Here is a 128,163-nt window from a genome sequence, read left to right on the forward strand (position 1 = left end):
GCTCAGAGGCCAGAACCACTGGTCTGGCACTGAGCAGGGCTGGGGGAGTGCTGGAACAACCCTTCGACAGCCTCCTGTGCCACCAGCTGCTGGGGCTGCAGTCACCAACCTACACAGCCCTGCCCAGCTCCTGCTCCAGCCAGGAGGTGCCTGTGGGCACAGGGGCTGGGAGAGCCAGTGGCAGAGCAGCCCTCCATCCACCAGAGCACCGACGGCAACGGCAAGGATGAGCCCTACGGGAAGCAGGAAGCGATGCTGGCAGCGCAGGGGAAGCAAGACCTCAACACCAGCCCAATTCTTCTTCGTTTCTGTGGTGGACATCATGGGAAGGTGACAGAAGGAAACTCTGGGCAGAGAAGCAGGGGTGACATAGAGGCTTGTGTTGGTTGGAAAAGAACTCCGAGATCATTGAGTCCAACTGGCAACCTAAGACCACCACGGCCACTAAACCATGTCCCCAAGTGCCACGTCCACGTGTTTCTTGAACACCTCCGCGGGCAGCCTGTGCCAATCCCTGGCCACTCTTGCAGCAAAGAAAATTTTCCTCATCTCCAACCTAACCCTCCCCTGGCACAATTTCAGGCCGGTTCCTCTGTTTCTATCACCTGATCCTAGGGAGAAGAGACCAAACCCCAGCTCACTGCAGCCTCCTTCCAGGGAGTTGTAGAGAGCAATGAAGTCTCCCCTCAGCCTCCTCCTCCCCAGACTAATCAGCCCCAGGGATGCTCGCTGCCGTTATTGCCTACTGATACGTTACAAGAGGCGGAGGAGAAGCAGGAGCCGGATGGGAAGCTCCGGTACCCACTCCCCCCCCCCCCCCCCCCCCCGGTAACCCCTCCGACCCCCGCACACCGCTGCCCGGCGCAGCCCCTCCCACCACATCCCATCGTGCCTTGCGCAGTCCCCGGCAGGTGTCGTGACGTCACGACACCGCCCTCCCAGCCCAGCGGAAGAGGCCGCTCGGTACCGCCCACTCCTCCCCGATACTAACCAATCAACAACCGGATTAGCAAACACAGAAGAAGCGGAGCAGCCAATGGGATGCGAGAGAGCGGCATGCGCCGCCGAGGAGTGGGCCGCCGGAAGTGTCTGTCAGCGCCGTCGTCCGAGTGACGGAGGCGGGCCACGGGGTGGGCCCTGCGGGCGGCCCGCCCTCTGCCGCCGCCGCCGCCGCCGCCACCGGGCCGCCGCCCTCGCCCCGCGGCGCCGCCCCCGCGCCCGGCAGCCCCGGGCCCGGCGCTCTCCCGCCCGGTGCGGGTCCGGGCCCGGGCTCGGCGCGGCGCGGCTCGGCCCGCCGCAGGGAGGATGGGGCAGCCGCGGAGTCCGGCGAGCGGCAGCGGCCCGGCGGCGCAATGACCGGCGAGAAGAAGAAGAAGAAGCGGCTCAACCGCAGCGTCCTGCTGGCCAAGAAGATCGTCATCCGGGACGGGGCCGGCGTGAGCGCGGGGCCGGGGGCTAGTGGGAGGCGGGCGGGATCGTGGGGGCTGGAGAGGCCGGAGGGTAATGGGAGTTCGGGCCGGGCGCTGCGCTGCCGGGCTGAGGCCCTCCGGATGGGTAGGAGACCGGGGTTGGGGCTGGGGGTGCAGCGCAGGCACCTTAGAGTGGGGTCTCCAGGGCTATGGCCGTCCGGGCTATGCCCGGGGCTCATCAAGGCGTGGAAGAGGCCCAATTGGACGGGAATTGGAGCAGTCTGCTCCCTGCCCGTGGGGAGAGTTGGAACTAGGTGATCTTTAAGGTCCTTTTAGCCCAAACCGATCTGTAATTCCATAAGGAGCATGGCCCTGCTCCTGTTGGGGGGTGTCAGGCCATTGTCCTCCCACCAGGCTGCTTGACCTGCTCCCCTCTTTCACTGCCCATGAGATCCCCGCACAAACATTTAATATTTGGTTAAGGAAGGACAAACAACCTTCGAATCTATGTCAGATGTCGATTTCTTTGAGGGGAGTTGGCTGTGGGGGAAGGACAGGGCTGTGGAGGCTTCTCAGGGTAGGTCACAGCCTCAGTCCTCTATGGCAGTCCTGAGTGGGCTTTGAGGTGGCTGCAGGCTCTTCTCCCATGGGGTTCTGGAGCCCTGGATCCGGCTGCCTAGAGAGGTTGTGGAGTCTCCTTCTCTGGAGACTTTCAAGACCCATCAGGATGTGTTCCTGGGTAACGTGTCCTAGGTGATCCTGCTTTGGCAGGGGGGCTTGGACTCAATGATCTGTGGAGGTCCCTTCCAACCCCTACCCTTCTGTGATTCTATGGCATTAAGCTGTGACAGCTTGGATCTGGGCCTGCTCCATAAAGAGAGGTCGGCCCTTGGCTTTGTTGCAGATGTTTAACTGTGGGAGAGGTGTAACAGGGGGAAGAGGGCTGCTCCGTGGAGCAAGGTGGATAACGATGGCTCTGCTCTTCATTATGTCCTTCATACTGCCTTGGGGCTTCTCCCTCTGCTGCAGAGCATCATTTGTGTGTAATAAAACTGGCTTCTAATGACCAAGTGCCCTCAGGTAGGGTGCATCCCCTGCTGATGCTGTTGACTTGGTGTTTTTTTAAGCAGCTGTGGCCTCTCTGCAGGAGAGTTTTGATGGAGCCTTTGAACATAAACAGTGTCTCAGCAGAGCAAAATCCTTGACTGCTGGACTGGTGATCCAGAATGCTCTCTTATTCTGTCAGAAGCTGGGAGGATGTGGCTGGTCACACTTCACATCCCAAGATTCCTGACTTCCTGCCCCTGAGCAGCAAAGCTGGAGGCAGGGAACTGTGCTCTGGTCCATGGAATGGTTTGGACCTCAGGAGCAGAGTGTAGGAAATGTGAGTCAGCTGTGAGGAAATGAATCCAAAAGTCTCTTCCCTCAGCCTTGGGGGGGGGGGGAAAGATGCCTGTGGATGTAAAGCTTCCCCTACCAAATCCAGCATCCCTTTGGATGTGAGGTTTGTGCAGCTGCTGGAAGCTTTGTGAACTTGGGGCTGCTCCTCAAGCCGCTGGAAGCTGTCAGAGCTGCCGAGGGTTTCAGGTGGTTTTGTTAATAATGCATCAGGGCTCAGCTGCACTTTCTTGGTGAGTTCAGAGCCTGTGGTTTGCTGAGATAAGAGCCTGGTTCCCATGGAAGAGCACAGTGCAGTTACTGTGCTGATCCCTGCTGTAACTCGGCTGAACCGTCTGTGACTTCCTCCCCTTCCTTGTGATTTGTTTCCCACGTGGGGCTCGTGACTCTGCAGGTGTGCCCTGCCTGGCAGGAGGGGACCTGGGCAGCTGAGCTTTGCCACTTGCAGGAGGGACAGAGCACACACTGTCCTGAGAGCAGCCTGAGCGATCTGGGTGGCAGGAAGGAGAAGCAAGGGCTTGAGGGGTGAGGGGGGGGTTGGCAGCTGAGCCAAGGACTGTGCTTTTCACACCCTGCTGGGGAGAGGGAGTTGGTCATACAGTGTTTTCAACTGGAGAAGTCCTCTGAGATCATCAAGTCCAACCATCAACCTAAGACCACCACGAGCATCAAGCCATGTCCCCGAGTGCCATGGCCACACATTTCTTGTGTGGTGGCTCCAGCACCTCCCTGGGCAGCCTGTGCCAGGCCCTGACCGCTCTGGCAGCAAAGAAATTGTTCCTCAGCTCCAACCTCACCCTCCCCTGGCACAACTTCAGGCCAGTTCCTTTCTTTCTGTCACATCATCCTAGGCAGAAGGGGCTGACCCCTATCTCTCCCCAGCCTCCTTTCCACTTGTACTGAGAATTCAAATTGCCTTCCCCAACTCCCAGAGCCTTCTGGTGGCAAAATACCCAGGGGCTGGAGGGGTTTCATTGCCACATATGTGGGGGTTGGAAGGATGATAAATTTGCTCCTGTTTGGGGGGGGGCAGACTGGGTGCCAGAGGTGGGGAAGCAGAAGGGCCCCAGAGATACAGAGGCATAAGGGCCCCAGAGGTGATGAAGCAGGCTGGGTGCCAGAGGTGATGAAGCAGGCTGGGTGCCAGAGGTGGGGGAGGCAGGCTGGGTGCCAGAGGTGGTGAAGCAGACTGGGCCCCAGAGGTGCAGAGGCAGAAGGGCCCCAGAGGTGCAAGTCCCTGGGTAGCAATGGGAAGCAATCAGTGCTGTAGCAGAGGCTCCATTGGTAGAGCCTGGCCGGAGGGATGCTGCGGCCTGAGCTCACCAGCCCCAGGCCAGCACCAAGCCTCCTGAGCAATGGCAGAGGCCAGGGCAGGTGTTCCAGCACCCAAGCACCTGCCTCACACCTCTGGCAGGGCAGGCCACGTGTGGCTGGCCCTCACAGAGCTCTGTTCCGCAGCGCCAGGGGATCGGAGAGCCCAGCGTGTACCACGCCGTGGTGGTGATCTTCCTGGAGTTCTTTGCCTGGGGGCTGCTGACCACACCCATGCTGACGGTGAGTGAACCTCCCTGGGGGTAAAGCTGGCTCCACCTTGAGCTGGCAAGATCTTAAACCTGGGCCTGTGGAGCCTGAGAAGCAGAAACAAAGGCGCAGTGGTTTGTAGGTGGAAGAAGCTGGGGCTGGGCAATTGCTTTCTGAGTGATTGTAGCTTGAGGTGGAGCAGAGCCTGAGTTAGAGGCCTGAAAGCTTTTGCAGAAGGTCAAGAAAGCAGAAGAGGAAGGTTTGAGCCCAAATCACTCCAATTTGCTGCTTGTCTGCTGCCATTCATTGCATTTCCCCCCTCCTTAGGTATGAAAGAAAAGTCCACTTGGGAGCTTAGTGCAAGAAAGTTGAGCAGAGCTTTGAGCTTTCTTCCAAAGGCTGCAGCCTTCACCCTCCACTGACTCATTTAGGGCCAAAGGAGGCTTTTTTGTTGAACTACCACCATGATTCTCTGGGGTGTGAAAGCAGAGAGGCAGTTTCCTGAGACAGTTCCACTTGACCAAGTCACACTTGTGTTAGGAGGGTCCCCAGGGACCTGTTTGGGGTTCACCCAGGCAGCAAAGGGAAGTTCTGCAGGAAGTTTGTAGCTCTGGGTTTGGTTTTGTTTCCTTTCCCCAGGTGTTGCATCAGACTTTCCCTCAGCACACCTTCTTGATGAATGGCCTGATCCATGGAGTCAAGGTAAGGAATGAGCCCTCCAGCCATCATCACCTCACTCAGTTCATGGTGTCAGGGAGCTGGGGAGGTTGGAAAAGACCGATGGGATGGGATGGGATGGGATGGGATGGGATGGGATGGGATGGGATGGGATGGGATGGGATGGGATGGGATGGGATGGGATGGGATGGGATGGAATAGAATAGAATAGAATAGAATAGAATAGAATAGAATAGAATAGAATAGAATAGAATAGACCAGACCAGGTTGGAAAAGACCTTTCTGATCATCCAGCCAAACCTATCACCCAGCACCATCTGATCAACTAAACCATGGCACCAAGCACCCCATCCAGTCTCTTCCTAGACACCTCCAGTGATGGTGACTCCCCCACCTCCCTGGGCAGCCTGTCCCAGTGCCTCTTGTGAGACCCCCCCCTGCAGCACTGTGTCCAATTCTGGTCCCCCCAGCACAAGAACTGAACTGCTGGAGTGGGTCCAGAGGAGGTCACAAAGAGGATCAGAGTGTTGGAGAACCTCCCCAGTGGGGATGGGGTGAGAGAGCTGTGGCTCACACAGGCCACAGTGATCATCAGAGAGCTGCAGCTCCTCTGCTACCAGGACAGGCTGGGAGGGTTGGGTCTGTTCAGCCTGGAGAAGAAAAGGGGAGACCTTAGAGCAGCCTTCCAGTGCTTGGAGTGGCCTGCAAGAAAGCTTTTTACAAGGGCTGGGAGTGATAGGATGAGAGGGAATGGACTGGAGCTTGAGGAGGGCAGGCTGAGACTGGAGATTAGGAAGAAATTCTTGCCACTGAGGGTGGGGAGACACTGGAGCAGGCTGCCCAGGGAGGCTGTGGATATTCCCTCCCTGGAGGTGTTCAAGGCCAGGCTGGATGAGGCCCTGAGCAGCCTGGGCTGGGTGGGAGGTGTCTTTAAGACCTTTAAAGAGGATCTTTAAGATCCCTTCCCACCCAAAGCATTCTCTGAACCTGTGAACCCTTTCTGGGATGAATATTTTTTCCTAGCATCCAGGCTGAGATTTGCTGCTCTCACCCAGTGCTGGGACAGCTCAGCCTTCAGGTTTTGGATTGGGGCTGCTGGTGGCCAACCTGCTGCCCAGTGAAGGCAGAGCCCAGACTTGGGGTAGCTTCTGTGGCTGACTCTCCAGGGCAGCGCTGGCAGCATGCAGCTCGTCAGCCTGGGCTGGGGGCTGTGACAGCTGTGGTGGTCTCTCAGCTGAAAATGCTCTGATGGGCATGAGATCAGCTCTGTTATCTGCAGAATGGGAATCAGTGACACCTGAGCTAGGAATAGAAGGGAGAAAGGGAGCTGGTGGGAGTGGGCTGGCCCCAGGCAGAGGTGGGAGCGTGCTGTGGGCAGTGAGCTTGGACCGGATCAGTGGCAGCTGCGGTGTACAGGCAGCAGCCATGGGTTCTGTCTTGGGAATGTGGCAAACCAAATCCTTCAGCCCTGGGAAGAGGGTCTGGGGAGTGGCCCCAGGGGGTGAGTAGAGCTCTCCTGTGTATGCTGCAGGAGAGCTCTTCCCATCCAGCCCGGGGGCCGAGCGGCGCCGAGAGGCTCTGGGTGGTTTTGTCTGTGCGGAACAGCCTTGGCTCCTCGTCAGGGCTGCCTTGCCTCTGTCCCAAAGAGAATGCTTTCCCTCAGACTGCAGCAGATGTTGGTGTGATGGAGCCATGCCAGCATCATCTGAGGTGCTGGCAGGGCAGAGCTGCATGGGGAGGAGCAGGGCTGCAGGCTGAGCAGCCGAGGGAGCAGGAGGTGACCGCAGGGCTCAGCAGCGCCGGCCGGGCCGGGGGGGGGTTGTGGGTTTTTTCCTCTCCCTGGAAGGCTGTTGAACAAACTGCTCTGGTTTGGCAGTGTTGCCTGTTTGTAGGCAACAGGAATGGATTGTCTCCTCCTGGATTTGCCTGTGGGTGATGTTGTCAAGAGCTCTTGCTGTCAACAATCAGCCAAGCATCTAACCCGGGGATTCCTCTCTGCTGTCTCTTTCCCTAGGGTCTGCTTTCTTTTCTAAGTGCCCCGCTGATTGGTGCTCTCTCTGATGTCTGGGGCAGGAAATCCTTCCTCCTCCTCACTGTCTTCTTCACCTGTGCACCAATTCCCCTTATGAAGATCAGTCCTTGGTGAGTTTACACTTCCTGCAGCCCAGAGGCTGGGCAGTGTGGGGTTTGAGGGTGTTGCCTTTGAAGATGGGAAAGAAGAGTCTGTCCAGCGCTCAGTCCAGGGACAAACTGACTTGCCTGCTTGTGCTGGAGGCCTCAGTGTTGGGAAGAGTCTCCCTCCTCTCCTGACAGATGTGGCCACGTTGGCCTCTTAGGCCATGTTGGTGTTTTCCTTCCTGGTTGGGGAAAACAAGGGGCAGAATTCCATGGGCCCCAGGACTGCAGCTCGGCGCTCCCCAAGCGCTGCGGTGGGGTTGGCTGAACTGAAGGAAGGACCAGGGCAAGAGGTTCCAGTCCAGCAGCTGTGGGGGCTGCCATTTGGTTGCTCTCTCACCCTTCTGCAATGCCTCTTTCAGGTGGTACTTTGCTGTCATTTCCATGTCTGGAGTCTTTGCTGTCACCTTTTCTGTGATCTTTGCTTACGTTGCTGACATCACCCAGGAGCATGAACGCAGCACTGCCTACGGCTTGGTAAGGAGCTGAGGAGCTGCCTTGTCTCTTGAAAGGAACATCTGGGGCTTTGCAGGGGGCAGAGGCATGAAGTTGGTGGGGGGAGATTTAGTGACAAGCCTGAGGGGGCAGGAGGAGTGAAGAGGTGACTTGCACTTCACTGATGGGACAGCCTCCCTGGTCGGGGTGGGCTGTAGCCCCGAGGGAGAGGGCTGGTTTCTCTGCCATCTCAGTACCAGCTGTGGTGCTCCACAGTCCCTGAAGCAGCCTTGGAAGCAGCCTGTGAGCCTCTGGGCACCAGGGAAGGTGCAGGGGAAGGTGCTGGTGTGCTGTGAGCAGGCCCTTGCTGGGGGTTACTGGAAGGATCATGTGTGAAGCTGTAACTGCCTCGCTAGGCCTCGGCCTGGAGTGTACCAGGGGAAGACCATTACCTTTCTGTCCACAGGAGGCCCTGCTCACCTGGCTTCTCTCCATCAAAGGTGACAGAACAAGAGCTCTTGGGTTCCTCTTGAGGAGCTCTAGAAGGAGCTGTGTTGATGTTTTGTGCTTCCAGGTGTCAGCCACCTTCGCTGCCAGCCTGGTCACGAGCCCGGCGATTGGAGCTTACCTTTCTGAGGCCTATGGTGACACCTTGGTGGTTGTGCTGGCTTCAGGGGTGGCTTTGCTGGACATTGGTTTCATCCTGCTGGCTGTGCCAGAGTCCCTGCCAGAGGAGATGCGCCCTGTCTCCTGGGGAGCCCCAATCTCCTGGGAGCAAGCAGATCCCTTTGCTGTAAGTCATCTGGCCGCTGCTTTTCCACACGCTGCTAAGTGTTTGCACTGGCTTCAGTTCTCCTGGCTTCACAGAACCACAGAGTGCTAGGGGCTGGAAAGGACCTCTGAAAGATCCTTGAGTCCAGCTCCTCCCCTCCCTGCCACAGCTGGGTCACCCAGAGCAGGTCACACAGGAAAGCATCCAGGGGGGGCTTTGAATGTCTGCAGGGAAGGAGGCTCCACAACCTCTCTGGGCTGCCTGTTCTCTCCAAAGGGAAAATCATTCCCCAGGAGGTGAAGAATGTGAGGCTTGGGCTAACCCTACTGAATGTGCACTGTCTGTAGGTCCCCCTTCAGATACTGCAGTGCAGCTCTAAGGTCTCCCCAGAGCCTTCCCTTCTCCAGGCTGAACAGACCCAGCCCTCCCAGCCTGTCCTGGTAGCAGAGGTGCTCCAGCCCTCTGATGATCATTGTGGCCTTCTCTGGACCCTCTCCAACAGATCCACCTTTTTTAGAGCCCTCCAGCAGATTCCAAGTGATTTCCTGCAGCCACAAACCAGCTCAAAGCATCTCCAGGTGTCTTGAAGCCTGAGCATCTCTTGGTGGCAGTGGTGCAGTTGTTTGAATAGGAGCTCCATGACTTAGCAGCAGCAGCGTGGCAGGAGAGGTCTCTTTGTGTTTCTGCCTTCTTGGAACCTTTGCTGACAACTTTGCACAGCTTCACCTCACCTTGGAGTGTCAGGGAGATTATTTTGCCTGCCTGAGGGGCACCAAGAAAGCATTTCTGGACCAAGCTTTGGCACAGGCTGCCTGGGGAGGTGGTGGAGTCCCCATCCCTGGAGGGGTTCAAGAGACCTGTGGCACTTGGGGCCATGGTTTAGTGGCCATGGTGGTGCTGGGTTGCTGGTTGGGCTGGAGGCTCTTAAGAGATCTTTCCCAAGCCAAACAATTCTGTGATTGTGGGAAATGTGAGGGACTGAGAGGCAAAGATTTCTCCTCCTGGGGTGTAAGGTGATGGATGCTGTCCTGAGCTGGGTCTGGGCTGTTGTGGCAGCCTTTGCACCTTTGGTTTCATTGGTTGCACTCTTAGGCAGGAGGTGGTGAGCTGAGCACTTGGATTTGCTGTCTGTGTGCCTGGAGAATGTTTAATGATACTAACTCCTTCTATTTTATTCTTTTCTTTCCCCCCCATCCTTTTTTTGTCCTTCCTCACCCTCATCCCTGCAGTCCCTGAGGAAAGTGGGTCAGGATTCCACGGTGCTGCTGATCTGCATCACTGTCTTTCTCTCCTACCTTCCTGAAGCTGGCCAGTACTCCAGCTTTTTCCTCTACCTGAGACAGGTCAGTCTCCTGAGTCTCATGATCCTTCCTGCTCTGAAGGCAGGAAGGCCCAGCCTATCACAGCTCACAGGATGTCAGGGGTTAGAAGGGACCCAAAGAGATCATCAAGTCCAACTCCCCAGCCAGAGCAGGACCACACTATCTAGCTCAAGTCACACAGGAACACATCCAGACAGAGCCTTGGAAGTCTCCAGAGAAGGAGACTCCACAACCTCTCTGGGCAGCCTGCTCCAGTGCTCTGTGACCCTTAGAGTAAAGAAGTGCCCCCTTGAGTCGAGGTGGAGCCTCCTGTGCTGCAGCTTCCAGCCATTGCTCCTTGTCCTATGCCAGGGAGCAAGTGAGCAGAGTCTGTCCCCTCCCTCCTGCCCCCCAGCCCTCAGATATTGAGAAACATTTAAATCCCCTCTCAGTCTTCTCTTCTCCAGACTGAACAGCCCCAGGTCCCTCAGCCTCTCCTCACCAAGCTGCAGCCCCCTGACCATCCTTGTAGCCCTCCAGTTAAATACTCTCTTACTGTCCCCAGGACAGCATGCCCCTGTGTGTCCCCAGGAAGCAAATCTTGGCCAGTAGCTTAGTAAATTCCAAATGGCAAAGGCTGGAAGGAACCTCTGGAGATAAGAGTCCAACCTCCCCCCTTGCCCAGGCAGGGTCACCTAGAGAAGGTCACATAGGAACACAGCCAGGTGGGCTTTGAATGGCTCCAGAAATGGAGGCTCCATCACCTCTCAGGGCAGCCTGCTCCAGGGCTCCCTCACCCTTGAACTAAAGAAGTTCCTCCTCATGTTCAGATGGAACTTCTTGTGGTCAGGTTTGTGCCCACTGCCCCTTGCCCTGGGCACCACTGAAGGAGGCCTGGTCCCCTCCTCCTGACAGCCACCCTTGCAGTGGTGCTCAGCACTGATGAGCTTCCCCTTCAGTCTTCCTCCTTCCAGACTCAAAGTCCCAATTCTCTCAGTTTCAACTCCCAAGGGGGATGTTCCACCCCCCTCATCTGATGGTCTGATGCCCTGCAGCTGAAGCTGGAAGAAACAGGGACTTGTTCCAGCTTGCCTAAAGCACATGGGAGCCTGGCAACTGCTCTGTGAGCACTGCCAGGCCCCTTGCTTGGCCTCTTGCTGGTGGGCTGCCTGTCCACCCCACCCACCCAGGGGCTTTGAGGTGAGCTCAGTGATTCCAAGTTGGTTCTTCAGCCAGGGGAGGAGATTCCATTTTATTTCTGTGGCAGCAAGGGAGGTGGTGGAAAGGTTGGTGAGTGTTTAGGTATCTGAGAGGGGCTGGCAGTAAGCATTGGTGACACTGTTGGGGTGGCTTTTGATGTGTGGGGTACAAATCTCCTGCCTGCAAAGTCCCTTCTTGGTGTTTTCCCAGGTCATTGGCTTCTCCTCAGAGACTGTGGCAGCCTTTATCGGTGTGGTTGGCATTCTCTCTATACTGGCACAGGTGAGGAGCAAGTTCTCTCTTGTCTGTGGAGCTCTGGGTCTGAGAACATCCCAGAATGCCTGATGATGGAATTGTCAGACCCCCTGTGGCCACACAGATATCCTTGGGCCTCTGGGCAGCTACCTGCAGCCCCACTTTCTTACCTTGAGAGCACAGCTGTCGAGTACCGAGCTGTGGGGAGCTGTGGGGTGGCCTCCTGTGGCTCTGTGAACCTCCCCAGGCTGCTCTGCTTGCTGTGGGTGGGGATGTGCTGGTTTCCAGCAGCATTTAGGGGTGCTGAGGTGTGTGTGTGTGTTGCTGTGGCCAGTCCCAGAGCAGTCCTTGAGGTTCAGCTCCTCACCTTCCAGTGCTGTCATCTCCTCTGTGCTCTCCCTCTGAGGGCTTCTCTTTGCCTTTCCAGACGGTGGTGCTGGGGATTCTGATGCGTTCCATAGGGAATAAAAACACCATCCTGCTGGGCCTGGGCTTCCAGATCCTGCAGCTTGCCTGGTATGGCTTTGGGTCACAGCCTTGGTAAGAGTTTGCCCCCATCTGTCCCCTGCCATGGTCAGGTTACTCCTCCACAGTGGCCCCACAGCAGGACCCTGTGCCCCGGTGCTGGTCTGTGCCAGCTCTTGGCACTCAGCCTCCAAACTGCTGCTTCTTTCTCCCCCCCACCCCCAGGATGATGTGGGCAGCAGGAGCTGTGGCTGCCATGTCCAGCATCACCTTCCCAGCCATCAGTGCCATGGTGTCCAGGAATGCAGATCCTGACCAGCAGGGTGAGTCCTCTGGGATCTGCTGCTGCAGTGTTCAGATCCTTGGTGTGGGTGGTGGAGGGGTGGGCAGGGGAGTCAGTGCCAGCTCTGGGGAGTTGCTTTATTCCCAGGAGAGTTGGCACTCTCTTGCCTTTCACCACAGCTGATGACCTGGGAGAGAATTCCTGCACTGTGAACCCAGGTGTGGGGTGTCTGAGGCAGAGGGGAGTCTGCTGCTTCATTCTTTTACTTGCTTCATAGTTTGCCCCTGAGCCCTCAGACTTGGCTGCCTTAGATTCCAGCCCAGTTGGACATTGCTGCTTGCTGTTCCCATGCTCATCTTGCTGTCCAGAGCAGCAAGCTCAGCCTGTCAGTGTAGCTCTGGGTGCCTGAGCCTGCCTTCAGACCTTTGAGCACCCTGGAACGAATGCTCTGGTTGATCAGTTGGGGTTGGGTGATTGGTTGGACTCAAGGACCTTGGAGGCCTCTTCCAAGCTGGTGGACTCTGTAAAGGCCAAGCTCTGCAGGCAGCTGAGGCCATGTCTTCCTTGCTGGCTCTGTGCCCAGGTGTGGTGCAGGGGATGATCACTGGAATCCGGGGGCTGTGCAATGGCCTGGGCCCAGCACTCTATGGCTTTGTCTTCTATCTCTTCCACGTGGAGCTGAACGAGATGGCAGAGGTGGAGACCTTGGGTAAGGCCTCCAAACCCAACATGGCCAACCCCACAGATGAGGTAAGAGCTCAGCTTTGGCCCCTGGGTGCTGGGCTGCTCCTGGCCTGCCCCTGAGTGTTAATTGTTCCTCTCTCTTTTCTTTCTCACCCTACAGAGCAGCATTATCCCAGGGCCTCCATTCCTCTTTGGGGCCTGCTCTGTCCTGCTGTCGCTCCTGGTGGCCTTGTTCATTCCTGAGCACAACCTGACCCTGAGAGCAGGAGGCCACAAGAAGCACAGCAACGGAGCCCAGACCCACAGCCACGGCCCCCAGGCTGCAGGCTCAGAGGGCAAGGAGCCCCTGCTGGAAGACAGCAGTGTGTGAGGGTGGGAGAGAAAGACCTGGCTCCTGTCTCAGCTCCAGAGCAAGGATGGACTCAGCAAGTGGGAGTTTGGGATGAGAGGGCTGGGGGAGAGACCTGAGGTGACAAACTGTACCCACTAAGAGCCAGTGAGGAGGGACAGGGCTTCCCTTCAAGCCAAACACACCCAGCTGGTGCAGAAAGGGGCTTGTGCCACCTGGTGCTGGTGGAAAGGGGAGATGCTGCTCTGCATGGGAAGGTATAGTTGGTGAGAGCAAACCTGCCCTGGTCCCTGACACTGAACTTCCTGCTGTGGCCCTGCCAAACGTTTGCCTCAGCAGTGAGAGCTGCCTGTGCTCTGGTGTGAGCTGCCTGAGCTGGCAGCAGAGTGAAACAAGGCTGCTGCATGCCCCATCCCCTTCTGTGCTTGCTGCTGGCCCCATCACAGCTCAGTGAGCTTGGCCCAGGGAGAGGCTCAGCAGCATCCTGAGCTGGGAGGATACACCAAGGCAAGACAAAACCCCACTGTGTGGAGGAGCAGATTGTGTGGCCACCTGTGAGCAGATCCTCACTGCTTGAGGGGCTGAGGACCTGGCCAGTGCTGGCCCAAGTAAACTTAGACCAAAAAATAAACCCACCCCCAAGATCTATCTACTCACTTAGTGTTCTGCTGAAGTGAAGCTGCAGCTGAGGGGAGGGGGAACTGCCAATCACAAGTGCTTGGCTGGTTCAGCACCACCTCCAGCCCTGTTTTGGAGGTGGGGGGCTTGCTTGGTACACTGAGGGAAGGTTCCTCTGCTGCTGCCTCCAGAGGTGTGGTAGGTAGAAAGATTTTTCAGGAACCCTTTCTTCTTCTTCTTCTTCTTGTTTTCCTTCTGGGACCATGAAGGTGGTTGAGGAGATGCAGTTCTCAGAGGGAGAGAGGCACTTTTGAAGTGTGGTTTCCTGAGAGAAAGGTCAAAGCAGCAGCTCTTGAGCACTTTTATAAAGCATGTTGATTTTCCTCCCCCCTCTCCCCACCACCACCACCACTCTCTTGCCATCTGATATTAAAACCAGATAATGACTGTTTAGGGGTTGGTTTTTCCCCCCTCCCCCCGTCCCCCTAGTCCAAGAGTTCCTGCTGCTGCTGATTGCAATCAACTTGGATTCAAGGGTTTGGGTTCCTTGTGGTGTCCCTGAGCCTGCTGTGAAGCCTTTTGTTTTGTGGAGGGAAACAGAGCTGCAACCTCTGCTGCAGGGTTCAGCTCTGTTCAGGGAGAGCAGCAGGTACTTGGACTTGAGAGTTGTGGAAGGAGCCAAGACAAACACAGAGGGAATGCTTGGCTGTTTATAGATCCATGGAGGTCTGGCAGAGGGCAGGAAACAATTGTTCCCATTTGGGTCAGAGCAGGAATCAGGGCTTTGAGCAGCCCCTGGGGAAGTAAGGACCAAAAGGGGAATGCTGGGGGATTGAATTGTTGAAAGGAACTGAGGAGACAGTGGCCAAAAAGGGTCTTGGAATCCCAGAATGGTTTGGGTTGGAAGGGACCTCAAAGGTCATCTAGCTCCAACCCCCTGCCATGGGCAGGGGCACCTCCTAGCCCTGTGTGGGAGTGGGGTGAATGCAGCAGCTGGGATCCCTTCTCTGGGGGGTTGGGGCAGGGGAGAAGGGCTGGGGGGGAGAGAGCCCTTTGCCACCCTGGGCCTTTGCAGCTGCTGTGGTGCCTGTGCAGCACTAACTGCTGGGGTTAGTGGGAAACACCAACCTGGGGAGCTGAGGCCCTGACCCACAGCTGGCATGGGCAGGGCAGAGCACTGTCCACCCTGCCCAGCACTGTCCACCCTGCCCAGCTTGTCCTGCTCAGCAGTGAGGGACCTGAGCTCCTGGGGTACCCAGGGCCTGGCATTGCCTGTGCTTGGCAGCACCAGGGCTGAAGGATGTTGGCATTGGACGGGTCCAGAGCTGCAGTTCCCTGTAGGTCTCTTACCCACCTGTCAGACACTGACAGCTGGAGGTGCTGCCTGTCAGGGCTGGGCTGCTAATATCCCATCTGCAGCAGCTTTCTGAACCAGTTTGTTGTTGGAGGTGGTGGGAAAAGGAAACCTCCCAGTTTGTTTGGCATCCATCCAGTCTTGATAGCCAGGTCCTGCAAGAGCTGCTTGTTGAGAGCAGCTTCCTTGGACACAGAGGGTTTGCTGCAGAGCCTCAGTGTCCTGCCCTGACTCTCCTTTTTCCCAAGCTCACCAAGGTGATGCTCCAGACTGCCCAGCTGGGATGCTCTGTCCTTGTTGCCTGCAGGGCCCAGCTCCTTGCCTGCAGGCAGTGCAGTCCCTTGGAGTTGCAGGCAGCGATCCCAGCTCTGTGCTGCCCACAAAATGCCCTTGTTTGTTTGATTGGTTTTCAGGCCAGAGCTTCCCAAAGTGCATCTGGGGCTCAGTTACTGACACAATGAAACCCAGGCAGGGTTTGTCCCTCAGCCATGAATGAAGTGAGGACGAAGGGTGGAGTCCTTAACCTCCTTGGCACGGAGGCCACTCGGAGCTTCAGGGGTAGACTTTAGTGGAATGTTACAACAGATGAGCAGAATTTATATGGTATAAAGTATAGAGAGATCTATTTTTCAAAAGTCCTTTCCTTTATTGAGTAGTTTCTTGAATCCATTTCTAGTCCTGGCCCTTCTCACCCTCCGCTGCCCGCAGCGGCTCGGCCTCTCCTGGCCCTTCGGGCAGCGGCGCCCTGGGGGAGCTTCCCTCTCCCTGGGGGCTCTCACAGCACCACACTCAAGTTCCCCAGTGGTGCCAGAATCCCTGGCTCGACAGTGGTGCACCAGGAGCCTTTGGTGGCGTTGTCCACCCCTGAGCTTGGGGCTGGGTGGAGCAGCAGCGGAGGTCTGGCTGCGGCGCCGCCGGCAGCGTAAAGGCGACTTGGCCGTCGGTCCCTCACGGTGGGCTCGGGGTCTCCTCACACTGCTGGCCCTTTGTCCTGGTGCTGGGGCAGGCAGGGGTCTCCTCCCACGGCCCTGGAGTTCCTCTCCTCTGCTTCAGAGGGGCCTCAGCCCCAGGTAACCCCCTCCCCATCGACGCAGGGATGTGACCCATCCACCGTTCTGCCTTTAAGCGAGAGAGGAGGACCCGGGGCGGGCCCAAGGGCTGAGGGGAGCTGGAATCACCAGAGCTGAATGAAGAATGTCTCATTCTGAAGGGCTTGGTGATTCTGCAGCGTCCCAGGTGGAGGCTGGGAGATGTGGACAGAGCACTCAGCTGGGTTTTGGGGGGGGGTGTGGGGTTTTGTTGCCAATTTTTGTTGGGTTTGGTTCCTTTCTATGAAAACTCAGTGTTTTTTTAAGAGCCTTTTCTTACCGACCTTAAACTCCCCTTGATCTCTGCTGGGCAGTGCCTGAGCCTGGCTCTCCCACCCTTCCCAGCATTTCTCTGCATTCAGCTTGCTGTGACAGCAGTGCCTGGAACACACAGGGCAAAAAAAAAACACCCACCCAGAAAGCCCACCTGGCTGAATCTGCCTCTTTTTCCTCCCTCCCCCCTCTCCTCCTGCAGTGCCACTGCCACCAGCGGCAGCTCAAGCGAGTTTAAGCTGCCCCCAGTCCCACCCCAGCCCTTTCTCCTCTTTTGCCACACGATTCACTTTTTACTTCACTGCTTTTTGGGTTCTTTTTCAGTCTCTCCTCTGCACTTGGAGTGGCTGCTGGCCACCCTTGGGTCCTCTTGGAGTGGGGCTGGGGGGCGAGCCCCAAGGTCACTGCGGAGCAGCCAAACCTCCCATCGCTGTTTTACTGTCGTCTGCATTTCTGTAGCTCTCTCTCTCTCTCTCTCTCCCCCTCTTGGTTTTAAGCTGATGATTGATGAGATGTATTTATTTCAGTTCAGGTTGTGTTCAGAACTGGCTAATCTCTCCCTCTGATGGATTATTTATTAAACTGCTGCTTTCCTGTTGTGTTGAAGTTCTCTGTCCTTGTCCTTCTCCCCTCCTTTCCTTCCACACCTACCTCCCCCCCCCCCACAAGCTTCTGCCCAGCACCCCTCAGCCCCTGGGGCTTGTGCTGAAGAGGGTGGTGGGAAGAGGCCACACATCAGAGCAGGCCTTGTGGATCAGCCTCTCTCTCAAAGGGGCACAGGTTCATGGGATCAAGGCATCAGCTTGGAAGGGGGCCCTCCAAAGTCATCCTGTCCAACATCCCCTGGGGTGAGCAGGGTCATCCCCAATGCAATCAGGTTGCCCTGGGTCCCATCACAGCTGACCTTGCATGTCTCCAGGGATGGAGCCTCCACCACCAACCTGTTCCAGTGTCTCTTCACCCTCACTGTGCAGAGCTTCCTCCTGGTGTCCAACCCACATCTGCCCTGCTCCAGTTCCAAACCATTGTCCCTCATCCCATCCCCACAGGCCCTTCCCCAGCCTGCCTGCAGATCCCCTCCAGATACTGAGATGCAGCTCTAAGGTCCCCCCAGAGCCTGCTCCTAGCTGCCCTCTCCCAGCCTGTCCTCACAGCAGTGGTGCTCCAGGGCTCTGAGCATCTTTGTGGCTCTTCTCTGGACCCTCTCCAGCAGGTCCAGGTCCTCCTTGTGGTGGGGGGCCCGGAGCTGGACACAGCACTGCAGGTGAGGTCTCACCAGAGGCAGAGGGGCAGAATCCCCTCTCCTGAGCTGCTGCTCATGCTTCTGATGCACTCCAGCATCAGTCCAAGCTGTCACCCAACTAAGCCATGGCTCCAAGCACCACATCCAAGCCTTTCTTGAACACCTCCAGGGATGGGGACTCCACCACCTCCCTGGGCAGCACACTCCAATGGCAAATCTCTCTTGCTGGGAAGAACTTTCTCCTCACCTCCAGCCTAAACTTCCCCTGGCACAGCTTGAGACTGTGTCCTCTTGTTCTGGTGCTGGGTGCCTGGGAGAAGAGACCAACCCCCACCTGGCTACAACCTCCCTTCAGGGAGTTGTAGACAGCAATGAGGTCTCCCCTGAGCCTCCTCTTCTGCAGGCTATGCAACCCCAGCTCCCTCAGCCTCTCCTCCCAGGGCTGTGCTCCAGACCCCTCCCCAGCTTTGTTGCCCTTCTCTGGACACCTTCCAGCAGCTCAGTGTCCTTTTTAAACTGAGGATCCCAGAACTGGCCACAGGACTCAAGGTGTGGCCTGAGCAGTGCTGAGCACAGCTGAAAATCTCTGGCCAGGAGGGGAGCAGCAGAACGCTCTGGAGGAGCAAGTGGCTGTGTCAGGTCTGTGCGGGCTGGGACAGCGCTGCAGGTCCCCAGTTCATGGAGCAGCTCCCTGTGCCGTGTCCTCGGCTTCCACCTCCCTGCTGGAACCTCTTTCCCAGGGGCTGATTTCAGCATCCCAGGCTGCTGTCCTCCAGCCAGGCTTAATTTAGATCTTATCTTAGTCGTTTAAATGCTGCTTTTGGTGCTTGAGGGCGGTACCAAGCGAACAATAAAATCCCCACAAGCGTAAACACATCCAAGGCAGCTCTTGGATGGGCTCTGGTGGCTGATAGCCTGTGATGAGCTGGAAGCAGAAGTCGGGGGTGTGCTGTGCCGGGGGTGTCCTGTGCCACGGGTGCCCTGCGCCGGGGGTGCCCTGCACTGAGGGTGTCCTGTGCCAAGGGTGCCCTGTGCCGGGAGTGTGCTGCACTGAGGGTGTCCTGTGCCGGGGGTGCCCTGTGCCAAGTGTGCCCTGTGCCGGGGGTGCGCTGTGCCGGGAGTGTGCTGCACTGAGGGTGCCCTGTGCCGGGGGTGCCCTGTGCCGGGGGTGCCCTGTGCCAAGGGTGCCCTGTGCCGGGGGTGCGCTGTGCCGGGAGTGTGCTGCACTGAGGGTGTCCTGTGCCGGGGGTGCCCTGTGCCGGGGGTGCCCTGTGCCAAGGGTGCCCTGCGCCGGGGGTGCGCTGTGCCGGGAGTGTGCTGCACTGAGGGTGCCCTGTGCCGGGGGTCAGTGCCTGGCCCGCTGCAGTTAGTTTCTCTCTGCTGAGCTGTTTCGTTTCCTGAGGAACGTCTCCGGAGCCGGCGCTGCCCGGCAGAGTCCTCTCCTGCCCCTCAGGAGGAAGCGCCGGCGGCTTCCAGGCAGCCCGCTGGGGGTTCTGGTTCTTGACACCAGTCCTTCCCTTCATCCTGATCCCAAAGGTTTCCTGCCAGGTGGAAAACTTGCTCCTTCCGCCCTGCGCCTGCAGCCTGCTGATCTCTCTCTGCCCTCTTGGGGCTGGGGGAAGCTGCCTGTGCCCCTCCAGGATGGAAGGAGGTCCTCAGAGTCCGTCGCAGAGCCAGTGGTGGAAGAGGAGCTGCGGTGGGGTCACTGCGTGGGGGCTCAGGGCCAAAAGTATGAGGGTTGCTCTGGGGGCCACTGCTATGTTCTCTGAGCTTGGAGAACCCCTCCTGATCCCTTCCCTGGTTTGATAACCACGCTGTTGGAGCTGGCCCTGATGGAGCTGGAGGTTTATCAGGCTCCATAACTCGTCACAGCTGCCCAGGGCAGCTCCCAGGCACTCCCAGTGTCGAGCTGGCAAGCCCGGGGCCCATCAGGAGGTGCTGGACGTTCTGGTAGCTGTTAACCTCCTGATGACTGGCCCAGGAAGGGTCCTGTGTAAAAGAGAGGTCTGCTCCACCAGGGCTCAGCTCTGGCTGTGACACTGACCTTGGAGGTTTCCTTTTCTCACCTGAAGCACCATTTTGAGGGGCCCCTGGGCTTTGGGCTGTGATGCTGGAGGCTCATGCAGAGCCACCTCTTGGCCGTGGCTGTGCAGCTCCACAGCCTCAGCACTAGGCATGGACCTGGCAGCCAGCAGGGGCTAAACCTGTGGATGTTGCTCCCTCCTTGCAGGAGCACAAAGCTGCACCAGACCCTGGCCAAGGATGGACTCCAGGGCAGCAAAACCCACGAAGGGTCTGGAGAACAGGGCTGGGGAGGAGCAGCTGGGGGAGCTGGGGGTGTTGAGTGTGGAGAAGAGGAGGCTGAGGGGAGACCTCATTGCTCTCAATGAGAGGAGGCTGCAGTGAGGTGGGGGTTAGGCTTGTCTCCCTAGGCTCAGGTGATAGAAGGACAGGGAATGGCCTCAAGCTGTGCCAGGGGAGGGTTAGGTTGGAGAGAAGGAACAATTTCTTTGCTGCCAGAGTGGTCAGGGCTTGGCACAGGCTGCCCAGGGAGGTGGTGGAGTCTCCAGGCCTGGAGATGTTCAAGAGCTGTGACCATGGCACTTGGGGCTATGGTTTGGAGGCCGTGGTGGGGTTGGGCTGCTGGTTGGACTCAGTGATCTTGGAGGCCTTTCCCAACCCAAACAATTCTCTGATTCTATAACATTTACTTTGTATTGTTACCTGTGTCTTGCCCCTCCTGCCCCCCAGCTGAGGAAGGCTCTTTAAACCCTCACTTGGTGACATTAGGAAGCAAAAACCTCTCCCTACCAAAGTCTCTCAGCACCACTGTTGGTGCTGGGCTGGGGCAGCCCTGGCAAAGCCTCATCCACTGAGCCAGGGCCGTGGGAGGTGGACAGGGAAACCAAACCCTGGCACCCTGTGTCCATCCTGGGCTTGCTGCTGGGAAGAGCCTGGCTGGTGCTGGGAGCAGCCCTGGCCATGGCTTGTCCCATGCCAAGGCTGGGCCAGGGGCTCCAGTGGCCGCTGGAGAGCTCCAGGAAGCAGCTCTGATAACACAGGATGGAAGGAACAAAAAGCTCAGAGCCATTAATCACCCAGCTCTGGCTGAATGTGCAGATTCGATGGCAGTTGTTTACAGAGCACTTCCCTCACTTGGAGGTCTCCTGGACCAGCAGAGGATTAATTAATTACCCGAAAAGTAATTAGCTCCTGGAAGGATGCACCACACGCCCAGTGCCCGGAGCTGCCTCCCTGGAGAGTTCTGGGATGGGAAATGCTCAAGTCCTGAGCTGACTTTCCACCTTCTGTGACAGAGGAGGTGTCTGTCCCTCCAGCAGCCCTTTGGCACCTTCCCTGGCCTCAGCCACAGCCTGGGGATGGGATGGGATGGGATGGGATGGGATGGGATGGGATGGGATGGGATGGGATGGGGGAGAATCAGATCTGTCTCTTTCCAGGGAGCTGGGTAGAGTGAGGAAGCAATGCCAGACCCACCATGGGTGCTGAGGCTGTGCCAGGGTTTGGGGCTGAGTAATGTGAGGTAGTGAACATCTTCCCCAGGTGACACTTTCCCCATCTATGCCATAAACAACTCCTTCCCAGGAAGCCTGAGCTGCATCCTCCAGCACAGCCTGCTCTGGGCATCAGTGCTGAGCCTGCTGAGCAGCACCCTGGGGCTGGACACCTCCTCTGCCCTGGGGCTGCACCTTTCCAACCCCCACATTTCAGGGCACTCAAGGCCTGGTTCATTCTGGGTGACCCTTGTGCTGCTGCCAGGGCTGTGATGGATGCTGAAAGGTGTCCAGAGAGGGGCCATGAGGATGAGCAGAGGGCTGGAGCTGCTCTGCTGTGAGGACAGACAGAGAGTTGGGGTTGTGCAGTCTGGAGAGGAGAAGGCTCCAAGGAGACCTAATTGTGGCCTTCCAGGATCTGAAGTGGGCTACAAGAAAGCTGGGGAGGGACTTGTGAGGGTGTCAGGGAGGGACAGGACTGGGGGGGATGGAGCAAAACTAGAAATGGGGAGATTCAGATTGGATGTTAGGAAGAAGTTGTTCCCCATGAGGGTGGTGAGAGCCTGGCACAGGTTGCCCAGGGAGGTGGTGGAAGCCTCATCCCTGGAGGTTTTTAAGCCAGGCTGGATGTGAACCTGCTGTGGTGTGAGGTGTCCCTGCCCATGGCAGGGGGGTTGGGACTGGCTGAGCCTTGAGGTCCCTTCCAACCCTGACAATTCTGTGATTCTATGCTGCCAGCTCCTGAGGCCACCTCCCACAGGGGTCCTGGTGGGATGTGCTTTGGCTCCCTTCCCTCCACCCCGTGTGCCAGGCAGTGCCAGGCAGTGCCAGCCATGCTCACCAGTGATGCTGAACAGGATCCCTGGCCTTGCTTTTGGGGCAGAAGGCTGAGATGACCTTTCCTATAGTCAGGAATCCCCAGGCAGCCCCACGAAGGCTCATTTGAGCTCTTGGTGTTTGGGGTTGGTTTGCCAGAGGCTCCATATGGGAATGGTGGAGCCCAGAGGGAGCTAGGGAAGGATCAGGATCCTGGCTGCACCATGGGCTGTGGGGTGGCTATGCTGGGCTGCCCGGTGGGGGTGCTGGGAGCAGGCAGGGACCCTTGCTGCCAAAGGCTCTCCTGGGTTGGGGGCTGTCAGCACAGCCCTTGGCTGCTGAGCTGGTGTTGTGCAAGAGCTGACCTTAGAGGAAACTCAGAAACCTCCCTCTGGAAATACCCCTCGGGCTGGAAGTGGTGGAGGACCTGGGGCTGGGGGGAGGGGGGCGGTTCCTGTGGAGCTTAAGAAGGGCTGAGGACAGGACCGGAGGCCAGGCAGAGACAACCGCAGCCAGCAGCATTCGCTCTCTGGAAGGATGGAAGGAAGAGAAACCAGCTCCTGCTGCTGCCCTGCCCCGCGGGCGATGGATTCGGCTTCTCTCCTCCTCCTCCTCCTCCTCCTCCCGTCGCCGTGGGGCTGCAGCGGTGAGTGCCAAGGGGGCCGAGAGCTGTCCCCATCCCTCAGCTCGCTGAGCTGCTGGCCCTGCCTGCTGAGCTCTTTGCTTCGCTGCATGGCACCGCGGGCCAGCGTGGCCCCGAGGTCTCCTCACCCCTCAGCCCTGACTCCCTGCCCTGCTGCTCGGGGGTGCAGAGGGTGGCACCGGGCTAGGGGCAGCCTGCGCCCGGCCTGGGGCTGCTGTCCTGCTGCCTGAGCAGCAGTGGTGATGGGGAAGGATGAGAGCTGGGAGGAAGGGGTCTCAGCAAACAATTCCCTCGAGAATGGCAGGGTTCTGGTGAGCCCTTCCCTGACCCCTGTGGTTTTCCTCCTCCCTCTGCCCAGGGCGCCCTGCTGACAGGCTGGCAGTGATGCCGCAGCAGCCGGTGGTGCCCTACGGGGGCTCGGCACAGCTGAATTGCTCCCTGGCCTGTGCCGGGGGCACGGTGCAGTGGAAGGGGCTGGACACCAGCCTGGGCAGCATCACCTCCTTCCCCACCCACAGCATCCTGCACATCAGCAACGCCAGGGTGGCCACAGAGGGCACCAAGATCTGCCAGGGGACGTGCCAAGGGCAGTTCTACCAGCGTACTGTGCACCTGAAGGTCTATGGTAAGCTTCCCCCAGCCTGGCCCTCGCTGACCATCCAGCTAAGTCTTGCAGCCCCCTCCCTCCCGGGGACAACGTCCCCTCTTTGATGCCTTGATTCCTCCCTCAGCGCTCCCGGACGTGCTGCAGCTGGTGCCAGAGCCAAGCGCCCTGCAGCCAGGGCAGCCGGGCAGCCTGCGCTGCTCGGCCCAGGGGATCTACCCAGTGGTGGGGCTGGGGCTCACCTGGTACCAGGGGGACCAGGTGCTGGAGGAAGCTGACCTGGATCCCATGGAGACTGATGAGATGCTGTTCGACGTCGACTCCACGCTGTCAGTGCCGGGGGAGAAGGTGGAGGAAGGGGCAGAGTTCAGGTGTGAGGTGAAGCTGAGCATTGGGCAGGAGACCTTCACCCGGGTGGCATCTGTGGCCGTGAGCACTGCGGGTGAGTGCTGGTGTGGGAGCTGGGGACCCAGGGCCGTGCAGTGCCCTGCCCACTGGTGCCAACCTCCACTGCCCTGTGCTGCTCGAAGCAGCTTTGCCGGGATGGGAGCAGCCCTCCAGTTCTGTGCCACTCTGCAAACCTCCCGGCCCCATGCCCACTGCCGTGCTGAGGGAGCTGCTTTGCTCCTACTCGCTGCTTTGCTCCTACTGGCTGCTTTTCCCTGCCCGGGGCAGCAGGTTCGTGGGGTGGAGGCCGTGGGGAGTTGTGGGTGGAGGGAGCTGCCACCTCCTGGGGTTAATGTGAGAGGTCCCATCCCAGCCACGAGCGACGGCGAGGTTGCCACGACCCTACTGTGCTCACAGATGTGATGGAGCACCCAGCGGCCATGGCCGTCTCCCCTGAGACCCCCGGGACAGTGCCAGCTACGACAGAGAGCCCCAGCACAGCACAGCCCGTGACCACCACAGCGCTGCCCCCAGAGCCAACCACGATCTCCACGCACGATCTCACCACAGCCCTCACCGCCACACGGGAGCCCAGCACCGAGACCAAACCCCACTCCACAGAGCACCCTGCTCCCCAGGACCTCAGCACAGGCAGCCCCACGGCACATTTGGCCACCGCCACCACAAGCCCTGGCTCCAGCACGGCGACTGCCCCAGCGGAGGCACCGGGGACAGCGGTGGAGAGCACCGGCTGGGGCACGCCGCCGGCGGAGGAGGGGACAGGGACATCGGAGGGGACAGCGCCTGCCTGCAGCCTGCAGATCTGGTCGCTGCCTCCCAACGGCACAAAAGGCAGGGCCCTGCGCATCGAGTGCCACGCCCGGTGTGCCGGGAACGTCACCGTCGGCTGGCTGCAGACCCCCGTGGCCCTCTCGCAGTACCGGCAGGAGGTGGTGGGCGGCAGCTCCACGCTGCGCCTGGACCGCGCCGAGCCCCAGCACCAGGGCTCCTACCGGTGTGTCCTGCTTGGCCACCGCTCCCAGGTGGTCAGTCTGCAGCTGATGGTCTTGGATGGTGAGTGGTGGTCTGCAGCCCCCCTCTGCTCCACTCCCATTGCTTGGGCTAGGGTTGCAGCAAGTTGCGTTAGTGCCGCGGTTGATGCTCTGCTTCCCCCTTCGGGTGTTTGGAGCACGGGCAGCTAGAGGTCCTCTCATAGAGTCACAGAATTGTCAGGGTTGGAAGGGACCACAACCAGCTCCAACCCCCCTGCCATGGGCAGGGACACCTCACACCACAGCAGGTTGCTCACAGCCACCTCCCGCCTGGCCTTCAAAACCTCCAGGCACGAGGCTTCCACCACCTCCCTGGGCAACCTGTGCCAGGCTCTCACCACCCTCATGGGGAACAACTTCTTCCTAACATCCAATCTGAATCTCCCCACTCCTAGTTTTGCTCCATCCCCCCCAGTCCTATCACTCCCTGACACCCTCAAAAGTCCCTCCCCAGCTTTCTTGGAGCCCCCTTCAGGTACTGGAAGGCCACAATTAGGTCTCCTTGGAGCCTTCTCTTCTCCAGACTGAACAGCCCCAACTCCCTCAGCCTGTCCTCACAGCAGAGCAGCTCCAGCCCTCAGCTCATCCTCGTGGCCCTTCTCTGGACACGCTCCAGCACCTCCAGATCCTTCCCTCATGTCTTTGCAGATTCATTCAGCACAGTCCCTGCCATTGCCACGGGGACAACGATCTCACTGTTGGGTCTGGTCGTGACCAGTGCCGTGTCTCACCACCTGTGGAAACGAGTCAGGTCTCGCTACGAGCTGCACTAGGAGCAGGAGCTGCCTGTGGGTGTCCCCAGCCCTGTCCCCACTGTCCCCTTTCCTGCTGCTGGCCTCACCCGGGCCCTGGGACAATGACTAACCGATGGAGCTGCGCCTGTCCCAGCGGGGAATGGTGGAGCTGGTGGGGTGTGGGCTGCTGCTGCGAGCCCCGAGAGAACAGCAGCTCCGGGGCACAGGAGGGGACGTGGAGACCTCTGAGCTGCTCGGGAAATCCTCGCCCGTGTCTGAGGCTCTGATGCCCGAGAAGCTGAGGGGCCTGTGAGGAGCTCGGTCCCCGGGAGCAAGGCTCGGAAGGGATGCCGTGGGTCCTGCGGGAGCAGAGCCGCCGGGCTGCTGCGGGACCCCGCAGGAGGGGGAGGCTGGAAGGGGGACGAACAGAGACCTCCAAAGGGACAGCGCTGGACTGTGCTGTGCCCGACGATGAGTGCTTGTGGGGAGTCCGACCCTCGGGGCTCCCGGCACCCACGCGGGTGCACAGGAGAGTGACAACCGATCGTCTGTCGCGACAGAGGGACGGCAGTCCCGGGCGGAGGAGAACGGGGCCATGGTGTGCGGGCTGCAGACTCCAATAAAGGGCTGGTTTTGTTCGAACAATGAGCAAAGGGCCAGGGCTGGGGCAGGCCCTCACCGCCACCGGCGGGGGGTCCGCGGGTCACCGAGCAGCGTCCGCAGCGACCACCCTGCGCCCCGTTGCTAAGGGCGGGGCACCTGCCCGGACTAGCGACGGCGACCAGGGCGGCTCCTTTGCCCGCACTCAAAATGGCGGCCCACGGCCTCGCCCAATGGCGGCGCGCTCTGCTGCTTTTCCGCTCACCGATTGGCTATCGGTGTGCAAGATGGCGGCGCGGGGACTCCCCCCCTCCCCGGGCGGAACCGCAGTAAAATGGCCGGAACCGGCCTCCGTCGCCTGCAACCAAGATGGCGGCGTACGAGAAGCGGCGGGCGGCCGCCGCCCTGGCCCCGGCCGCGGCCCCGGCGGCCGGCAGCGGGCTGACGGAGCCGGCTGGGGCGGCAGGCGGCGGTCTGGGGAGCGAGGCGGAGTTCCTGCTGCGGGCCGGCGTCACTGCCATGGTGCGAGAGGCGCTGCTGAAGGTGCTGGAGGCGCGGCCCGAGGAGCCGGTCTCCTTCCTGGCTGACTACTTCGAGCGGCTGGTGCTGGGCAGCCCCGAGGCCACCGCCGAGCTCCCGGGGCAGCCGCAGCGCCTGGCCCGGGCGCTGTGGTACGTGCGGCTTGCTCATCACTCCCACAGGTGCGGGCGACAGGAGGGCGGAGTACGGGTGGAGGCGGCGGCGGCCGCCTACAGCTCCCGGTGTGCCCCGCACCGGCGTCCAGGGCACGCCGGGAGCTGTAGTGCGGGACGGGCGGGGGTGAGGCCGCGTGTCTGTTGTCTGTGCCATGTCGCGACAGGACAGCTTTCGACAGCAACGCCGGCGCGGCCTACGAGGTGCTGGGTGCCGGCGGGCGGCGGCGGCGGGCGGGCGTGGACGGGCGGCTGTACAGCGAACTGCTGCGGCGCATCTGCCAGCACGGGGCGGCGCCGGCGGAGGCGGCGGCCGCGCTGCTAGGCCGCGTCCGCTGCCGCGATCACGAGGCAGTGCCCTTCGACGTCTTCCGTTACGGCGTCCTGACCTGCTTCGTGCTGCTGGAGTTCGCGGCCAAGGCGGATGCGCTCTTCGGCGTCCTGGATGGCGGCTCCGGTGCCGCTGACAGCAGGGTGTGCCAGGCCGTGCTGCGGGCGCTGGAGGATGCCCTGGGCGTCGGCCACTTCTCCGTCCCCAGCCGCTACCTGGAAGCAGGCTCCAAGCTGGGGCCAGACGGCCTGGCCCTGGCCATGGACCAGGCGCTGCAGGAGAGGAAGATTGGTCCCTCCATGAGCAGAGAGGAGTTCCTGAGCAAAGCCACTGCCTTGTTCGTGGCGAAAGTGAAGCCTGTCGAGTAATGGCTGGGGTGGGAGCAACGCTGGCCGTGTCTGCACCAACCTCTTTGTGGGGCTGTACGAGCCAAGGAGGCTCCAGACCCTGGTGCCAAGCTGGACAGTGGGCACAGGGGCTGCTCATGCCTGCCTGAGAGCCCAGCTCTGCCTGCTGAAAGACCCCTGATTTCCACCCTTTTTTCCTTCTTCAATCATGACAGGTGCTGGATGTGTCCCTGTCCTCTGTGCCTGTCCCAGCTGTGGCTCCTCTGATCCAGCTGGCACTAGTAACTCCTTTTCAGGTGTTACCTGGGGATTTGGAAGGAGGCCTGGGAGCTGTAGGGCAGTGTTAATCATTAAAAATGAGCTAGAATGAAGTAAATGTAGGGCTGGACCTCCAGAGACGACCCCCCCCCCCCCCCCAGTTTCATCCTAGCCCTCACAATGTCATGTTTTGCAGCTTCAGCAGGGAGCTTTGTTTCTGTTTTGGGGGTTTGTTTTGCACATAACTGTGAAGTGAGGGCTGATGCTTACCTGCCTCAGGCTTTGCAGGCAAACGTGGGGCTGCTCCAAAGTGTGAGATGGAAGAATTAAGTTGAGTGTTTTAAACACACAGCAGATGAGGACCGGACAGTTGGGCAGCAAACCCTCACCAGGCTGGGGCTGAGCAGAGGGCTTCTGGCTCTGCCAGCAGCTGAGCCATGTGAGTTGGTGTTTACTCAGCTGCCCCTGGCTGCTGTGGTTTGGACTCTGATGATCAAAGCTCTGACCTGGGCTATGACTTCACCCCCCCCTAAAGCTGCAGATTGCTGTGGGTTCAGTCATGATCTGGGACATGGAAATCTGGGTCAAGACCAGACAAACCCTGGTCCCTGAGGTCATAGTTTGCTTTTGAACAGAGTTGCCTGTTGAATCATGTGTTATTTATTTGACCTTGTCTGTGTTGGTTGATACTGTGTCTATTGGTTTACTGTTAAGACATTAAAGCTTTTTATGATTTTTTTTTTCCTTAGTGGCCCCTTTTCTTTGCTGGCTGCCAGCACTTGGGGCTGGGCTGCACCACAGCAGGGCTCAGAGCCCCGGGGGAAGCTCCTGTCGTCAGGGGTTGATGGCTGAAGCCTGTAGCAGGCACCCAGCTGAAGGTACAGCAAAGCACTTGTAGTTGCCAGGAGGAAAAGGAGGTCGGGGGAGGATGCCCTTTGTGCTGTGGGCTGTTTGTTTTGTGGTGCTCAGCGGATGTTTTGACCCCTGCAGGCAGGAGGGGCAGTACCTGGAGCCGGTTTGGGTGGCTCCTGAACGAGGTGCCTGGGATGTGACACAAAGGGAAGTGGGAATGGGTGATGCTGGAGAGATCTCTGCCATGCCTGTAGCTCCCTCTGCTTGAATTCCAGACGCTGCTTTATGAAATGCTGTAAAATAATTATGTAGGCATGGTAATTGTGCTAAGTGCTTCCTCCTGGCTCATGGACATCATCACCTGCTGTGGCCTGGACCACTTTGTGCGTGGTAAACACCGACTGGAGACAGCACGGCTGCAGGGAGCACCCGGACTGGCAGGAGGGGTGGGATTTGATGTGGCTCAACGTGCTGGGGGTGTCCTGGTGCTGGGGAGGCTCCTGGGGGCGAGAGGCCTGTATGACCCCCTGGGCCTGAGGGGGAGGTAGCCAGACCTCCATGGCCAGAGTCCACCCTCAGTGGGTTTGCCGGGTGAGAAGCCTGAGTACGCTGGAGGCCAGAAGCACGGACACAAGCTGCTGGAGCGGTTCCGGTACGGCCCCCACCGCGCCCCGAGGGCCGGAGGCACCGCTGCACCGCGGAGCTTCCCGGACGGGAGGCTCTGCCCCGCCCCTGCGCAACGGCGCTCTGTGATAGGCAGAGAGCGACGGGGGGAGGAGGGACCCGCTCTCTGTACCGCCCCTCTACTAACGGCGCGCTCTGATAGGCCAGCGGCGCCCGTGTGGGTGGAGCCCGCCCTGGCCCCGCCCCGCGCGGGCGGACTACAGCTCCCGCCGTGCCCCGCGCGCTGCGCTCGGAGCGGCTGCTCGCAGCCGAACCCGCACCCGCTGCCCCCCGCCCCGCAGCGGCCGCCGCGCCTACGCCAGCACCCGGCTTCGCCCGCGGCCTACTCCGGCTCCTCGCCATGGCGCGGCCCCTTGTGCCCAGCTCGCAGAAGGCGCTGCTGCTGGAGCTGAAAGGGCTGCAGGAGGAGCCCGTGGAAGGGTTCCGGGTCAACTTGGTAGATGAGGGGGACCTCTACAACTGGGAGGTGGCCATCTTCGGCCCCCCGAACACCTACTATGAGGGCGGGTACTTCAAGGTGAGGGGCTGGGGGCAGCAGGGGGGGCGGGATGTGTTGGGAGGACCGATGTCTCGAAGAGGCGAAGCTCTCGTGGTGTGTGGGGGGGTTGGGGGGGTGGAGGTCTGTGCTGGGAAACGGGGTTTAGGAGGGACAGGAGGCAGCGTAGGTGGGGGGGGGATGGACTTGGGTGGGAGGATGCCTTGGGAAATGATTTTAGAAGGGGCAGAGAGCCCCTGGAAAGGGGCTGTGGAGTGAGAGAGAGGAGATCTTGCGAGTCGAGTTGATGCGGATACTGGGGGCGGGCATGACAAGATTGCTGCTGGGGATGAGGGGGCGATGAGGGCCAGCAAGACCTGGATCTGTAGTTGGACACCTTGGGTTCCCTGGGGCTGGAGCGCTTGCCAGGAGGAGCCAGGGCGAGGAGGGGAATCTATGTGCAGGTGGCTGCTGCCAGACTAGCCAAGGGTTCCCTTAGCTGGAAGGGGAATTTGGCTTCTGGGGGATTTTCCTCCTTCCTTCATGAAGGGGATCTGGTGCATCTCTACCAAACTAGAGAGAAAAGGCAAAGGACGCTCCTGTGCAGGCACAGACAGCTCGGGCTGAGCAAGCAGCAGCTCGAGTTGGGTGGGGAGCAGCTGTTATGGTTTCGTGTGGGGAGGGGAGAAGGTGTTGTGCGCCCTGCCTGCGCAGTCCCTACCGAGAGGATGTGTATCTGCTCTTCCTGGGGGTTGTGCAACCTCTGTAGCTGTTTTCTTCCTCTTTCTGATCCTCCCTCCTCCACTACGAGTAACTCTGTCGCCATCCTGTTGCTAGAAGGGTGGGGATGCACTCGGGGTGAGTCAGCCCGAGGGTCAGCTGTGCCCCAGAAACTGGGACGTTTGTTTTTCTCGGGGAGCAGGGGCAGGCAAGTTCGATGCTTCAGAGCCGAGTTCTATTTCTTCACCCAAATGCAGCCTTTTCCCCGTTGCCCCTTTTGGCTCTGGGCCCTTTGAACTCTTACCCTGGCAGCAGCTCATGCTCCTGTTTGTGTCTGAGAGCTTCCAGACCCAGCACAGTTGGCTGGCAACGGATGAGGCTGTGCATAAGAGGAGAAGGGGCCGAGTCCTCTTCAAGCTCGGTGATAACACCACCCTGGCTGTGTCCAGCAAAGCAAGGCTGCTTCCCAAGCCCCCTTCGGGGGCTGCTTTGCCTCAGGCTGGTTTTGTTCTGATCCCCTCTGGCACAACAAAGGAGATTATTCTGCCAAGTTCAGCTGTTTGGCCAGAGCCCAGCACAGGCCATGTGTTGCTGTGTGTGTGTGCAGCCCTGGGCTGCCTGAAGCTCCACCAAACACGTCCAGCCCCAGCCGCTGCCTTGCTGCTTGCTTCTTCCCACCCCCTTGTCCTGCTCCACAGAACCCAGCACGGTCAGACAAAGGGACAGCTGGGAGGCAAAAGGGGTAATGAGTGTAGGGAAGGACCTGCTGTGGTCAGGGGCTGCTTTTGGAGTAGGTTGCCCGGGGGGGGGGTGGTGAAGTCACCATCCCTGGAGAGGTGTTCAAGAATCCTGGGAATGTGGTTTAATGGTCAGGGTGGTCTTAGGTTGGACTTGATGGTCTTGGAGGGCTTTTCCAAGCCAAACAAGTCTGTGACTCTGAGCAACTTGTAGCAGGGCCAGACGCTAGCAGGGTGGGAGAGGAGGTGGAGAGCAGGGGGGTTGGAGCCTAGGATGGAGTTGGGTTGGTCAGGGCAGTGCAGAGGGGGAGGAGAGATGTCTGTCTGCCTTCTCCACCGGTCTCTTAACGGCTGTTAGCTGACGACTGGGGCTGGCAGCAGCACCTATTGTCGAGGCTGTAATTCCAGAAGCATCCCGAGCCTCGTTTGCAGTTACCCTCTTGAATGGGGCCCATGCCAGGTTTGTTCCAGGGCAAATGGTGACCCTGGGTTGCTGCCAGGCCGAGCTGGGGTAGTTCCTGCTGTTATTTCATGGCTCCAGCATCTGAAGTCTCTCAAACACAAACTGAGAGCTCAGGCAGTTGCTGTTGAAGTGGTTTAAGCCTTCTCTGTTTCGTTTGCTTCTCTCTGGCTCTTGGTGTTTTTCACCATCACAAAATGTGTCAGGTTGAAAGGGACCCTCAGAGGTCATCTTGCCCAAGCCTGTGGTCGCTTTTCATTTGCTTCCAGCTGAGCTGGTCTGGCAAACTTAATGCTGGGGAGGAAATTTCAACCCACCACAAACCCCCAGGGGCTGAATCTCCACCTGGAACTTTGCCTCCCGAGTCTGGGAACACCCAAAAGCTGGGACACAGTCGTGGCAGCTTGTGCAGTGACCCAGGGAGAAGCTGCCCCTCTGCTTGCGGGGCGCCAGTGGGCTTGGGGCAGCACCTCTTGGGAGAGGGGCTCTGTGCCACCTGGGGCTTTGCCTTCTCACTCCAGCTCAGCAGCCTGGCTTTCTGACCTGCCTGGGGTTTTGTGGCCAGGGGTGGGCCAGTTGTGGCTGCTGGTGCTGGAGCCCAGCCTGTGGGATGATCTTCATGTGCTTTTATTTTTAGCCCCTGAGCTGCACGCTGCAGCCAGTTTGGACTGAGGCTCTTTCTGGAACTGGGCTATTTTTAGAGGTTCAGGAGCACCCAGCACCTGATACTTCCTTCCCTGTGAGCTCTGAAGGGTAAACAACCTCCTCTTGGGTGGTGCAACCCTCCTGTGTCCCCAACAACAGGACCCAGGCATGGGCCTGGGGTTTGGTAGAGCACGTGGCTCACGCTGGGGGCCCCCAGCCCTGGCTGCCTCCGTGCTTGGCCCTCGTCCCACCGCTCTTTGCCACCCTGAAGCAGCCAGCCTTAGGTTTTGCCATGCTGTGCCAGTGGGAGGTGTGTGCTGGACCAGCACCACAAGCTCCCTCTGCATCACAGAGCACCAGGTTAGCACAGGTAGACACCAGGGGAGGGGGAGGGTTTGGTACAGGGTGGTGGGGAAGGAGCCGCTGCAGGTCTCTGACCCCTGCCTCCAGCTTCCTCTGCCCAGTGCCATGCTGCTGGTGCCCTGCCTGCAGAGCTGGCTGGTGCCAAGGCTGTGTCTGCAGGAGCACAGCTGGACTTGACAGAGGAGAGCTGTGCTCCCTTCTCCCCCTGATGCTCCTTTGTCTTTCTTGTTCCCTCCCAGGCTCGTCTCCGCTTCCCCATCGATTACCCCTATTCTCCTCCTGCCTTTAGGTTCCTAACCAAGATGTGGCACCCCAATATCTACGAGGTGAGTCACCTGGGACAGCACCCAGAGCACCCTGGGCAGAGAGGGGAGGGCACGTGGCTGGAGGAAAATGCCAGCCTTTGTCTGTGGCCTTGGAAGCTCTGTGCCTTTGGCATCCCGTGCCTGGCACTGGGAATGCAGCTAACGAGCTCCCAGCAGCCAGGCTCCTGCCCTGCCCTGGCTTCCAGGCTCCTGCCCTGGCCTGGCTTCCAGGCTCCTGCCCTGGCCTGGCTTCCAGGCTCCTGCCCTGGCCTGGCTTCCAGGCTCCTGCCCTGGCCTGGCTTCCAGGCTCCTGCCCTGGCCTGGCTTCCAGGCTCCTGCCCTGGCCTGGCTTCCAGGCTCCTGCCCTGGCCTGGCTTCCAGGCTCCTGCCCTGGCCTGGCTTCCAGGCTCGCAGGCTCCCACGCTTGGCCAGCAGGATGCCGCGCTCCATGCCAAGGCCAGGTGAGGGATGTGCGTGGCCCTGGGCTGTGTGCTTGCCAGGATTGCTGCCCTGGGGACCAGTGGGGCTGTGCTGGGGACGTGGGGTTTGGTTAGGCAGCCTCAGCTGCGGGCTGCTGGAGGTGGAGGGGAGCTTATGCCAAGGCCTGTGGCTGCAGGCAGTGTAGTGGGGACCACCGCTCGTGCTGTCCCTTCCTGGGGACTGAAAGCATGGGCTGGGAGTGCCCCACCTGGCTTAAACCCAAGTGAAATGAAGGCTCTGGGGAAATGACCTTGGAGCAGCCTTCCAGTACCTGAAAGGAGGCCACAAGAAAGCTGGGGAAGGACTTTTTACAAGGGCTTGCAGTGATAAGATGAGAGGCATTGGATTGAAGCTTGGGGAGGGGAGATGTAGGCTGAAGATTAGAAAGAAATGCTTGACAGGAGGGGTGGGGAGACTCTGGAACAGGTTGCCCAGGGAAGTTGTGGATGCCCCAGGCTGGATGAGGCCTTGAGCAGCCTGGGCTGGTGGGAGGTGTCCCTGCCCACGGCAGTGGGCTTGGAACTGGATGATCTCCAAGGCCCCTTCCAACCCAGCCCATTCTATGAAAAGCAAGCAGGCTGCTGGAGGGGAGGACCCAGCTGCTGCTGGAGGCGTGCTGGGGGGCAGCAGCTCTGAGGGTGCTGTGTCACTTGTGCTTTCAGACTGGTGATGTCTGCATCTCCATCCTGCACCCACCCGTGGACGACCCCCAGAGCGGGGAGCTGCCCTCCGAGCGGTGGAACCCTACCCAGAACGTGCGGTGAGGGCCGGGGGGCTGCGGGCAGGAAGCTCCCTCGGGAGCTGGGATGGGGAGGTGGGCACTGCCTCCTGCTCCTAAAGCCTGTGGAGGATGCCTGGAGGCTGTGGAAAGGCTCTTGGGCTGCTTGCTTGGTTGTCTCCTCCCCTATGGAGACAGGCTGAAAGAGTTGGGGCTGTGCAGTCTGGGGAAGAGAAGGCTCCAAGGAGACCTAGTTGTGGCCTTCCAGGAGGCCACAGGGGGCTACAGGAAAGCTGGGAAGGGACTTGTGAGGGTGTCAGGGAGTGATAGGGCTGGGGAGGAATGGAGCAAAACTAGAAGTGGGGAGATTCAGATTGGATGTTAGGAAGAAGTTGTTGCCCATGAGGGTGGTGAGAGACTGGCACAGGTTGCCCAGGGAGGTGGTGGAAGCCTCATCCCTGGAGGTTTTGAAGGCCAGGCTGGATGTGGCTGTGAGCAACCTGCTGTGGTGTGAGGTGTCCCTGCCCTTGGCAGTGGGGCTGGAACTGGCTGAGCCTTGAGGTCCCTTCCAGCCCTGACCGTTCTGTGATCCTAAGACCAGGCAGAGCTCGCCTGGGAGGCGCAGTGATTTGTGTGACCCCAAAGCTGCTGGCATTGCTGGCACGTGGGCAGCTGCTGCCCCACCTCAGGCCTCACCTGCTGCTGTTGATGGATTCCAGGACCATTCTCCTGAGTGTGATCTCACTGCTGAATGAACCCAACACCTTCTCTCCAGCCAACGTGGACGCCTCCGTCATGTACCGCAAGTGGAAGGAGAGCAAGGGGAAGGACCGGGAGTACACAGACATCATCAGGTGCGTGCTGAGACCCCAGCTGCCTCTGAGTGTGGCTCCTGGGAGCAGCTTGCTTGGCTTCTGTACCCAGATTTGCTCTCAGCTGAAGCCCTTTGGCCCTTTTTTGCTCTGCAGCTGAGGATCTGGGGGTGGTAGCAGACGTGGTTGCCAGCGTGGTCCGGCTGCCAGGGCTGTCTCGTGGGGCTGGCACTTGAAACTTCTCAGCTGCAGGCTGAGCAGCCCTGGTGTGGTCTGGGGTACCTTAGAGCAAGGGAAATGCAGCAGTGCAGCCATCTTTGCTCCATGGTGCTCTCACCTCTCCTGTCCTCTCACCATCTCCATCTCCCTGAAGGGAGGCTGTAGCCAGGAGGGGGTTGGTCTCTTCTCCCAGGCAACCAGCAAGAGGACACAGTCTCAAGCTGTGCAGGGGGAAGTTGAGGCTTGGTCTTAGAAGGAAGCTCTTCACAGAAGGAGAGCTTGCCCATTGGGATGGGCTGCCCAGGGAGGTGGTGGGGTTGAGGTCCTTGGAGATCATAGAATCAGTAAGGTTGGAAAAGACCTCAAAGCTCAATTCCAACCTGTCACCCAACACCTCATGTCTACTAAACTAAGTGCCGCATCCAATCCCTTTCTGAGCACCTCCAGGGATGGTGACTCCACCACCTCCCTGGGCAGCACATTTCAGTGGCCAACAACTCTCTCTGGGCAGAACTCTCTCCTCACCTCCAGCCTAAACTTCCCCTGGCACAGCTTGAGACTGTGTCCTCTTGTTCTGGTGCTGGTTGCCTGGGAGAAGAGACCAACTCTCACCTGGCTACAACTTCCCTTCAGGTAGTTGTAGAGAGCAAGAAGGTCTCCCCTGAGCCTTCTCTTCTCCAGGCTTTAAGGTAGAGAGCAAGAAGGTCTCCCCTGAGCCTCCTCCAGGCTTTAAGAAAAGCCTGGAGGAGGCACTTAGTGCCATGGCCTGGCTGATGAGTTAGGGTTGGGTGATCAGGTGGACTTGACGATCTTGGAGAGGCCTCTTTCCAACCTGGCTGACTGATGCTGTGGTGTCCCTGGGGGCCAGCTGCAGGGGGGGGGGGAACGACGATGTGGCCGCACCGCGCGGGGCTCCAGCCTCACCCCCTGGCCTCTCGCCCTGCAGGAAGCAAGTCCTGGGCACCAAGGTGGACGCCGAGCGGGATGGCGTGAAGGTGCCCACCACCCTGGCAGAGTACTGCGTGAAGACCAAGACTCCAGCCCCAGATGAGGGCTCTGACCTCTTCTATGATGACTACTACGAAGATGATGAGATGGAGGAGGAAGCAGAGAGCTGCTACGGCGACGAGGACGACTCTGGCAACGAGGAGTCCTGATGGCCCTCTGGCCCCTGCAAAACTTGCTCACAAACTACTGAATTTTTACCTCAACTAGGACAAAAAAAAACCCCAACAAAAAACCCAACAACAAAAAAACAAAAACAAAAGTGGTTTGAATTTAGGATCTTGTCAGCCCTGAAATTAACTCTCTACCTCGCAGGGAGGCTGTTCTGCTGCGGCAAAGGAAATCCCACCGCTCTCTTTGTTAGAAGCAGCGAAGCAAAACACACACAAAAAGGAGGAAAGAAACAAAACCAAGGCAAAAATCGACCCTGTTTTATAAACTTCCTGGGCACAGGGTGGGGGAGGGAGGGAGGGAGGGGAGAAGTTGTGTTGAGGGGGGGTGGGGGGTGGGATCCATGAATCCACAGAGCTTGTGGAGCTTGGTGGCTTTGCCTGGACGAGGAGGAGCGGTGACGGAACTGAGGCTCGGCTGCCCGCGGTTCGGTGCACGCTGACCTCCTTCAGCCCTGCCTGGGAGGGATGGTCTGGGGCAGCTGTGGACTTGTGAGAGCCTCGTGGAGCTTCCTGCAGGTGGTGGAGCCCCATGTGGTGGAGCCCTCCTTGGTGGGACCCTTCTGCTGCCCTTCCTGTGATGCTGGAGCTGGGCAGAGAAGGGCTGGGACCTTGGGAAGGGCCAAGACATTGAGGCAGGATGTGCTTGGCAGCCACTGCAGGGCTTGGGGGGGGGGTGGGAGGGAGGGCTGTTTGTAGTTTTTAACCAGCTGGGAGGGTTGGGGTAGTGCTCATGAGTCTTTCTGCTTCTGTTTTCCTGAAAAATATTTAATAAAGTACTTGGGAGGAGCTGCTCTGTGGTGTGTGGGTGAGGCTCTGCCCCAGCCTGTGCCCAGGCTCTGAGGGTTTCCATATCAGCTGTGGACCAGCTCCTGCCCTGCAGCTCCAGGTGGGGCAAACTCACTGCCCTCCCAGGGCTGGGGGCTGCAGGGTGGCCTTGAGTCTCACAGGAACTCTCTTTTCAAGCTTGTAAAGCAAGCAGGAGTGGCTGGGCTGGGCTGCCTTTGGCCTAGAGAACATCTCTGCCCTTCCCAGTGCAGCATTCACTGCCTCTTCTTGGAGCCAGGGCCAAGGGCTCTGCCTGGGCAGGATATTGGGCTCTGCTGAGTCCTCATAACCTTCCAGCTCTGCACTGAGGTGGTTTTTCCTCTCTTGCCCTGAGCCCAGCTGTGCTGTATGGGCACCTCTGCCCACAGCAAACCTGCCCAGGCAGCACCTGGCTGCACAGAGCTGTAGCAAATGGGTGCCTGATGGGTGCCTGGGGCCTAGTGGCTGCTCTTATGTGGGTGCAGCTGGGTGTGCCCTGAGCCCACAGGCCAGGACTGGCTGGGACATGTGAGCTTGCAGGGCTGTGGTGAGCTCCCAGCCTGCTGCTCCAGCCAAGGGGCATTGCCAGTCCCTTGTCTGACTCTGCTGGAGTGGGCAGGTCAGCTCTGCTGCCAGTTCCCTGGGGCTGTAGCAGGGATGAGACCTTGGCAAACTGCCTCTGTGACCCCCATAGGGCTCCTGCACCTCGGGCAAAGCTCTGAGGAGCAAGGGGAAACATTCCCCTCACCTCCTGCAGGAGCCATGCAGAGGGGATCAGGCTCTGAGTGACACCTGGGCCCCGCACGTGGCACACACATGTGCTTTGTTGCCTCAGGAAATGAGGCTAAAAGGTGAATAGGATTATTGTCACTTTATTCAGGCCTGGCAAACGGCTTCCAAGGTCAACCAGCCAGCAAAGAGCAGCAGCAAGCCCAGCTGCTAGCTCAAAGTCAGACCCCTCTTTATTCCTTGGGGGACCGCTCCATGCACCCCCAGCAGCTCCTTCCCACCCTGGCTGGTCCCTGTGAATGCAGGGACCTGCAGGCAGGACTGCAAGGACCCTGGCTCCTTGCAGCTGGTGACCCTCCTCATTGCCCCCAGGATGCCCCCACGGACCCAATGCCACCAAGACCTACCCTGCATGGCCCTACCCTTGGCCCTGCAGAACCGGGCAGCCAGGCAGGACATGCTGGGGCCAGATACGGTGCTTAGGTGGAGGGAGAAAGGCTTCAGGAGGGTTCAGCAACTCACAAGAGCCAGCAGATCCCTGCGGACAGCACGGCAGGAGCTGGCGCCACCAGCCCCATTGTTTCGGCTCTTCCTGCCCCCCTACCCAGCACCCCCGGCTGTGAGTGTTCCACCTGGCTCCCGGGGCTGGGTCAGCCTAGAGTCAGCTCCCGACGCGGGGGAAGAGCTGCGGACAAAGCCATAGCCCTGCAGAGGTCTCCTTGCTCCAGCTGCCCCAGGGCCAAAGCGCCCACCCGTGCTCGGCTGTGGCCTGCTGCAGCCTCCTGCCCTTATCAGGCAGCCCCAGCTGGGCTGGGAGCTAAGCTTCAGCATTTCCTGGCCTCAAGGGAAAGTGCAGCTCGGGCCCAGATGCTGGGGCCAGGAGCTTTACCCGCACCGCAGGTAGTCCTGGGGCCCTCTCTGGAGGCTGCTGCTGGTTTGTCTTGGCACAGGCCCCGCTGCTGCTCGCAGGAGCCATTGTCTCAGCCTCCCTCCCTGCGCTGAGGAGGCGCCGTCCAGTTCCCTTCCCACGTGTCCCGCTGCGGGGACGCAGGTGGCTCCGCGTCACCCCCGAGGGCCACAGCCTCCGGTACGGCCAAGGCGGGGGCGAGGCGACTCCGGGTGGGCCCTGCCCTGGGGACCTAAAAGCCACCCGGAGGTTTCCCTGCGCCTCTGCCCACCATGTGCCTTGCAAGGCTGAAGGCGTGTAGGGCACAGCCCACTTCAGCATCTCGGTGTGGCTCCTGGGCCTGACTGTACTTCGCCTGGCCGGACCGTGCCCTGCCGGTGGATCCCCGCCGCGGTGCTCCCCGCCATACCGCAGTATTCCTCGACTCGGCGGGTGGAAACTCTCTCAAAGGTGTTTTTAACGGCAGCGAGACCCCCCCGCCATCGCGGGCCGCACCTCTGCCCTCTGGCCCGGCACATGCAGTCGTGTACCCCCGACAGCAGCCTTCCGATGCGGTGCGGAGCCGTCCCCGGTGCCGCTCCGGTACCTCCGGCGTTCCCCCTCCCGTGCGCGGAGCGGCCCCGCCGCCGCTCCTCGCCCGCCGTCCCTTCTCCCTGCCTCCCCATTGGCTGTCCGCCCGCCCGGGGGGCGTGGCCGAGGAGGACCGGCCCGAACCGGCTCTGCGCGCTAGGGGCTAGAAGGGGATGAAGGACTCTGCCAGCTCTTCTCTCTGATTGGCCGCACCGGGGTGGGTGGGACAACTCGTCGGAGCGGCCTCTGATTGGCCAAAGGGGTGGTGATTGGGGCGTGGCCAGCCCTGGCCCCGCTCCCTCCTCGGTGGCCCGGCGCGGGGCTTATAGCGGGGCGGCGCGGCGGGACGCGGAGCGCGGGCGGAGATGGCGGCCGGCATGGTGGCACCGTGCGGGTTCCTGGCGCTTCTCCTCTTCAGCGGCATGGTCACCGGCGCCGCGGGGACAAGTACGGGACGGCTGGGGGGGGTGCGGGGGAGGGGGTGAGTTCGGCCGTACCGCGGCTCTCCGGGCGCTCCGGGGCCGTTTTAGGCCGTGAGGGCCTGAGGATAGGTGGTGAGAAGAACGTCGAGGGGAGGCTGCCCGGAGTGGCCTTGCGGGGCTCTGAGGGAGGGAGTCTGGCCCTATAGGGGGATCCCTCCGGAGGGTTGGGGGCAGAGGGGGGTGCTTAGGGCTGTAGGGCTCCGCGGTGGGCTCGGGCGGTGCCGCCGGTGGCGGGGGTGAGGTGTGCAGTGCCGGAGCTGCCGCCGGTGGAGTCGCCGGGGCCGAGCAGGCGGCAGCGAGGGCGGCCTGCGGCGAGGCACGTCGCACGGCGGGCGGGCGGGGCCGGGGAGGGGCGGGCTAACCCGCGGGGCTCGGAGCGGAGCCGGTGAAGCGGCGCCGAGGGGGCCGGGCGAGCCCCTGCTGGAACCCGAGGATCGCCTGAGGCGGATCCCGGGCTCTGCTGGGAGCTTCGGCCGATCCCTTTAGCATCGCTTCCCCGGGGAACGGGGAATGGAGCTGAGTTGTTTTTCCTCTAAGATATAAAATGAGGAAATTTTACTTCTCGGAGTCACTCCCTTGGGTATTTCCAGGGGGCTTATGAGGAGCAAGAGATCTCGAGGCTTTAAAACCTCCAAGATGTTCACATGGTGCTTAAGTGGATAATCCCCTAATGAGGAGGAAACAATGCCTGCTTTTGGGCCGGGGCCATGGGTGATGTGGGGTGGGGAGCTGGGAATTGCAGGAGCCTGTTGTTGGGTAGAGCCCAGCGTGCTGCAGTGTGCTCTGCCGTCGCGGTTTCTCGCTTCTTGAGCTGGCATCGGAGCTTGGCGTGTGGGGTCACACACGTGCAAAGATGATGAGGATGATGGGTTTTGCTCGGAGGACTCTTCAGTCCCCGGTGCAGGAGGTGCTGGTGGTGAAGTGAGTGGTAGGCTCTCGTTCCTGGCTCTTCAGCATGTCGGGCGCTCAAACTTTTGTCGCCCGATTTTGGTGCCGAACTGACTTCGGTGTAGTTGAGCCACGTTCAGTGACTGAAGGTGAAAGAGCAGGAGGATTCCTGGAAATCACGGGTAGTGACCTAAGTATCCACTCCCAGTATTTCCTTCTGTTTTAATTCTGGGGGGGGTTAAGGCAGAGCCTTCCCCTAAACTTGATATTTTTGGGGTACAGTGTGAGTTTCATAAACTAACCCGAGGCTGCCCATGCCAGCTGCTGCCTCTGCCACCCTGAGCACTGCCTTGAGCCATCTCTCCTCTGAGGGATTGTCACCAATGAGATATGGAGAAGGCTGTTTCTATCCTTGGTCTGAAAAGCCTCAGCTCTGCAGGCCTGTTGGTTGTGTAACGCTCGTTGTCCTGCCCTGGCTGTAGGGCTCTTGGGCTCGGTGTGCCGTGAGCCACCGCGAATCGCCGTCGGTGACTCCTTGGGTTAGCAGAGCTGGGGACTGGCGGTGAAACCTCTCAGCACTGGTTAGATTTTAGCCTCATGGAACAGACTCCTTGGGAGGTGATCCCTTTAAACTGCAACTGGCAAAAAGGGTCGGAGCCTCAGCTATCCCCTTCGGAGGCCAAGAAACAAAGGTCAGGCCAGGGAGGAGTGTTCGCTGTGGGTTGGAGCAGGCTCCTGCCAGGCTCGGCTGGTCCCTGGGTTCCAGACGCTGTTTACCCCCTGGGGACTCCTCCTTCTGCTGGGTTAGGGGGAGGTTGTTTTTAAGTTTGAAGGTTACTCTGGAGAGCGTTATCTGGTCTTGTCTGCCTTCAGCATTGTCCCCCTCTATCAGGCACAGCCCTGCACCCAGGAGAAGTCTGCTCAGAAGAACGTTTGGGGTTTGTGAGCTCAGCTCAGCTCTCAGCCCCTCACCGTTTGGAAAGCATCTGAGCCTCTAATTGATGGCAGCGTGTTGATGGTGCCTGTGCTCTTCTACCCCGGGCTCCCTCCCCAGCCCTGAGTGTCAGGATTTTGGTTGCCTGAACTGTTTTTGAGGGGGGGGGAATGGAGGTGAGGGGAGGTTATTAATCCCACATGAATGCAGAAGGTGCTTGCAGCCTGTTTGAACTGCCCAAAGTGCCCTCTAACTCGGAGCAAATTACCTTGCCCCACCAGCATGTTTGGTCAGCTTGCAGTAATCACCTTCTATCTGCACACCCTCCTTGGTCTTCCCCCTCCACCAAGCTCCCCAGTTGGAAGCAGGTGGTGGTTAGAATGGGACAGGCTCTGACAAGTGCTGCTGCAGTCCACTCTGTGACTCTTGAGTGTTTAATTGCAGGCCTGTGGTGGTAAAACCATCTGGCACATGCAGTTTGGTTGTTCTGGGAGGGAAGCTCCAGAGTCTGAGGAAAGCTGGTTCCCCCCCCCCCTCCCCCCCATGTGCCTTTGGGGGGGAACTCCATCATATCCCACTCTTTAAGAACTCAGCATCAGCCTTCTAACAGTGGCTTGGGGTGAGGGCCAGGCCTTGCCTTCCTCAACCAGGTGTGTTTAGTCTTCCAGGCTTGTCAAGATTTTTACTATGGAGAGCTCATTTTTCCCTCTGAGAAATGCAGAGCTGATCTGTGTGGGGGCTCTGGAGACTCACTCACTGGTGGTTTTCCTGGAGCTTCAGCAAACTGGGATTTGGAATCATGATTTGGTTCTCTGCTCACAAGAACTGGTGGTAGGATTCCGTGTTAAAACACCTCCAGACCTTCCAAAACCGACCCAAAATGCTCCCTCCCACCCCACCTCCATCGTGCCTCTACCTCATGGTGCATGTGGGGGGGGGTTGGAGGTAGTCCTGAGCTGTAAGTTCGGAGCAGCTGAGCAAATTAATGTCCTGGAAGCCCTCTTGGATGCTCTGGGAGCCTGCTGTGGGCACAGCTGAGGTGCAGTCTGTGCAGGAAGCGTGTTGCAAGCTTAATGAGTTCTTCCTAACTTGAGTTCTTCTTCAGCGCGCCTGGGGTTGAGTCACGTAAGTGACCCCGGCCCGCGGGTGATGGCTTTTCCTGAAGCCATGCTGCCAGAACCTCCCTTCCTGCCCCCTCCTCCCCCAAGAGTGGCTCCCGGGGGCCCTGCTGCGCTCCTGGCCGCGGTTTGGGCAGGCTGTGCCTGGGAGGGGGAGGGTGGAGGGGCTGCTGGTCACGGTGGCCCTGCTGTGTTGGCTGGTAGCCTGAAGATGTTTGGCGGTGGAGCTTTCCACAGTCCAGTGGTTCAGGGATCCACCTTTGGACTGTCTTTGTTTTTGGAGAGCTGACTCCTCAGGCTCTGCCGGTGGGGGAGCAGTGCAGCTCCAGCCCGCCCCGCGGCTCCTCTCCTCCTGCCTTTCATCGGGCGATTGCTGATTGAGCTTTGCAGACCTCCCTTGCCCTGAGAGGGGAAGTCTGATTTCACTGTGTGACAGCCAGGGCCAGGCATCGTTTCCTCGCTGCCATGCCTCATCTCACACACTGTAAGATGTCCTTCCCCCTCCCCCCAAGAAGTTATCTTCATATTGTGCTTAAAATGTATCTGGTGAGCAGAGCCCTGGAGCAAGTGTGAGCACAGGGCAGAGCAGTCCTCACAGCAGGGCCAGCATAGGGCAACACTGGCAGCACACTCTGTCCCCTGGGCATCATAGCCGGGGGGGGGTACCCAGGACCCAGATTTCTGGGCCCCCCTTCCCTCCCTGCCAGGTTATGGTCAGCCAGCCTCGGGCTGGTTGATAGTAGGCTGAACATGAGGCACCAGGGGGCCAATAAGGCCAATGGCATCCTGGCTTGTGTCAGGAATAGTGTGGCCAGCAGGAGCAGGGAAGTCATTCTGCCCCTGTGCTCAGCACTGCTGAGGCCACAGCTTGAGTCCTGTGTCCAGTTCTGGGCTCCTCAGGTTAGGAAAGATGTTGAGCTGCTGGAAGGTGTCCAGAGAAGGGCAGCAAAGCTGGGGAGGGGTCTGGGGCACAGCCCTGGGAGGAGAGGCTGAGGGAGCTGGGGTTGCTTAGCCTGGAGAAGAGGAGGCTCAGGGGAGACCTTCTTGCTCTCTGCAACTCCCTGCAGGGAGGCTGTAGCCAGGTGGGGGTTGGTCTCTTCTCCCAGGCAACCACCACCAGAACAAGAGGACACAGTCTCCAGCTGTGCCAGGGGAAGTTCAGGCTGGATGTTAGGAAGAAGTTCTTCCCAGAAAGAGAGATTGGCCATGGGAATGTGCTGCCCAGGGAGGTGATGGAGTCCCCATCCCTGGAAGTGTTTAAGAGGAGCCTGGATGAGGCCCTTGGTGCCATGGTTGAGTTGATCAGATGGTGTTGGGTGATAGGTTGGCCTCGATGATCTCCGAGGTCTTTTCCAACCTGGTTGATTCTGTGTGCAGCGAGGAGGGGATGGACACATTCAGAGCTTAGGGGCTGCTAAAACTGGGGGCGGGGGGGGGCAAGCGGGGCGGCTGGACAAGCCCTTGCAACAAAATTCCCTCGGCTCTTTTCATCCTGGGCTGGGGAATGCCGCGGGGCCGCTGTGGGGAGCTCCCTGCGGCGCTGCCTGCTGCGCCGCTGTCCCTCGCAGCGGGCAGGCGATGCCTCGGGGGGGAGGCTTCTTGTTTGAGCAGTGGAAATATCCCCTCTGCCGCTTTGCCTGCCCTTAAGTTTTGCAGCGGGGTCACACGGAGTGGGGGGGGTCACCCGGAGGGTATCGATCGGGATCGCTGCCTCTCTCCAGCCCTGCGAGGCGCAAGGGGCAGGGAGGGAGGAGCGCGGCCGTCTGAAGGCTTTCTTTGTGCGTGCGGCCTCTCTGCAGCGGCTGGATTCGTTTGCTTGTGGTTCTTTTCTGCTTGTAGAGGGTGAATTCTTTGCTTTGCACTAACACTTTGCACTAATCCCTCTCCCGACCCGTGTAGCTGGTTTTATAAAGTCACCTCTGTCTCAAAAGAGACTGACTCAGGACAGCGTCGAGCTGCACTGCGAGGCGGTCGGCAGCCCCATCCCCGAGATCCAGTGGTGGTTTGAGGGCAACGACCCCAATGAGACCTATGCTCAGCTCTGGGATGGGGCACGGCAGGACCGTGTCAAAATCAACGCCACCTACAACCTGCACTCCACCAGCACCATCTCCATTGCCGACCTCACGGCAGACGACTCCGGCATGTACGAGTGCCGGGCCAGCAACGACCCCGACCGCAACCACTTGTCGAAGAGCCCCAAAGTCAAGTGGATCCGTTCCCAGGCAAACCTTTTTGTCATCCAACGTGAGTGGGCCCCTCCCACCCCCCTCACCCCCTCCCCGAGGGCCCCCCCTCCTCCATGGGCACTCGCTGGCACATTAGTGTCGAGTCTCCTGCCGTGCTCACCCCTCCCCCTCACCGCACCCGTGTCCTGTGGCTTCCAAAGCTTCCCTCACCCCTCCCACCTTACCCCCCCCCCCCAGCTGCCCTCAAGCTGTAGAACAGAGAAAGAGAGAGCTCCCACCCTCTGTCATCTCCCTCACCACCTGAAACGGCCCTGCTCAAAAAGGGTTGTGGCTTCCCAAGCAAGAGGCCCTCCCGGCAGTCCCTGAACCTTTTTCGGTGGTGGTGTATTTTTTTTTCGTGTCTCCTGGAGCCAAAGACCTGCAACGTTCCTGCTCCTTCCTGAGTGCCTCCAAATCCTGCTGCTGGCCTGCAGAACTGAGTCTTGATTCTGTGCTTAGACTCTGCCCTAACCACCACTGGCAAACTGGTCCTTATCCCTGGCAGCTCGTCCAGCTCCTGCTCCGGTGACCGGCCCTGCTTTAAGCTCTGCTTTCCTGCTCGTTGCCACCTCAAGCTGTGGGGGAACAAAAGCTGCTTTGAGCCTCTGGATGCAACCGTTTTTGAAGTGGCCCTGTCTGTGTGCAGCAGTCCTGATGTAGTTGCTTGTCCTGTGGAAGTGACTCGTTTCCCTCTGCTTAGTGCTTGGGGGGGGGGGGGGGGTGTGGGGAGGTGGGGGTCAAAAGCTGGGGGGAGCTCATGGGTGGCTGCTTCTAGGGATGGAAAAGCTGGGCTGGTTTGAGGGTGCCTTAACCTCCTGCTGAGGCCTTGGCACCCAGCCTGAAGGTAGCAGCGTGGCAGTGTGGTCAGCATGAAGGTGGCAGGGAGCACAGAGCTCCAGCAGAGCCTCCTTCCAGTGGAGCTTGGGTGGGAGGGAAGAGCCAAGTGCCTGTCAGCACCCTGCAGAGTTGGCTCCTTCCAGGAGCTCTGAGGTTGGGTGAAGGGTAGGAACTGTGGTACCACCAGGGCTGTGTCACTGTGTTCTGGGGCTACCTCCTACCAGTGGAAATGCCTGAGTCATTTTTAGGTTGCAATAATTTACTGCTGCTTGGCACATGGAGGCCCAGGACCTTCTTGGAGCCATGGTTGTGTGTCTCCTGCCTGGAGGACTCTTGGGCTGACAGCTCACACACTGTCTGGTTGGTGCTCCTCAGGAGAGAGGGTCTCTGCTGCCATCCACCCATTTCATTCCTGGAGGTGTCTGCATCTGCTCAGTCTGGGGGGTGGTGGCTCCTGGACACAGAGAGCTCTGCTCTGCCCTTCAGAGCTTGACCTTTTCCATTGCTTATTGAACACTGCTGGGGCTGTGCCCATGGCAGGGCCAGCAGGAGGCTTGGAATTGTCCAGAGCACATGGCAGAGGCCCTGCCTGTGCTGGGAGCAGCACAGGGGCACCAGCAGCTATCCCTAGGTGCAACCAGGCCTCAGTCACCTGGCTTTTGAGTTTCCTGTGCTGGTGTGGCCAGGTGTGGTGGGGAAACTGCCTGCAGAGGTAAGTGGAAGCTGTGAGAGGGCTGAGGAGCTGTGGGGTTGGTTGACTGTGGCGAAGGCTCTCGGGTGGGCACGCAGACCTCGAGTACCTCAGGTTAACTTGGCTTGAACTGTTTCAAATGCAGGTCCAGACATCAAGGCTCAGGTAGCCACAGTTGCTGGCAAGCTGGTCCTCACCTGTAACATAAGTGGGTCCTACCCTGACATCGAGGGCCACCGGTGGGTGCATGGGGACAAGGTCCTGAAGAACGACGACGACTCGGACGCGTCCACCAGTTACACGTGAGTGTGGGGCAGGGCCAGGGGGCAGCCTGAGCCTGGGGGACAGGCTTTCTGCCAGAGGCACTGTGTCTCCTGCCAGCAGACCCCAAAGCTGAGTGCCTGCCCTCTTGCCTTGCACTTCAGGAGGTGGATCATAGAGTCAGAGAATGGTTTGGGTTGGAAGAGACCTCTGAGGTTGAGTCCAACCTTCAACCCAACACCACCATGGCCATCAAACCCTGTCCCCAGGTGCCATGGCCACACATGCCTTGAACACCTCCAGGGATGGATGAGGACTCCACCACCTCCCTGGGCAGCCTGTTCCAGTCCCTGACCACTCTTGCAGCAAAGAAATTTTCCCTCCTCTCCAACCAAACCCTCCCCTGGCACAATCTGAGCTAAACACAGTTTTGGTAGGGCCCAAATTTCCTCCTTTATGGGGAGGAGGAGGAGGCAAAAGAGAGGAGAAATGGGAAGTTCTTAGTAAAAGAAGTTCTACTGCTTCCTGTGTCTCTGCAGTGCTGAGCTGGGCTCAGCTGGCCTGTTGGGTGCAGCATGGCTGGGACTCCTAGAGCTGTTCCACAGAGCTGCTGGGGACCCCAGCTCTGGGCTGGGCATCAGCTCCCTGCTCCCCAGAGGCCATGTGTGGAAGGAGAGACTCCAGCATGTGCTGTCCCTGCCTTTGGGGCTTATGTAACTTTCCAAAGTCCAACTGTTGTTAGGGAGCAGGCTGGGAAGCTGCCAACAGGGTATGGTTGGTGCTCAGCAGGAAGGGTTTGAAACAGGTTTAGGTTGGACAGCAGGAGGAAGCTCTTCACAGTGAGGGTGGTGAGATGCATTGAGGACATTGAGACACTTGAAGGTGTCCAGAGAAGGGCAACAAAGCTGGGGAGGGGTCTGGAGCACAGCCCTGTGAGGAGAGGCTGAGGGAGCTGGGGTTGCTTAGCCTGGAGAAGAGGAGGCTCGGGGAGACCTTGCTCTCTGCAACTCCCTGAAGGGAGGCTGTAGCCAGGTGGGGGCTGGTCTCTTCTCCCAGGCACCCAGAACAAGAGGACACAGTCTCAAGCTGTGCCAGGGGAAGGTGAGGCTGGAGGTGAGGAGAAAGTTCTTCCCAGAAAGAATGTGCTGCCCAGGGAGGTGGTGGAGTCCCCACCCCTGGAGGTGTTCAAGAGGGGATTGGATGTGGCACTTGGAGCCATGGGTTAGCAGTCAGGAGGTGTTGGGGGACAGGTTGGACTCTCTGAGGTCTTTTCCAGCCTGGTTGATCTATACTGGAAGAGGTTGCCCAGGGATGCAGCGGACATCCAAGGTCAGACTTAATGTGGCCCTGGGCAGCCTGCTGTAGCTGCAGAGGTCCCTGCTGGCTGCAGGTGGGTTGGCCAGGATGCCCTTTGGGGGGGTGGGGGTGGGGATGTTCCTTGCAGCCTGCTGCAGGCCCCAGGGCAGGCAGGAGCAGCGGGGCCCCAGGGCGGGCAGGAGCAGCGGGGCCCCGGCCCCGGCCGCGCCGCCAGCACGCAGCCAGCTTTCCCCTTTTGCTGGCAGCCAGGGCCCAGCTGGCAGTGCCCCAGCAGCTGTGGAGGCATCATGTCCCTTTGTGTGGCAGTGCCGACGTGCCTGGCTCCCCATAGCAACAGGGAGCTGAGCAAGGATTAAAGTATTTATAACCCAGGCTCCCTCGCGTGACCTCAATTCCTTCCCCCGGCGCTTTTGGGGAGTGGGAAGCTCTCTGCACAGCAGAGCTCCACAAACAGCCTCTTGTCCCACCTCAGCTCCTGGGCACCAAAACTTTGCCTGCCCCTTTCCCTCCAGCAGGGCTCACTGAGCTGCAGAATGAGATGTTTGTGTTAGGCTGCAGTCTAATCCACTAAATCTCATTGGGGCAGCTTTGTGACCCGAGGAGCAGGAGGAGAGGCTCTCCCTGCACGTGGAGCAGCCCAGCTCGGGGGGGAGGAGGTTCTTTGGGCCTGGGTTTCAGTGTCCTTGGCCCCCATTAGTGGGGAGCTGCAGGGCTGGTGTCTGGCTGTGTCCTGGGTTGTGCTAATGAAGTCCCTCTTGGTGCACCTCGGGCCCTGGGCTCTGCTCGGTAGGGTGTGAGCTGGTTGCTTCAAGAGCCTGGGCTGGGAAGCTGCCTCCAGGGTATGGTTGGTGCTCAGGAGGAATGGTTTGAAACAGGTTTAGGTTGGACAGCAGGAGGAAGCTCTTCACAGTGTGGGTGGTGTGATGCATTGAGACACTGGAATGTGTCCAGAGAAGGGCAGTGAGGCTGGGGAGAGGTCTGGAGCAGGGGGGGTGGAACCAGATGATCCTTGAGGTCCCTTCCAACCCTGACAATTCTATGATTCTAAGAAAGAGGAAGATGGAGTTGGGCATTTCTGAAGGGTGCCCAGGGCCCTGTGCCTGGTGAGGGTGTCCTGCTGCTCCTGGGTTTCCTCATCTAGCTAACAGTCCAGGTCTTGTGTAGGAGACTCCCTGATGGCCTTGGGTTGAGGTGGGGGAAGCAGCTGGGTGTGGGGCTTCAGGACATGAGGGAGGTCATTCTCCCCCTGCACTCAGCACTGCTCAGGCCACACCTTGAGTCCTGTGTCCAGTTCTGGGCTCCTCAGTTTAAGAAGGACATTGAGAGACTTGAAGGTGTCCAGAGAAGGGCAATGAGGCTGGGGAGGGGTCTGGAGCACAGCCCTGTGAGGAGAGGCTGAGGGAGCTGGGGTTGCTTAGCCTGGAGAAGAGGAGGCTCAGGGGAGACCTTCTTGCTCTCTCCAACTCCCTGAAGGGAGGTTGTAGCCAGGTGGGGGTTGGTCTCTTCTCCCAGGCAAGCAGCACCAGAACAAGAGGACACAGTCTCAAGCTGTGCCAGGGGAAGTTTAGGCTGGAGGTGAGGAGAAAGTTCTTCCCAGCAAGAGGAATTGGCCCTTGGGATGTGCTGCCCAGGGAGGTGGTGGAGTCCCCATCCCTGGAGGTGTTCAAGAGGGGATTGGATGTGGCACTTGGAGCCATGGTTTAGTTAGTCCTGAGGTGTTGGGTGACAGCTTGGACCTGATGATCTCTGAGGTCCAACCTTACTGATTCTGTGATTCTAAGATCAGGAGGTGTCAGTGATCCCCAGGCTTGGGGGAGGAGAAATTCTGCCCCCTGCTCAGTGTGGGGGAGAGAAGGTGGAGAGTTGGGCTGCTGCGGGAAGATGGTGCAGTGGAAATAGCAGGGCTGGGATGGGAGAGGTTGCCTGGGGAGGGAGGGGATGGTGGATGCTTCCAGGTGGTGTTTCCATCCATGGGTGTGGGGTTTGGTCTCTTCATGATGGGTAAGTCACTTGTGCTGATGGGTCATCTGCCATCCTGGTTTTGACAGGATTGAGGGGAAGATGGAGGAGCACTCTGGTGTCTATGAGTGCATCTACAAAACAAACCCAGTGGTGAAGGCACAAGTGAATGTTTCAGGTAACTTCATGTTCTCTTCTGAGGAGGGGGAGCTCAGATCTGCTGAGCATGTGGCTTTTGGAGTCTTTCCAGTGCCTCCAAGAGCTGCTTCTGGCCCTTTATTGGTAGGGCTGCAGGACTCCTACACAGCTGCTAGCAGGCTTGCTCTGGCAGGCAGCTCTGTAAGATCACCTCTTGGGCCTTGCATCAAATCAGCCTTCTGCTGTGGACATGTTCCCACAAGAAGAATGGGAGAGGAGTAATGCCTGGTGAACAAACCTGTCTGAACCTTTCCTGAGGCAGCTCTGATGGGAGAGCTCTGAAACCCATGGGATGGGTTGGGCTGGAAGGGTCCTTGGAGGTCATCTGGTTCCAACCTCCCTGCTGCGGGCAGGGACACCTCCCGCTAGACCAAGCTGCTCAAAGAATGCCCAGCAAGGGAGCAAACCTCTTAGTTGCTTCAAGAGGAGTCAGGCTTTGGTTTCTGGTGAGGTGAGCTGCAGGGGCTGCACCTCCTTGGGTCTGATTGTGATGTCTCTGGCCACAGTTGCACCACAAGTGACGGCGTACAAGAAGTCTGAGCACGGGAACGAGGGGGACACCGGTGTGCTGACCTGCAAGAGTGCCTCCTTCCCCCCTGTTGTCACCTGGGTCTGGAGCAAAAATGGTCAGGAGGTAAGAGGCTGCTGCTCTTCCTCCCCTGCTTCCCTGCAAAGAGGTGGAGGATCTCATCTGTGGGCAGCAGGGGCAGAGGTGAGGCCACATCCTGAGTACTCTGCGTCTGAGCCCCTCGCTCCAAGAAGGACCTTGAGGGGCTGGAGCAGGGCCAGAAAAGGGCAATGGAGCTGGGGAAGGGTCTGGAGAACAGGGCTGGGAAGGAGCAGCTGGGGTTGTGTGGGCTGGAGAAAAGGAGGCTGTGGGGAGACCTTATTGCTCTCTACAGCTTCCTCCAAAGGGGCTCCAGTGAGCTGTGGGTTGGTCTCTTCTAGGCTCAGGTGATAGGAGGAGAAGAAATGGCCTGAAACTGTGCCAGGGGAGGGTTAGGCTGGGGCTGAGGAGCAATTTTTTTGCTGCCAGAGTGGTCAGGGATTGGCACAGGCTGCCCAGGGAGGTGGTGGAGTCATCATCCCTGGAGGTGTGCAAGACATGTGTGGCCATGGCACTAGGGGACAGGGTTTAATGGCCATGGTGGTGTTGGGTTGACAGCTGGATTTGAGCTTGATGTTTTGGCTGGAAGAGGACTTCATGATTCTATCCCAGCAGCTCTTAGCTCTTTCAAAGCAGCCTCCTCAGCACCCTGCTGAGGAGGGTTTCTGTAGCACTGTGACCACAGGCTGAGAGCAGCTCTGAGAGCCCTTTCCATAGAATCAATAAGGTTGGAAAAGACCTCAAAGATCACCAAGCCCAACCTGTCACCCAACACCTCCTGACTAACTAAACCACAGCTCCAAGTGCCACATCCAGTCCCTTTTTGAACACCTCCAGGGATGGGGACTCCACCACCTCCCTGGGCAGCACATCCCAAGGGCCAGTTCCTCTTGCTGGGAAGAACTTTCTCCTCACCTCCAGCCTGAACCTCCCCTGGCACAGCTTGAGACTGTGTCCTTGTTTTGGTGCTGGGTGCCTGGGAGAAGAGACCAACCCCCACCTGGCTACAACCTCCCTTCAGGGAGTTGCAGACAGCAAGAAGGTCTCCCCTGAGCCTCCTCTTCTGCAGGCTAAGCAACCCCAGCTCCCTCAGCCTCTCCTCCCAGGGCTGTGCCCCAGACCCCTCCCCAGCCTCGTTGCCCTTCTCTGGACACATCACAGTCTCACAGTATAGCTAAGGTTGGAAGAGACCCCAAGGATCATCAAGTCCAACCTGCCCCAACAGACCTCACGCCTAGGCCATGGCGCCGAGTGCCACGTCCAATCTCCCCTTGAGCACCTCAAGTGCCTCAATGTCCTCCCTAGCCTGAGGAGCCCAGAACTGGCCACAGGACTCGAGGTGTGGCCTCAGCAGTGCTGAGCACAGGGCAGGATGAGCTCCCTGCTGGCCGCACTCTTCCTGCCGCAGCCCAGGCTGCCCTTGGCCCGCTGGGCGCACTGCTGGCTCCCGTTCAGCCCCCGGTCCCTCTTTGCCGGCTGCCCTGCGCCCCGGCGCCGCCTGGGCTGGCTGTGACCTGGCCTCCTCTGCCGCAGCCCATCGTCAACGGCTCGGGCAGGTACATCATCAAGAGCGGCGGCAACAAGACCGAGCTGCGCATCCTGAAGCTGAGCATCGAGGAGGACACCGGCGACTACCGCTGCAACGGCACCAACGCCTACGGCACCGGCGGCACCGCCCTCAGCCTGCGCGTCCGCAGCCGCCTGGCCGCCCTCTGGCCCTTCCTGGGCATCGTGGCCGAGGTGCTGGTGCTCGTCACCATCATCTTCATCTACGAGAAGAGGAGGAAGCCCGACGAGGCGCTGGATGGTGAGGGAGGGGGTGGCGGGGGGTGGGGACAGGGGGGTGCTGGGGCGGGAGGGGGGTGCTGGAGGGGAAGGGGGAAGGGGGGTGCTGGAGGGGAAGGGGGAAGGGGGGTGCTGGAGGGGAAGGGGAAAGGGGGGTGCCTCATCCCTGGAGGTGTTCAAGAGGGGATTGGACGTGGCACTCGGTGCCATGGTCTAGTCAGGAGGGCTGTGGTGACAGGTTGGACTCGATGATCCTCAGGTCTCTTCCAACCTTGGTGAGACTGTGAGATACTGTGGGGGACGGGGGTGCTGGATGGTAAGGGGGAGGGGGCTGCCAGGTGGTAAAGGGGGAGGGAGGTGCTGGATGGTTTCACCATCCCTGGAGGTGTTCAAGAGGGGATTGGACGTGGCACTCGGTGCCATGGTCTAGTCAGGAGGGCTGTGGTGACAGGTTGGACTTGATGATCTTTGAGGTCTCTTCTAACCTTGGTGAGACTGTGTGATACTGTGGGGAAGGGGGGTGCTGGGTGGTAAGGGGGGAGGGGGGTGCTGGATGGTAAGGGGGAAGGGGGTGCTGGATGGTAGGGGGTGCCAGATGGTAAGGGGTGCTGGGGGGGAAAGCCGCTTGGGAGAGAGTCCCAAGTGACCTCCAGGCTGAGATCTTCCTGCCGAGAGCTTCATCTGGTGGGGGTTGGAGGTGCTGGGGGCTCCAAGTCTTAGAGGTGCTGGGGCCTCATCATTCTGGAGAGAGTAGGGTGCAGCAAAGATGTGCTGCAGAGAGCTTCATCAGATGGAGGTTAGAGGTGTTGGGGTTCAGTCTTTCTGGAGAGATCCAACTACCTTGTAGGGTGCAGCCAAGATGCTCCTACAGAGCCCTTCATCAGATGAATCCTACAGGTGCTGGGCTTCAGGCTTTCTGGAGAGAGCAAGAAGCTTGTAGGGTGCAGCTGTAGGGTTCCTGTGCAGAGCTTGATCAGATGGATCTGAGGTGCTGGGGCCTCAAAATCTTTCTGGAGGGACCAAGTGACTTGCAGAGTGTTCCTGTAGAGAGCTTCATCAGATGGAGGTTAGGGGTGCTGGGGGCTCAAAGTCTTTATGGTGTTGGGGTTCAATCTTTCTGGAGAGAGCAAGTAACTTGTAGGATGCAGCTGAGATGTTTCTGTGGAGAGCTTGATCAGATGGAGGTTAGAGGCACTGAGGCTCAAAATCTTAGAGGTGCTGGGGGCTGAATCTTTCTGGAGAGACCAAGTAACTTGGAGGGTGCAGCTCAGCTGCTCCTGTGGAGAGCTTCATCAGATGGAGCTTAGAGGTGCTGGGGGTTAAAATCTGCTGGGAAGATCCAAGTAACTTGGAGGGTTCAGCCAAAATGTTCCTCTGGAGAGCTTCATCAGTTGGAGGTTAGAGGTGCTGGGGCTCAATCTTTGTGGGTGCAGCCCAACTGGAAGGGAGCCTCCAAGGGCATCTTGTCCCAACCCCCCCTGCAGTCAGCAGGGACACTTCCAACCAGAGCAGGTTGCCTAGGGCCACATCGAGTCTGATCCTGAGCATCTCCAGGGCTGGAGCCTGCACCACATCCCTGGGTGAACCTGTCCCAACCTTTCCCTACCCTCACTGTGAAGGATTTCCTTCTGAGGTCCAACTTAAACCTGCCCTGCTGCACTTCCAAACCGTTGCCCCAGGTCCTGTCCCGTGGAGAGCTCCCCTCAGCTGGGTGTTAGTTTGAGGCTTGCTGCTCAGGGCACTTACAAAACCTTGGGGAAGCCTTTACCAGGCCCCAGAGCCAGGAGGCTGCAAATAATTGCAGCAGGGATTGTGGCAGCCCTCGGGCAAAGCTGTGCCTTGGATCTTGCAGCCAGATAAGATTGAGCCCAGGTCAGCCTGACCCTTTGTCTCAGCAGCTGCTCTGCACTTAGCTTGAGGGCTTCAGAGTGGTGTCTCCAGGATGGGGCTTGCTCTGGCGGCTCAGAAGCTGATTCCTAAAGAGCTTTGCTGCTGCTGCCTGCCTGGGGGGCAGGGGGGGGCCCTGTGTCAGCGGCTCCACAGGACTGAGCTTAGCTGACTTCAGGTGCGGGTCGTGGATCTGTTTGGGATCTTCAGGCCCTCACATCCTGACTCCCAGAGCCTGGAGCTATCTTTCAATCTGTTCTGGAAGCATCAGCTCCTCCCTTTCCTTATCTGGGGATCTGCATTGTGTTGGCCCAGCTGCCCCTGCCCTATCTGATCCCGGGAACAATGAAGTGTAAATGCTCGGCATCCTTCCTGCCCAGGGCCCTCAGCCCCCTGCGGGGACACACACAGCTCCAGCAGGATGAGTGCTGTGAGGTGCAGCAGAGGGGCTGGAACCCGATCCCCCTCCCCTGGCTGCAGGGCTTGGGGTGTTCTGCTCACAGCAGCTCCAGGAGCAGATGCTTTGTCCTCAGACATCCCTGGCTGAGGGGAGAGGACTTCTCTAGGGTCATAGAACTGTTAGGGTTGGAAGGGAGCTCAAGGCTCAGCCAGTTCCAACCCCCCTGCCATGGGCAGGGACACCTCACACCACAGCAGGCTGCTCACAGCCACATCCAGCCTGGCCTTAAGCCTCCAGGGATGAGGATGAGGCTTCCACCACCTCCCTGGGCAACCTGTGCCAGGCTCTCACCACCCTCATGGGGAACAACTTCTTCCTCACATCCAATCTGAATCTCCCCACTTCTAGTTCTGCTTCATCCCCCCCAGTCTATCCCTCCCTGACACCCTCACAAGTCCCTCCCCAGCTTTCTTGGAGCCCCTTTCAGATCCTGGAAGGCCACAAGAAGGTCTCCTCAGAGCCTTCTCTTCTCCAGGATGTTGTAGCTGCATCTTCCAGCAAAAAAAAAACCCCTTGCCAGCCTGCAGCCTGTGTGCAGTGACCTGATGCCATCAGCCTGCTCCAGACCAGAGCTGTAGCAGATGAAGGCAGGATGTGTGTCCTGGTGTTCTGATGCTCCTTGGCCAGGGCTCTCCAGCCTGAGTGCTTGTGGGTGAGGATACAGCATCACAGCTGGCTGGCAAGCACACAGCTTTGTGCTTTCCTGCTGTGTAAGTGGTTCTCTCTTCCCTGAAAGTCTTTGCCCCTTGGGAGGGGAGGTGGCAGTAAGGCACAGCTTGGACAGATGTTGGCCCTCCTGGTGTGTGGTGGTGAGCTGGCTGCTCCCTGTGAGGCAGGATGGGGAGAGCCTGACTCTTGTGTGCTCTGAGGTCCTTGCTGGTGTTACCTTTCCACTCTTCCCTCCTCTGCTGCTGGGTGCCACCTTGCATGGTAAGTAGGGGATAGCTGCAGCCATGCCTCCATCTGTCCTCTCACCAGCTGTGTGCAGGTCTTGGTGCCCAGGGCAGTCCCAGTGCTCCCAGCCTGTTTGAGGGGAGCCTGGGAAGCCTCCTTTTGGGGGGGGGGGGGCAAGTTGCAAGGAGCTGGTGAGAGGTCCCAGGGCTTGGCACATGTTGGCAGAGGTTCTCTTAGCTGTAGCAGGAGTGTGGGGGGTGTGTGTTCTGGTTTCCTGCAGTGCTGGGAGGGAGGAGGCTGTCCTCCTCCTCCTGCTGCTGCTGAAATCCTCCTTCCTGGAACATCCTCTCTGGGATCCCCTTGGCTCAGTGTGGAAGTCTGGGCTCTGGTGGTGCTGTAGGGTGAGGTCTGTGGCTGCTGTGGACCTGTGGCTTTTCCCCAGGTGGTGGTGGGGAGGCTGCCTGGGGAGCTGAGGGTGCAGAGGGTGCCAGTGTTAACCAGGCCTCACCTCCCAGCAGTGCTGCTGCAGGGCTGTGGTCTCAGGTTTCACGAGGTGCCAGACCTGACCTCTCCTGCCAGGGGGGAGGTGGTGGTGGCTCTGTTCTCCTCTCAGGTGGGAGGTGTGGTGGTGACTCTTCTCCTGCCAGCCAAGCTCCCCCTGGGCCAGCAGAAGCAGCTGCCTGCCAGGGGCTTGTGTCTTAACTTGGTGCCTTGCCTAAACATGGCCAAGAAGCAGCTGGAAGCTCAGGCAGGGCTGGTTGTGCACTGGTGAGAAGCAGGCCCTGGTGAAACCAGAGCCCCTGTGGGTGAGGTGACCTTTTGGGTGCAGTCCTGTGCAGGCAGCAGTATCCCAAGTGTCTGTAAGCTGTCTGGCATGCAGCACCCAGAGGGTTCAGAGGTGGCTCTGGGCTCCTCTGGACGTGCTCTGCCCTGATGCTGTTTGCTCTTTCTTTCCATGCTCGTCCTGACTGTGAAGATGATGATGGAGGTTCTGCCCCACTGTGAGTACCCTGCTGCTTCCTCTCTAGCCAGATCTGTCCTGCTACCACCTGGGCAATCTGCTCTGCTGAGGGAATGCCAGGGGGGGTTAGCTCACTGGGTGGGGGTCTTGCCCCCCCCATGGTTGGTTTGATGTCTGTGGGGTGGGTCCGTGTCTGAGTGACTCTGCCCTGGTAACTGGTCTCATCTTGACCCATCACCTGGATCTGAATGACACCAGTGAGAGGGGGAGGCTCTGGGTGGGCTTTTCCCTTCCTCACTGCCCCTTCCCCTCTGTGCAGGAAGAGCAATGCCACCAACCACAAGGACAAGAACGTCCGCCAGAGGAACGCCAACTGAGAGCCAGGTGAGTGCTGTGCCCAGGGGCAGCTGCTGTGTGCCAGCTCTTCACCTCCCCACACTGCCCAGGGTGCCCATCCCTGCCTGGAGCTCTGCTCCAGCAGGGCCTCAGGACCAGCTGCAGTTCCTGTCTCTGCAGAAGGGGTCCTTGGCAGGAGCATCCATGCAACAGCCATGCTCCTGACCCAGCCTCATCCCATAGCACCTGGGGAGAGGGGAGGGAAGTGCTGCCCTGAAGCCCAGGCATGGCCCATGGGGAGCCCTGAAGCCCAGGCATGGCCCATGGGGAGCCCTGAAGCCCAGGCATGGCCCATGGGGAGCCCTGAAGCCCAGGCATGGCCCATGGGGAGCCCTGAAGCCCAGGCATGGCCCATGGGGAGCCCTGAAGCCCAGGCATGGCCCATGGGGAGCCCTGAAGCCCAGGCATGGCCCATGGGGAGCCCTGAAGCCCAGGCATGGCCCATGGGGAGCCCTGAAGCCCAGGCATGGCCCATGGGGAGCCCTGAAGCCCAGGCATGGCCCATGGGGAGCCCTGTAGGAACCTGCCAGAGCTGCTGGGAGTGCCTGTGGGGGTCAGCAGTGTGGCCTCTGCCCAGACAGAGCAGGGGAGGAGGGGAAGAAAGTGCTGGACTCTGCTGCAGGGGGCTCTAGGGCCCCTGGGAGCTAGGGCCCCTGGGGGGTGAAGGGGGCTAGGGCCTCTGGGGAGGAAGGTGGGGCTGGCCTTGGGGGCTAGGGCCTCTGGGGAGGAAAGGGGGCTGGCCCTGGGGGGCTAGGGTCCCTGGGGCAGAAGGAGTGCTGGCCCTGGGGGGCTAGGGCCCCGGGGGTGAAGGGCTGGTGGCTCCTCCCTTAGGCTCAAGCAGGAGCTAAGTCCTAGCCCCCAGCTTTGCCCTGTCCAGCTCCCTGCAGCACAGCTGAGCCACGCTGGTCCAGCTGAGATGATCTCACTGCTCTCTCTCTTTTTCTGTTCCCTGCCCCTGCCAGGTGATCTGCAGATGAAGAACTCCTCTGGACAGTTTTATTTTCTTCTAATTTGTTGGGGTTGGGGTTGGTCTTTTTGGGGGGGGGGGGAGGGGCTAGGGTGGGGTTAAATTAGCACCAGGAATACTTTTTAGTGTGTCCTTGCAATTCAGTTGCTTCACTTTCTGAGGAAACTTTTGAAGCTGTAGAATCTAAAATCCACTTCCCCCCTACCTTTTTAATAAAAAGAGAGTTCTGGGAGGGTTCCCCCTCCCCCCCCCTCCCCTCCCCCACCTGTCAATGTAACCCCCTGACCCTGGGTAGTGTCACTGGCTGTCTCTCTCCTAGGTTTTCTCTGTTGGTGCAGAGAGGGGGGAGGGGGAAAAAAAATCTTCTCCCCTAGGTGTGGGGAGATCAGAGTGTGCTGGGCAGGGCTGTCCTGACCTCCCCTCCCTTGCTCTGCCAGCCTGCCCCAGCTCTGGGACCTGCCTGGCACCGTCCCTGGCCCCCTCTGCTCCTCCTGCCTTGCTGGGCAGGGGGCTGGGGGAGATGCTGTGCTCTGGGTAGAGCCTCTGCAGGTAACCTGCCTTGGCCCAAGGGGGTTAGGAGGTGGTTGTGCATCTTCTCCCCCAGCAAGGCTGCACCTTTCCTAGCAGGGGGGGGTGGCACCTGTCCTGTGAGGGCCACTCTGCCTGTGCCACTCCCCCTGCCCTGGTGCCATCAGCTCCTTCCAGAGCTCCCCTCAGTGAAACACAACCAGGAGCTGGGCTGGGGGAGATCCAGCTGCTCTTAACTTCCTTGGTGGCTTTGCCAAGGTTTCTTCTTGTGGAGGGGGGTAGGGGCAGGGTGAAGAGGGGAGGGGTGGGGGGGAGGGGTCCCAGCCTGTTTTGTTCTTGAGCCATCAGGATGTGACAGGAGCCTGAGAGCAGATGAATGCTCAGTGGAGTCTAACACCTTTATTGCTGGGTAGCTTTGAGCTGTTCCATCTGTAACACTTCACCAATAAAGATGATTCCTCTCTCTCTCTCTGTTTCCTTTTATCCACCTCTGTACTTTGCTCTCTTCCCCTCCTGGCAAGGACCCCCCACACACCACCACCACCACCACCCTGGAGTGCCTGACCTGCTGACTCATTTCAGGCTGGAGAACACAGCTCCTGGTGTCTTCACTTCGGTGCCAGCTCTGGCTGTGCTTTAATCACCCCAAGTGCTTTGCAGCTCCGGAGGTGCTCAAGTCCTTGGGAAGGGAGGCAGGCAGGCAAGTGGTGCTCCCTGCCCTGGAGAGCTCCACCTCCCATGTTCCTCCTCCTTGGGGGTTGTAAGCTTGGCCCCAACCCCCACCCCCAGGGGCACTGCAGCTTCTGTGGCTTGGTTCTTCTCTAGGCAGCTCTTTATTCCTTCACCTTGCTCTTTCCTGGGTGGCTGGGAGGGAGGGGAGAGCCGAGGTGTGTGCCTGCAAAGAGGAGGTGAGGAGTCCCCTTCCTGCTGCCAGCAGCCAGCTTCTCAGGCAGAGCAATGGAACCTTGCAGCCAACCACTTCCCATCTGCCCAGGAAGGTGGAGGGGAGGGCACAGGGCTCTGACTGCAGGGCTGCAGCCCTGCAGTCAGAGCCCTGTGCCCTCCCCTCCACCTTCCTGGGCAGATCTGCTGCCCCCTCCCAGGGCTGGCAGCCGTGGTGGTCCAGGCCCAGTTCGTGCCACTCATGCTTCTGCTGCCTGCCTGGCCCCGGGGCTGGCCAGGCAGCGTGGCTCTGCAGCACGTAAGTAGGTTATGCAAGCCCTTTGCAGCCTGCTGGAAGGAAAAAATCAATGCATGGCTTCATTTCCTTGATGAGGATTATGGGGCCTGGCCTGACCTGGCTCCCGGGGCCTCCTCCATCCCCCCCCTCCCCCCTCTCTCCGAGCACAAAGCACCGCTTGTGCCTTTTGTCTGGCAGAGCTGGCACCGGGGCGAGGGCAGGGGAAGAGCCCCCGGAGCTGAGGGAGGGATGGAGCAGCTTCTGCTGCTCTCTGCTGGGCCTGCTCCCCAGCAGCAGCTGCTGGGGTGGAGAGCTGGGTGCTGCCACCTCGGGGAGGAGGGGAGCAGGAGTGTGCCCCAGGGTCTAGCCCAGGGAGAGTGGGGGGGGGTTGGGTGCTCAGGCGCTGCAGGGCCCCTGCTTTGTGTCCTCTGCCCTGGCAGAGCCTTGGCTGCTGCCACATCAAGCTCTGCACAGGGACAGAAGGAGCAGGACTGTGCCACAGGGCTTTGGTCTGTCCCTGGGAGAGCATGGATGGGGTGCTCTGGGCACTGCTTCCTCTCCTCTGCCCTGGCAGAGCCTTGGTTGCTGCCACATCAAGCTCTGCACAGGGACAGAAGGAGCAGGACTGTGCCACAGGGCTTTGGTCTGTCCCTGGGAGAGCATGGATGGGGTGCTCTGGGCACTGCTTCCTCTCCTCTGCCCTGGCAGAGCCTTGGTTGCTGCCACATCAAGCTCTGCACAGGGACAGAAGGAGCAGGACTGTGCCACAGGGCTTTGGTCTAGCCCAGGGAGAGCATGGATGGGGTGCTCTGGGCACTGCTTCATCTCTGCCCTGGCAGAGCCTTGGCTGCTGCCACATCAAGCTCTGCACAGGGACAGAGCAATCAGGACTGTGCCACAGGGCCTTGTTCCATGCCAGGAAGAGTGTGGGTGGGTGCTCTGGGCACTGCCAGCACCCTGCTTGGTCTCTGCCTCCCGAGGCCTCAGGGTGAGCTCTGAGCTGCTGCCTTGCTGGTCAGGGCACATCTGCTGGGGGGGGTCCCAGCCTTCTGCTCAGGTTAAGCCACAGCCTCAGCTTATTTGGGGCTCCCTGGGGAGCTTGGGGCCAGCACTGTGCTCAGGGTGGTTTGGAGAAATGGGCTGTGGCTGGCAGCCATGCCAGGCTAAGGGGTGACCTGAGAGTGAGCCTGCTGGCAGCTGAGGGTGGGTTTTAGGCTGTCCTGCCATGTGGGGCCCCGGGGAGGGGCTGCAGCACTGCCTGTTCTCCACCCTGGGCATGGAGCAGGGCTGGCTCTGGCCAAGGCCAGCATGGGATGCTGGGCATGGGCAGCATCCAGCTGTCCTGCACTGTGGGCAGCAGATGGTGCCACTCACCATGGCCACGGTGCCTGTGTGGCACCATGACCCCGGACAAGCCTTGCCCTGCCCTGAGCCAGCAGAACCGGGGCTGTGCCAGCTGTGCCCCCGTGCCCAGCAGGAGGATCAGGCTCCTGGGGTGGAGGGCAGCAGGTGCTGGTTCCACTGACCTCTTCCTGGCATCTGAAGCACTGGGCCTGGCTGTGTCTGGTGTGGGTGCCCAGCTGGTGTCCAGCTGCAGCTTCTGGCTCAAGCTATTTCTGGAGCATGCAGGAGCTGCCCTGTCCTGGGGGGGGGTCAGTCCCTGAGGGGTTAGATGGCAGATGAGGAAAAAAACTTTGCTGCAAGGCTGATCAGGGATTGGCACAGGCTGCCCAGGGAGCTGGTGGAGTCCCTCATCCCTGGAGATGTTCAAGGTAAGTGTGGCCATGGCACTTGGGGACAGGGTTTAAGGGCCATGGTGGGGTTGGGCTGATGCTGGACTTTGCCTTAGAGACCTTTTCCAAACGAAGCAGTTCCATGATTCCATGAACATGGGCAGCACCTGGAGCATTCCCACCCCAGCAGGGGGGCTGGCCCGGGGGCTGTTGGGCCCTGGAGCCCCATGGGGGGAATCACAGAGTCTCAGGTTGGAAGGGACCTCAAAGATCCTCTGGTCCAACCTTTCTTAGCAAAGCTGGGTCTAAGCAAGCTGCCCCAGCCCCTGTCCCGCTGAATCTCTAACGTGTTCAGTCCTGGGGTCTCCACCTCGGCCCTGGGGAGATGATTCCAGTGGCCACCTGTCCTTGCTGGGGAAAATCCTCTTTCTTCTAACCGGGATCTCCGCCGAGGAGCCCGCGCCGTTACCCCTTGGCTACTCCCGGTGCAGAGGAGCCCTCGCAGCCTCCCTGCAGCCAGCCCTGAAATCCCGGCACACGGCGAGCAGCGGCCGCACCGGCCCCGCGCCGAGGGCTGCGCTGCCGGGGGCTGGTAGCCGGTGTGCAGTGCCGGTGGCCGGCAGCACGTGTCGGTGTCCGGTACCGGGCTGGACCGGCGGAGGGAGCTGCGGAGACGCGCGGTTCCCGGCCCGTCCCCGCCGCCCGCCCCCAAGCCCATCCCCGCCGCCCGCCCCCGGCCCGCCCCCGCCTCGGCGGCCCGCGACACTCGGCCGCCGGTGGCTTCGGCGGCGGCAGCGGCGGCAGGATGCGGGCGGGCCGCGGTGCGGCGGCCGGGGAGGCGGCGGCCGAGGAAGAAGCAGCCGAAGGGGCCAAGCGCGGCGGAGCGGCGGCGGCGGCAGCGGCTGCGGCGGGGCGAGTGCGGAGCCGCGGCGGGAAGGGGTCCCCGAATGGCGAGTGCCGGCGCGGGGAGCCGCCGCGGAGCCCCGGCCCGGAGCCGCCCCGGGAGCCCAAGGTCTCCTTCTCCTGCGGCGGTGGCGGCGGCGGCGGCTCCGCATCCCCCGGCGGGGCCAAGGCGGCCGAGGAGGGCGCGGGCGAGGATGCGGGAGAGGAGGCCCGCGGGAGCCAGGCCAGCTTCATGCAGCGGCAGTTCGGGGCCATGCTCCAGCCCGGCGTTAATAAGTTCTCGCTGCGGATGTTCGGCTCGCAGAAGGCGGTGGAACGGGAACAGGAGAGAGTCAAGTCGGCGGGAGCCTGGATCATCCATCCCTACAGCGACTTCAGGTGCGGCCCGGCCGGACGGGGGGCGAGCGGGACCCCGCGGGGGCGAGCACCGGTCCCGGAGCATCCCGAGAGGATGAGCACCGGGCCGGGCCGGAGCATCAAACGGCGACCGGCACCGGGCCGGGCCGGAGCATCCACACCCGGTGACCGCGGGCGGGAATGGGGGATGAGAGACAGAGCGGAGCCCAGGGCTGGCCCCGGCGGCGGCGAATGGAGAGGCCGAGCCGTGCCGAGCCGTGCCCTGGGAGAGGGCACCTTGAGCTGTGCTGGAGGTGGCAGCGCGGATGCTGCTGCGTGCAGGGAGGGGCCGCGGCCGGGCATCCCCTGCCCCGGGACCAGCCGGCGATCCCAGGGTGCCAGGAGCCCTGTGCTCTGCCACCGGGGGGGCCGGGCAGGGGCATCTCTTCGTCCTTCCCGGGGCCTCCAGCGGATCGGTCAAGGAGGGCCCCTCTGGAGCCCCACCGAGCTTTGGCTTCCCCCAAACCGCCCCGGGGGAGGCTGTCCCCCTCCCCTGGCAGGGCTGGGATCTGGCCCGGGGGACATGCTGCTCTCCCCACTGTCAAGCAGTGCTTTGCAAAGGCCCCCCTCTCCCCCAGGAGGCTTCACCCTGTCCCTTCACTTCAGGGACCCTGAGGAGGGATTCATCTCTCCAAGAGCACCGGAGCCCCCAGGGTCCATCCTCTGTGGCTTCCAGCCGAGGAATGGGGAACCTGGGAGAAAGGCTCTGCAGCCCTCTCCCCTTGCAGCCCCTGGATGAGCTCAGAGGTGCCAAACGCTTCCCAGGGCACGTGGAAGCTGCCGGGATGGGGACATGGCTCACCTGGCTGGGGCAGGTGGCATGGCACCTGGTGGGGTCGGGTGGCCAAGGCCCTGCTGGCATCGCTGGTGACACAGCCACTGGGGGCCCTGGTCCAGTGGCCTCAGAGAAGCCTTTGGCTGAGGGGGGTGAAGGGCTCCAAGTCCAAGGCTTGAGGGAGGGTTTGCTGGAATGGGAGATGCCAGATCCTGGGAGATGTTCATTGCTGGCACTGATGGGTGCCCACTAGTGCCAGGGTCCCCATGGCAGGAGGAGGTGGCCATGGGTGGTGTGCTCTGCCCTGGCTGGGCAGGCTGAGAGCAGCACCTGCCCCTCTTGCTCCCACCCTCGTGCACTGCTCCTGGGGTGATCCAGCATCTTCCAGAGGAGCAACTGGAGGCCTTCAACCTGCTCTCAGGGCTTCCCTTCTGCGCAGGGCTTCTGTGCCCTTGTGGCAGGCGTTCCCTTTGGGAACCCGCTGTGGGTACCCATCGGAGCCCTCTCTTTGTCCTGCTGCCTGGGGACCAGGTTGTGCTGCAGAACCAGGGTGAGGGCAGGCTGCACCACATGGCCATTGCCAGTCCCAGGGTGGAGGGAGCTCTGCTGTCCCTGTCGTGACGGAGCAGGCTGGGGGGACTCTGCCCCTCTGCGCTGCTCCACGTCCCGCTCAGCAGCTGTGAGCTGCTGGGAAAGGCTGGGAGTGGGGTGATGGCCTGGCTCCAGTGTCCCCCCATCCCTGAGCCATCTGGGCTGGATGGCAAAGCTGTGGTATTGCCAGGAGCAGGGCCTCCCTGTGGGGAGCCCACGGTGGGACCGAGGCCTTGGTGGGGTCTTCCCTGGCGCAGGGCAGCATCGCTCCCTGGGCTGGCGCTGGGGGTGACCTTGGGGAGTCACCCTGGCCGGCCAGCCCCACGTTGTTGGCTCCATCCCTCCCGGAGTCGCTTACCAAGTCTTGAAAGCCTCTGGGGGAAGAGCCTCTGCCTGTGTTTTGCTGCTGTGAGTGGCGTAGGAGAGTTCCCTGCCCAGCGGGGAGGAGCTGCGGGCAGAGCTTCAGCATCGGCTGCTCCACCAACGTGCACACGAACAGGAGCAGCTCCGGGCAGGGCTGAGAGCCCCAGCAGGAGCCTGCTCTGTCCGTGCACGCTGAGGACATGTGGCCACCCATTCCACCTCGTCCTACCTTAAAATAAACCACGCAATCCAACGCTGATCTCCTAATGCTAATGGAGCCTGAGCCTTGCAACCCCCCTTTTGCCCATCTGAAGATGCAATCATTGCCCATCTGCATGTGTGACATCACTTGGTAATCAGCAGCCTTTGGAGAGCCTGGCTGCTCGTGGACACACAGCACTGCCATCATCTCATGCCAAACCCAGGGGCAGACCTGCTCCCAGGAATGGAAGTTGCTGTTTCCAATGCGACACCGAATGGTGAGGAAGCAGCTGGGGTGGCTGGGCTGAGATTCCCAAGCTGCACATCTGGGAACAGAGACCTTGTGGTTTGTGCTCTGAGGTAGATGGTGTCAGGCAGAGCCACCTCTGTGGAGGGTGCTGTGCTCTGTTCTCTTCTCTGTGGCTTCTTAATTCATAGGGGCAGGGGGGGGAACCACCAAGCAGCCTTGCCTGTCTTGTTATTTCTGGGGGGTGCTTCTGCAGCTCCAGGAGTGGGGTTGGGAGCTGGGGGCCCACATCCAGCCCTCATTTTGCAGTGATCTGGGGCATGTTGCTGGTCTGACTCCCATCTCTTTATACCCAGGGAGCCAGGCAGGGACATATAGAGGGCCAGGGAGCAATGATGAGGTCTTGAGGGCAGAGATGTAGGGTGCCAGGGATGAGGAGGTGGCCGGTGGCACTCCCAGAGGCAAGGGTGTGCTCCAGCTCCATGGCTGAGCCCTTCCTCTGCTGGCTGGTGAGAGGCTTGTGTAAGGGAGGAGGATCCATCCCCAGCGCTTCCCTGGATGCATCAGGAATGCAGAGAGCTGCATGCAGGCAGTGATTCAGTGGTGCTGCTGGTGCCCATCTCCCCGTGAGCATCCTGAGGCCTCCTGCTGTGGCTGTGCCAGCATCCACTGTCTCCAGCAGGGCACTCCCAGCTTCCACAAGGCATGGGGCAGGGGCTGAGCTGCTGCTGCCCTGCAGTGAGTTTCTGTGGCAAGAGCTGCTCCAGCACCTGAACTGGGCTGAAGCTGCAGCCAGAGCACAGGTCCCTGGTGCTGCTGCTGGGCCAGAGCCATCCTCTTTGGGGCTTAAAAAGGGTTTGGAGGCTGTGCTGCCTCCTGGTGCTGGTGCCACCATTGGGGCTTCTGAGTGAAGGGTCTGGGCTCCCTGTGGCTCCCAAGGTGCACACTGGGGCTGGTCCCAGTCTGACTGATGCCCTTGGGGAGGCTGTTGAGGAGCTCCTCTGCCCCTTTGCAGCATCAGTGTTGGGCATTTGAACCTGGAGGAGCTGCAAGCCACCACTTGACCACCAAGGAAGAAAGGCTGCAACCAAGAAGGGGAGTTGTAAAGTTTTGGGTCCTTTAGCAGATTTTGTAAAGCCTCTTTTCCATCCCCCATCCCCCTCCCCTCCCATCTCCAGGGACCCCTGGGGTAAGCTGCTTTTCCAGGGGAGAGCAGCAGCAGTCATTCATCACAAGTGGCTGTGCTGGGACAGAGTGTTGGGCACCACACCCTGCTGCTAGCTCAGCTCGGGCAAACTTTTCCTCTTGGCTTCTTAACCCACTTCTAAGAGTGACCTGGTTTTTAGCATTGAGAGTATATGGTGCAAGTGTGTGAGGTGCTGATCCCACCCCCATCCCACCCTGATCCTGTGCTGATCCCACACCGACCCCCACACCAGCTGGATTGTCCCTAGCAGCTCCTCCAGAGCTCTGTGCATCGGTGATGGAGCTGAGTGGGGACAGCCCTGATGTCCTGTGCCCTGGACAGCTCAGGGGTGGGGAGGTTTCTCCTGGCCACCTCCCAGGCAATACCTGCAGGTAGATGAGGAGGCCCTGCTGGTGTTGGCATTGCCCTGCACCGCTCCAGCCTCGGGGTCTGTGTTGGGGTTTTGGAGGTGCTGGGGAGGTGGCGGCTCTGAGGTGGCAGCTCTGAGGAGGGGTATGCTCCTAGGTCCAGGGGGAAGGAGCGTGGTGGGGTCCCTGAGACTTGGCATGGCCCCAGCTTGGGTTCCTGCCCAGGAGCTGCAGGGTAGCACTGCTGTGCCACGCTCTGGGCATCTGATGGAGCAGGAAGGCAGCAGCCAGCCCCAGCTCGCAGAGGCTTTCGGCATCCTCCGTCACCATCGCTGCCATTCAACTGGGTCAGAAGCTAGGGAGGGGGTGCCAAGGAGCCTAATTAATTTGTTTCCAGATATTTTTAGTAGCCTGGGTTGAACCTTTTCTCTCCTGTGCACATGCTGCCCTCCGAGGAAGAAAGCGTTGGCTTCGCACCCGGGTCCCCGAAGAGAGAGCGCAGAGTCGGTCCTGGGTGTGCTGGTGGGGGGGGTTGGGGGATCAGGAGCAGTTTATCTTCCTCAGCAGGCCGAATTCAGCCCTGCCTCAGCCAGATTGCAAAGGGATTTGAGCCAGGGCAGAGTCGTGCCCAGCTGGCACGGTTATTTAATCTTTGTTCTGCTCAGCCTCCTGTGGAGAATGCCCCCACAGGACTCGCGCGGTGCAGCAGGGTTGGGAGAGCTGCTGAGACGGTGGGAGGGGTGGTTTGCAGGGCAGGTCCTGCCCAGTGCTGGCGCCGTGGGCTGCCCCAGCCCCAGCAGTGGCTCTGCTGATGCTGGCACGGCTGGGGAAGGTCGTGCCAGCAGCTGCAGCCCGAGGCTCCGTCTGGGTCCACCCCGGGGAGGTCGCAGGGCGCTGGAGCTGCTGGGTGGCGGTGGCCAGAGCTTGCTCCCCGGGTGTGAGGAGAGCACAGCCTGGCTGGCAGCTGAGGAGGGTACCCTGGAGACTGCCCTGGGTGTGAAGTCATCGTTGTGCAGCAGTGACATCACTCACGGTTGCCAGGGCAACGTCTCACGTGGGGAAGGTGTCATTGGAGAAAGGTCAGGAGCTGGGATGCTCAGCTCCTTCTGGTCCTGCGCTGACAGGGAGGGGGGATGGATCTGGCCCCTATCTTCTTCCTGCGTGGTGGGGGTCTCCCATTCATCCCCCTGGCTCCTGGCAGTGTGGCCAGGGCCCAGCAGGGCCAGAGCAGCTCCCAGGGGCTCCTGCCTGGGGTGGGAAGTGTGGCAGGATGGGCTGAGGCGAGCCACACGGGCAAGGGTCCTGAGTGTGGCACCGAGGAGCATCCTCCCCTCCTGCTTCCCCCCAGGCTGGGGTGAGGGGCAGGAGGGGAGCAGGGGGCTGGGATCCCCTCTGCACGATCCTGCTGGGATGGGGCTGCTGTGACCTTGCAGATGCTCGGAAAGGTCATTGGTGGCCCAGGAGATGGGGACAAGGAGAAAGGAGAGCAGGATGGGGGTGAAGCAGGGAAGGATGGTGCCTGGGAGGAGCCCTGCAGCCCTGGCAGAGGCAGAGGCAAAGGCAAAGGCAGAGGCAGAAGGGGCTGCTCACCCCCTCTGCTGTCTGACCAGGCTGCAGCGGCGCCAGCTCCAGCTGCAGCCCTACGTGATCTGCGCTGCCGGCAGCTGCGATGGTTCCTTCCCCGCGGCCACGCTGCTGGGCGCCCATCACACTCTGCACCCCCTGAAACTGGGACCGCAGCATGGGCTGCCAGGGCGGGCTGGCCCTGTCCCTTCCCAGCGATTCTGTCCCCGGACCTCAGGTCCCTCCTCAGGGAATGGGGAAGGGTGGGGGCTGCTCCCAGGGCTCTCCTGTCCTGTCTCCGCCTGTGACCTTGATTGTGGAGGGTGTGATGGCCCTGCTGGGGCCAGCAGGCTGGGGCCAAGGGTGGTCCCCAGCCCATGGGCTACCCCGGGGTAGCTCAGTGTGTGGCAATCTCCTCACTGATGTCTGTGGCATCGTTCTCTTCTCACCCCCAGACCTGGCTAGGTTTGGGTGCTCCAGGCAGACATCTGGCCAAGAAATGCACAGGAGTTGCAGCTGGCACACCCCCACCCCCCACCCCCCAGCCTCATCCTGCATGCCCCTGCCCCATTTATTCAGCTCCACCCCGACCAGGGACTGTGCTGGGCTGTGGGATCAGCCCCAGGGGCAGTTTTGAGGGGTGGAGAAGCAAGATGTGCTTCCTTGAGGGAGGAGCAAGGTGTCTGAGGCTGAGATGGCTACAGCAGAGGCATCAGTCCCTTAGGGCCGGGCACAGCGGCCAGGTGCCCTCAAGGCGGAGGGTGGCGGCAGGGCACCGGCGATACCCTGTTCCATCCTCTGGCTTCCCAGGTTTTACTGGGACTTCACAATGCTGCTCTTCATGGTGGGCAACCTCATCATCATCCCCGTGGGCATCACCTTCTTCAAGGAGGAGACCACAGCTCCCTGGATCGTGTTCAACGTGGTCTCCGACACCTTCTTCCTGATGGACCTGGTGCTGAACTTCCGGACGGGGATCGTCATCGAGGACAACACGGAGATCATCCTGGACCCCGAGAAGATCAAGAAGAAGTACCTCAAGACCTGGTTTGTGGTGGACTTTGTCTCCTCCATCCCCGTGGACTACGTCTTCCTCATCGTGGAGAAGGGCATCGACTCGGAGGTCTACAAGACCGCCCGCGCCCTGCGCATCGTCCGCTTCACCAAGATCCTCAGCCTGCTGCGGCTGCTGCGCCTCTCCCGCCTCATCCGCTACATCCACCAGTGGGAGGAGGTGAGGACCCCCCGGGACCCCCCGGCCTGAGGGGAGCGGGAGCCAGGCAGGGCCCCCGTGAGGGTTGGAGGGGCTGCGGGGGGTGGGGGGTGGGGGTGGGGAAGGGAGGGGGCTGCCCAAGGAGCTGGGAGGGGGTGGGGAGGTGGGGGGTTGAAATTAAACACCCCCCAAAGTAGTCTGGAGAATTGCTCCCCCCCCACCCCCAAAGTAAAATTGCTCAGAGCCAGCTCATTTTGGGGTGGGGGGGAATGAAGGTGTTTGGGGTGGGAGGAATGAAGGTGTTTGGGAGGGGAGGAATGAAGGTGTTTGGGGTGGAAGTGAATGAAGCTGTTTGGGAGGGGAGGAATGAAGGTGTTTGGGGTGGAAGTGAATTAAGCTGTTTGGGATGGGAGGAATGAAGCTGTTTGGGATCCAGTGAAGGAAGCTGTTTAGGATGGAAGGGAATGAAGCTGTTTGGGATGGGAGGGAATGAAGATTTTAGGGATGGAACTGAATGAAGCTGTTTGGGATGGAAGGGAATTAACTGTTTGGGATGGAAGTGAACAAAGCTGTTTGGGATGGGAGGGAATTGATTGGGATGGAATTGAATGAAGCTGTTTGGGATGGGAGGGAATTAACTGGGATGGAAATGAATGAAGCTGTTTGGGATGGAATTGAATGAAGCTGTTTGGGATAGGAGAGAATTAACTGGGATGGAAGGGAATTAAGCTGTTTCGGATGAGAGGGAATTAACTGTTTGGGATGGAAGGGACTGAAGCTGTTTGGGATGGGAGGGAATTAACTGTTTGGGATGGAAGGGACTGAAGCTGTTTGGGATGGGAGCAAATGAAGCTCTTTACAGTTTACAAGCAGACTACAATCTGGAGGTCTGAAATGCAGTGAGTATGTACAACACATACAAGAGATGTGCAATGTACACAGATTTACAGTTCATACACAGCACAGAAACTCCTCAGATTCCCCCCTGGATGGATCCAGGGAGCACCTTCACCTCCTCCCCTACTCCCTCCCTCCTTCCCTGTTACCTCACACAGTAGTCACAACAGAGCTACCCCTGGCAAGGCCACGGGAGAGAGAGAGAGAAGTTGCAAGCAGAAGTGACAGAGGAAGAAGAGAGAGAACTGTTTATGCCTCTCCTCTCTATTCCCATTAGGAACCCAATGAATTCTGCAGCACTTAGCATTCTTTTCCTTTCACATCCAATGGGAATTGATTTTACTTTCAGTCTTTGCAGCCAGGATCTAGGCTAAAGTTCCTCCTTCAAACTGGAGCAGTGTGTTGGATTTGGTCTGTGGGGCCAGTGGATGGCTCTGTGAGTGGGGGGGGGGGATGTGTGTGGGGGTTGTGGGGGTGTTCATGGGGTGTGTGTGGGGTGCCCATGCACCTGCCTGCATGCCATGGAGTTTGCACAGCCAGTCCCAGTGCCATGGGGTTTGCACAGCCAGTCCCAGTGCCATGGTATGGCACCATCCACAGCTGGACATCTCCACCTGCTCAGCTCACTGCTTTGTGACTCCAGACCCTTCTGCTTGCTCTGCCAGGACCTTGGAGAGGGCTGCAGGAGCCCTTTGCCGGGGCAGGGGGAGCTCAGGGTGCCCGGGGCAGGAGGCAGGGTGCTGCCTGGGCTCGGTGCAGCCGGGGCCGTGTGGGGGCTGGGAGGGGACGTGCCACCCTGGTGTGCTTGGCTTTGCTGCGTGGTTCTGGTGCGTGGGCAGGTCCCTGGCGGCAGCTCTGCTGGCCAGGGCATGTGTGGCTCTTGGCCAGGTGTCTGGAAGGGACTTGCAGAGCAGCCTGGGGATGGTGACATTGGCTCCGGTGGCTGTGGGGACAGCCCTGGACCTTCCCGTGCCTCTGCCACGCAAAGGCAAAGGGCAGCTCTGTGAGCTGGGGTGGGTTCAGGGTGCTCATGCCTGGCAGCCCCCCAGCTGTTTACCCTCTGTCTGGGTCTGACTCTGACCTGGCCTGACCCCCTGGGAGATTCCCCAGGCCCTGGCTGCAGGGGGTGGCAGGATGGAGTGTGGCTGTCCTGGCTGGTGCCCGGCAGAGCCTCAAGAACCTCTCTGCATCTCTGGCATCTGCCCCTGGCTCCTGGGCTTGGGGGGAGAAGCTGCAGCTCCACCGCCCACACCCCGGTACTCTTCTCCCTCTCCTTTCTCAGGGTCTGGAGCCTCCTGCAAAGCCCCAAACCACCTCTGCCCCTCTCACCCTTTCCCCTGCCAGCCAGGACTCCTCTCCGCACCCTTTTCACTTTCAGCTGGGACTTATCAGGGAGAGCCCCGGGGAGGAGTTAAGCCCCGGGACGAGTTAAAGCTGTGCAGATTATCCTGGTAATCGCATCCGCTTACAGGGGGCGGGGGGAGCACAGCCGAGCCCTGATCCCGCCGGGACCTCGTCTGCTGCCGGCGGCTCCGCGGTCAGGGCAGGCAGACCCTAGGGAGCGTCTTGGGCGGTCGGGGGGGTTCCAGCTCTCTAGTTTTGGTCCTGCCAGCCTTGGTGGTGGTTAGAGGAGGGGAAGGGCCATGCCCAAGGCCAGCAGTGATGGGGCTGAGGCTGCTTCTGCCCTCGCCTCGGGCTGCCTCTTCCACAGCCCTTCAGGCTGCACCTGGTTCAGATGGGCACCGGCTCGGCCTCGTCCTGCCTGCACTGTGTGCCCTGCCTGGGCCCAGGGAGGTCGTGCCCTCGCCATGCCCATGCTCTTGCCCTGCTTTTGCCATGCCTCAGCTGTGAGCTGCTGTAGGGCTCCAGCCTTGGCTCTGCAGGTGGGGAGGGAAGATTGGGAGCTTCACTTTCTTTTTCCACCCCTCTCTTGAATTCATCTTTTCTGCACCTTAAAGATATTGAAGGCCAAGGAGCAAGTCCTCAGCCTGTGGCTTAGCTGCAACCAGGAGGACTTGTCTCTGCCCCTGGGTTTGTCCATGTGGGTGCCAAAGCTGGACTGGGACAGGGACTTGGCCAGAGGTGTGGGTGTAGGGTGAAAACCTCTGCCCTCGTGTGAGCTGTGGGATGGCACAGGGAGCAACAGAGGTGCTGAGTGCCGGCAGCTGCTTCTGAAGGCAGGTCCACCAGCCCTCCCCCTGACGTGGGCACCTCAGACCCTCTTTCCCAAAAGCTGCCCCGTGGCTGGTGCCAGCCTCGCTGCCCCAGGGGCTGCCCAGGGCGTTTCCCTCTCCCTGAGCGTCCGCCCAGCGCTGCCTTATCCCCCTCAGAGCTCGCAGCCATTAGTGCTTCCCGGGGCGGCAGCCCGGCGGCCTCCCGAGGGCTATAAATAGGTGGGAGGGCCGGGGCCGGGCCGGCTGCCAGTGCCTCTTGTGGCCGCGGCGGTGGGGGGCAGTGCTCCGAGCAAGCCTGGGCATGGGAGGATGGTTCCTGCACTCACCCCCTGCCCCCGACCGCTCCACCTGCAGATTTTCCACATGACTTACGACCTGGCCAGCGCCGTGATGAGGATCATCAACCTCATTGGCATGATGCTGCTGCTGTGCCACTGGGATGGCTGCCTCCAGTTCCTGGTGCCCATGCTGCAGGACTTCCCCCAGAACTGCTGGGTCTCCATCAACGGCATGGTGGTGAGTGCCAACCCCCTGTGCTCCCTGCCTGCTGCCCTGCCTGGCCTCTCTCCACCCACCCCAGGGATCACAGAATCACAGAACTGTCAGGGTTGGAAGGGACCTCAAGGCTCAGCCAGTTCCAAGCCCCCTGCCATGGGCAGGGACACCTCACACTACAGCAGGTTGCTCACAGCCACATCCAGCCTGGTCTTAAACACCTCCAGGCAGGAGGCTTCCACCACCTCCCTGGGCAGCCTGTGCCAGGCTCTCACCACTCTCATGGGGAAGAACTTCTTCCTGACATCCAATCTGAATCTACCCATTTCTAGTTTTGCTCCATCCCCCCAGTCCTATCCCTCCCTGACACCCTCAAAAGTCCTTCCCCAGCTTTCTTGTAGCCCCCTTCAGATCCTGGAAGGCCACAAGAAGTTCTCCTCAGAGCCTTCTCTTCTCCAGGCTGAACAGCCCCAACTCCCTCAGTCTGTCCTCACAGGAGAGCAGCTCCAGCCCTCTGCTTGTCCTCGTGGCCCTTCTCTGGACACCTTCCAGCCCATCCAGAGCCATCCCTGTGCCAGCTCGGTGCTGCAGACAGCCTCCCTGGCGAGGTCCTGCTGGACCCCGGGGACAGGGCATCGATCCCGGCAGGCGGAAGCTGCCGATGCGGCTCCTCCGCTGCGGCTCCTCTGCCCTGTCCCCTGCCGCCTGCTCCTGCTCATTAGCAGCAAAGCTGTGATTAATAAATAATGGCCCACGTTTCTAATTGCTCCCTCTCAGCCCCGCATCCTACTCCAAATGGCTCTTTCCTCCCTCCATCCTTCTCATCCCTTTCTGCCTATGTTTCCCTCTCTGCTCCGTTGCCTTCCCCACCCCCCCGCCCGGCTTCCTCCCTTTGCCCTTCTCCCTGTCCTGTGCTTCTCCTCCCCAAGGACACCCAGGGCTTTGTGCGGGGCTGCCTGTCCCTGCCTGCAGCTGTCCTCTGTCCCAGCCACGGCTGGGAGCTCCTGAGTGTGAGTGCTGCAAGCAGCCAGCTTGAAGGGCAACCAAACTGGTGAAGGGTCTGGAGAAGAGGGCTGGTGAGGAGCAGCTGAGGGAAAGGGGAGTGCTCAGTATGAGAAGAGGGAGCTGAGGGGGAGACCTCGGTGCTCTCTAGAGCTCCCTGAAAGAGAGGTTGGAGCCAGGCTCTTCTCAGTAGGATTAGGTGATGGAAAGCACTTGAAGCCATGGTTTAGTAGTCAGGAGGTGTTAGGTACTAGGTTGGACTTGATGATCTCTGAGGTCTTTTCCAAGCTGGCTGATTCTGTGAAAGAGAGAGAATGGCCTGAAATTGTGCCAGGGGAGGGTTAGGATGGAGAGGAGGAACAATTTCTTTGCTGCCAGAGTGGTCAGGGATCAGAACAGGCTGCCCAGGGAGGTGGTGGAGTCCTCATCCATCCCTGGAGGCCTTCAAGAATGGTGTGGACATGGCAGCTGGGGGCCATGGTTGGGGGGCCATGGTGCACACACACAGAGACAGACAGACACAGGACAGACAGCCAGAGGTGCATGCAGCCATGCAGCAGGCAGGGCTGAGCGCTGCTGTGTCCGCAGAACGACTCCTGGAGCGAGCTCTACTCCTTCGCCCTCTTCAAGTCCATGAGCCACATGCTCTGCATCGGCTACGGGAAGCAGGCCCCCGAGAGCATGACGGACATCTGGCTGACCATGCTCAGCATGATCGTGGGGGCCACCTGCTACGCCATGTTCATCGGCCACGCCACTGCCCTCATCCAGTCGCTGGACTCCTCCCGGCGCCAGTACCAGGAGAAGGTAGGACCGGGGCGGGCCGGAAGGGGTCTGTGGGTCCTGTTCTACCCCCAGCCGCCCCCTCCTGAAGCCGCCGCACCGCCCGCAGGTGGCGGAGCGGAACCCGCTAGTCAGGAGGGGCCTGGGACCCGCCCCATGGAGTGGGAAGGGGGTGGTGGTGGGGTCCAGCTGGGTGCTGACCTGGTCTCTCCCCACAGTACAAGCAGGTGGAGCAGTACATGTCCTTCCACAAGCTGCCCGCTGACTTCCGCCAGAAGATCCATGACTACTACGAGCACCGCTACCAGGGCAAGATGTTCGATGAGGACAGCATCCTGGGGGAGCTCAACGAGCCCCTCCGTGAGGTAGGAGCCCCAGGGGCTGGGGAGCTGCCTAGGGGATGCTGAGGTTGAGGATGGGACCCCACCTCTGCCCATGGAGGGGCTGCGAGTCCCACCACTTCCAGTCCCCTCCGGCTTCCCCTCGCCGCACGCTACAGAGTGGGGCAACTGCCAGGAGTGGGCACAGAGCCCCTGCTCCCCCCTGCTCCCTCTCGCCCCCCAACCCACCGTGGGGGCACGATAGGGGCCAGGCTGAGCCCCTCCAGATGCATCGCCTCCAACCAAAGTGTGGCTCCATCTCTCCTGCTCCCTGCAGCAAAGCCCCCACTGCCCCCCCAGCCTCCTCCAACCAAAGTGTGGCTCCATCTCTCCTGCTCCCTGCAGCAAAGCCCCCACTGCCCCCCCAGCCTCCTCCAGCCAAAGTGTGGCTCCATCTCTCCTGCTCCCTGCAGCAAAGCCCCCACTGCCCCCCCAGCCTCCTCCAGCCAAAGTGTGGCTCCATCTCTCCTGCTCCCTTTGGCAAAGCCCCCACTGCCCCCTCAGCCTCCTCCAGCCAAAGTGTGGCTCCATCTCTCCTGCTCCCTTTGGCAAAGCCCCCACTGCCCTTCCAGCCTCCTCCAGCCAAAGTGTGGCTCCATCTCTCCTGCTCCCTGCAGCAAAGCCCCCACTGCCCTTCCAGCCTCCTCCAGCCAAAGTGTGGCTCCATCTCTCCTGCTCCCTGCAGCAAAGCCCCCACTGCCCCCCCAGCCTCCTCCAGCCAAAGTGTGGCTCCATCTCTCCTGCTCCCTGCAGCAAAGCCCCCACTGCCCCCCCAGCCTCCTCCAACCAAAGTGTGGCTCCATCTCTCCTGCTCCCTGCAGCAAAGCCCCCACTGCCCCCCCAGCCTCCCCATCGCAGCCACTGCTGCATCGTCCCCGTGCCCAGCTCCAGCAGTGCATCTGCTTGGGATTGAGCAGCTCTTGCTCCGGCTTTGCAGCTCCAAGCGTGTGTGTGTGTGCTGGGGGCGGGGAGGGAGGGTGTGCTGACAGGTTGAGAGCCCCATCCTCACCTCCTGGTCCCTGCAGGAAATAGTGAACTTCAACTGCCGCAAGCTGGTGGCCTCCATGCCGCTGTTTGCCAACGCCGACCCCAACTTCGTCACCGCCATGCTCACCAAGCTCAAGTTCGAGGTGTTCCAGCCGGGTGACTACATCATCCGGGAGGGGACCATCGGCAAGAAGATGTACTTCATCCAGCACGGGGTGGTCAGCATCCTCACCAAGGGCAACAAGGAGATGAAACTCTCCGACGGCTCCTACTTCGGAGGTGAGCTGGCGCTGGAGGCTTGGCTTGGAGATGAGGAGCAGCTTCTCTGCTGCACCCTTCAGATTGGCTGTCAGGAGGAAGCAGAGCAGGGGGCTGGAGCTGCTCTCCTGTGAGGACAGACTGAGGCAGCTGGGGCTGCTCAGCCTGGAGAAGAGAAGGCTCCGAGGAGACCTTCTTGTGGCCTTCCAGTAGCTGAAGGGGGCTCCAAGAAAGCTGGGGAGGGACTTTTGAGGGTGTCAGGGAGTGATAGGACTGGGGGGAATGGAGCAAAACTAGAAATGGGGAGATTCAGATTGGATGTCAGGAAGTTCTTGCCCATGAGGGTGGTGAGAGACTGGCACAGGTTGCCCAGAGAGGTGGTGGAAGCCTCCTGCCTGGAGGTGTTTAAGACCAGGCTGGATGTGGCTGTGAGCAACCTGCTGTAGTGTGAGGTGTCCCTGCCCATGGCAGGGGGGGATGGAACTGGCTGAGCCTTGAGGTCCCTTCCAAGCCTAACAATTCTGTGATTCTAAGAAGGGTCAGGGATTGGAACAGGCTGCCCAGGGAGGTGGTGGAGTCCCCACCCATCCCTGGAGGTGTCCAAGAAAGGTATGGCCATAGCAGCTGGGGGTCATGGTTTGATGGCCATGGTGCACACACACAGAGACAGACACAGGACAGCCAGCCAGAGGTGCATGCAGCCATGCAGCAGGCAGGGCTGAGCACTGCTGTCGCTGCAGAACGACTCCTGGAGCCAGGGCTGGAGCCTGAGTCTGCCAGAGGCACCCTGGGGTGCCTGCGCTGTGCCAGGGCACCCACCGTGTGGTGGTTCTCACCTGCCCCAGTTCCCAGCCCTCGCTGGTGCTGGGTTTGACCTTGGCACTGGTGGGTTCCCCACCCCCTCCCCAGAAATCTGCCTGCTGACCCGGGGCCGGCGCACAGCCAGCGTGCGGGCAGACACCTACTGCCGCCTCTACTCCCTCTCGGTGGACAACTTCAACGAGGTGCTGGAGGAGTACCCCATGATGAGAAGAGCCTTTGAGACCGTGGCCATCGATCGCCTCGACCGCATCGGTAGGGCACGGGGAGGGGGCTGGTGGGAGGGCTGAGGGGGCTCTGGCCCGCCCCATGGAGCGTGGGAGCCCCGGTGCCGGAGCCTGACGGCGCTCTCCGTCCCGGCCCTCTCCCTGCAGGGAAGAAGAACTCCATCCTGCTCCACAAAGTGCAGCACGACCTCAACTCGGGCGTCTTCAACAACCAGGAGAACGAAATCATCCAGGAGATCGTCAAGTACGACCGGGAGATGGTGCAGCAGGCGGAGCTGCAGCAGCACACGGCCGTGTACAGCCCGGTGCAGCCCCAGGTCACCTCTGCCATCGCCACCCTCCAGCAAGCCGTGGCCATGAGCTTCTGCCCGCAGATGGCCAGCCCGCTGGTGGGCTCCATGGCCCTGGGCTCGCCCCGCATGATGCGCCGCTTGCAGTACGCCCAGGCCGTGCCCAGCCCCTTCGCCGTCTCCCCGGTCCTGCTGCAGCAGAGCCCCCCGCAGCAGCCGCAGCCCCCCGTGCCCCACGCCAACCCCTCGCCCTCGCAGGACCCGGGGCAGCCTGCCGCCCTGTCTGCCTCCACCAGCGCCTTCACCGCGGCCAGTCCGCCGTCCCAAAGCCCCCTGGCCGGCCGGACGTTCGCCTACGGAGCCAGCCCGGGGCAGCTGGGCTCGCAGCTCTCCCTCAGCCAGCAGCAGACCCCCGGCTCCCCCCAGCGCCTGGCCGCCCACAAGAGCACGCAGGCGCTGCACACCAGCAGCCTCAGCCAGGATTCGAGGCCCCTGTCCGCCTCGCAGCCCTCTCTGCCGCACGGGCTGGCGGCCGGCAGCACCCAGAGCCCCCCGGCCTCGGCCCGCGAGTCCTCCACCTCCATCGGTGGGGGCCCAGCTGCTGCCTCCCCGGGCCCCGGCCCCCCGGCCGGGCTGCGGGTCCAGGCGCCCCCGCGAGGGGCTGCAGCCCACCCGACGGCGGTGGGGGGCTCGGTGCACACGGGGCCGCCCGCCCTGCCGCAGGACTCGGCGGCGGCACGCAAGGATTCGGCGGCCAGCACGCCCGACACGGACCCGGCCAAGTCCAGGCTGTCTTCCAACTTGTGACCTCCGCCCCGGGGACGAGCTCACCGGAGGGGGCTGCGGCACTGAGCCCCGCCTCGCCCCTCTGCCCACCCTGCACCGTCCTGACAAGGAACACCGGGGGAGGGCCGTGGCCACCCCGCTGGCCACCAGCCCCATCCGGCTTCCCCTCGCCGCACGCTACAGAGTGGGGCAACTGCCGGGAGTGGGCACGGAGCCCCTGCTCCCCCCCGCCCCCCAACCCACCGCGGGGACAGGACGGGGGCCGGGCTGAGCCCCTCCGGCTGCGTCGCCTCCAACCAAAGTGTGGCTCCATCTCTCCTGCTCCCTGCGGCGAAGCCCCCACTGCCCCCCCCAGCCTCCCCATCGAAGCCACCGCTGCATCGTCCCCGTGACCAACGCTGTATATGATATCTGTGACCTGAGTCCCCACCCACGCGTGTGCCGTGCGTCCGCAGGACACCCCCCGGGGCTTGCAGCCGGGCTGGGCAGCCCCCGGCGCCTGTCCCTGCCTCCCCTCCCACAGCCCCAGGCAAGGGGTGACGGCCAGGACTGGAGGTAAGTTGGGGGAGGAGGGGTGGTGGTTCTGAGGGACGGTCGCCCCTGAAGCTTGTGAGCACCCCACACCCCCACTGTCCCCCCGCCCCCCCAAACCTGGCCCTGGGGCTGCGGGTGGTTAAAGGTGGCCCTGAGTAGTCAGCAGTGGGGCAGAGGCAGACGCTGGAGCCGAGTCCTCACCCTGGGGCTGCTCCCTGGGGCGGTCAGGGGAAGGCACAGGGGTGTGTGTGGGTACCTGTGAGTGTTAGTGTGAGCGTGCATGCGTGTGTGTGAGTGTGAGACGTGCACTTCTGCCTCTGCCTCGCACTCCAGAGCCTCCCACGTTGAATGTAAGCAGTGACTGCGGACGAGGGGGCCCCACGCCAGCCCCGGGCCAGGGCCCCGCTCCAGGCGTCCACCTCTCCATCCAGCCCATCCTGTGCAATAAACGTCAGCGACTGACAGAGCTACGCACGACTCCGTCTCCGCTTCTTCGCCACTTTCCCTCCCTGCCGTGGCTCCGGCTGCTTCCCTCCCCCCTCCCCTCTCCTCGCCCAGCCCTGGGAGCCTGCCACCGGGCACAGCCCCAGGCTGGGCTGCTGGAAGCAGCTTTGTTCCTTTCAAGAGCTGCTTCCCTGCCAGAAAAAAAATGACAAGGTGGAAAAATCTCCTCCCAGCACCTTTCCCCTTGCTGGCAGCACCATGTCCCTGCTCCAAGCACGGGCGAGGAGCAGGCTGCAAACTGGAGCCAGCAGATACAGGGCTCAGGGAGAGCTGGGCCAAAGATGCAGCTCCAGCTGTGAGATCTCCAAGCTCAGCTGCTGCAGGAGCAGCCACAGTCACACAGCCATGGGACAAGAGAGCTGGAAGCTCAGAGGCTCCTGGGGCTCCTGGCTGGGAAGGCAATGGTCAGGCAGCTTCGGTCAGGCCCTGCTCAAGCCCTGCTCCTGCTGCTTCCACTGCAGCAGCACTGGCCAGGCTGTGCTGCAGGAGAGTTTTGTCTCTGTTCCTGCTACAAAAGCATTTCCAGAACACTGGTGAAGCACTGGAAGAGGCAGCCAAGGGAAGTGGTGGAGTCACTGTCCCTGGAGGTGATCAGAAGGAGTAGATGTGGCACTGTGGGACAGGGCCCAGTGGTCCTGGAAGCGTTGGGCAGCAGGTTGCACTTGGTGACCTTAGAGGTCTTTTCCAACCCTTTAGTGATTCTCTGATAGCTCTGTGAATAACAGCAGGGCCAGGACACCAGTGCCACCTCTTCAGGACTCACAGGAGGAGTCTGGCAGGCCCCAGGCACCCCCCAGCCGTTGGCTCAAGGTGCTGAGAAGGACACAGCTCCCATCCAGTACTTCCAAAACCGTTTTTATTTACAGTATCTTACACTTCCACTCCCACCCTCCCCTTAGAGGTTTTCCCTGCCTGAGCCACTGAGAAGTGAAAACCATCCCTGGAAATGACCTGGGAGCCACACAGGCTGCACTGCAGGACAGTGGTGACAGTGCCAGCAGCTGGAGCAGGGCACAAAGCAGCACCAGGGCAGGAATGGACAGGAGGCAGAGGGGGTGACAGAAATGACACCCCAGAACTGGCACTAACCTGGCAAGCTCTGGAGCTCACACCAGCAGCAGGCACATGGTGCCAGGGTGAGGACTGAGGAGAACCAGTCCTGGCTGCCATTGCCCCTTCCACCCACACCAGGGAGACACAGCCCCTGCCATGATGCCTCTGTTCCTGCCTGGGATGCAGCAGCAACAGCAAACGGTGCAGACACCCTGCCCTCCACAGATGCTCCTTGTGGGGGGCCCAGCTTGCCCCAGCATCTCTCCTGTGCTGGGCTGGCAGCAGAAGCCACTTCCCCCCCGAGCTGCAGGCCAGGGGAGCCTCAGGGGCTGGTGCCCAGCGCAGCCCTGGGGGCAGCCAGCGGTGCTGAGGTAGTGCAGGCCCTGGCTGGCAGCCAGGCTCAGCTGAAGAAATAGGTAGAATTCATCACCTCCTCCAGGTTGAACTCACCTGGGGGAGCAAGGGAGAGGTCAGAGGATACCAAGGGCAGGGCAGCATGGAGGTGAGGCAGCTGGGAGAGAAGCTGCCCCAAGCCCTCCTTCAGTTTCCTGCAGGGAACTCTTCAGCTCAGCCCCTACTGCAGAGTGGGTCAAGACAAGGTGGATCTGAGAGGGCTTCCAAGGACTGATGTCCTTCAAATTGATCTGGGGCAGTGGTAGGAAGAGCAAGGGAAGCAGGAAAGGAGCCCATGGCTCAGGGTATCAACCATCCCTACCCCAGGACTGGGCTGGTTCTGCTTTGCAAAGGCAAAGGACAAAGGCTGAGCAGATGGTCTGGCAGAGGCAGGGCCCAGGGATTAGAAGGAGTTAAACTAATTGCCTTAATCCCATTGCATGTGTATCATCTAGATCCCCACAATTAGCCTGTGGAATGCCTCCATCCCATCTCCAGGATAATGCCTTGTGGTTGGAAACAGATGGGAGAGAATGAGCTGGATGGGAGGGACGGAGGAGCCTCGGGGAAATCCCAGGGCTGGGCTCTGGGGGAGGCAGGAACTGCTCCCAGGAGGCTGCAGGGAACATCCCCAGACCCTGCCCCATGGCTCTGCAGGCCAGCAAGGGCAGGAGCAGCTTCAGCAGGGCTGTGTGCAGCTGGCCTCAGCCACCACATGAGCTCAGGGATTTGGGGAGCTGCTCCCTATCTCCCTGCCCTTGTCTCCAAACTGCTCCTGAGCTTGGCAGTTCCTGCCCTGTGTCCTACCTGTCTTGGGGACACTTGACAGTTGCTCTGTCAGTTTCTTCTGCCATTGGGCTCTGGTCTCTCTGCCAGGGCTGGATGAACCAGAAGGAAAACAGATCAGCATGGCAGCTCCTGGACAAGCTGCACCCTCCTGCCCTGCTCCCCAGTGGAAGTCCTTCAGAGCAGGATTTGGCTCTTCCAAAGCACATCACAGCCTGCAGCAATGGCAGGAGCCCAGCCCAGCCCACAGCAGCCCCAGAGGACTCCACAGACCCTGCCCAGCCCTGGGCTGCTCTGTGGTGGTATCTGAGGGCCACACACTGGAGGGCCTTCACCACTCCTCACTGCCTCACTCAGTGAGGAAGCCAAGACATTAGGGCCCACCCTGGGGGACTCAGGCACCAAATGCAGCTTCAGCTCTGCAGCAAAAGGCTGCAGGCTCCTTGTTTTTCACACCCAGGTCTATGGCACCCTGGGTGTCAGTCAAGAAGGAAGCTCCCTCCAGAGCAACCCCCAGAGGCAGATGACAGCTCCTGAGTGTCTGGTCACAACCACCCCAGCAGAGGGAAGTGGTGTGGGTAGGAAGGAGAGTGGTGGAGGTCTGCCAAGAGGCCTGGAGTACCTGCAGTACTTCTCCAGCATGAACTCAGACAGATCCTGCAGGATCCTCTCGCTGTGCAGAGCCACAAACTGCTGCCGGCAGATCTGGTCCAGGGAGCAAGGGTGAGCTGGGGGTCAACAGCTGCTGCCCCTCCTGCCCCTCAGCCAGCACAGCTCAGAGGTGAGGGGCAGGGAAGGCAGTGGGCAGAAGAGGGAAGGGGGTGCTGCCAGACAAGGGTGGAGGGAATCAGCCTGGGCAGCTGGGAAGCAAGAGGCTGACCCCCACTGACTGATCTACTGTAGAAGATCCCTTGCAGCCCTCAGCCCAGGGCAGGAGGGAGGCACCAAGTTTAGGGTGGGTTTAGGGGCACAGATTCTCCTCCCCACGCTCCCTGAAGGGCGGCAGGGGCTGGGGGCTCGGCACCGGGAAATCAGCTGCACCCACCACCAAGCACCCATCAATCAGCCTGCAGGGCAAAGCCCAGGGGAGGGAAGGGCTGGCAAGGACCCAGAGGACAGATCAGCAAGGTCCCTGCTGCAGAGGGGCCCAGGAGGACTCTCACCTGGTTCATGACGTCCACGGTGAGCGCGTGAGTCCAGTAGCAGTCGTGGACCGAGACGAAGGTCAGCCCCTGCCTGGAGGCAGCAGCAGGTGCCATGAGGGAGTGCTGAGACCCCCTCCCTGGGATGTCCCCCACCCCATGGAGATCCTCTTCTTGGGACAGAGGAGCAGAGACCACGCCAGGAGGGGCTGCCCTGCTCAGCACCTGCAGAGCTTCAGAGCCAGCGAACCCCAGGGTCTGCCCCTGCCCTCTGCCGGAACCCCCAGAACTCCACCCCCCTTCCCTCACCCCACCCTGGAATGTCCTGCTGACACCCCCTGAGCTGGGAGAGCCCAGGCAGAGCCTGGCTGCCTGCTCCTTACCTGAGGCAGTGCAGAGCAGTGAGCATCATGTGTGTGGAGTCCAGGGAGTGGATGAAGTTGGGGGGGAAGGCATTCTTCTGCTTCACTGTGTTAGGCTTCCTGCAGCACAGACAGGAGGAGCTGAGGCACTTCCAGGGCCCAAAATGAAAGTGTCAGCACCAAGCTGGTGCCAGCAAAGCCTGGGGTGGACAGGGCTAGCCCCAGAGGGCCCCAAGGACTTGCAAGAAGCACAGGCCCCTGCTCCTCAGGCTGGCTTTCTGCAGCTCAGGGGGTCCCAGGAGCTTGGGCACAGCTTGGCAGGTGCCACTGAGGGGGGAAGGCTTTGTCCCCAAAGCATGGGCTGGGGACAGCAGGGGCCTGGGCAAGAGCACAGCTCCATACTTACTGGTCACCACTGGAGTTTTTCACACTCAGGTGCTGCATGCCACAGTTCAGCTGCAGGGAGAGGGACAGGGGATTAGGGGCCACACAGCAGCCAGCCAGCACAGGGCACCCCAGCACTGTGCTCCTGGGGAGGGGAATCAGCAGAGCAGGAGCTACCCAGCTCTGCAGGAAACCTCCACACATCGCTGCCTGCAAGGAGGGGCCGGGCAGGGACCGTGCCAGGGCATCCCAATCGCCATGGCAGCAGTGACTCCTCGCCTGCCCCCCTCCCGAGGGTGCTGGCAGGCATCCCTCAGCCCTGCCGGCAGCGTGCTGCTTGCCCCCGCTCGGGGAGGGCTCCCGGAGGTGAGCGGCGAGGAGCCAGGCTGGGGAGCTGTGAGTCAGCGCAGCCGAGCGTGGGAGGGCAGAGCAGGGAGGCTGAATCACAGCAGCCCCGAGGAGGCTCCGCGGTGCAGGCAACGGGAGCCTGCCCCAGCTGCCTGAGTGGGATGGGAGCAGCAGAGCTTCCTCACCAGCACACCCACACCCTCCAGGCCCTGCAGGGAGAGAGGAGGCTGCAGGAGCTGTCTGCATGCACAGATCCTACCTGGCTCTGCAGGCTCACCTGCAGGTGATGCAGCCTCACAGTATAACTAAGGTTGGAAGAGACCTCGAGGATCATCGAGTCCAGCCTGTCTCCACAGACCTCACAACTAGCCCATGGCACCAAGTGCCATGTCCAATCTCCTCTTGAACACCTCCAAGGACAGTGACTCCACTCTGCTGCTGCTGGGCTCCAGCTTGCTGCCTCGAAGCCCAGCTGGCCTTTCCCTGGTCCCCACCGTGGCAGAGAGAGGGCAGATGGAGTCCTGCACACCAGCTACTCACCACGGTGGACTTGGAGCGGTAGTAGGGCTGCACGATGGGGAGGCCCAGAGGTGTCACCCACTCCACTGTCTGTCCTGACTGGGCAATGAGCTTGGCACTCTCTGTCAGCCAGTTCTTTAGGAGGAGAGGGAAGAGGAGGGGCTGGAGTCAGTACAGGCAGCTGGGAGACCCCAGCCCTTCCCAGCACAGGTGCCCCTGACTCCTGCCACCAGCTGTGACAGCCCAGCGCTTACAGGGGAGTTAAGGCCTGTACCAGGCACAACCCCACACCTCTAGGTTGGGACAGGAGGATTCTCTCTGGGTGAGGACCCAGGAGAGCCATCTCTCTCCCCATGGAGCATCCTCTGGTCTGTGGATGAGTAGGACAAGGAAGAAGACAAGGAAGACAGGCAAGAGGCACCTCACCTGGATATCTCGAGTGGCTGAGAACATCTCCTTGATGCCATTGAACACCTGCTTCACAAGGTAGTGAGATGCCTCCCACAAATACTCCTGCACAGAGCAGAGGCAGAGCAAGGGGTCAGGCAGAGGGGCAAAGTAATGGGACCCAGAGTAAGCTGGGAGAGCCCTTCCCTGCTCCCTGGTGCCTCAGAACTGCCTCCAGCACAGGCCGAGTCCGAGCTGCGGCAGACAGCTGGCTGCGGGCTGCGATGGAGGGAAGCAGAGATCAGCATTTCAGACACACACTGTCTGAGGACAAGCTGACCTCTGGGCAGCAATCCTGGATGAAGAGAAGGCTCTCCCTGCCTCACCTGCCCCAGGGACGGCACGCGCTGCGGGACGCTCCTGGCACCAACCTCGCCCCAGCAAATAACCCAGGCAGCAAAGACGGCAGCACAAGAGACGGAGCCCCGAAAGCCCTGCCAGGCGCTCCCAGGGGGAAGGGCAGAGCCACAAACCTCCTCTGGCATCTGAAACCCCAGCAGCAGCTTTCCAACCACCGAGCCGGGGCCGGGGAGGACGAGGAGAAGGATCCCTCCCCACCCACAAGCTCAGACACGAGGAGCCGGCTCCCGCACGCCCCTCCGCCAGCTGAGATCCGGGTGGGAGGGTGAGGAGAGAGCAAAGCCGGGAAGGGAGCCGCAGGCAGGGCAGGGCAGGGTCCCCCCTCCCAGCAGGGAGCCCCCAGGGCCGAGCAGGCGGCGGAGGGGGCGGCTGGGGCAGGCGCAGCACCTCGGGGAACTCATCGATCTCCTTGAGGCGCTTCTCCATCTGCAGCCGGCCGCCGTAGCGCGTGACGCCGTACACCACCGTCATCACCGTCTGCTTCACCACCTTGCGGCTGATGAAGCCCTGCAGCACCTGGGCGATCTTCACCCCCTGCCTGGCGTCCTTCCTGCGGAACTCCTCCACCTGGGTGGGCCAGGGGAAAGCCCTGGGAGGTCAGCCCCACCCCCCTCTCAGCCCCGCTGCCAGCTCAGCCCCACCACCCTCTCGGCTCCGCCGCCAGCTCAGCTCAGCCCAGCTCCCACCACCCTCTCAGCCTCACCAACCCCATCATCAGCTCAGCATCACCACCACCTCAGCCCAGCCCTGTCCTGCCCCACCACCACCTCAGCCCCACCACCACCTCAGCTCAGGCCCCACCACCATCTCAGCCCAGCCCTGTCCTGCCCCACCACCATCTCAGCCCCACCACCACCTCAGTTCAGGCCCCACCACCACCTCAGCTCCCCCACCAGCTCAGCCCCACCACCAGCTCAGCTCAGCCTCCCCCACCACCTCAGCTCCCCCACCTCCTCAGCCCCACCACCACCTCAGCTCAGCCCCCACCACCAGCTCAGCCCCACCACCCTCACCACCAGCTCAGCCCCACCACTCTCTCAGCCTCACTACTCTCTCAGCTCCACCACCAGCCCGGTCCAGCCCCTTTTACCAGCCCCACAGCATGGGGAGACCCAGAGGGTGCTGTGAGAGCCTCCCAGCTGTGCTCTGCCCAAGCTCCCATCACAGACCCCACAGCCCAGCTCTGCCAGCCCTGGGTAACACCAGCTGCTAAGGGGCAGAGGAGCATCCACCTCTCCGAGCACTGTGCTGTGCAGGGAGCAGAGCTTTCCACTGCTGCCTCAGCACAGCAGTGTCCCTTGGCTGGGTGGTGCTGGATGTCACAAGGACACAGCACTAGGACTGTGGCTCAGGGCTGAGGTTCTTCTGCCTCAGCCACCCAAATGGGCACTCTGAGCAGAGCCTGCAGGCCCTGTGTGTTCCTCCCACCCTCTGGGTAACATCATGCTGAGACCTCAACGGGAGAGCCAGGGGGTCAAGGCCAGCTGAGTGAGCCTGGTAGATCTCAGCACACTTCTCAGCAGGCTCATTTCACACTGTGTCTTGCCAAGAAAACTGAAGATCTGGCAGCAGTGCCAAGGGCTGAATCTCTCCCTGCTCCCTCCTACCCACCTCCAACCTAGAAACTCTCATAACCTCCAGGCCAGCCAGCTGTGACCAAGAGATGAGGAACAGGAACACTCCCTGCTCCCTCCCCCCTCTCTGCCCAGATCTCACTCAGGGCAAGTGAGGAGAGCAGAAATCCCAGGGGATTCCTGATTGTTACTTCTGCCAGGACAGATCCCCAGCCAGTTGCCCACTGCAGCTGCTGCAGTGCTTCCCAGCTGGGGAGGGAGAAACTCAGCTTCTGCCCAGCTCCTGCCTTCCCAACACTGCTCTCATCCCTGATCTCTCTCCCTGCGAGCTGGGGTGACCCTGTGGCAAGGAGGGAGGTGCAAGGGGATTCCTCCCTGTGTGCCCACTGTGCCTCACCTGCTGTGCCACTGCACTGTAGACATCCTGGGGGACACTGCAGGGCATCAGGTTGACAGAGATGGCACCAATGAGGTCCCGGCCGAGGGCTGCGTAGTGCTGCAGACCATTGCAGGAACCATCCTGGGTGTGGAGCAGGGAGAGCAGAGAGGAAAGGTGGTGTCAAGGTGTGGCTGGAGCCCTGCTCACCTGCTCCTGCTCAGCAGCACAGGCACACTTGGCTCAGAAGGTTTCTGCCACTGTGCCCCCTTCCCCAGGCAGGTTCCAGGCTGATCTCCCAGCTGTGGCCAGGGCCACGTCGGTTTCCCCCTTGCTTCAGTCCCCTCTGGGTCTCATCACTGCCTGCTGCTGGGGGAGAAAGGAAGCCTGACAGCACCCTGCCCCCTCCATGAGTGCTCAAAGACATCAGAGCTCTGTGGAAACACTGAAAAGCAGAGCATTTGGAAACCATCAAATCTGGCTGGGATGCCGAAAGAAGCCCCAAGAGGCAGCAGTCAGAACAACCTCAGCAAAAAGCCAGGGGCAGAGGCAGGAAGAGGCAAGGGCCAGCTGAAGATCTCTGGGCAAGCCACAGCCAGCTTGGCAGCTCCAGCAGTGCTGCCTCTGCTCACCAGGCTGATGAAAACATCACTGTGACAGAGAGCAGCCATCCCCAAAGCCCTGGTCACAGGAGGCATGCCACCCATCTGTCACAGCAGCTGCCCCAACAGCCCTCCTGGGGCTGAGCTCAGCCTGGATGAGAGGCAGGACCTGAACCATGGCACTGGGCAGGTCCTGCTGCTCCCCAGACAGAAGCAGCAGCAATGAGTCTCACAGGAGATGTGCTGCTGCTGCTGCTTTGGACTCTCCCTGCTCCTCCTGTACTTGGGCTCTGCCTGGTCCAAGGGAGCACTGCCAGCAGGATGAACCTTCCTCTCCTTTCCTCCCCCCCTCCTCCTCCTCCCCACCCCCTGCAGTGCAGCAAGTTGCAGAGCTGAGAAGTGAGAGAGCTCCAGCAGCTCTGCTGTGCTGAGGAGCTGCCTCTGCTCACTGAGTGCTGATGACTCAGGTGGAAGAAGCCTCTCTGGTGCCCTCCAGAAGAAGTCCTTGCTTGAATTTCATTGTTGGCACCTTCCACACCCCACACCTCCCTCAGCTGCCCTCTTGATCTTTTGTTGGCATAACAGTATCAGCTTAGGCTGTCTCATACATATTCCAGACCACAGCCTCTGGCAGGACACAGCCCCCTCCTCCCCCCACACCCTGTCAGGGGCCATCTGAGCTTCTCATGAGGCAAATGAGCAAAGGCCTCTCCCCAGGAAAACAATTAATCACTGTCTGCCATGAAGCTTGGGGAGTCCTCACTGCAGACAGGGAGCTGGCAGCTGCAGAGAGCTGCAGATCTGCTGGGACAGAAAGGGCTGTCTGGATCCCTGGGACAGAGGCATCCCAACACCAGCAGCACCCCAGCATAGAATCATGGAATTGTCAGGCTTGGAAGGGACCTCAAGGCTCAGCCAGTTCCAACCCCCCCTGCCATGGGCAGGGACACCTCACACCACAGCAGGTTGCTCACAGCCACATCCAGCCTGGCTGCAAAAACCTCCAGGCATGAGGCTTCCACCACCTCCCTGGGCAGCCTGTGCCAGGCTCTCCCCACCCTCACTCTCAACAATTTCTTCCTCATCTCCAGTCTCAGCCTCCCCTCTTCCAGCTCAAAGCCACTGTCCCTCATCCTGTCACTACAAGCCCTGGTCAGAAGTCCCCCCCTGGAGGTCACCAGCACTCCCGAGCCAGGATGCTCAGAGACCATGGCCCCATCCTGGGCCAGCCTGGCCACACAGCAGCACTGGACACATGGGTGCCTCTGCCCTGCCCCTTTCTCCCTGTCCTCACCCTGCTCTGCCCCACACAGGTCTGTGAAGGTCCTACCTGGTGAACTGGGAAGTGAGAGATGTAGGCTGCTGGATCTGGGGACCTCGAGGCCTTGGCGATCTCCATGCAGCAGGCCAAGGCTTGCCAGGGCTCATCTGTCGTCATCCACCACTTCCTGCCCTGGGGAGGGGAAGGCACAGGGGGCTGAGGCAGGCAGCGCTCTCCAAAGCAAAGGCAGGAGCCCCCAGACTCCTGGGGTACACAGGGCAAGGCCCCACCTCCCACTTCCCTTATATCCCAGAGTGTTTTCAGGCAGACTGTGGCTTCTTCACCCCTCCCAAGGTCTTCCTTTCAAAACTGAGCTGATTTCCACTTTGGTTTGCTTCCCAGAGGATGTGCTACTGCAGGGGAGTGCTCAGGTCTCCTCTGAAACCAAAGAGGACACTGATCCCTGTTTCCTTTGCTTATCTGGACAATTCCTGTTGGGACTCCAACACAGACAACTTCCCTGCTTCTCCCTTAGGTCCTCCCAACCCTCCTGGGACTGGATGAAGGCTCCTGGAGCCCAGGCCTCTTCCTCAAGGTTCAGGATCAAAGAATGACAGAATGCCACCAGGCTGGAGGAGACCTCCAAGATCATGAAGTCAAAGCATCACAGAATGCCACCAGGTTGGAAGAGACCTCCAAGATCATCAAGTCAAAGCATCACAGAATGCCACCAGGCTGGGGGAAACCTTCAAGGTCAAGTCAAAAGCATCACAGCATCCCACCAGGTTGGAGGAGACCTCCAAGATTATCAAGTCAAAGCATCACAGAATGCCACCAGGCTGGAGGAGACCTCCAAGATCATGAAGTCAAAGCATCACAGAATGCCACCAGGCTGGAGGAGACCTCCAAGATCATCAAGTCAAAGAATGACAAAATGCCACCAGGCTGGAGGAGACCTCCAAGATCATCAAGTCAAAGCATCACAGAATGCCACCAGGCTGGAGGAGACCTCCAAGATCATCAAGTCAAAGAATGACAAAATGCCACCAGGCTGGAGGAGACCTCCAAGATCATCAAGTCAAAGAATGACAAAATGCCACCAGGCTGGAGGAGAGCTCCCAAGACTGTCAAGTCCACCTGCGGTGGTCTGGCAGAGTTAATGCTGGGGGAGGAACTTCAACCCACCACACCAACCAACCACCCAACCCTACCTCACCAACCTGCCCCTGGTCCCACCACCGCACCCCACAAGCAAGCAAGCAGGGCCCTGCAAGCCACCCCCTCCCCTTACCGTCAGGGGGCGGTCAGCCGAGTCCAGGATGTCCTCCATGATCTCATTGGCGTAGTCCAGCCTCTCCTGCAGGGAATTCTTCTTCTTCAGCCCAGTCAGGTTGATGAGGTGGATCTTCAGCCAGTCAAGGCCCTTGGGCCCCAGGGGCCTCCCCTCTGCGAAGAGCAGGATGGCCCTGGTGACGTCGTTGCCCAGGTGGTTGAAGTAAGGCGGGCAGGGGTAGGTCCTGCCCCGGAAGTCCATGTTGTGGGGGAACCAGAAGACCTTGTCCCGGAGGTGGTTGGCGATGGAGAGCTTGTAGAGGGCGTCCATGCGCAGGCTGTGCATCTCGGCAGCCTTCTTCTTGCAGAGCAGCAGCTCCTGCTTCTGGCTCTTGCTGAGGGCAGAGGGGCTGCCGGGGGCGGCGGGGGGCCGGGGCGCTTCCGAGAGGGGCGGCGGGATGTCCAGCTTCTCGTCGCCCCTGGCGTTGAAGATGGAGACGATGATGTCCAGCACGGGCCGGTTGATGCGCCAGGCGCAGTTGCCCAGCTGGTTGAGGGCGTCCAGCACCGGGTGCAGGTCGGCCGGGGGGCAGCGCTCCAGCAGCTGCTGGTGCTGCGCGGCGCCGTCCACGAAGCGCATCAGCCGCGTGTCGTTCAGCAGGAAGGCGCCGAAGCGAGGGGAGGTCCAGGGCACCGGCGGGCACAGCATGGGGATGGCGGAGGAGTTGAAGGTCAGCTCGGTCTCCGCCGCCTCCGCCAGCAGCTGGGAGAAGGCAGGATGGGGCTTCAGCAGCCCGACCTGGGCGGGGGGGGGAAGCAGGGAAGGGGAAGGTGAGCAGCAGAGGGAGGGCAGCCGGGCGGCCGGCCCCTGCGCCGCTCCAGAGCGCTCTGCGGCTCCCCTCCTGGCCGGAGATTGCCAGCTGTGCTCAGCGCTGCTCAGGCCACACCTTGAGTCCTGTGGCCAGCTCTGGGCTCCTCAGCTTAAGAAGGACATTGAGATGCTGGAAGGTGTCCAGAGAAGGGCAACGAGGCTGGGGAGGGGTCTGGGGCACAGCCCTGGGAGGAGAGGCTGAGGGAGCTGGGGTTGCTTAGCCTGGAGGAGGCTCAGGGGAGACCTTCTTGCTGTCTGCAACTCCCTGAAGGGAGGTTGTAGCCAGGTGGGGGTTGGTCTCTTCTCCCAGGCAGCCAGCACCAGAACAAGAGGACACAGTCTCAAGCTGTGCCAGGGGAGGTTTAGGCTGGAGGTGAGGAGAAAGTTCTTCCCAGCAAGAGGAATTGGCCATTGGGAGGTGGTGGAGTCCCCAGCCCTGGAGGTGTTCAAGAGGGGATTGGATGTGGCACTTGGAGCCATGGTTTAGTTGTCAGGAGGTGCTAGGTATTGGGTAACAGGTTGGACATGATCATCTCTGAGGTCTTTGCCAACCTGGCTGCTAGGGTTCTGTGACTGGCACTGTCCATGCAGAACCAGAAGCTCCTCTCAGGGTCCCCCCTGCAGGAAGGGCAGCAGGGATGGATCAGGGCCTTGCAAAGGCTCAGCTCCGACCAAGAGGGCACCTGCAAGAGCCCCAGGACAAGGCTCACCTGCCAGCTGCTCTGGAAGGAGTAGATGTGGTAGAGGAGAGGGACAAGCTTGGGCTCCAGGCGAGGGTTGAGGATGTTCCTGGGCACCTTGGTAGCCTGCACCAGGAGCTCCAGCAGGTGCATGCCCAGGCGCATCTGCACCATGAAGGGCCAGCTGCACTCCTTCAGGTTCAGGGAAGGCCCAAAGCCTGCTTCTGCCACCAGCTTCTCCCAGTATTCCCGTGGCAAGTACTCCTTTGGCTGGGAGGTGGAAGGAGAGAACAGGGTCAAGATGGAGGGGCCAGCCAGAGAGGCTCTGCTGGCCAGGCTCTATCTACCTGGAACACAGACCTGGGGAGGACTCTCCTGCCTCTGCCCCTCTGAGGTCCTCCCCGATGGGTATCTGGGGAAGGATGCTGCTGTGGCTGGGGGAAGCCCAACAGCAGGAGCCTGCTTCTGCTGCAGGCCAGGACAGTGGCACTGCAAAGCCTTTCCTCTCACTACATCCCTGTGCTGCTGCTCTGTCCCCACACCAGCCTGAGCCTCCCTCCCAGACTGTGATGTGACACAGCTTTGGGGATAAGCAGCTCTCAAGCTGCCCAGATTGGTGACCTTGGCACCTTTCTCCCCTCACAACCTGCCCCAGACTCTCCTGCACAGGCTCCAAGGGGACTTCTCTACTGATTAAACACCTCCTGCTCCCACTGCTCTGCCAGAAGCAAGCCTGTCAGCTGGCAGGGGCCTGCCAAACATGAGCTGGGGCCCTTGCTGGCTCTGGTGGCCCCTGCAGCAGCAGGTTCCAAGAACCTGTGTCCTGTGCCCAGAATGCTCAGAGGACTGGAAGGCCTGCTGTATGAGGAAAGGCTGAGAGATGTGGGTTTGGTCAGCCCTGAGAAGAGAAGGCCTAGGGGAGACCTCATCACCATGTTCCAGTACATAAAGGGTGGCTGCCAGGAGGCTGGAGCCTCCCTTTTGATAAGGAGTCCCATGGAAAAGGCAAGGGGTGATGGGGACAAGTGACTCATGGGGAGATTCCCACTGGACTTCAGGAGGAAACTGTTCACCATGGGAACAGTTAGAGCCTGGAATCATCTCCCAGGGGAAGTGGTGGATTCCCCTCCACTGGACAGGTTTAAACCTCAGCCTGCCAGGGTGCTGGGGCAGCTCCTCTCAACTCCACTGTGACCTAGAAAGGTTGAACCAGGTGATCCTCGAGGTCCCTTCCAACCTGGGGCATTCTCTGAACCTAGACCTCCTGCTTGTGAGGAGGTGGGCAGACAAACCACCTCACCCCATCTCTGCTGTGACCCTCAGGGGCCCCTCTCCCAGGCATACTTGGCCATCCTTTGCCAGCAGGTGGATGTAGTCCCCATAGATCTCCTGCACCTTCTCCAGCTGGCGGCTGCGCAGCTTCCTCAGGGTGATGTACCTGTCGTAGACCTTGGAGCCCAGCTCCCTGGCCAGCACAACCAGGGACACCCCTTGTGGGGAGAGGCTGCTGAGAATCTGAGAAAGGGGAAGGCAAAGAGGGTCTTAAGGAGGCAGGAGTGGAAAGATGGAGCAGAGACACAAAGCAGGAGTTAAAACCCCTGTGAGGGGGGGAGCACAGGAAGGTGTTGATTGCCATGAAGATGAGGAGAGAGCAGAGGCTCCTCTGGCTGCTCAGCACAGGCAGCAGACACAGCTTGCACCTAACAGTCTGGGCAAGCCTGGAGACTGCCATCCTGAGCAGAACATCAGTGCTTTGTGGCAGCCCTGTGGCCAATTCAGCAGCCCCACTGTGGTGGGTTGAAATTTCCTCCCCCCACTCCCCAGCATTAACTTTGCCAGAGCAGCTCAGCTGGAAGCAAATGAAAGCTGCACTGACAGCAAAGCTACAAACTCCAATGGAAGGCAATGGATGTGTACAAAAGATGCAAGATTTGCAGGTATTTACAATTAATCAACAGCTCAAGAACCTCCCTGGTCCAAGGCCAGGGGAAGCGACCAGATTCTCCTTTCCTGCCCACCCCTCTGTACAAAGGAAGGGAGAAGGGAGCAGAGAAGTTAATACCAAAACAATGCAGCCCAGGTCAAGCAGGAGCAAGTTAGGATCCCTCCAGAGGGGAGAGAAGGAGGGGAGAAGGAGGGGAGAAGGAGGGGAGAAGGAGGGGAGAAGGAGGGGAGAAGGAGGGGAGAAGGAGGGGAGAAGGAGGGGAGAAGGAGGGGAGAAGGAGGGGAGAAGGAGGGGAGAAGGAGGGGAGAAGGAGGGGAGAAGGAGGGGAGAAGGAGGGGAGAAGGAGGGGAGAAGGAGGGGAGAAGGAGGGGAGAAGGAGGGGAGAAGGAGGGGAGAAGGAGGGGAGAAGGAGGGGAGAAGGAGGGGAGAAGGAGGGGAGAAGGAGGGGAGAAGGAGGGGAGAAGGAGGGGAGAAGGAGGGGAGAAGGAGGGGAGAAGGAGGGGAGAAGGAGGGGAGAAGGAGGGGAGAAGGAGGGGAGAAGGAGGGGAGAAGGAGGGGAGAAGGAGGGGAGAAGGAGGGGAGAAGGAGGGGAGAAGGAGGGGAGAAGGAGGGGAGAAGGAGGGGAGAAGGAGGGGAGAAGGAGGGGAGAAGGAGGGGAGAAGGGATTGTTTTGGTACCACCAGTTCCAGTTCCCTACCTCCCCACTGGGATGGTTTAGAATGATCCTTCTCTCCCTTTCCACACCCAGCAGTGATTTGCTGACACTCTGCTACCCTTCTGCTCCAGAGCTGGGAAACACTTTCAAGGCAGAGCCTAAAGCCTCCGCACCCAGCCCGGAGCTCAGGGCCGCGGCCTACCTGCAGCATGATGCTCACATACTCCTCCTCTGGCAGCAGGCACAGGTAGGGGTAGAGCAGGTTGTGCCCTGAGGCTTTCTTGAACTTGGACATTTGGCGCTTCGAGTGCTGCAGGGCCTGGAGGACGGAGTCCTGCCACTGGCCGCGGAGCGAGGCCAGCAGCGCGCGCTGCGCGGGGGGCAAGGCAGGGAGGGAGCAGAGAATCACCCAGGCTGGAAAAGGCCTCAGAGATCCTCAAGTCCAAGCTGTCACCCAGCACCCCCTGACAGCTAACCCATGGCTCCAAGTGCCACATCCAAGCCCCTCCTGAACACCTCCAGGGATGGGGACTCCACCACCTGCCTGGGCAGCACATCCAGTTCCTCTTGCTGGGAAGAACTTTCTCCTCACCTCCAGCCTGAACCTCCCCTGGCACAGCTTGAGACTGTGTCCTCTTGTTCTGCTGCTGGGTGCTTGGGAGAAGAGACCAACCCCCACCTGGCTGCAACCTCCCTTCAGGGAGTTGGAGAGAGCAAGAAGGTCTCCCCTGAGCCTCCTCTTCTCCAGACTAAGCAACCCCAGCTCCCTCAGCCTCTCCTCCCAGGGCTTTGTTGCCCTTCTCTGGACACCTTCCAGCAGCTCAACCTCTTTCCTGACCTGAGGAGCCCAGAACTGGCCACAGGACTCAAGGTGTGGCCTCAGCAGTGCTGAGCACAGGACAGGATGACCTCCCTGCTCCTGCTGGCCACACTCTTCCTGATGCAGGCCAGGATGCCCCTGGGGAGAGCTGCCCCAAGGCCACCTGCACCTCCCCCCAGGGCCTGGGGGCTGGATCCTGCCCTTCCCCTTCCCCCAGCCGCTCAGCCCCCACCACCTCCCTGAGCTTTACCGCCTGGGTGGCCTGTGGGGTCAGGGGTTTGGAGGCCTCCACGGACTGGATGGTGACAGTGTTGTTCAGCTCCAGCTCCAGCTGCTGCTGGAAGCGCTCCTGCAGCTCCTCCACCGAGAACTCCAGCTTGGGGTAGGACACTGCCTTGTCCTGCAGGGAGGGGCAGGCATCTGAGGTGCCAAAAAGCCAGAGGAGCTGTGCTCACCCTGCCAGCTGCCCTGCCAGAGGCACGTGCCACAAGGCCCTGCTGAAGGCATCTTTCCAAGTCCAGAGCTCCCTGGCTGGCAAAGCACAGGGAGTCTGGAGGAAGAGCCCCTCCAGAGCCTGCTCTGACCTTGTGTCGTGGTCAAGCCTGCCCCCAAGCACCACCTCTGGCACATGAAGGCCACCTCCACCCCCTCAATGCCAGCCCTTCAGCTTCCCTGTTGCTCTCTAAGGCTGCTGAGCTGTGTGGGCTGTTGGGCAGAGATGGGGCTCCAAAGTTCTTCCCTGGGCTGGTCCTGAGGACACCCTTTGGCCAACTCCCAACACCTCCCTGAGCTCCAGGGACATCCTGGGAGCTCTGTGGCTTACTCTGGAGTAGAAGTCCTGGAGCAGAGAAGACTTGCAGATCTCAGGCTCAGGTGGAGGGGGCAGCTGGTAGTTGGGTTGGACAATCCTGATGACCTTCAGCACCTTCTCCTTCCCATCATCCTCAAACAGGCACTTTTGGAAGAGCTCATCCACATGGAAACCATCAGTCCTCAGCTGCTGCACATATCTGCAGAGGGGCAGATAAGACAGGGCTCATCTTTCACAGGGCACTGAGTGCTGGGCAGGAATCAGCAGATAGTGAGGCAGGGAACAGCTCTGAAACAGAAGACTAAGGGAGGAGGGCAAAGGAAGGGGGGGCAAAAGGAAGGGGGGAGGCAAAAGGAAGGGGGGAGGCAAAAGGAAGGGGGGAGGCAAAAGGAAGGGGGGAGGCAAAAGGAAGGGGGGAGGCAAAAGGAAGGGGGGAGGTAAAAGGAAGGGGGAGGCAAAAGGAAGGGGGAGGCAAAAGGAAGGGGGAGGCAAAAGGAAGGGGGGAGGCAAAAGGAAGGGGGGGCAAAAGGAAGGGGGGAGGCAAAAGGAAGGGGGGAGGCAAAAGGAAGGGATGTCTGCCCTGCCCTGCCCAGCCAGGGGATGAATGGTGCAGAACTGGGCCCAGGCAGGGCACCCACAGAAGGCAGATGCCTCAGTCCTTCACGAGCAGGACTTCTGGGCAGCCTGGCACAGGACACAGGAGCTCTCCCTGCTCCCCACACGCAGCCAGCAGCCAGCTCTGGGGCTGCAGGATCTGCTGGGGTGGGAGCTGCCTCCAGAGCACAGCCAGTGCCGCCAAGGTCACCCGGCTCGGGTTACAGCGATCAATCACCCAGCCCCCAGCCCCCACCGCCGCAGCTTCCCTGGGAGGAGAGACTCAGCTGGGCTGCGGCTGGGAGGCTGAGGTGCAGGCTCCTTCACCTCCAGCGACCCTGCTGCCCCCCTCCAGCCCGAGGCAGCCCAAGGGAAGCTGCAGGGCTGGTCACAAAGGGGCAGGGGACACTGAGCCTGGCGCCAGGGCAGCGTTTGTTCTGCTGCAGGGCCTGCCAGGAAGGGAAGCTCTCCTCCCCTGCAGCCCCGCCACGGCTTGCAGGGAACAGCCTTTCCCCCCCAAGCACTCACATCTGCCACTTCCCAGCCCTGCAGAGGACGCCTGGCTCTGCCGGGCTGGAGCTGGGACTGAGGCATCGCAGGGCCCAGAGCCCCACCTGCCGACTGCCGAGACGGGAGGCCAGGCAGCGCCGGCAGAGGCCACGGCAGGGGGAGCCCCAGGCAGCTCCGGGAGAGCATCAGGAGCCCAGGACGTGACAAAGCACCGGAGCCAGGCCTGCCGCAGCCTGGGACGTGGTTTGATGGCCATGGCTGCTCTGGATGAGCTCAGAGAGCTTCTCCAATGCTGCCACCGCTGCTGCCTGTGCCGCTTGGGAGCAGGCAGGAGCCCTGGTGAGGAGCAGCTCCACAGCCCTGCAGAGCTGCTCTCCCCAGGTACTACCCCAGAGCAGCCCAGCTCAAACAAGCAACTCCCACCCCATGCCCTCCCAGAGACCCTGCAACCTGGGAGCCTCTCCAGAGGGAGGGAGGTCAGAGCCAGTCCCTTGGAAGCCAGCTGACTGCAAGGCACTCACCCAGAGGCCCTCACAACTTATCCATCCACAGGACACACAAACCCCTGAACCACCCAAGGGGTGTGGGCAGCACTGGCACATCACCACAAAGCTTCCTCCATCCTCTGGCAAGGCAGCTGCCAGAGCCAGCACCACCCCTAGACCCTGCTGGGATCTCACAGGGGCTCCTCCAGCTCCTGGCTGTGGCTCTGACACCTTTCCTGCCCATGAGGCTCCAGAAAAATCCATCTGGATCTCCTGATCACCCTCTTCCAGAGCTGCTGCCCTGCAAACCCAGCTGCCTGGCTGGGTGAGCTCCACAGAGGTGCTGTGGAAAGCACTGGAGGAGCCACTGCTACTGGGCAGCTCAATGGAGGGGCCAGCAAGAGGAGGATGCCCAGGATGGGTGCAGAGCCTGCCCAAAGAGAGGCTGCTCCCAACCCAGGGAGCTGCTCTCTGGGGAGCAGCCACAGCTCTGGCCAACAGCAGGGTTCTTCCCACCTCCTTGCCCTGCCAGAACCTCCTGGCAGCTGGGGGTGGCAGGGAGGGCACACTGCAGGAACCCTTCCTGCCCCTGCCCACAAGGGGGGAGTCAGAGCAGCTGAGAGTGCAGGCAGCAGGGGCAGGGCAAGCTCCCAGTCCTCCCAGGGGGCTGAGGCTGCAGGCTGTGGAGATGCTGTGCCTTACCTCCTGACAGTCTTGGGGGACACCAGGGTCCTGCCCATGCACTCCAGCACCGCTGCATACGAGTCCAGGTTGGGCTGGAGGCCGACAGACTCCAGCATGGAGAGGAGGCACTGGATGCGGTGCAGGTGGCCCTGCAGGGGAGAAGGGAAGGGGCTGTGGGCACTGCCACCTGCAGCCTCACCTACAGCTGCAAGGAAGCCCTGCAGGAACTGAAAGGGGCTGCAGGAAAGCTGGGGAGGGCCTTCTGACAAGGGCTTGCAGTGATGGAAGGAGGCTTTGAGGGTGGGGAGAGCCTGGCACAGGTTGCTCAGGGAGGCTGTGGCTGCCTCCTGCCTGGAGGTGTTGGAGGCCAGGCTGGAGAAGGCCTTCAGCAACCTGGGCTGGTGGGAGGTAGCCATGGCAGGGGATTGGAACTGGATGATCTTGAAGGCCCTTTCCAAACCAAACCATTCTATGTATCTGTAATTCACAGCCCAACCACAGCTTCAGACCCCTCTGCTCCTGTCCAACTTCATCTGCATTCCCTTCTTCCCCTCCAAGCCACCTCACAGGGCTCAGTGGCCTCCCATCAGCTCAGCAGAAGCCAAGCCCCCCCCAGACATCCCCCTGCTGCAGGTAGATGTGACAGACACAGAGGAGAGCAGAACTGCTGTTTCTAGCAGTGTGAGGCTCTCCCTCTAGGGCCAGGCCACTTCTCCCCTCAGCCACCCAGGACCCCCAGCCACAGGCAGGGCCCCCAGCTGGGTACCTTTCTCGCCCAGCTCTGCATCACAATGTTGTAGCAATTGATGTCCAAGAACCTTCTCTTTGCTGGGGAGTTGTGGTAGAGGAGAAGCAACCTCTCAGCCTCCTCTGGCTGCTGCAAGAAGAGGAAGCACTCCAGGCTGGACTGGATGGTCTGCTGCAGGACCTTGAACTGGTTGCTGTCCTTGTCCTTCAGCCCCTGCTGAGGCCTCTGCACCTTCGTAGCCTTCTTCGCTGCTGCCGCCCTGGGCTCCAGGTGGCTGCAGGCACTCTGGGAGCTGGCAGGGCTCTGGCTCCAGGCAGCAGCCACTTCAGCCTTTGGGGTTTTCTGGCTCTTCTTGGCTTTAGTCTTCTTGGCCTTTGCTTTGCTCTTTGGCTTGGCCTCCCCCTGGCTCTCTGGAGCAGGCTCGGGGGCGGCGATGGACAACCTCTGCTCCACCTTCAGCTGCCGCTGCTGCATCTCCTTCTTCATCTTCTCCACCCAGCCTCTGGGCCAGGCTGGGCTCTCCTGCCTTGCCCTGGGGGCTGGATCCTGCTGGGGGCCTGCAGCCAGGGCCTGCTGCAGGGGCTCCTGCTGCTCAGCATCGCCCAGCTCCACCTTGCTGAGCCCCAGCTCCGGGCTGCTGCCGGCCTGCAGCTGCTTCACTCGAGCCTTCAGCACTGCCAGGAGACACAGGGCCAGGGGGAGGTGAAGAGCTGCAGGCCATGGCAAGAAGGGGGTGTCCTAACCCAGGGCTTTGCCCCCAGGAAGAGCAGACCCACAGGAGGACTTCTCCTCTCCTTGGCCAGACCTCCTCCCAGCATTTAGCCACCCTGAGCAGTGTCAGCCTGGGATCCACACCGCCACTGAGGCCCAGCCCAGCACCCCAGGAAACCCAACAAGGGGAAAGGCAGCAGCCCCCACTGGGCTGACACACTGCCTGCCCACTTCACTGAGGCCTCTCTCCAAGAGCTTCACACCCTCAGCTCACCTGGGCAGAGAGCCCAAAGCCAGAGCATGGCCAGGAGAGTCTGCAGGGCCCCCCATACAACCTGGAGGGATCTCTTACCATCCCAAGCTGCATCTCACAGCAGCTCCATGGGAAGCCCCACATCTCCCACCAGGCTGCAAATACCTCCTGCCCAAGAGATCTGTTTTAGGGCTACACAGAATGGGAAGACTCCCAGACAACCTCCCAGGGAACTGAAGAAGGGAAACTCCTGCAGCTCTCCCAGCCCTGCCTGACCTACCTTCCAGCAGCTCTGTCCTCTCACAGATGCCATTTCTCCTGGCCCTCTCCTTAGCACTGGCAGAGGAGTAGTTCCTGAGAACACTCCATGGGATCCCTGCAGTGGGAAGGCACAAAGAGGAAGGTCACAGGAGGCTTGCACCACTCACTGCCCCACAGCCCTGCCCCAGAGAATGGCATAGAATTAGAACAGAATAAAATAGAACAGAATAAAATAGAACAGAATGGAATAGAACAGAATAGAATAGAATAGACCAGAAGAGAATAGAATGGAAGAGAAGAGAAGAGAAGAGAAGAGAAGAGAAGAGAAGAGAAGAGAAGAGAAGAGAAGAGAAGAGAAGAGAAGAGAAGGTTGGAAAAGACCTTTGAGATCATTGAGTCCAACCTATCACCCAACACCATCTGATCAATTAAACCATGGCACCAAGTGCCTCATCCAGGCTCTTCCTAAACACCTCTGGGACCCCTCAGCTCTCTGGACCCCCACCACCCCAGCTCCATCCCCATGGCCGGGATCTGGCCTCTGGGACCCCTCAGCCCTCTGGACCCCCACCACCCCAGCTCCAGCCCCATGGCCTGGATCTGGCCTCTGGGACCCCTCAGCCCTCCGGAACTCCACCACCCCAGCTCCATCCCGACCGCCAGGGTCAGGCCTCCGGGGCCGCAGAGCCGCAGCTCCGTCGCAGGGGTGAGGGGCAGGACTCCAGCCCCGCTTCCCCGGGCGCCCCGGCGTGGCTCACCGGCGCCGCGGAGCCGGGCCGTGCCCGCCAGCGCCGCCCGCAGCCGCAGCAGGGACATCCCGGCCCTAGGCCGCCATGCCGCGGCGCGCGATGGCGCCGCGCACGCGCCGCGCGGTGCACGCCGGGAGCAGCGGCCGCCGCCCGCGCCAGACCACAGCTCCCGCCGTGCAGCGCGGCAGAGCGCGGCAGCGCACCGCAGCGCGCCCCCTGGCGGCCGCGGAGGACCCGACGGGGCGAGCCCGGACGGGACAGGAGCGAGGCTCGACGGCTGGCGGAGCCCAGGAGCCGCGACGCTGGGATACGGAGCTGCACCGCGCCTCTCCCGGCCCCGAGCCCGGCGTGTCTCCGACCTGGTCACAAACCGGCAACAACCCTGAGCGCGGGGCAGCCCCACGCACCACTCTCCGCCTCTTCCCGCCCACTGGGCCCGTGCCTCGTCCGCCTGCACACCGCGGGAGTCGGTGGGGACTGCGGCGAGCGATTTCCCCCAACCTAGGCGCCCTATTAGTGATGGGGAACGGGGATGATGGGGCAGCCGTCGGGGCGCTGATTTTATGAATGGGATCCCCTGCTCTCTCGGTCACGCCCCTCCTAGCCCATTGGCCACCCAGAGCCCCGCCCCACCCCACCAACTCGCCCCGTGCTCGAGCCGCCCGCGCCGTCGGGGCCGGTTGTCGCCGCCGCGGCCATGGCCCGTCGCCCGCCGCCTCGCTGCGCCCCGCCGCCATGAGGCGCGGGGGCCCCGCCGCCCTCGCCGCCTGCCTCGCCGGGGCACTCGCCGTTCTGGCGGAGCCGGCACCGGCTTTTGGACCGGGGGCGGCTGGGGGCGGCCGGCGGCCCCCCCGAAGCTACGGCCACCTAGAAGGCGACGTCCGGTGGCGGCGGCTCTTCTCCGCCACCCGCTTCTTCCTGCGCATCGACGGTGGCGGCAGCGTGGAGGGGACGCGCTGGAGGGAGCGGCCGGGCAGTGAGTGGGGCCGGGAACGGGGCCGGGACTGGGTCCGAGAAAGCCGAGTTCTGGGGCAGCCCGCGGGGTCCCTCTGGATTCCCACCGCGGGTCGAGAGCCCGATCCCGCCGGGACGCTGAGACTGCGGCGGAGGCGAGAGGCACGGGGACCGGGCACAGGGCAGAGGGCACAGCCGGGGACAGGCAGAGGCTGGACAGAGCTACCTCTGGACGGCGGCGGGACCCCTGGTCTGTGCCCGGCTCCGCGGCTCCTCCCGCCCGGTTAAAACCTCGGCTGAAGCCTCTTCTCTGGCCGTGCGGGAGCCGCGGGTCCCCTCTGTCCGCGCTGTCCCGCACACGGCTGGTCGGAGCCCGCAGCTACCTCGAACGCGAACTGTTGCGGCAGTCCGCTCTCCCGGCAGCCCCTTCCCCGGCGTTCGGACCCCGACGACCCTGGGGGTCGCTCGTACCTCCTCATCCTGCCAGCGTAGGTTGGGGGCCGCCCCTTCCCCTGCCCCCTTTCTCTTCATCTCGCGCTGCCCGGGGTGGATCGGATCGTTCCCGGTAAAGGCTGAGGAGAAGGAGAAGGAAGGGCGGAGGAAGCTCCGGGGTGATGCTGGTCTCAGAACCGAGAGCCCGGTGGGGGAGAGCAGAGCAGCCTTGTCGCGGAGGACCGTGGAGTAGGGCCGAGCGAGGGGTACCTGGGCAAAGGGGGGATGTCGGTGCCGCCCGGGCCGTGCTGCGATCCGGAGCTTAGGAAGGAGCCGGCAGGATGAGGCCTTTTCCCTGGGGCTGCTCCACCCTGCAGCCCTGGGGAGCGGCTGGGAAGAGACGGAAGCGGAGTCCTGCACAGGGGTCCCTGTGCCAGTGGAGAGGCTGCTCCCAGTACGGAGATCCTTGCCTCGGCTCCACGGCTGCCTGCTCCCTCCCTGGTCCCCTCTCCGTGTGGCAGCACCGTGGGTCCCCAGGGGACATGGCACCCACGGCACAGCTGCAGCGAGAGCCAGGATGCAGTACCTGTGGTGTCAGCCCACGTCAGGTGCTGGGCGCCTGTGACAGGGAAGGGGACAGCAGGCTGGCAGGGCAGTGGCTGGACAAGGTGGGATACTGGGAGCCCTGGGCAGGGGGATACCTACCTGAGCATCCTCAGCAGGGTGGATCCTTGGGGCATCCAGCTTGGAGCAGCAGCCCCAGCCCATGCCCCGGTGGCAGGGGGAGCTGCTCAGACTCCTGGGCAGTGCAGGACATCACCCAGCAAGATGAGGGAGCCCAGCCCAACCCAGGGAACCCTCCAGTGGTGTCAGAGGCTGTCAGGAGTCCCGACTGGGCACACTGCCAGTGTCAGGTGCCCCAACATGTTCCCTGGGCTGCATGGGGCCTGGCAGGTGGAGCAGCTCCAGGCTGGTGCATGGGGCTTGCTCTGGTTATCGAGCAGCAGATAACCTGAGCTTGGGCTGGGCTTTGCTCATCAGCTTTCCTGGCAGCTGCCAGACCAGCCCTGCCAGCGGTGCCAGTGGTGCCAGGGGCTGTCCCAGGGCTTCCCTTGCCTCCAGCCCTACATCTGCTCCAGCCTTCCTGGGACCCCACTGGGGCAAAGGGTGTGAAACTGGGAGCTGCCTCTGGGCTGCTGCCCAGCCCAGGGGTGCTGCTCTACACCCACAGGGACTCATCCCCATCGCGCAGGGCTGGGCACTGGCTGGGCACCTGGGAGCACAGCCCAGCAGAGCCAGCCAGGGCACCAGGAGCAGCAGTGTGGGGTTATTTTTAGAGAAGCAGAGCCCTTGGTTATAAATAGCAGCAACTGCAGCTGGGGATCAGGCAGGTGGATTCCAAGGCACTCACTTGGCCTTTCCCCACCCCTGCTGCTCCTCAATGACTTCACTGGGCAGGGTCCTGCTGGTCCCAGTGGGTGCCAGGGCAGGTGCTGGCAGCAGCACTGAGGCAGCTGAGCCGAAAATACCTTTAAACATCTGCCCCAAGGAGCTGAACACTTGGGAGCCCTCACACTGCTGTGACCACTCCACCCACTCCTGGCAAGGGCACGAGTGCCCACTGGCAATGCTGGGTTGGTTGGGGAGGGGGTGGGGGGGTGTAAACACCTGCTGAAAGCCCCTGCCCGGGAATTCCTGCAGTCCCCCATGCTGTGTGTGCCCCTGGCTGCCAAACCCTGTGTGCATCCTCCTGCCGTGGCTGGCTGGGGCAGCCTTGGGCAGCGGTGTCTGTGGGCAGTGGTGTCTGTGGGCAGCTCCTGCTGTGGCTTACCTGCCACCCACTGCCCTGCCTGCATCTCAGTCCCTTCCCGCAGCGCCGGCGGTGGCAGGGCTGGCAGTGGCACTCTAGGATGGCCAAGGCTGTGCAGGAATCCGGAGGACCTGCCAATGGTCTGGGTGTTTCCCCTCGGAGCCGCTGGTCTGACCGCATGCCTTAGCCATTAGCGGCGGTGCCGGCAGCTCGGCGGCCGGGCACAGGAGCACCAGCCCAGCCCAATCGCAGCCCCCCTGCCTGCAGTGCCTGGCACAGGGGCATGTGCCAAATTGTTACTTGGCACTGGCAGCACCATCCCGGCTGCACCCCTGCCCCTACAGCCCTCTGCCCAGGTGTTTCTGTCCACCAGAATGTGGTTGTGCACCGTTGCTGCCACCCCCGTGCACACTTTGCCCCCCTCCAAGGACCATGCCAGCCTCACTGTCCTGAGCACGTGGGGTGCCAGGGGCAGCGAGAGGTGAGTTCTGGTCCCCGGGGCACTGTGGGTGTGCTTGGGACAGATACCGTGGGGCAGAGCTGCCAATGAGGGAAGGATAAATGCAAGGCTGGCACTGGGCAGAGATTTGTGCCTTGGCATCACTCCCACACAGCCCAGCTCCTGGAAGCAGCGAGGCCTTAGGGAGGAGAGGAGTAAAGATCAAACCCTCCCCAGATCAGAGGTTCCTGCTCCCAGCTCAGGCTGCTCCAGCGCTGGGCGAGGGTCAGTGGCCCCATCCCTCGGGGGGGGGGGCACTTTATGGCCACAGACCTGGCGTCGGGGCAGGACTCCTGGCGGGGTCGGGAGGAGGTCGCCCGTCCCTTCCTACTCACCGCCGCGCTTCCCGCTCCCACAGGCATCGTCGAGATCCGGTCGGTGCGCGTCGGCGTGGTGGCCATCCGGGCGGTGCACACCGGCTTCTTCCTGGCCATGAACAAGCGGGGGAGGCTCTATGGGTCGGTAGGTCGAACGCTGCCTCCCGGGAGGGACCAGCCAGGGCTCAGAGCTGCAGGGCAGAGCTGGAAGGGGTGGGGAGGTGTGCCGCGACCCCACCGGGATCGGTGCCCAGGCTCCTGTTTGCCCTCCCCAGTGAGGGGACAGCACTCAGCGAGCCCCTCCATCCGCTGGGTAGTAAGGAGGAGCCCCAACCCCTGCCCTGCTTTTGGGAGTGGAAGAAGGCAAGGAGAAAGCCCTGGCCGTGCACTGCCACCCCTCACCTCCTTCCCTCTCCTGTCAGAAGGAGTTCAGCCCCAACTGCAAGTTCACGGAGCGCATCGAGGAGAACGGCTACAACACCTACGCCTCGCTGCGCTGGCGGCACCGCGGCCGCCCCATGTTCCTCTCGCTCAACAGCAAGGGCAGACCCCAGCGAGGGGGCAAGACACGCCGGCAGCACCTGTCCACCCACTTCCTCCCCATCCTCGTCAGCTGAGCCCCGCGGGGGGGCTCTGGACTTGTTCTCTAAGGAAGAAGGGGGGGGGGAAGGGTTATTTTATTTATGTACATATCTATTTTTGTGGCTATTTATTGTTCTATTTGTAAATGCACGGCGGAGGATGGATGCAGATGGTGGATGTGCAACGATGAGGCTCTCCTCACCCTCCTGCCAAGGCAGGGCCAGCGTGGCACGGCCCAAGGAATGAGGCCATCGTGTGCCAGGGCTGCCGACGTCGTGCCCCTGCTGTGCAGCTGGACCGGGCAGGCAGAGCTCTGCTAGCAGCATCTCTGCAGGGGCTGGGATGTACTGCTGGGTTCTATTTATCTTGTGTCCAAGCACCCACAGCAATAAAGCTGTTCATGGTCCAGAGTGGGAAGCGAGTCTCAGAGCTTCAGTGATTGGCATGGCTTGGGCTGGGTGGGGTTGACTTGCCCAGGGGCACGGCTGCAGCCACCAGCGTTGTTCCTCCTAGAGCCTAGCAGGTCCCTCACCGTGTCCAGCTCCTCATCTTCCTGCCTGTGTGGGTGGAGATGCCTTACTCACAGAAGATCACAGTGATGGTTGTTCCATGCTGGACTTCTCCCCATGAGAACCCCTGGGCCAAAGATGCCCACTCAAGTGCCTGATGCCCCATCCACACCCTGGACTGAGAGCCGAGGGGCAGTAGGGCATCCAACCTCCCCAGGCTGCAGCCAGCACCTCCAGGCTGCTCCCCGGAGTCCAATTCTCCTCCATCCTCCCCAGCAAGGATGTGGTTGGGAAGGTGACCAGTGGTAAGGACCAGCCCCTTGCCTGAAGGGGCTTGTGACCAGAAATAGCATCCACACCTCAGCCACCCAGCCAGGGCACGTTCCTGTGCTGCCTGCCACAGTGAGGCATCACAGCCTGGTCACTTTGTCACCTCAGACATGAATGATGGCCCCAGCAAAAAAACCACCAAACTTGTTCCATTTCTTACTCAACCAGCTCCAGAAAAGCCTGAAAGAGGGAACAGTCACCACCACCTTAACTGTGTGGTGACCATGACAGGCTCCAGGCCCCAGACCTGAGCCCCTGCCTGCTGAGCGGCAGCAACCATGGCTTTGCTTCACTCACAACCCACCCCAAGCACTACTGGGGGAGGCAGGAGCCCCACAGCATGCTTGAAGCAGTGGGAAAAGGAAAGGTTGGGGGTTTTTCCCACCTGTCCTGGGCTGTGACTGAACAGTCACCACTCCTCCCACACCAGCCCAGCTAATGGGCACACACTGGCTCAGCTGGGGACCTGCCTGCTGCCACCCACCTCCCAGCCTCCGGGATTCTGGTGGCAGAAAGCTCCTGGCTCAGCCTCTGGTGGAGGATGAGCCATTGAACCCTGACAGACCAGTCCTGAGATAAACCCTGGGCCTGCAGACATCCACCCACCGAGATGAAAGCTGCCGCTGGGCCCAGGAGGAAAAACATTCCAGGGGAGTTGCTCAGTGCTGGCCACGTGGCCCTGGCAAGGCTTGGCAAAGGCTGTTGCCATCCATGCTGGGGATGTTTTCCTCCACAGATCTTCCCCCCTTCCAACCCAAAGTGGCCAAATGAGCTACCTGCCTTCCCCCTCCCATTAGACAGGGCTTGGCCCAGAGAGCTCTGGGGAAGAAGAACCAAAGCTCTGACAGTGCCAAGATCCTGAGTGCCCACGGAAGGAAGGCAGCACCTTGCTGCCCCAGCTGCTCACAGGGGCCCCAGCAGCTGGAGGAGATGCAGGGAACCTCCCAAGCCTCAGCTCCATGGCCAACCCCAACCCTCCCCTGTGCTCCAGCCCCAGCTCCTCGGAGCTGGCCAGGCTCCCCTGGAAGCTCAGCGTGGGCAGACCAAACCAAAGTCCCCAATCCTTTGTCCCTCTTGACACCTCCCAGCCCAGGTGAGCAGGGACATGGGTAGGGCACTGCCCACTCTGGTCACATTCTTGTCATTCTCCAAGCTCCAGGCTGTGTCACAGAAACTGAGTCACCAACACACGTGGGGATTTGCCTCTCTCTTGTTTTGTTTGTTTCTTTTTAATCAGCTGTAGTTGCAGTAGCTTTGAAATACATTTGTGTATTTTTGGGGAGGTTTTTTTTTGGTTGGTTTCCCCCTCCCCTCCACCCCCCTTCCAAAATGCTGTTTTTCCTGTCTATTATTCCACCACAATGGCATTTGGCTGCTCCTTGCTCTGGTGCACACCCAGTCCCGATGGCCACAGGCTGGAAGAGAGTCGGCTCAGGCTGAGAAGGGCAGGACTGCAACAGGGAGAGGATGTCAAAGAAAAACACAGAGGAAACCCTCCCACCACCAGGCCCAGCCCAGGCCCAGGCCAGGATGCTTTCAGCTGCAACCCTGCAGCTCAGAGACCTTCCAAGCTGGCACTGCACAGAGGGGTGGCCCTGGGGCAGGTTGGTGCCCGGTGCTGTGTGGTAAGCTCGAGGTGGCACAGCCAGCTCCAGAGAGCTTTCCCCTTTCCCCCCTTCCCTGCTCCTTGTTTTTGCTCCTCAAACCATGCAGGAAGAAGGCTGCTTGAGCTGAAACATCTGTTTTATTGAACAGCAGTAATAATTTAAAATTATAAAAACCCTTTCAGTGTTGAGTAGCAGAAGGGCAAAAGGTTACAAAGGAACAACAAAAAAAAAACCCCAAACAAACAAAAAAGAAAAAAAAAACCCAACCAAAACCCAAAACAAAAAGAAAAGAGGAGGCTGGAGGTGGGGGAAAAGGGTGAGGGGGACAGGGGAAGCCTATGTCAAATTCATGTCTTCAGTGACAGCTATCAGCCCTCCCCAGCTGGAGGTCCCTGGGAGGAAGGCAATATCCTTGATGCTCTCTTTCTGAAAAGACTTCAAATCTCCAAAGCAGAAGAGTATCCAAGGAGGGGGGGAGGAAGAGGAGGAGGAGGAGGAGAAGAAATAAAGAGGCAGGAACTTCAAATCCAAACCCATACCAAGCAACCTTCCCACTCGGGATGGCAACTGCCAGCTCTGCACACTTGAGGCTTCCCACCCGGCAGGGGCAGCTGCTGCCTCTCACTGCAATGGTTTACAAACCAATCCACGTGGCAAAGGGAGGTTTGGGTTGGGTTGGTTGGTTGGTTTTGACTGACAGACAGAGAGAGCTCTTCCCCGCCTCCAGCACAGGGCTTGAGGCTTCTCATCTCTGAAGGACCTCTGGAGACTCAGTCTTCAGAAAGCAAAAGGGAATTCTGGGGAAGCACTGCCTTCCCCTTGGCCCTCCCCTCCTCCTCCTCCTCCTCCCCTGGCTCTGCTCTGGAAGCCCCTGGTTGATGCTTACGCTGGGCTGGGGAGAGAAGGGAGGACAATGAAGAGGGCCCCAGGGGCGAGGAGGGGGGTGGGGTTGGGGGAGGGGAGGGGAGGTTGAGTAAGATTCATGAGTTGTTCGATGAGTTTTCATTACTGGGTGAGCTGGAGGAAGAGGAGGAGGAGGAGGATGAGAAGTTCATCCCCGTCAGTCCCGGGGGGTTCGTGGCAGTGTTCTGTCCACTGAGGCTTTTCCTGCACACGGGACACGTGTCATGCTTTGGGAGAGCAAAGACACAAACAAGACAAGAAAGGAGGGGAGAGAGAGAGGGTTAGAAACACCATCCAGGAGCAGCACTCCAGGAACAGGCTGGGATGACCTCCCCCCGATCAAAGGCTGCTGGCGGCTAAGGCCTCACCGTGGAGGTATGAAAATATTTAGACAGAGGAGAGCAGTTCCAGCAGCAGAACAAACATCCTCCACCCCCTCAGGTGCTAGGGCCAACCTCCACCCACCCCCACCCCGAGGGTCACCCACCTGCTCCAGCCAGGGGACGATGCAGCTGTTGTGGAAGAGGTGATTGCAAGGTAACTGCCGGACGTTCTCACCGACCGTGTAGTCTTCTTTACACACAGGACACTCCAACCCAGAGTCTGTGCCAGGGCAGAGGGGAAGCAAAACACAGCCCAAGTGAGAGAGGAATGAAACCCAAAGCACCCAGGCTGGGACACCTCCACTGAAGCAGAGAATGGGAAGGGATCTCTGGAGGTCACCCAGAGAAGGTCACACAGGAACGCAGCCGGGTGGGGTTTGAACGTCTCCAGAGATGGAGGCTCCACCACCTCTCTGGGCAGCCTGCTCCAGGGCTCCATTACCCTTGGAGAAGTTCCTCTTCATGTTTAGATGGAACTTGTTATGGTCAAGTTTAGAATAGAATTAACCAGGTTGGAAAAGACCTTTGAGATCATTGAGTTTGTGCCTGTTACTCCTTGCCCTGCCACTGGGCATCCCTGAACAAAGTCTGCTCCCTGACTCCCACTCTTGAAGTATTGATCAGCACTGAGCAGATCCCCCTCAGTCTTCTCTTTTCCAGACTAAAAAGCCCCAATTCTCTCAGCCTGTCCCCATGTTCCAGTCCCCTCAGCATCTTCATAGCCCTTTGGTGTACCCTTCCCAGCAGGTCTCTGTGCTTCTTGAATCAGGGAGCCCAGAACTGGACACAGTATTCCAGATGTGACCTCACCAGGGCAGATCAGAGGGGGAGGAGAACCTCTCTTGACTTGCTGACCACACTTCATGATGCACCACAGGATGCTATTTGCCTTCTTGGGCACATTGCTGGCAAATGTGCCACCTTTTCCCCTTGCCCCCACCAACCACACTGCCCTGGGTGTGCTTCTTGCTCCTTTCCTTCTCTATCTCCACCCTCCCCAAGCAGTCTCCTCCCCCAGGGGCAAATCCATCCAGTCTCCACTGCTCATTTTTGGTACGAGTCCAACAGAGCCATACTGCAGCTTTCTCTCTTTGAAATGCTTTAGGCCTTGGAAGGTGCAAAGCTAAAAATTCCCAGAAAACATTCAGCAGAGCCTAGAGAGAGCTCTTGGTGCAGAGCTGCCCAGAGCAGGCACACTTACCTACGTGTTCCTGTGTGATCTGTACTGTGGGGAGGGCCTGGATCTTCTCTTTGTCTGCTGGCGGCGGTCCAGTGTTTTCAAACTGATTTAGTAACTGAAGAAGAAACAGGCACAGAGAGGAGATGAGAGCTCAGCAGCACACAGAACCTCCTCAGTTACTGAGCCAGGGCACCTGAACCCTGCACCCTGGACTCCCCCTCCCAGGCTTCAGCTCCCAACTCCTGCACCTCCCACGGTTCGCCTCCCTGCGCCGCGGCAGCCACGGAGGCTCTGCACATGAGGAGACTCAGAATGGTTTGGGTTGGAAGGGACCTTCAAGATCCTTCTAGTTCCAACCACTCTGCCATGAGCAGGGACACAGGATCACAGATCACAGGATGTTAGGGGTTGGAAGGGACCTCTGCAGGTCATCGAGTCCAACCCCCCCCTGCCAGAGCAGGAGCATAGAATCCAGCACAGGTCACACAGGAACACATCCAGACAGGGCTGGAAAGGCTCCAGAGAAGGAGACTCCACAACCCCTCTGGAGAGCCTATTCCAGTGCTCTCTGACCCTCACAGTGAAGAAGTTCCTCCTCATGTTGAGGTGGAACCTCCTGTGCTGAAGTTTGTATCCATTGCTCCTTGTCCTAGCACAGGGTGCAACAGAGCAGAGCCTCTCCCCTCCCTCTTGACCCCCAGCCCTCAGATATTTAATAGGTCTATTCCCTTAGCCCAGGTTGCTCATCCAGCCTGGCCTTGAACACCTCCAGGGAGGAAGCCATCCACAACCTCCCTGGGCAACCTGTTCCAGTGTTTCCCCACCCTCTGGCAAGACTTTCTTGCTGATCTCCAGTCTCACTCTGCCCTCCTCAAGCTTCAGCCTCACTGATGGTACCTGTGTGATTATTGCATCCAAGCCATTGGCACCCCAGGCATAGTCCATCGGGTTCGAATGCAACACTCCCCTGTAAGAACAAGGACAAGAGTCCCAACCTGGCTGGCAGCAGGAGCAGGAAGTGTCAGAGAGAGAGAGCAGCACATCTTCAACTCACCAGGGTCCTAGTCCTAGGTTTGGTATTGTGGTAGGTGCAATAATTCCATTGACCAGCTGCTGAATAATTCTGGAAGACAAGAAAACAAACCCCCAGGGTTAGGTTAGGATCTGCTGGTCCTCTGCTAACTCCCTGGCATGGAAGGAGAGGCTGAATGCACTAAAGAGTCACATGGGGGGAGGGAAAGGAGAAACTCCTCCTGCAGAGGAGCTGTGCTCAGGAGCAGCCTCAGAAGAACAGGGTGCAATGGAGGGAGGAGAGAGGTTCTGCTCTGTTGCACCCTGGGCTAGGACAAGGGGCAATGGTTATAAGCTACAGCACAGGAGGTTCCACCTCAGCATGAGGAGGAACTTCTTCACTGTGAGGGTCACAGAGCACTGGCACAGGCTGCCCAGAGAGGTTGTGGAGTCTCCTTCTCTGGAGACTTTCCAGCCCCATCTGGATGCATTCCTGTGTGACCTGTGCTGGATGCTATGCTCCTGCTCTGGCAGGGGGGTCGGAGTCGATGAGGACACAGTCTCAAGCTGTGCCAGGGGAGGTTTAGGCTGGAGGGGAGGAGAAAGTTCTTCACAGAGAGAGCTGCTAGCCGTTGGAGTGTGCTGCCCAGGGAGGTGGTGGAGTCCCCATCCCTGGAGGTGTTCAAGAGGAGACTGGATGCGGCACTGGGTGCCACAGTGTAGTAGCCATGAGGTCTGGGGTGACAGGCTGGACGTGAGGACCTTTGAGGTCTTTTCCAGCCTTATTGATTCCACGCTCTCCGGAGGTCCCTGCCAGCCCCTCGCATCCCGTGAGCCTACGAGCAAGGGGATGGGCTGAGCACCAGGGAGAAGCAACGGAGGGTCGGGGGCTTCCTCACCCCTCCAGCGTGGGGACCCCCTCGTGCCTGCCGGCGGCTCGGCGCGTGGCCAGGCGGGCGCGGGGCTGCCGGGCGCCGTAGCGGTGCCGGGATTGGTGCTCCCTCTCCCGCCGGTTCTCCGAGTCCCTGTTGTCCTCGGCCTGCACGTTGGACCCGAAGGGGAACTCGAAGCTGTCGTCAAAGATCCCGAAGGCAAACTGGCCATAGCCCTGTGTCAAGGTGAATAAGTGCTGATCCACGTTCTGGGAGAGACAGAGGTCAGAGAGCAGAGGGTAAGGAGGAAAGGAAGCGTAGAGTGGTCTGGCTCGGACTGGATGCCCTTTGGAGGTCCCTTCCAAACCCTTGTGTGGTCAGCAGGGTCATCCTCAGGTGGGGCAGGAACAACTCCTAGCATTCAACAAGACTTAATAAGGAGCAGATGAGGAAATTTGGGGTGGTTTAGGCTGGAGAAAAGGAGGCTGAGAGGAGACCTCGTTGCTCTCTACAGCTCCCTGAAAGGAGGTTGCAGTGAGGTGGGGGTTGGGCTCTTCTCCCTAGGATCAGGTGATAGAAGGAAAGGAAATGGCCTGAAATGGTGCCAGGGGAGGGTTAGGTTGGAGAGGAGGAAGAATTTCTTCTTTGCTGCAAGAGTGGTGAGGGATTGGAAGAGGCTGCCCAGGGAGGTGGTGGAGTCCCCATCCCTGGAGCTGCTCAAGACACGTGTGGCCAGGGCACCTGGGGGCAGGGCTTAATGGCCACGGTGGTGTCGGCTCGACGGCTGGACTCAGTCTTTGAGGTCTTTTCCAACCCAAACAATTCTGTGATTCACCCTGGTGTTTCACCAGCCCCCTGACAACATCTCCTGACACCCCCAGCAGCTCGCCAGCTCCTACCGACACGAGTGGAGCAGGGCAGGCTGAGAGGCAGCTCAGCGAGGAACGAGAGACACAGACTGAAACTGCGTCTGAGGGGAAGCAATCTCTCCAGCTTCCCTGGTTTCACTGCCGTGGCTACTGCATAGCAACACACCCAGCCAGCTCACCAGCTCCCAGCTTAGCCCCCTCACAGCAGCCATGAGCTTGCAAGTGCTGGGCCTATTAAAAACATGCAGTAAAAATACAACACGGAGCCTTCAGGAGCAGCAGGATGATATTAATACCTCCCTTCCCAAACTCTGTCACAACCCCAGGAAATGTTTCAAGTACTGATGGAAAAATACTTCAGCTCCAGGCAAACCAGAAAGGGTTGGAAGAGAGAGGACTCACCTCAAAGGGATGCCTGCCCTGCTCACTGGTGGACGTAGAGGAGGTGGTTTCATTGTCGGCGTTCCTGTGAGGAATTGAGGAGCAGTGGTAAGCTCCCAAGGGTGCTGTGGAAAGGGTCTCCCAGAAGAGAGGCACAAGAGGCCAGGGTCTGACAGGTGGCACAGCTGCTGGGGGTGATAGATTCACCAGAGCTCAAGGGACCACAGAGCTTTGCTCACCTTCCTTCCACCCCTGGGGCAGGGTGAGCTCCACACAGACACCAACCCACCCTCAGCTGCTCACTTTCTACCCATCCATATCAATTTCCACCTTCCCCTCCCTGCAACGTTCATGTTCCCTCCCCCTCCCCCCACTTCTCCCTAACCTTTTAGATTCTGACTCCATGAAGCCAGAGAGAAGTGACTGCACCATGATGTCAAGCAAGGACTGGCATCAAGTACAATCCACCTCACAAGTCAGCTAATCCTCTGGAGCACCAGGAAGAGAAGACTTAAGGTACAAACCCTGGTCACTATGGCCCAAACATGCTTAAGTCTAATCTTGAATCAAAGGAACTTCTCTGTTGCAGAGGCATGTGACCAAAAAGGGACAGATTATGAGGAAAACTCTTAACACTGTTCAGCTTCTGCTTTTAGAGAGCTGCAGGAACATTTCCTGTTCAGGTTTATGCTTTGACACTCTCGGCACCGAACCCCCCCCAAGGTTCTGCATTCTGTGACTCCCCTGAAGTCATGTGAAATCACCACCACATTTGGGATGAGCCAGGGCACATTTTCAGCTCACAAGCTTGGTGTGGTCAGACCAAATGCCACTTTGTGAGCGCAGAAGCCCCATCTGGACAGACCAGCGCCGCGGGCTTGGCTCATCCCCGCACGGCTCGGTGCGCGCCAACACCCAGCACCTGCCTGTCCCCAGCCTGTGGTCCAGCAGAGGGGTCTGAGGTTCTTTTAAGACATTTCTCCTCCTCTTGCTTGCTCTGACACTGCCAGGGGGCAGCCCTGCCACTGAGTCAGCAGTGAGGCACGTGAACCTGTGCAGATCTTGGCTGCTCCAGCCGAGAGTCCAAAGTCTCAGTCGCAGCATTTGGCCAAGCGGAGGCAGGCTCTCCGTGCCACAGATTCCTCCCTCTGAGGGTTATCTCTAACCCTGAGGACTCCCCATTTGCTCAGAGCTATCACATGCCCCAGTGAAAGCCTCTCCACCACTTTTTCTTGTTTGTTTTAAACCAGGCCATTCCTCTCCCAGCACTGTTTGACACTCAGCATTCCCACGGCTGAGGCAGAGGACGCAAGCGAAGCGCCCTCTACCCACAGGGAGGAAAGATGAGCCAAGCATTGGGCAGAAGCAGTTAAAAGTGTAACTAAAAAATGCCTTTTAACTAGAAGAACAAAAAATGGGAAAGAGCAGGGCAGAGCAGACCAAATTCATTCCAGCAACAGCCCCTGGGCCAGCACCTTACCTTGGCTCTTCAGGAAGTTCTTCAATAAACCCAGATTCGCACCGTGGGCAGATATAGTCCTAGGGGAGGAGAAACACTAAGTGAGAAGAGAATGTGGTCAGTAAAAGCTGCAAAGGCTGCCTCCAGTGTGACAAGGTAGAAGGGAAGAGTCCTGCAGCCCCCTATCCCCCTACCCCCCCCCCCCAATTCCAGAGCCAGAGACCCTCAAGCACTGCTATCTGCCCTCACCAGAGCGGGGAGTAAAAATGTTAAGCTTGAGCCCGTTTGGAACTTGGCTTTAGAGAAGCTTTAGATAACACTAATTAATCCCCAGCAGAGACAAAGCATTAGGTAACATCTGATGTAGCTGTGGGTGAAGTGAAAGCAAAACCAGCAGCCTTCCCAGAACAGCAGCTCTCCAATATCATTTGGGGTTTTTTAAGAGCTGCCTGGTTTGGAGGATCTCCTCTGCCCCCCTCCTCCAGGGACCAAACTGCCCCAAGGAAAGAAACCAGGGAGGGAAGTGCAGCACGGGGCTCATCCCAGCAGTCCCTTTGGAGGGGAGCTGAATGGAAGCTCTGACTGATGTAGTCTGGGGCTCACAGCACACCAGAGGTCAAGGAGACACAAGAGGGTCATTCTGCAGCACACAATGCCAGAGTTTCACACTCCCACGCTCAATGCTCCTCACAGAGCTCCGGCCGCCCTTGTGCCCTCCGCGCCGAATGCCGTGGAATAAACACCCCCGGTGTGCAAGGAAGGACTCCTCAGCGCTCTGTGGCAGGCACTTTTCCTCACAACTCCTGCTGTCAGGGAAGAATTCACACCCCACAACCACAGCCAGAGCGAGCAGCAGCCCCAGGACGCTCAAGGTCCTCCTTCTGCAGCAGCACTGAGTCAGAAGAGGAAGCGACAGAGCCTGGACCCAGCCCCAGCCACAGCTAAGGGGGAAGAGCCACCACAGGCAAACACAGCCCCCTTGGTCCCCCTGTGCTGGCAAAGCCACACTCAGCAGGGGGGGAAAAAAAACATAAGAGCTTCCAAAAATAATGCTGCTTCCCTTCACTAGTGCTGTATGAAGTGTCCCAGGCCCTTCATTACACCGAGGGAGCCTCCAAAAGAGGGGAGGACGCCAGCCCCACGGAGCTGCCCTGATAAAGGCATCTGGGATCGCTCCTCTGGCCACCATAGAACAAGCAGATAAGGCCCCAGCACAGAGAAGCAAGGCCAAGGAGCCACCAAGTGCTGCCCTGGCCTGCTCAGCTAGATAAGGGCATGGCAGCACCAAGGCTTAGAAACAGCCTGGGAGAAAAAGCTGCTCCCTCCCCTGCGCAGGGCTCCCTGGATGTGGGATTGTGCAAGAACTGTGCCTTTGAGTTCAGAAACCTTTCTACACCCCAGAAGCTATTCCCAAAGGTGGTCCCTGCCATACAGGATCTCCCCCCCACTGTTGATTGCTGAGAATCAGATGGATCCCCCCCCTCTGCCTCTGAAAGCAGCCCAGCGCTGGTCGGTGTTCCACCAGCTCATCGCTGGAGTCAATCACGACGTGAGGGTGGCCACACTCCAGCACTGAGCAACTTTCTCCCTCCCAGCCCTCCTGTTTGAGGGAGGCTTTTGTGCTCCCAGCCTGCTCCAAACACAGGGATCAGCACATTCCTCTGCAGCTGGAGCAGCACAAATGTCACAGTTTGCTGTCTCTCAGGCACTCTGAACCACTCCTGCCACGGCAGATCCCTACAGGCTCGGCAGGAGCTCGCTCTGCGCACGGGGAGCGAAACCAAATGAACTTGGAACCCTCCACACCAAGTTCATCAACTGGAAATTAACCAGACCTGACCCAGCCAGGCCACTTGCCCCCTCCCTGTCACAGTCCAGCACATTCCCCACCGGAAGCTCTCTGTGGGCACAGCCCAACACAGGCTGCTGAAACAAAACCCAAACACATCGGCGGTTTTTCGGTCCCAACCTCCAGCTCCAGAGCAGCTTTCTCTGCTCTGTCCGTGTGCTCTGCTCAGCAGGAGCCTTACCAGGAGTTCTCTCCTCACACTTCACTAACAGGCACTGAGATTTACCCAGCAAGGCTGCCCTCACCCAACCAGCAAGGCCGAGGGCGAAAGGACAAACCCCACGTCACAAAACCAGACTGACGGCGAACTCTAACCAGCCAGGGCAGAGGGACAGCTCCTGCCCACCACCAGGGGACTTAAACCGCACTAAGTAGCCCACAAAAAAGCAGCACCTTACTCCCACAGGACACTGTGATGAGACCCAGGGCAAACCACGCCTGCTGGGATCCCCCCAGCAGAGCACCTCCCAACCTTTGGCAGGCGATCCCCAGCCGTGCCCCACCGCGGTCTTTTCGGCCAGTTCCTTTCCAGAGCCAACGCTCCTTTCTCCACCCACACCAGGGCTTTACTCACTGGTTACAACCTGTTTGCTCACAGGCTGCACCAGCCTACAAAAGCCCTTCTGTGCGAGTGGAACCGGTGTGCAGAGACCGCCGCCCCTGAGGCTTTTCTCAGGATCGTTTAAATCTTACTGAAAGAGACCAAAAATAGACGCAACCCCCCACCCCCCCACCGGGCTATCCTGCGTTCGCTAGGGAGAAAGCGGTGGGGTGACGGCGCCGGAGCCGCGGGGGGACGGAACATCACCGATCCGTTCCCCTCCCTTCGGGGCACAGCTGGGGGGCACACGACCGCGCTGGGCCCCCCTCCGGACAGGGTGGAGGAGAGCAGCCTCCTCCTCTCCCCCCCCCCCCCCCAATCCGAACAGCCTTCGCTCCCAGTTCTCCTGGACCGGAGCCGCCCCGTTTCCCTCTTACCACCCCCCACCCCCCCCTCCGCCGCCCCCAACCGTCATTTCCCCTCTCCGGAGCCCCCCCCCCGGACCCTCTCCTAACGCCTCCCCCAGCTCCAACCGCCACAAGCACAGCTGCCCCCCGGGCCTCACCCCGTTCCACTCCTCCCCGCCACGAGAGTCCAGCTTCCCCCAGACCCCCCCCCAGGCCTCACCCCCACGTGCCCAACCCACCGGAATCCTCCCACTCCCAGACCCCAGCCCGTTGCCCCGGCTCCCCCCAACCCTACACCGGCTCCAGACCCCCCCAGCCCCACTCACAGGTAGTCGAGGGGCGATCTCGGCGGAGCAGCAGTGGCAGAAGAACCGTCCCGGTTGTGGTGAAGCCTCCGCCATCTTCCTTCCCCCCCCCCCCCCCCCCCCCCCCCCCCCCCCCCCCCGCTATCCCGCCCCTACCCCGCCCCGACCGGCGGACGTGCGGCGGAAAGCTGACGGTGGCCGAGAAGGGACAAGCGACATCGAGTAAACGCGGAACGGAAAGCGCGGAGAGGTGGCGCTTGGGCGCTGAGGAAGGGCGCCACCTAGAGGACTGGGGGTGGAAGCCTCTCTCCGTGAAGAAGAGATAGGGAGAGCCTGAGCCCCCCGCCAAATGACGTCAAAATTGCGGTTTTTTGGGTGCAATGCCAAGATTGGCTTAAAAAGCGGCACCCAAAAAAAACCCCAACCAAACCCAACCTGAATGTGCCCCAAATATCACCCGGCGCTCGGTTCAAGCCTGGCCCTTTCCCAAGGATGTCGCTTTTGTGGGGTGGGGGTGAAGAGGGGATTAGGGGGGGTGGGGTGTCTTCATGGTCCTCACTTGGGGTGTCCCAGGGTTGGTGGAGCTGGGGATGGACGGTTTGAGGGTGATGGAGTTGTAGGGTTTGGGGGTTCAGGGTGGTGGGGTTGGGGGATTTGAGGGTGGTGGGGTTGTAGGGTTTGTGGGGCGGGGGTTCAGGATGCTGGGGCTGTGAAGTTGTGGGGTTTGGGGAAGGCAGGGCTGTGAGGTGGTAGATTTTAAGGGTAGTGGGGCTGCGGGGGTGCCCCCTCGCCCCGCTTCCAGCAGGTGGCATCTTCAGCCCAGGTTTTGCTGCTCTGGCTCTTGTCGGCTGGTGGAGCAAGCCCGGGGGAACAAAGCGCAGGGACGCTCCCTCCAAAGCTAGAATCACAGAATGGTTTAGGTTGGAAGGGACCTTCAAGATCATCCAGTTCCAATCCCCCAGCCATAGGGGGCTTGCATCAGCCCAGGTTGCTCAAAGCCTCATCCAACTTGGCCTTGAACACTTCTAGGGAGGGGGCATCCACAATCTCCCTGTGCCAGTGTCTTCCCCCCCCTCACTGTCAAGCGTTTCCTCCTAATATCCGTGCTAAATCTAAGCTGGAAGAAGGGATATTTAGCCTGGATATTAGGAAGAAATTCTTTACAGTGATCATGGTGAGACACTGGAACGGCTTTCCTCTCCCAGTGCCTGCTGCTGGGAGGGACCCAGGGGATGAGCAGCGGGGAGCGAGGTGCTCTAAACTGGGCACTGCTGGGAAACAGCCAAGGTTACGGCTCGGCAACCGGTCAGCGACTTCTGGAAGGGTTTGGTCATGGTGTGGAAATCGCAGCTGTGGGACACGTTCGTGCAGCCCCTGATTGATGATCCCGCCGCTGATAAGACACGTTAGCAATTATCTCCGAGGCCGGCGGCTCCTTCATCGGCAGCTGGGTCCAGACAGCGCGGCGAGACCCAGCCCCGCGGCCAGGCGAGGTCGGCTGCCCGGTGAGCAGCGCCCGCGGCTCTGCGCAGGGCATTTCACCCTCCTGGGCAAGTTCCCTTCCGCGCCGAGGAGGATGCGGACACGTTCCTCCTGCCCTGTTTTGTGGTTGGAGGACAAGTTGCCGCTTGATCAAGTGGGTGCTGGGTGCCCGTGGGATGGGGAGGGAAGAATCCGGCTGCACTGACTTTGTCCCTCTGGAATTCCCTGACGCAGGAGCTGCGGAAGCTGAACTCGTCGGGATGCCAATGGCGAGGGGGTTGGTGCACGTGGGGAGAAGGGCAGGCAGGGCCACCCCAACACCTCCGGCACCAGTGCTGAGAGCCCACCCCACGCTCCAGAGCTCCTTGGCTAATCAGGATGTGTTTGTGCGGGGAGAAGGCTCAGGACCCTCCATTGCAGGGGCACCTTGTCCCCAGGCTCAGGGAGCATGAACAAGCAGAAAGCTCCTTGTTAGAGCTGTAGCTTCCCCCGTGCTTGTGCCCTGCAGCCTCTGTGCTCATGCAGAGTCCCCTGTCCAGCCCTGGACCCTCCACATCCCCAATGCTGAGCATGGAGCAGGATCCCACATGAGAGCCCTTCTCCATGGCTTGGGGTTCCTGCTTTCCCTGGGAAGCCCTGTGCCTGCCTTCAGTCCTTCCTTGCAGAGGACATGAGGGTCCCTTGGCAGATGGTCTCTTCTCTGCCATTGCTCTGGCAAGGGCTGCACACCCCAGGAGCTGATTTTCTGGGCTTGGCTGTCCCCTGCCCACCCAGTGCCTCCTAGAAAGCCAGGTCTGGTTGGGAGCACACTTGAGTCACTCTGGGAAGCCAGAGAGGCCGGGAGGATTTTCCCACGGTGCTGCAGAAAGAAGCAAACTGCACCCTCTTGTGAGAGGGCTGACGAAGAGGTGACACCTCCCAAACTGGCATCGATTCATCCTTAGAGCCTGCTCTGGGCGGGCTGGGCTCGGGCGGGCACAGCGGCTCAGGAAGGAGGCAGGGTTTTGGCCAAGGGCAGCAGAAAGTATCCTGGGCCTGTCATTGCCTGAAGGGGTGGGGTGGGATGGGATGAGAGGCTCCTCTGGTAGCTCTGAGTCCTGATCCCACCTGGGCTGGGCTGCAGAGGGGGAACACGGGGTGGGATTGTGAGCTTCAGGTGCATGGTTGGACTCAATGACCTCTTCCAGCCTTGACAGTTCTATGAGTCTATGGCTCTGTGGCTCTCTGTGCCCCTCTGTGATCCCTAACGAGGGCCCTCAGCACCCATGGGTGCACCAGCATCTGCCACAAGACCTGTGGGTGTTTGGGAGCGAAGGTGCCAGGAGGCAACTGGTCCCTGCTGCCAGATGGGGCTTGGCAGAAAAGGTGAAGAAGCCTCAGTGGTGCTCTGGACTATGTTGGTAGCTGGAGCAGGGGAGCAGCAGGTGCTGCACGGGACCCAGCTAAGGCAGTGGTGCCCTGTGACGTGGTGCCCACCAGCCCAGGGGGGTGGAGTGTTCCCAGCAGCCCCTGTGGAAGTGGCAGGGGTTGGTCAGGGCCAGCTGCTGCAGCGCCTGCTGCTGCCACCACCTTCCTCTCCTGGGCCATGGGTGTTGGCGATGAGCTCACATCCCGAGACGTTACTTAATTCAGACAATGCCACCATGCCAGGTGCTGGCATGGGGTGGCCACTGGCGGGCTCCAGCACAGGCAGGTGTGTGTGTTGATGCCTTTACATGCCCCGAGCGGGCCAGACTCACCCTGAGGCACCAGCCAGGTGTGTGGGCATCGTGTTGGCTGCGCAGGGTCTGGTCTGCATCACGTCCCTCCGTGGTCAGCAAGGTGTCCATGGCTGAGGCTGGCCCCATGCCAACACATCCTGCAGAGAGCACTGCATACACCCTGCCAGTCTGCTGCCACTGGCTCTGCAGTGCTCAGATGAACCCAGACATGCAGGTGTTGGTGCTGCAGCCCTGGCATTGCACGGGCATGTTGCTGATGGTGCTGCCCCCCTCCCCCCGTTTCCCCCTCCCTCACTGGCACCACGCTTGTGGTGCTCTGCTGAAACCTTGGTGTCTGGCTTGTTGTGTTTCCTCTCATGGAAGGGTGGATGGGGACACTTAAAAAAAGGACCTGGCTTCCTTTTGGAAGTGACAGAACACTGGAACAAGCTGCCCAGGGGGGTTGTGGAGTTCTCCCTCTCTGGAGATACTCAAGACCCATCTGGATGAGTTCCTGTGTGACCTGGTATAGGTCCTCCTGCTCTGGCAGGGGGGTTGGACTGGCTGATCTCTCGAGGTCCCTTCCAGCCCCTAACATTCTGTGATTCTGTGTTTCTGTGATTCCTCACCCAGCCTCTCACACTCCTGCCTCCTGGGGCTGGGGGGCAGCCAGCATTGTCGGCAGATCCCAGAGCCTTTGGGTGCAGCTCCCACCCCTGCTGCCAGCTCCCTGCTGACTCCAGCAAGTCATTTTTCTCAAAGGTCTTGTCCCCTGGGCCCTGTGCTCTTAAATAAAGCCGTGGCTGTAGCTAAAGCCCACTCACTGCCTGGCCCTCAGCCCCAGCTGTGCCAGGCAGGGACCCAGGGGCAGCTTCGTGCCAGCTCTGCCTCCAGCCCTTGAAAGCACCAAGCACCTCCCGGAGCCGGAGCAGCTTTCCAGCAAGGTTTCCTGCCAAGTGAGAATAACTGGTGCAGCTGGTCTCCCCGCTCCCCTCCACCCCACATTACATATAATTGCCTATTTTAATTAATAAATTGGAGGCCACTCAAAGGAAAGCGGCAAAGATTTGTTACAAACACTGCAGGGATTGTCTGTCAGCCCCGAGCCAGTCGTGTCACGGCGCATTTGAATCGGCCTCCTTTGAATTCACTCGCAGACGAGATCGGGAGATTTTTTACATCCCCCCCTCCCCAGCCTCGTCTCCCCAAGCCTGGCACCCCGGGGCTGTGGGGCCGGATCCCGCCCCGGCAGTTATCCCTCCCGATAGCCCACGAGGGGCGGGCGCAGACCGAGCCCCATCCTTGCCGCCGCTGGGCTCAAGGGGCCGAGGGCTGTTGTGTGCCCAGCTGGCTGCTGGTGCTGCTCTGACCCTCCGGCAGAGGCATGGAGCACCGTGCCCGTGCTGTCCTGTGCTGGTGGGAGCCCACCTGCCTCGGAGAGCAGCGATGGCACACAGAATCACACAGAATCACACAGAGTAAACCAGGTTGGAGGAGACCTCCGAGATCATAGAATCATAGAACTGTCAGGGTTGGAAGGGACCTCAAGGCTCAGCCAGTTCCAACCCCCCTGCCATGGGCAGGGACACCTCACACCGCAGCAGGTTGCTCACAGCCACATCCAACCTGGCCTTCAAAACCTCCAGGCATGAGGCTTCCACCACCTCCCTGGGCGAACTGTGCCAGGCTCTCACCACCCTCATGGGGAACAACTTCTTCCTAACATCCAATCTGAATCTCCCCACTTCTAGTTTTGCTCCATTCCCCCCCAGTCCTATCACTCCCTGACACCCTCACAAGTCCCTCCCCAGCTTTCCTGTAGCCCCTTTTAGATCCTGGGAGGCCACAGTTAGGTCTCCTTGGAGCCTTCAAGTCCGATGGATCACCCAGCCCTGCACACAGGCTCAAGGGCTGTCTCAGGGGACTGATTCTGGGGCTCCACCAAAAAATTTTCTCTTTTCTTTTGCCTTTTTTTTTTTCTTTTGGTCTTCTTGGATTCTCTGCTTTTCTTACACTCAATTTAAACCATTGTTTTTTCAAGGGAAATTTTAATGTGGAAAAGATGTTTTGGGTTTCTCTACCAACTGCAAGCCTGGGCTTTGTAAGCCACCAAGCTCCTGGGCTGACCATGGCTGGGGGGTGGATGGGGGCTCCATGGGGGGAAAGTGCCCCGTGGCAGCTCTGCCCTGCATTAGTTGAACATCTGGCTGCAGGGAGATGGGGACTGGGATCCTGCAGGGCTGCCAGGCTGGTGGGGCCAGGATGCTCCAGGCTGGTGAGACCGGGATGCTCCAGGCTGATGGGACTAAGACGCCCCAGGCTGACAGGGTTGGAATGCTCCAGGCTGCTGGGGACCTGATGCCTCAGCCTCAGTGGCTATTGTCATGGAAACTTATAGCAGAAACCTCCTCCGGGTGAGAGCCAGTGCTGTGAGGTCACACCACGGGAAGTTTCATCCCACCAGCAACCCCAGACCAGTGCAGGACCAGCCCCTTCGGTGGCTCTGTCGGCTCTTCCCTGACTCAGAGGCTGGGCCCTCAGCAGGAGGGTTACCACCAGCCCTCACCATGCAGCCACCCACCTTTGCTTTCCCCAAAACGCTGCCCCAGCCTCCCACCAGAGCCCCTCGCCCGTGCTCTGGGGTCTGTCTGTCCCTGCTCCCTCCTCTGTCCGGTGGTGAGCAGGATGTGGCTGCGGAAGCAGCTTCTGCTGGTGGGCTGAACGGGCAGAATGAGGCCAGCGTCTCCCACCCCTTCCCAAGCCAAGCTCTGTCCGTGATGAGTGCTCAGTTACGGTGGTGTGGGGCTTCCAGAGAGCTCTGGAGAAGACCCCCCCCGGGCAAGAAGGTGGAAGGAAGGTGCAGCGGCGCCATTGAGCCTGCATCCTCTGTCTGTCTGGTGCTGGAGGAGGGCAGCCAGCAGCCCAGCTGTCCCATCCCAGTAACCTGCACATTGCTCCCAGTCCAAAGATCAGTGAAGCAGATCATGCTTGCCCATCCTGGTGCAAATCTACCTCCTCCAGCAGAGATTTTCCAAGGAGCCAGCAAGAGGTTGGATCAACCCAGGAGGTTTTACTGACTCGCAGCTCCTCTGGACCCGGTTCAGCTCCACTCGATTTCGTTATGTTTTACGGTGCTGCCAGCTCTTCCCTGGAGGCTCGGTTTGGTTCTTCCTCCCACCGCGGCAGAGGAAGCATTTAACGCCGGGGAAACCGCACGGCCGGCCCCGGCCGCTGACTCACCGCTTGTTTACACGGCGTGCCCGGGAAAGTTCCTCAGAGCGCTGTCACCCTGCTGCAGCCAGGCCACCCGAGCCCAGCGCCCTGGCACCCGCCGCAGCTTCCTGCAAGGACAGGAGCAGAAAAGCCCAGCTGAGGGGCGGGGGGAAGTGGCCAGGGGCTCCCGGGGAGGCGATTCCAGAGGAAGCTGGAAGGATTCCAGAGGAAGCTTCCCTATGGATGCTTGGGGCATCTTCCTCCCCTGCCTCTGTGGGATGAAGGACTTTCCAACACAAGAAGGACATGGGAACTGTTGGAGTGGGTCCAGAGGAGGCCCCGGAGATGATCAGAGGGTTGCAGCACCTCCTCTCTGGGGGCAGGCTGAGAGAGTTGTGGCTGTTCAGCCTGGAGAAGGCTCCAGGGAGACCTTAGAGCAGATTTCCAGCAGCTGAAGGGGGCTACAGGAGAGCTGGGGAGGGACTTTTTGCAAGGGCTGGGAGAGACAGAACGAGGGGCAATGGCTTTGAGCTGGAAGAGGGGAGGCTGAGACTGGAGATGAGGAAGAAATCCTTGAGAGTGAGGGTGGGGAAACACTGGAACAGGTTGCCCAGGGAGGCTGTGGATGCCTCCTTCCTGAAGGTGTTCAAGGCCAGGCTGGATGAGGCCTTGAGCAAGCTGGGCTGGTTGGAAGTGTCCCTGTCCATGACAGGGGAGTTGGAACTGGATGATCTTTAAGGTCCCTTCCAACCCAACCCATTCTATGATTCCCTCACAGCATTGTCCTTGTGCCTGCCCTGCAGCGTCCTGGAGGATGGAGGTGCAGTGCTGCTGTCCTAGCTGCATCGCTGTACAGAGCCAGCTTCTGCATGCATGCACAGGGCTGGTTTTCCTGCATCATCTTCCTCTTGAAGGTGTTCTCTGCTTGGAATAGGAGGTGGAAGCTCTCACTGCCATGGGCAGCAGTCGTGGCATCGGTGTGAGGCTGTGTGGAGCTGTGTAGGGTGGTGTGGGGCTGTATGGCAGCATGGTTCCCCACTCTCCTCCCACCCTAGCCCGAGCCATGTCCTGGGTCCAGCCAGTGCCTGCCTGCTGTGGTGACTGTGGTTTGTGCAGGCATTCAGTGGTGCCAGCATGAGCCCTGTGGCTGCCCCTGTGAGGCACACTGGGGGTGCCAGGATGGGTTTGTCAGGAACTCATTAAGGCAGCTGGAAATCTGCGTGTGTCCAGCCAGGAGAGATGGAAACCAGAGCCTACTGCAGGCCAGAGACCAGAGACATCTGTTCTGTCACTGAGAGGGGAAACACTTCCTCAGACCTGGCTCCTTCTCCTAGGCCAGGCAGCAGTGTCCTGTGGGATGGAACGGGATGGGACAGGATGGGATGGGACACCCCCACTGCCTCCCCAGCTCTGGCTGCTGCTTTCATAGAAACACAGATTCACAGATTGGTTTGGGTTGGAAGGGACTTTCCAGAGCATCCAGTTCCAAGCCCCCCTCCCCCCCCCCCCTTGCCATGGGCCCCTAGGGGCCCCTCCCACCAGCCCAAGTTGCTCAAGGCCACAACCAACTTGGCCTTGAACACCCCCAGGGAGGGGGACATCCATTATCTCCCTGGGCAACCTGTTCCAGTGTCTCCCCACCCTCATTGTAAAGAATTTCTTCCTAATCTCCAGTCTCAATCTCCCCTCTTCCAGCTCAAAGCCTTTGCCCCTTGTCCCAGCACTACAAGCTGTACTTGGGGCTGCTGCTGGCTGTGCCTCACCAGCCTGGGCATCCTCAGAGTGCGGTGGGTGGTGGAGAGGCATCAGCGGGAGGGTTGGGAGTGTGGTCAGGAGTCGAACAGGCTGGGTGATCAGATTTGGAGGGGCAGGTCTTGGGAAGATTTGGGAGTCTCCCAGCAACTCCCCCCTCCCCCCCCCCCCGCCTCCCCCCTGCCCTCCCCACACGCACACTCCTCCAGCCCTGCCCTCCTTCATCTGCACAAGTGGAAGTGTCCCAGGAACATGAAACGATTACTCGGCCGAGGAGAATCCAGCTCAGCACTTCTTGGCATTTGTTCACGGCTTTTCATCTTCAAAGCTCCTCACCAACATTAGCTAACTAATCCCTGCACCCTTCCTGGGAGATAGTGCAGGATCAAGCAGAGGAGCGTTATCTCGCCGCAGCAGATGGAGAAACTGAGGCACGGAGCGGTGACGCCGCTGCCCCGGGGCGCAGGGCGAAGCTGCGTCTCAGCGCTGGGGGTGGAGTGCGGCCAGCTGGGCCGTCGAGGCGCGGATCGCAGCTCCACCGCTCTCCCCAAACGCTGCTGATGCAGCCGTGAGCCATAAGCACCTCTCTGATTTACTCAGCTGGAGCCGTGAGGACACACGGAGGAGAAAACCCAGCCTCAGGGTCAGAGCTGCCGGCAGCTGCCCGGAGGGGCAGCTCCTTGCTGGGGGGGAGGGACCGTGTGCCGCCCCGGGGCCATCTGTGCCTCCATCTCTCGCTTGCACCGGTGTCTTGCCATGTGCTCTGTGTGATGCTGGCTGAGGGGGATGCTGGGGCTTAGGTCAAGCTTCACCCAGTCCACACTGTGCTGACCTTCAGCAGGCTTCATCCCCAGGGGGGTTTCTGGGTTCCCATGGCCCCACGGCTCCACCTGAGCTTGGGCAGCCCCCAACGGGCAAGCCTTGCCTCTCCCACAGGCACTGCTGGGGTGTTTGAAAGCATCTCCAGCTGCATGGAGAGCCTTGGGCACCCAGCTGCATGGCAGGGACCATTTCAATCCGAGGGGGAAACGGTGACCAAAAGACATCCAGGGACCTGCCCAGCTCCTGCCTGTGGATCCACCATCAACATGAAACCTCTGCTCTCTGCCTGTGCCCTGACCCTGGGCTCTGTGAGAAACACTTCTCAATTGAATGTCTTGTTGCAAATTGCAGCTCTAATTGGTTTAGCAGAGTTTAATTAGCCTGAACTGATGAGAGAGGCGAGATTCCCTCCTTAAAGGCAAGGAGAGGAGGAGAATGAAGCAGACGGAGTTTTGAGAGGAGGATGGTTGGCTCTTGAACCTCAGCCTGAGATCCTGCTGAGCCCGAGCCGCAGCGGGACACCGCCCGACCCAGCACAATGCCAGCACCCAGACGGAAAGGTCAGATGTGAGGCTGCATTCACTGCGGCTCCAAAGGGCTCCTTTGTCCCACTCCAGCTCCTCCCGCTGCCCCCAGCCCCTACCCGGCCCATGGGCTCCTTTGATTCTCCCCGGGTGCCGCTGCCGCGCTGGTTTCTCGCCCATTCCCAGCCTGGCTCCTCTCCCGCCTCGCTCCGCGGGGTACTACTGGGGCTCGGTCACCACCCGGGCTCCGTGGGAGCTGAGGGGAGTGGGAGCAGCATTGCCCCGTGTGTGGCAGACTGGTTGGTGGAGTTTTGCTCCCGGCTTGGCTTGAGAACCAGTCTTGGCCCCTGCCTGCGGCGGGACCGTGGGCAGTCGCTTCCCTGCCCCGCGGCAGGATGGTGCTTCCCAGGGCTGTCAGAGCCG

General features: G+C 60.3%; 9 protein-coding genes across 10 annotated transcripts; 7 read left to right on the forward strand and 2 right to left on the reverse strand.

The window, feature by feature from the left end:
• Positions 1 to 1,213: 1,213 nt before the first annotated feature.
• LOC104300230 (hippocampus abundant transcript 1 protein) lies at positions 1,214 to 13,168 on the forward strand. The gene is made up of 12 exons (XM_054175306.1): positions 1,214 to 1,436; positions 4,266 to 4,361; positions 4,968 to 5,030; positions 7,021 to 7,148; positions 7,544 to 7,658; positions 8,191 to 8,409; positions 9,618 to 9,731; positions 11,100 to 11,171; positions 11,572 to 11,684; positions 11,835 to 11,932; positions 12,476 to 12,642; positions 12,737 to 13,168. The coding sequence occupies exons 1-12, from the start codon at positions 1,353 to 1,355 to the stop codon at positions 12,944 to 12,946; spliced, it is 1,479 nt and encodes a 492-aa protein (XP_054031281.1). The 5' UTR covers positions 1,214 to 1,352; the 3' UTR covers positions 12,947 to 13,168.
• Positions 13,169 to 22,417: 9,249 nt separating this feature from the next.
• On the forward strand, positions 22,418 to 25,291 carry MADCAM1 (mucosal vascular addressin cell adhesion molecule 1). The gene is made up of 5 exons (XM_009901048.2): positions 22,418 to 22,478; positions 22,834 to 23,100; positions 23,207 to 23,521; positions 23,884 to 24,540; positions 25,167 to 25,291. The coding sequence occupies exons 1-5, from the start codon at positions 22,418 to 22,420 to the stop codon at positions 25,289 to 25,291; spliced, it is 1,425 nt and encodes a 474-aa protein (XP_009899350.2).
• A 930-nt stretch (positions 25,292 to 26,221) lies between these two features.
• On the forward strand, positions 26,222 to 27,614 carry TPGS1 (tubulin polyglutamylase complex subunit 1). Its single transcript, XM_054175309.1, has 2 exons — positions 26,222 to 26,553; positions 26,712 to 27,614. The coding sequence occupies exons 1-2, from the start codon at positions 26,222 to 26,224 to the stop codon at positions 27,241 to 27,243; spliced, it is 864 nt and encodes a 287-aa protein (XP_054031284.1). The 3' UTR covers positions 27,244 to 27,614.
• Positions 27,615 to 29,199: 1,585 nt separating this feature from the next.
• On the forward strand, positions 29,200 to 36,197 carry CDC34 (cell division cycle 34, ubiqiutin conjugating enzyme). Its single transcript, XM_054175310.1, has 5 exons — positions 29,200 to 29,533; positions 32,656 to 32,742; positions 33,864 to 33,961; positions 34,639 to 34,773; positions 35,897 to 36,197. The coding sequence occupies exons 1-5, from the start codon at positions 29,357 to 29,359 to the stop codon at positions 36,105 to 36,107; spliced, it is 708 nt and encodes a 235-aa protein (XP_054031285.1). The 5' UTR covers positions 29,200 to 29,356; the 3' UTR covers positions 36,108 to 36,197.
• A 3,242-nt stretch (positions 36,198 to 39,439) lies between these two features.
• BSG (basigin (Ok blood group)) lies at positions 39,440 to 57,029 on the forward strand. The gene is made up of 8 exons (XM_054175307.1): positions 39,440 to 39,585; positions 44,460 to 44,807; positions 46,462 to 46,618; positions 49,943 to 50,031; positions 50,558 to 50,685; positions 52,192 to 52,465; positions 56,661 to 56,685; positions 56,965 to 57,029. The coding sequence occupies exons 1-8, from the start codon at positions 39,504 to 39,506 to the stop codon at positions 57,020 to 57,022; spliced, it is 1,161 nt and encodes a 386-aa protein (XP_054031282.1). The 5' UTR covers positions 39,440 to 39,503; the 3' UTR covers positions 57,023 to 57,029.
• A 5,158-nt stretch (positions 57,030 to 62,187) lies between these two features.
• Positions 62,188 to 78,498, forward strand: HCN2 (hyperpolarization activated cyclic nucleotide gated potassium and sodium channel 2). Its single transcript, XM_054174802.1, has 8 exons — positions 62,188 to 62,730; positions 68,853 to 69,276; positions 72,681 to 72,842; positions 74,412 to 74,630; positions 74,825 to 74,971; positions 76,012 to 76,252; positions 77,141 to 77,305; positions 77,425 to 78,498. The coding sequence occupies exons 1-8, from the start codon at positions 62,255 to 62,257 to the stop codon at positions 78,372 to 78,374; spliced, it is 2,784 nt and encodes a 927-aa protein (XP_054030777.1). The 5' UTR covers positions 62,188 to 62,254; the 3' UTR covers positions 78,375 to 78,498.
• A 2,346-nt stretch (positions 78,499 to 80,844) lies between these two features.
• POLRMT (RNA polymerase mitochondrial) lies at positions 80,845 to 101,145 on the reverse strand. Its single transcript, XM_054175442.1, has 21 exons — positions 101,057 to 101,145; positions 100,318 to 100,413; positions 99,092 to 99,747; positions 98,344 to 98,474; positions 96,065 to 96,251; positions 95,492 to 95,641; positions 94,624 to 94,791; positions 93,166 to 93,336; positions 91,852 to 92,091; positions 90,290 to 91,069; positions 89,068 to 89,190; positions 87,157 to 87,279; positions 85,573 to 85,752; positions 84,805 to 84,891; positions 84,400 to 84,513; positions 83,534 to 83,583; positions 83,149 to 83,247; positions 82,787 to 82,859; positions 82,246 to 82,328; positions 81,594 to 81,715; positions 80,845 to 80,894 (listed from the first exon to the last, which is right to left on the reverse strand). The coding sequence occupies exons 1-21, from the start codon at positions 101,112 to 101,114 to the stop codon at positions 80,845 to 80,847; spliced, it is 3,741 nt and encodes a 1,246-aa protein (XP_054031417.1). The 5' UTR covers positions 101,115 to 101,145.
• Position 101,146: 1 nt separating this feature from the next.
• Positions 101,147 to 105,692, forward strand: FGF22 (fibroblast growth factor 22). The gene is made up of 4 exons (XM_054175443.1): positions 101,147 to 101,517; positions 101,668 to 102,023; positions 105,101 to 105,204; positions 105,482 to 105,692. Exons 1-4 carry the CDS (start codon positions 101,147 to 101,149, stop codon positions 105,674 to 105,676), a joined length of 1,026 nt encoding a protein of 341 aa, XP_054031418.1. The 3' UTR covers positions 105,677 to 105,692.
• Positions 105,693 to 109,043: 3,351 nt separating this feature from the next.
• On the reverse strand, positions 109,044 to 118,350 carry RNF126 (ring finger protein 126). Of its 2 annotated transcripts, none has more exons than XM_054175352.1 (9): positions 118,269 to 118,350; positions 115,167 to 115,225; positions 113,708 to 113,771; positions 112,464 to 112,672; positions 111,608 to 111,676; positions 111,451 to 111,520; positions 110,575 to 110,668; positions 109,478 to 109,593; positions 109,044 to 109,217 (listed from the first exon to the last, which is right to left on the reverse strand). In XM_054175352.1, the coding sequence occupies exons 1-9, from the start codon at positions 118,341 to 118,343 to the stop codon at positions 109,068 to 109,070; spliced, it is 906 nt and encodes a 301-aa protein (XP_054031327.1). In that variant the 5' UTR covers positions 118,344 to 118,350; the 3' UTR covers positions 109,044 to 109,067. The 2 variants fall into 2 exon arrangements, with proteins under 2 accessions (XP_054031327.1, XP_054031326.1); XM_054175351.1 differs by having other exon boundaries at positions 112,464 to 112,705.
• Between the last annotated feature and the right edge of the window lie 9,813 nt (positions 118,351 to 128,163).

The sequence above is a fragment of the Dryobates pubescens genome, chromosome 31, assembly GCF_014839835.1.
Source record: "Dryobates pubescens isolate bDryPub1 chromosome 31, bDryPub1.pri, whole genome shotgun sequence".
NCBI classification, from domain to species: domain Eukaryota; kingdom Metazoa; phylum Chordata; class Aves; order Piciformes; family Picidae; genus Dryobates; species Dryobates pubescens.

Bases quoted from the DNA above. Each gene is read 5' to 3' on its own strand.
- LOC104300230 (XM_054175306.1), top strand. From the start codon at position 1,353: ATGACCGGCGAGAAGAAGAAGAAGAAGCGGCTCAACCGCAGCGTCCTG. The intron at 5,031-7,020 runs GTAAGGAATGAG...CTCTTTCCCTAG, and splicing joins GCCTGATCCATGGAGTCAAG to GGTCTGCTTTCTTTTCTAAG. The intron at 11,933-12,475 runs GTGAGTCCTCTG...CTCTGTGCCCAG, and splicing joins TGCAGATCCTGACCAGCAGG to GTGTGGTGCAGGGGATGATC.
- MADCAM1 (XM_009901048.2), top strand. From the start codon at position 22,418: ATGGATTCGGCTTCTCTCCTCCTCCTCCTCCTCCTCCTCCCGTCGCCG. The intron at 22,479-22,833 runs GTGAGTGCCAAG...CCCTCTGCCCAG, and splicing joins GTCGCCGTGGGGCTGCAGCG to GGCGCCCTGCTGACAGGCTG. The intron at 23,101-23,206 runs GTAAGCTTCCCC...TTCCTCCCTCAG, and splicing joins TGTGCACCTGAAGGTCTATG to CGCTCCCGGACGTGCTGCAG.
- TPGS1 (XM_054175309.1), top strand. From the start codon at position 26,222: ATGGCGGCGTACGAGAAGCGGCGGGCGGCCGCCGCCCTGGCCCCGGCC. The intron at 26,554-26,711 runs GTGCGGGCGACA...ATGTCGCGACAG, and splicing joins CTTGCTCATCACTCCCACAG to GACAGCTTTCGACAGCAACG.
- CDC34 (XM_054175310.1), top strand. From the start codon at position 29,357: ATGGCGCGGCCCCTTGTGCCCAGCTCGCAGAAGGCGCTGCTGCTGGAG. The intron at 33,962-34,638 runs GTGAGGGCCGGG...GATGGATTCCAG, and splicing joins AACCCTACCCAGAACGTGCG to GACCATTCTCCTGAGTGTGA. The intron at 34,774-35,896 runs GTGCGTGCTGAG...CTCGCCCTGCAG, and splicing joins GAGTACACAGACATCATCAG to GAAGCAAGTCCTGGGCACCA.
- BSG (XM_054175307.1), top strand. From the start codon at position 39,504: ATGGCGGCCGGCATGGTGGCACCGTGCGGGTTCCTGGCGCTTCTCCTC. The intron at 39,586-44,459 runs GTACGGGACGGC...CGACCCGTGTAG, and splicing joins CACCGGCGCCGCGGGGACAA to CTGGTTTTATAAAGTCACCT. The intron at 50,032-50,557 runs GTAACTTCATGT...CTCTGGCCACAG, and splicing joins GGCACAAGTGAATGTTTCAG to TTGCACCACAAGTGACGGCG.
- HCN2 (XM_054174802.1), top strand. From the start codon at position 62,255: ATGCGGGCGGGCCGCGGTGCGGCGGCCGGGGAGGCGGCGGCCGAGGAA. The intron at 74,972-76,011 runs GTAGGAGCCCCA...TGGTCCCTGCAG, and splicing joins TCAACGAGCCCCTCCGTGAG to GAAATAGTGAACTTCAACTG. The intron at 76,253-77,140 runs GTGAGCTGGCGC...CCCCCTCCCCAG, and splicing joins CGACGGCTCCTACTTCGGAG to AAATCTGCCTGCTGACCCGG.
- POLRMT (XM_054175442.1), bottom strand. From the start codon at position 101,114: ATGTCCCTGCTGCGGCTGCGGGCGGCGCTGGCGGGCACGGCCCGGCTC. The intron at 92,092-93,165 runs GTATGCCTGGGA...TCCACCTCCCAG, and splicing joins TGCTGGCAAAGGATGGCCAA to CCAAAGGAGTACTTGCCACG. The intron at 82,329-82,786 runs GTGAGAGTCCTC...TCCCTGGACCAG, and splicing joins CCGTGGACGTCATGAACCAG to ATCTGCCGGCAGCAGTTTGT.
- FGF22 (XM_054175443.1), top strand. From the start codon at position 101,147: ATGGCGCCGCGCACGCGCCGCGCGGTGCACGCCGGGAGCAGCGGCCGC. The intron at 102,024-105,100 runs GTGAGTGGGGCC...CCGCTCCCACAG, and splicing joins CTGGAGGGAGCGGCCGGGCA to GCATCGTCGAGATCCGGTCG. The intron at 105,205-105,481 runs GTAGGTCGAACG...CTCTCCTGTCAG, and splicing joins GGGGGAGGCTCTATGGGTCG to AAGGAGTTCAGCCCCAACTG.
- RNF126 (XM_054175351.1), bottom strand. From the start codon at position 118,343: ATGGCGGAGGCTTCACCACAACCGGGACGGTTCTTCTGCCACTGCTGC. The intron at 110,669-111,450 runs GTACCATCAGTG...TTTCTTCTTCAG, and splicing joins TGGATGCAATAATCACACAG to TTACTAAATCAGTTTGAAAA. The intron at 109,594-110,574 runs GTAAGTGTGCCT...GCCCTGGCACAG, and splicing joins GATCACACAGGAACACGTAG to ACTCTGGGTTGGAGTGTCCT.